This window comes from Cupressus sempervirens, chromosome 2 (genome assembly GCF_028749045.1).
Source record: "Cupressus sempervirens isolate cs-2001-9-10 chromosome 2, ASM2874904v1, whole genome shotgun sequence".
Classification (NCBI taxonomy): domain Eukaryota; kingdom Viridiplantae; phylum Streptophyta; class Pinopsida; order Cupressales; family Cupressaceae; genus Cupressus; species Cupressus sempervirens.
The window spans coordinates 639,812,903-639,957,081 of record NC_143119.1 but is presented as its reverse complement, the minus strand read 5'-3'; the positions used below and the strand labels follow the sequence as shown (position 1 = coordinate 639,957,081).

At 33.8% G+C, this 144,179-nt stretch overlaps 2 protein-coding genes across 2 annotated transcripts; both read right to left on the bottom strand.

Moving 5' to 3' along the window:
* Positions 1-58,678: 58,678 nt before the first annotated feature.
* On the bottom strand, positions 58,679-92,295 carry LOC149574996 (uncharacterized). The gene is made up of 5 exons (XM_089815985.1): positions 92,152-92,295; positions 90,963-90,970; positions 90,628-90,708; positions 89,723-89,841; positions 58,679-59,024 (listed from the first exon to the last, which is right to left on the bottom strand). The coding sequence occupies exons 1-5, from the start codon at positions 92,293-92,295 to the stop codon at positions 58,903-58,905; spliced, it is 474 nt and encodes a 157-aa protein (XP_089672111.1). The 3' UTR covers positions 58,679-58,902.
* Positions 92,296-99,966: 7,671 nt separating this feature from the next.
* LOC149574995 (tobamovirus multiplication protein 1-like) lies at positions 99,967-125,707 on the bottom strand. The gene is made up of 11 exons (XM_089814848.1): positions 125,184-125,707; positions 122,174-122,264; positions 122,033-122,085; positions 109,073-109,165; positions 108,871-108,942; positions 108,648-108,720; positions 108,416-108,461; positions 108,260-108,323; positions 101,159-101,212; positions 100,972-101,049; positions 99,967-100,812 (listed from the first exon to the last, which is right to left on the bottom strand). Exons 1-11 carry the CDS (start codon positions 125,322-125,324, stop codon positions 100,720-100,722), a joined length of 858 nt encoding a protein of 285 aa, XP_089670974.1. The 5' UTR covers positions 125,325-125,707; the 3' UTR covers positions 99,967-100,719.
* Positions 125,708-144,179: the final 18,472 nt, after the last annotated feature.

The window sequence follows — 144,179 nt, the reverse complement described above, 5'->3', positions numbered from 1 at the left end:
AGGGATCTAATTATGCCTTACAACCTTCAATAGAATAGGATTGTTGAGAGGACGACTAGGTCAATAATAGAGATTTAAAAGGATATGGTCCATGACCTAGAATTTTCTCTATCTCTTTGGGTAGAGGAATGCAATTTTGTTGTTTATATCTTTAATAGGTGTCATTATTAAGTGTTGAAGTAAAAGACTAGGAAAGAAGATTTCATAGAGAAAAAAAATTTGATGTGTCTCATTTTTAGGTATTACAGAGAACCATCACATTCATGTGTTAGAGAAAGAAAATAAATATTGAAAAGTATATTTTCTTGGTGTAATGAATCCTTCAAGGTTTCAAGGTCTATTTTTCATTGTAAATGAAGATATTAGTGGACAACTATGTGAAATTTGATAAGAGTTCTTGTTTCTTTCAATTCCCATGAGCTCCCCAATGCAATTGAGGAAGTTGAATAGATTGATGTCCTAGATGTTGATCTTCTTAGTGCAACAATGCCACACTTAGCTTAGCCAAGAGAAAATAGATCATTTTCTTATAGTATAAGAAAGAAGCCTAGATGATTTGTTTAAACATTGCAAGAGGAGTAGAAACAAGTAGAATCATTGAATACTTCTTTCTAGGTGACACATACTCACAAGAAACTTCCAATTTATGATCCATTGATGTCTTCCATTATTGGCTCTTTTAGTTTTGAGGTATATTGATTTTTAAAGGGATTGGCCCCTCTTGATATTGGTGACCATGTGTAGAATGTTTCTCTAAATAAATAAAAAGTCTAATTTGTGCATGCATAGCCAACCCCCTCAAACAGTCACCCCTCTTGGCTAAAAAGTTACTTTGGCAAGTACAAATAAAGGGTTGCAAGAGATTTTCATCTAAGACATTTTCAAGGAGTAAAATTCATATGAAGAGAAAAAATAAAAGGTTATCCAAATATATTTATAACTGTTAAAAGTAGCTTTAGTAGAAGTGAAGTTCATATTTTATTAAATATATGAATTAGAAAATTACTCGTGTGTGTGTGTGTGTGTGTGTGTGTGTGTGTGTGTGTGTGTGTGTGTGTGTGTGTGTGTGTGTGTGTGTGTGTGTGTACTCATACATATATTTAATCTTCATTTTATATTTTTGATATAAAATATTTATATATACACACACATACATACATATATAATATTAATATAAGACAATATAAAAAACACTTATAAACTCAAATTTAATCGAACTTGTTATCGAGCATCAATATTGATTCGATGTTACTAGGCAGTAAGTCTAACATTGTCGGCAATATTATATTAAAGAGGATTTTATTATGGGATGAGTTGTTTCCATGTAGTGACATGACCCTACATGGCTATAAGTCACATAGAGTCATGTCTCTACATAGACGTGACTCTATCAAACAATATATAATGTGAGACGTTGACAAGAGAAGTAGTACAAAAATAATAATTTACTTACTATCTTCTACAGTGTCTACCATACATAACAATTATGACAATATCTAGTCCAATTCTATCACAAGGAATTCTAAATTATATAGAGTATGATATATTATATTGATTTATCCACAACACAATATTTATTCAGAACATCAATTCTACAATTTGATTATATCTTAATCTTTTTGTATACCTCTATCAGGGATCCTAAAACATTTAAATGGTATCATAGCTTAACTAATAGAGTACCATAGTCAATCACATTCATATTTAAATCTAGTAAATTATCTTCAATCTGGAACTATGATGAATCATGCAAGGTTAGAAGACAAACTTGAACGGGCCTCCAACTTTGCATCATGGAAAATATTAGTAATGCTCATTCTTTGAGAAATGGAATTAGAATCATACATAGAGTAAGATAATTCTATGTCTGAGAATGTTCTAGACAAGAAAACCTGGAAAGTAAATAATAATAAATCTATGAAGATGATTATAGATTCTGTCAAAGATCATATACTCCCATCAATATCAAGCCTAAAAATAGTACATGAGATGTTCACCACTTTTAAGAATAAATTTGAAATTAATAACACTAGCAAACTGCTAACCTTGAAGCAAAAAACTACTATACATCAAAATGAACAATGAACAATCTATTACATCATGCTTTTTAAGAATTGCATAATTAAAAGATCAAGTTGCTATCATCAAAAATCAAGTAGATAATAAAGATTTATGTTTAATTACTCTAAAAGGTTTACCTTTATCTTTTGAAACCTTTATCCATGGATTAAGCTCTTGACCTGAACTACCAAATTTTGAGCAACTCAAAAATGAATGCACTCAAGAGGAGTCAAGACTAATCTCAAGAGGAAACTCAAGAGGAATCAATCCACATCAAGAGGGAGAAAGGAGCATCATTTCAAATGAAAAAGAAACGGAATTCAAAAAAACAAGGAATTCAAAAAAACATACAAGAAAAGAGATTGGTCTAAATTACAATGCTTAAAATGTGACAAATTCAGTCACACTCATAAAGTTTGTCTATAACAGAAGAAAATTCAAGCAGCCCTAGTAGAAGTTAAGGATGAAAAAGATAAAAAAAATTAGCATTCTATTTATCCCTCTCAAGTGAACTCAACTCCAAAAAAAATACATGGATTATAGATAGTGGAGCATCTCATCATATAATAGACTTTAAAGATGAATTTGAAACCTTTAAAGAATACTCCTATGAAGTAATTGTTGGGGATAATTCTACATATCTAATAAAAGGGATTGGATCATGTTCAATACAAGTGAAATTAGGAATCACTCTTCAACTAAATAATGTATTATTTGTACCTAGCATAAAAAGAAACTTTATCTCAATCTCTAGCCTTGCAGATCAAGGGTATTGAATCACATTCCAAGTGATAAAGTATTATCCTATCCCAAGAACTCCAACATTAAGAATGAAATAACCATTGGTTTTAGAGGTAGAAGTTTGTACAAACTCTGTAACTTTTGAAATCTATCTCTAAATCACAAAATCTCAAATACTAATGAAATCTAGCATAGAAGACTTGGACATCTTCATTTTCGTGCCTTACTATCCATAGAAAAAATAGTAATTAGGTTACCTATTTTAAAACCTAATCATTCTAGAACTTGAAAAGGATGTGCATTAGGTAAAAATAAAAATTGTTCCTTTCCTAAAAGTGAACATAAATCCAAAGCCATACTTGAACTTATTCACACTGACCTATGTGGTCCAATTTCAGAACCTTCTCTAAATAGATGTTTGTACTATGTAGTTTTTATAGATGACTTCTCTAGGAAAACTTGAATTTACTTCCTTAAACTTAAAGAATCAAATGAAGTTCTTGTTAGAGTAATTATTTAGTTTCACTTATTAATTAGATCATCTTGATTTAGTTGATTAAGTGATTCGTTACTCTAGTTCTTAAGATTTCTTTTAGGTGCATATAATTAATATTTTATTAATTATATTGTGCAACCTAGCTTTTTTAGGCTTTAGGGCTTTTGTTCACCTTTAAAGGTTGAACTCTTGTAATTCTTTTTTTCATCCATTCATTCAATCAATCTGGAAATATAGTTTCTCTCATATTGTAGAGTTTTTCCAAGCTCCATTTTTTCCTTCTTTTTTTGATTTCTCTTCAACAGGTTATTTGCATGTAGGTGATCTTGGCAATCTATGAAGTTGGTTTTCACAACTTCTACATGGTATCAGAGCCTCCCTACTGCTTCTCTGTTTAATGATTTTTGAAGTCGCGATTCGGAGTTAGAAACTCCAATTTGTTTGAGGTTTTTTTCTTCAATCGAGAGGAAGAGCCATTTTTTAGAGCACTTTCGGCCCAAACGGATGCTTCCAATGGATTCAGAAGGCCATTTACAGTTAGGATCCATATAAAATTTGTCTTTTTTGGCTTCCGTAGCGTCAGGAAAAAAAATTTTGCCCTCAAGGAGGCCATACAAATGCATTTATTGTGATTTTTCAAAAAAAAAAATTAAAAATTTGTTTTGGGCCGCTCCGCCCAGCGGCCACTTGCACACCACCGCAGGCTTGCCTAAGCTTGGCCCGCGTGCAATCCCCATTGGAGCACCACCATGGCCCGGCCACCACTCCTGCGGCCGCCGCCGCACCGCCCTCCCGTCCCCCTCCAGGTGGTGTCGTCGAATCCCGCTGCCCTTGCAACCACCACCACCAGTGGCCACCGCCCGCTTGCAGCTCCACCATCTCAGCTCAGCTAGTGTGGATTTTGCGACAGTTGCATGATTTCTAGGAGATACATGGCATGGGTTCCATATTGGCATCTACCACATGGGTCCTGCCACGTTAGCAAGTACAGTCAGCACCGCCATGTGGGTTCCATGTGGCACTACCACGTGGCCTTATTTTTTGCTACAATGGCCCCATGGCCATCAAATTTTTTTCCATGAAATGTTGACGTCAGCACTACATTAGCACACTTCCTTGCACTCTCCTTCTAGGTCCTTTTTTACCTACTCACAATTTTTTGGCCATCTCTTGAGCATACGGAGGCTTTTTTTCGATCTGAAAGAAGCACCGAAAAGCTAGTTCTAAGACAGAGATAGTGGTACAAGAGTTTTTTGGTTTTGATGCAGTTTAATTTCTTATTTTTGTAGTTGAAGTCCATAGTTCTATTTTTGACTCTGATGAGCATTTCTTGTGCGTCCCATCTCCATTTTTTGAAAACGTGATAGTTTTGGAAAGCTGGTTCTATCTACTTTTTAGAAATGATGTATTTTCTTCTAGATTCTACCCCATGCTCTTTCTATCATATTTTTGGCATTTTTACTCTATGATGGATATTTTGGGTATTTCAGGTCCGAGGATCATTTTCTTAGGATGGGATCTCTTCTTTTGGGCTATACTATCTTTTGTATCAACTTTTTTCCTATTTTGATTATTGTTGATATTCATTGTAAGCATATTTATGCAAACGCATTGAGATAAAGTGCCACTCTTGCATTTCAGGATCCTTTTCATCATTGTGGTTTGTTGTACTCGCACTACTTTATAAAGTGTCATGGGGGGGGATAGTTGTTTGCCGATTTTGTGCCCTCTTCATCTTTTTGCCTCATGTAGTGTCAGTGACACGTGCCTTTATAGGTGTCTGTACCTCACTTTCGATGTGTTTGGTTCCTGTGTTGTAGGAGATTTTTGGCCCATCTTTTCAGTTGCCTGTCACCTCACCCCGTCTGCATTAAGGGGGGGTTATATTGTTGTTCTATGCTTCCTTGGTTTGATGGTTCATTAGTGTGAGCTATGTATTTAGTACCTAATCCTACATACTAGGCGATTGCAGTGGCTGGCTACCTATGCATTTTGGTGAGATGGATCACCTACCATATAGACACTCTCGGTTCATGCCTTCTATTTCCATGGAGGATCTTCAGATCAGCAGTTTCTTTCTGACAGAGTTTGCAGCTTCTTCTACTTCAGTGGTTTTCTTCATGATCTTCTCTTTGTTCCTATCTTCTGGAACATTCTTTGCTATCTCTTTTTGGAGAGGGGTTTTTCCCACTGGGTTTTCTCCTTTGTCTCTAGTTTACATAGATTTTCTCATTGTGATTGGATACCCGATCAGGCCTTGTTGCCAGGACTCACTTTTTCTGCTTTCATAGCTTTGCTAGGTTAGCTTCCTCCCAAGCTTCACTTAAGGGGGGGTGTTAGAGTAATTATTTAGTTTCACTTATTAATTAGATCATTTTGATTTAGTTGATTAAGTGATTTATTACTCTAGTTCTTAAGCTTGCTTTTAGGTGCATATAATTAATATTTTATTAATTATATTGTGCAACCTAGCTTTTTTAGGCTTTAGGGCTTTTGTTCACCTTTAAAGGTTGAACTCTTGTAATTCTTTTTTCATCCATTCATTCAATCAATCTAGGAATACAGTTTCTCTCATATTGTTGAGTTTTTCCAAGTTTTACTTTTTCCTTCTTTTTTCGGTTTCTCTTCAGCAGGTTATTTGCATGCAGGTGACCTTGGCAATCTATGAAGTTGGTTTTCACAACTTCTACAGTTCTATCCAAATTCAAAGAATTTAAATCTCTAGTTGAAAACCAAACTAGAAAAAAAATCAAAACTCTAAGATCTGACAATGGGGGTGAATACATTTTGGAAAACTTTAAAGAGTTATGCATCTCTATTGGGATTAAGAGGAAGTTTTATGTACCATATAATTCTCAATAGAATGGAGTTACAAAAAGGGAAAATAGATCTATTAAATTTTGGAATGTTCAAATGAGAAGAGTACTTCTAAGAGGGAGGGGTGAATTAGAAGTAACTAGTTTTTTAATCCTTTTAAACCCTCATTAACACATAACTAAAAGTAAAGTACATGCATGTAAACATATAAGCAAACATGAAATGAAAGCATGCAGCAACACATGACAGAAGAGATTTGGTAACCCAGAAACCCTCTAGGAATAAGAAGGTAAAACTGGGCTGGGGATGACACCCACAAAAATTATTGCAGCATATGTTCAACCACTTTTGATGGTCTACCCTATTAAAGGCTTCACACTATGTCAATAATGACCTGGTTAGAGGATTTACAAACACTTAACAAGAAGTGTCACCCTATTAAAGGATTTACAATAGGTTGTTAAACCCACCTAATTCAATAGGATTTTCATCACCTTCTCCAAAAAATTTCCCACCTAGTTGTTAAGCTAACCTATCAACATATGATTTTCATCATCTAATACAATTGTAAGAAGGAATTAGAACATTTGACCTGATAGAGTGCAATCTTCAATTGTTCGGTTCAGGTACTAGATCTGCTCTTCCTATTCTGATCCTTGTTTGATCTGATCTTTGTATGTGTCTCCTGTTCTGTTTTGATCAATTAGATATGTAATTGCTACTCCTTTCACTAAGTCCTTGACAGCCCTGCTAATTGCTTTGTTCTACAACAATATCTTGGCAACTTGATAACTTCAACAACCTTGACATTATGGTGTCCAAGTCTCCTTATAAAGACATTGTGGACTTATGATTTGTAATGTAATCGCAAACTAAAAATTCTTGCTCAAATCCTTGGATTTCACCTATTGGTTGCATGTTGTCTCCAATTTTATGATTGGTTGCATGTTGATATCATAGTTAAATGCAAAGGCTTGATCTTATCTTCTTATCCCTTCATAAGTCATGCAAAAATGGTTTTACGTCTTAGTTTGTGAAGGCACAAACTATTATGTTGATTCTGTGTTACTCCACACATATTATATTACTAGTGCTCGGCACACTTGTATTGCTTGGCACATGTTACATTTTTGGATTGCTTGGCACATGAATATTCTTGAATCACTTGACACATACCATGCTCTATCTTGCTTAGCATGAATGGTGACTTGGCACCTATATACTGCTCGGCATCTATTACTTGCTCAACATCTGTTAAGATTTTGACTCAGCAACTACTATAACTCACTCGGCATACATAGTGTACTTGGCATATATGGTGAAATTATAAAAGTGTGTTGACCCTTGAATTTCAAGACCATTCTAAGACCAACATTATAGAATCTTCCAAATCCATGATGCAAGATTAGAATCTCTACACCTTATTTTGGGTTGAAGCTTCTAACATTGCAATGTACATCTGAAATAGATGGCATCATTCAATATTAGAGAACATAACCATTGAAGAAGTATTCACAAGAAAAAAGTCAAAATTAAGTCATCTAAGAATATTTGGATGTCCTATATACATTCATATACCCAAGGAGAAGAGAAATAAACTCAAACCATCAGGAAAGAAAGGAATATTTATATAATATAGTGAATCATCCAAAGGTTATAGGATTTACATCCCTGGTCAAAGAACTATTGAAATTAGAAGAGACATAAAATTTGAAGAAGATATTACCTTTAATCTCTCAAATAATATTGATGAATGATACAAAGAACCAACTAGTGAATTAGATGAGAATCTCACAACAAAGAATCGGAGGGAGAATGATTATGGAAGTCATGCACTTCCAAATTCAAATATGGAAAACATTGAAAACCCTAAAAATAAAAAGAGGCCACTCTAGGGAAGAAAAACAATAGAAGAAAATCAAGTAGCACCTGATGAAGTATTTAAAGAAAGTAAGAGAACAAGGATTCATTCATGCTATGTTGCATAAATTTTTGAATACATCAAAACAAAACCTACAAGTATTGAAGAAACATTATCATGCCAACCTTGGAAAGATGTGATGATTGAAGAATATCAATCCATACTAAAAAATGATGTATGGGATGTTGTACCCAGACCTAAAGATAAATCATTTGTCTCCTCCAAATGGTTATTCAAAATCAAGCATGCACCAGATGGTAGTATTGAAAACTACAAAGCCAAATTTGTAGTTCGCAGATTTTCACAAAATGAAGGAATAGATTATGAAGAAACCTTTGCTCCAATCACTTGTCACACTTATGTCAAAACCATCATAGTCATTTCAACTTCCAAGGGTGGAAGATACATCAAATGGATGTTAAAAAAAAAAATTTTATAATGTAATCGAAGAAGTATACATCAAACAACTAGAAGGATTTGTCACCAATGACAAAAAATCCTATGTATGTAAACTGAAGAAATGACTATATGGTCCTAAACAAGCCCCCATGGCATGGTACAAAAGAATAGACAGTCATCTTTCAAAATTAGGATACTCCAAAAATAAAGTTGATCCTAACATATATTTCAAAATAGGTAATGGTGATATGATTATCTTTGTATTATATGTTGATGACTTACTGATAATGGGTCAAGAACATCTTATAGCAAAATGCAAACAAGATCTAGCAATTGAATTTGACATGAAAGATCTAGGACTTCTTCAGTACTTTCTAGGCCTAGAAGAATGGCAAAAGAATAACTACATCTTTCTAAATCAAGGAAAATGCATTAGTGACATTCTAAAAAATTTTGGGATGATGCACCACAAACCCTTATCTACTCCTATGGAAACAAATCTACACAAACTAAAGAATGGTGAATTTGAATCAAAACAAACTGATCCACATACTACTAGCAAATAATTGGATCACTGATGAAACTTGGTGAACACTCAGCATGGTATCTATTACACAACCAACACCTTAAGCCAATTTATGTATGAGACAAAGAAGATCCATCTCATGGAACATCTTACGATACTTATGCAGTACAACTGGACTTGGTCTCAAGTATGATCAAGTTGAGATTAATCTTCATGGATCTTTCTAATTGGGTTGGAAGCTCTACTAATCATAAAAGTACTACAAAATGTTGTTTCAATCTTAGTTCAACAATGATCTCTTGTTTAGCATAAAACAATCATCAATCACCTTAAGTTCCACTAAGGCAAAATACATAGCCTCTTCCATGGGAGCTAGAGAAGTAGTATGGTTAATAAAATTTCTAGTTGGATTGTTCAAGAAACTCTTGAAACTAATCATTATGCATTGTGACAATCAAGGCTACATGAACTTGTCTGTGAATCCAATTTTCCACAATTGATCAAAGCATATTGAAATCCCTTACTATTATGTTAGAGATATGGTAGATCAAGGTGTACTCAAGCTAGAATACATAAGCACAAATAAATGGATAGTTGATATACTCACTAAACCTCTATCAAAAACCTAAATTGGAGTATTTCAAAGGTAATCTTGGGATGGTTCAACTATGATTGTAACTACTAAAATCAAATTTTATTTTTTGTAATATATATGTGTATTCATATTAATTATTGAGGAAAAATATTACTGTCTTATAGTCACATGCAATATGTCATGAAAGGTGATGATCTTTCATTGACATATATAAACAGAAGGTAACCATTATAATGTGGTGATGTTATAAATGGTAGACATGTTATTGTGACAGACTTAAAGTGTTGTTCTAAAGAATGAAAATTCATGATAACAAACATATTATGATTAGACTTAGTTAAGTTTTTATCATGGAGCAACAGAGATCATATTACTTATCATGATAGAGTTCATGACATCATGATTTTTTGTTATTTGACAAACTACATTACGTAGTTGTCCCAGAGTGCTAGGAAATTAGATAACCTATTCTCTTGATAGGTATCAATGAAGTTGATACGAGTGCACATATCAAAATAATATAAGAAACCTTGATGACTCACTTCTCCCTTGCTAAGAGGGAGTGTTAAAAGTAGCTTTACTAGAAGTTAATTTTATATTATATTAAATATATGTATTGGAAAAGCACTCATATATATATATAGATGCAGGAACATCATAGGGTAGTTGGAAATCCTACATTTTGGAGGGATTTTAGCTTGGAATTGTGGACTCAGTCACCAAAGGAGTGGTGCTCGATCATTATTGGGTATAGTTTTGGTCAAGGATCTCGGTTATTGAAGGGACTCAATCATTGAAGGAGCTTGACAAATACTATTTCTCGACATTCACTATAGTGCTTGACATGTGTTGGTTTCTTGACACCTATGGAACTTGGCAATGCTTATGGGAACTCAATAGCACTTGTGGGTTTGTCAATGCTTGGTAGTGTATCTTGCAGGATGGAGTTCTTACTGATTTTCTCGATCAAGTTGGATCATTTAATGCATGTTGTGTGAGATCATGATGTGGAGCAATTGTGGGAATTTGTGTGGACCTATTTTAGTCTTGGTTAATATTTTTGTAAGTCTTTCAAGGCCTTTAGAATTTAATATCTATTGAAGGTCGACTTGTGGGTCAACATATATTTAATGTAAGGATTTAATTTAATTTGTAATGAATTGGGTTGACACGTGGCTTAGTTGGGTATAAATATGGGGTTTTGTGGAATCTTAATTCATAATCAAGATCATCCAACTTGGAGAATAGGATGAAGTGTAGGAGTGAAGTTTGAGAAGGGCTAGTAGTTGTGGCTTGGAAAACTAGGAGTTTGCTTGGTGGAATTGAGAGCACAAGTTGATATTTCCTCAAGGTTTTTTCTACTAGAGTGTGGATCTAAACTAGCTAGGATTAGTATTGTGAGTTGGATCTTGTGGGATCTTGTAGAATTATTTTGTATTTGCTATTGTATTTGGCCCTAAATTGGAAGGCCTCATAGTCATTCATATTGCATGTAACAGTTAGATTTATGAATAAAGTATTGTGATTTGGTATTAGATCTTTCTTTGTTGTTATGTTTCCATTGTGTGATTATTTGTAGGGATCTAAATTATCTCTAATAGGGGTACCATTGGATTCTCATTGCATCAGGTGGTATCAAAGCTCAAGATTATTCCTTAATATGTAGACTGATCATCAAAGTTGAGGTAGTTTGTACTAGGACCTTGGGTTGGAGAAGGTTGATCTTGTGGAGTTGATTGATCTTCTAGATTTGTGGATTTTTTGTAGAGGGTTTGCAAAGATCTTGTAAGATTCCTCCTAAAAGATTGGACCCTAGGGAATCTGATGATCTTAGTGATGATGTGGAAGAAAGGATCTCAGAGAAGCTAAAGAAAAATTTAGATCTAAAATGGAGGAGGTTAAAGCTAGTTTCAGATCTTAGATGGCATTGATGAAGAGTGACATGATTGCTAAAATTGTGAGTGTTTTTGGTAGTGTACCTCAGCATGTGGGTGCTAAAGGTAGTTATGAGGAATTTGTTGAAGATTTATAAGTCATTGGATCAATTGGTGAGGACATAAATGATTGTGGTGAGAGACCTATTGGAAATAGTGTTGGTTATTTTGCTAGACCTTGATCTTAGCTAAAATTGAAGCATAAGATGGAGGTTTCTAATTTCTCAAGTACTTTGAATCCTGAAGACCTAATTGATTAGATTGGTGAATTGGAAGACTACTTTCAGCTTGAGGATATTAAAGATCCACTCAAAGTAAGATTGGAAACAAACTAAGTTGAAAGGACATGCTTCTCTGGAAAGAACTACAAAGAGATAGAGAGGAGGAAGGTGAAATGAAGATCACTAGATGGAGGTTGATGGTAACTAAGTTGAAGACTAATTTCATTCTCATTGATTATGAACTTGAGCTATTTAAGAGGTTGCAAAATTTGAAACAGAAAGATATGTCTGTAAAAGATTATACTGATGAGTTCTACAAGTTGACTATTTAGTCTAGGCATAGAGAATTGTCAAATGGGAAGGTAGTCTGGTACATTAATGGTTTAAGATTTAATATCCAAGATGAGGTTGGTATGTTGAATATTGATACAATTGAGATGCTTATCAGTATGCCCTTAAGGCATAAGATAAGTTGAAGAGGAAAATTCAAGGTAATGCTAGAGGAAAGGAGAAGTGGGATAGCTTAGCACAAGCTAAAGCTAGTGTAGAAGATGAAACAAAACCTATTGACCAGAAGAGGAGGATATGTAGAGGTAATTTTAAGGGTACTTGCTACAAATGTGGTGATTTAGGACATAGATTTTATGAATTTCCTAAGGCTGGTGACAGAAGAGTTGTTGTTTTGAATGAGGTTGAAAAACATGATAGTCAACCTGAGAAAGGAGAGAGTTTATTGGCTCGATGAGCTCTTGTTGGTTAGAGGATACTAGATTCTTATCAAAGGACTAGTTTGTTCAAGACTCATTGTAAGTCTAGTGGTAAAATTTACAATTTGATTGTGGATAGTGGTAGTACTAATAACCTTGTTGTTGAGGACATGGTTTAGAAATTTCATTTGAAGAGAGTCATACATCCTTATCCTTATAGGATTGGTTAGTTGTACAGTGAGAATTCTTTGGAAGTAAGGGAGTAGTGCCTTATTGATTTTCAGATTGGGCAGTATAAGGATCAAGTGTTTGTGATATTGTGGACATGAATAGTTGTCATGTGTTTTTGGGTAGACCTTGGAAGTATGATTGTAGGGCAGTGCATGATTGTGTTAAGAATGTGTTTACTATTTAGAAAGGTGGTAGGACACATTCCTTCGTTCCTTTGTAGAATGAATATCTCAATAGGAGGAACTTGAGTATTGGTAGCCAAGTTGAGTTGAAGGATCTGAAAGGGTTGGAGATTAGTATGAAAAATAGATATGTGGAACACTGAGGATGGATGTGAGAAGAAGAAGAAGAGCAAGGGAAAGAGTGTACAAGTTGAGGACTTGGAGGATATGTATGTGAAGAATTGGTTTGGGATTTATGTGTTGAATCCCAAAAGATGTTCTTCCAACTATTGAGAACATATTTTCAAACCTGGGGATGTTTGACGTAGGAGCATCCTAGGGTAGTTGGAAATCATGCATGTTGGGGATTTTAGCTTGGAATTGTGGACTTGGTCACCAAAGGAGTGGTTCTTGATCATTATTGGGTATAGTTTTGGTCGAGGAGCTCAATCATTGAAGGGGTTCAGTTGCTAAAGGAGCTCAGTAGATACTATTGCTTGACATTCATTGTAGTGCTTGGCATGTGTTGGTTTCTCGTCACCAATGAAACTCAACAATTTTTATGGGATCTCAACAGCACTTATGGTTTTTCTAGCACTTGAAAATGTAGCTTGTGGGATGGAGTTCCTGCAAATTTTCTCGATTGATTTGGAGCATTTAATGCATGTTGTGTGAGATCATGATGTGGAGCGATCATGGGATTTTGTGTGGACCTATTTCAATCTTGTTTAATAATTCTTGATGTATTTAATAAGTGATGTAATCCTTTCAAGGCCTTTGGTATTTAATATCTATGGGAAGTCAGCTTGTGGCTCAACATATATTTAATGTAAGGATTTAATTTAATTTGTAATAAACTAAGCTGACCTATGGCTTAGTTGAGTATAAATAGGGGGTGTTGTGGAGTCTTAAGTCATAATTAAGATCATCCAACTTGGAGAAGAGGATGAAGTGTAGGAGAAAACTTTGAGAAGGGCTAGTAGTTGTCGTTTGGAAAAGTAAGAGATTACTTGGTGGGCTTGCGAGCACAAGTTGAGATTTCCTTGAGGTCTTTTCTACTAGAGTGTGGATTTAGACTAGCTAGGATTAGGATTGTGAGTTGGATCTTGTGGGATCTTGCAGAACTATTTTGTAATTGTTGTTGTATTTGGCCCTAACTCAAAAGGCCTTGCAGCTAGAAATATTGCATGTAACAGTTATATTTATGAATAAAGTATTGTGATTTGGTATCAGATCTTGCTTTTTTGTTTTGTTTCCGTTGTGTGGTTATTTGTAGGGATTTGGATTACCTTCAATAAGGGTGCCCTTGGATTCTTGTTGCATCATATGTATATATATACATGTATATATATATATATATATGTATGTACATGTTTATATATATGTGTGTGTCTGTGTACATGTATATATACACACACACATATATACATATATGTATATACATGTACATATATGTATATACATGTACATATATGTATATATATGTGTATATATATGTACATGTATATATGTACATATATATACATATATAGATATGTACATGTACATATATATCTATAAATGTACATATATATACACATGTATGTATGTATGTATGTATGTATGTATGTATGTATGTATATATATATGTGTGTGTGTGTGTGTGTGTGTGTGTGTGTGTGTGTGTGTGTGTGTTGTTGGAACCAATTCTTGAATTATATATTGTCATTGATGTTTACACAAATGTCAGTATTGATTGAGCAATGTAGAGTTTGTAGTATTAACTGAGCAGTCGAGTAATGAAGACTTTCCAGTATTAATTAAGAAATTGGTTAATGAATGGATTCGTACTTGCAATATTGACTGAGTGGTTGAGCATCAAAGGGGTATAGTATTGACTAAGTGGTCAAGCATTGAAGGAGTTACAATATCAACCAAGTGTTCAATTATAGTGTTGACCGACTGATAGCATAATGTAATTGCCAAATATTTTATTAATTGAGGCTAACTATTTGGATGTTTATTGATTTTTTGGAAGGGTATTCAAGATGATTTTTCCTATCTTATGATATATATAAGAAATGTCAAGTTGAGAAGACAAGAAGTAAGAAGAAGAATATGAAATAAAAGATGGATATGTGAGCGAAGACAAGAGACAAAGCAGGAAAGTGTGGAAGATAAACTATAAAGAACATCTTATTAGGAAGGATCTAGAGGTGAAGCCAAAATAGAGATCTGAATATGCAAAGAAAGTTACTTCATAAATCAAGTCAAATTTTTGTTGCTTCTAAACTATTGTAGCAATAAATAAATGTCTTATAACGATCATTTTCTAAATCCTATAACAATTTGGCATTTCAATATTGAAGTGTTTGAAGACCTCTAACCAGGCCACTCCTAATAGGATGGTCCAAATCCTCTAATAGGGTTGTCTCCTAATAGGGCTCACTTTAGAAGAGTGATAAGTATTATGACTAGTTGCAAGGTGGTTTTTCTCGAATTAGGTTTCTATGTAAAATCTTGGTGTCATATGTGTTCATGTTATTTGATTATGATTTATATTTTTGCAATTAAGTTACTAAAGGATAAAACAAATTAATAAATTGTAAGATTTCTTTGTTAGCTAAGCATCAGTAATATTATAGTGTTAATCAAGCTATTCAGTAATGCATGATGAGTAGAAGTTTGTATTGACATCTAAGAGACAAGGATTTATTGTTGTAGTAATTGATTCACCCCACCCCTCCCCTCTTAGTTACTCTCTTGGATTTTCAAAAAGTGGTATCAGAGCAGTTGGTGCTTGCAGGAAAAGGTCTTAAGGACCTAAACTAAAGTTTAGGATATCTTACAGAAAGGAGATCCCTAAGCATAATAGATAAAACTTTTCAACATGGATGGAATTGATGAAACTAAATATATCAAACATCAATGATGTTGGAGTGTTATATTTGGAGAATAAATATGTGCCACCACCCAAGCCAATGACTATGGAGAAAATAAAAGAAGCAAAGGAACATAATATTATGATGATTGATATTACATCATCTTTGAACTATTCTAAATTTGATGAAGCCAAATGTTTTCTTGGTGCATTTGACACATGGGAAAAGTTGAAGAAAGTCTTTAGAGGTGACAAAAATGTGAAAAGAGATAAGGCATAAAGTTTAAGAGGTAATTTTGATCAATTCAAAATGAAAGAAGGTGAGAACATTACCTAATACAATTAAAGGGTCAAAGAAAGTGTAAGTGCAATCAGAGTTGTAGGAGGTAAAATTGATGATGAAATAGTAATCAGAAAGGTACTTAGAACACTTCTTCCTATTTATGCAATTAGATTTTCAGCTATCCAAGACATGAGATGTAATCCAACACATGATATAACCCTAGATACTCTTATGGGAAGATTGACTACTTTTGAGTTGGATAATTTTGATAACTATGCTCCTTCTTCTAACAATCTTGAATGTACGTTCAAAGAAAAACTAACCCTTGGTAGAAAAGGAAGAAAACAAGTTGCAAGTGAAGAAGAAGATGATTCAGATGAAGATCTTGAAGTCATTGAAGCTTTTCTAGAAAAAGAAGCAGCAAGAGGAAAAGGAAAATTCAGAGGAAAGATTCTATTAAAAAAAAATTTGTGTAAAGAAGTTGGCCACATTGTTGCAAGGTGTCCCAACAAGGAAGATAAAGATGAAAATAAGCTCAACAAGTTAAAAGGAAAGAAAGACTTCAAAAGCTACAAGAACTAAAAAGGCAAAGATAAGAAATCATGTTACATTGCAAAAGATTCTAATAGTGATAACAATGAAGCTGAAGTAGATTATATTGTTGTTAAAAATGAATCTAATGATGAGGAAAAATAAAATATGGAACATATCTCTCATGTTATCAAAAATGATACATGGATCATAGATATTAGTTGTTTTCATCACATGATTGGTGATCAAAATAAATTTGAACATTTGGAACACTATGATTGTGGAAGTGTTAGATTTGGAAATAATGAAACATGTTATATTAAGACAAAAGGAATCATAGAATTAAATGATGGAATAAAATGTGAGAATGCCTATTGGGTTGAAGGATTAAGACATAATCTACTCAGTCTAGCACAATTGAACAATATAGGATACAAAGTTGAATTCATGAATGGTAAAGCTAAACTATTGGATGGAAAAGGAAACTTAGTTGGAACTAGAAACCGAGCAAAAGGAATTTTTTTTTACCTAGATCTCAATGAAAGTTCTTGTTTATTAGCTCAAATAGAAAACTTATAGATCAATGATTAGGAAACTTCAATATGTGGTTCACACCAGATCTGATATTGTATTGGCAGATGGCATAGTTGCAATATTTTTTTCTAATCCTAAATAAAATAATTTTGAGATATTTAAAAGGAACTAAAGATTATGGGTTATGGTACAAGAAAGGAGGAAATTTTGAGTTAAGAGCCTTTACTAATGCAAATTGGGTAGGAAGCATTGATGACAAAAAAAGTACTAGTGGAGGAGCATTCTTTCTTTGAAAGAGGCTAGTGTCTTGGACAAGCAAGAAGCATAATTGCATTTCACAATCCATAGCAGAAGAAGAGTGTGTTGGTAAAGTATTTAATTATTTTAACATAATGTGGATAAAGAAACTAATGTTAGGAATGAAGGAAGAAATCAAGGAACCAGTGGTTATTTATTGTGATAACACCAGTGCAATTAATATATCCAAAAATTCTATGATGCACTCAAAGATAAAATATGTTACAATCAAATATCATTTCCTAAGAGAATTGGTTCAAGACAAAGAGGTGAGATTGGAATATGTGAACACCAAGGAGTAGATAGCATATATATTTACTAAAGCTTTACCTAAGTATGCATTTATGTATCTAAGAGGTAAACTAGGGGTTATTCCCCTATCTGATGCTCACTAAAGCAAAAGATAGTGTGGGATCAACCAAGCTCCATTGAAGATCAATCAAGTTGATGCAGTATAATGCAGAGCATATTGCATATGAATGAGTACAAAAGGTACATTATAACTTCAAAAATTGTATCCTTTGGCAATTGATGTCAAAGAGGGAGATTTTAATGTCAACATGAAAGATTGTGAAAAGGTCAATGTTAATGAGAAAGAGGAAGAGTCTTGATATTCAGATGATGGAATGTAAAGATAAAAGGGAGTAAATAATAGAAGTGCAATGATAAGAAAGCAGTAGAGACAAATTCAAGAAGAATCTCAGAGGGAGCTAACTATGGATGAGAATCAAAATGAAACTAAGGATATTATCTAATTTCTCATATTTTTATCAATTTATGTTAACATGTTGTGTTCCCATCAATGCCAAAGAGGGATTTTTTTGGAAGCAATTCTTCAATTGTATATTATCATTGATATTTACACAAATTTCAGTATTAATTGAGCCATGTAGAGTTTGCAGTATTAACCTTGTATATCTCAGTATTAACTAAGCAAACTTATCAGGTCAAATTATTGTTGTTTTCTAACCATTGTAGTAGTAAAGAAATATCTTAACAAGGTTGACTTAATAGTCATTTTGTAAATCCTCTAACAAGGTGACATTTCAAGATTGAAGTATTTGAAAACCTCTAACCAGGCCACTCCTAACAAGGTGATCCAAATCCTCTAACAAGGCCATACTTAATAGTATGTTTTGTAACTTTTAACAAGTTTGGCTCCTAACATGGCTCACTTTAGAAGAGTGAAAATTATTATGACTAGTTGCAAGGTGGTTTTTCCTAAATTGGGTTTACACGTTAAATCTTGGTGTCATATATGGTCATGTTATTTTTGTATGCTTTATATCTCTACAACTAAGTTACTAAAGGATAAAACAAATAAATAAATCTTAATATTTCTTTGTTAACCAAGCATCAGTAATATTATAGTGTTAACCAAGCTATTCAATATTGCATGATCAGTAGAAGATTATATTGAAATCTAAGGGACAAAGATTTGTTTTTGTAGTAATTGATTCACCCCTCCCCTCAAAGTTACTCTCTTACATTTCCAACAATGTGTGTGTGTGTGTGTGTGTGTGTACATATATATAATATATATAATATAATATAATATAACAAACAATTATAATAGACATGACTATCAAATAATGTATTATGTGAGATGCTAACAAGAGAAGTAGTACAAAAATAAAATAACATATTTAGTATCTTGTGTAGTGTTTGTCATACATATCAGTTACTAACAATATCTACTCCAAGTCTATCAAAAGGAATTTTGAAGTATATATAGTTTGATTTATTATATTCATTTATCCACAACATAATATAAATTCATAACATCAATTCTATAATCTAATTATATCTAAATCTTTTGTATACCTCTATCATGGATTCTAAAACATTTATAATAACTACTTAAGCATACTTATGTGAATTGTTTAATCTCATTTATTTTAGATATAAACGGACTTATGGTAGATTTTTGAAAGGGGTTTTAAGAAAATTTGGATATAATTTGGTCAAATTAAAGAAGAGGCCCAAGAAGAAGTTCACAAGCATTTATCATATTGTGTTTTGAAGGTTGGTGCTTTCTATTTAAGGAGATTAAGAGGTTAGTGTCTCTCAATAGAAGATATTGGTATCTCCTATGGATTGCTACCTAAAAATATTTGTGAAGAAGATTACAATTTTTCTAAGGCTAGATTGGAGCAGTAGATCTAAACAACTATTTTTTATGTTTTCTTTGAAAAGGGTTTCCACATAAAATCTTGTATTTTATTCATGTGAATTTCAAAAAGTGTTTCCACGTAAAATCTTATGTGTCTTATTCTTGTGAATGTTTCTCATTGCCTCATTTTGATTGATAAAATTTAAATAAGTAAAATATTATTTTCTACTAATTCATCTCCCCTCCCAACATAAATGTGTGTGTTTCTTCAACTCTATTTTCAAAATGCTGATGGGAAAATTGTGTCAAAAAAAATGAGAGTTAAAAATTCATTCTAAATGAGTGTACAAGGTGAAGCATGTAGAATTATGAGGCCAAATTGTTGCATGAGGCCTCTTCTAATCAAGCAGTTGACTATGTCAAGTTCTCTACTCCACTTGGAATATTCATATATTGATATTATTATGTATCATACATTTTATTTTAGATGGTATTTTAGTTAGATGTAAGTAAATCTTAGTGAAAATTTACACCCTTAAGACATCCCACACTTGTACCAATTACACCTAAGTATGAGTATGTAGGGGGTATCTAGCTACATACCCAGGAGCTTGGGTATACTTGCATATATGACATAGTGTACCTAGACATGCCAAAAGGATAGAGTAACAAAAAAATAACATTTTTTGCATCCAAAAAGCCAAGGATGCTGCTTAAATTATCATTTTGACGAATACCAAAATCACTTTTCTCTCTTTACTCTATGTTTTCCCAATCTTCTCTTGTAATAAGATTGTTGTTGTAAAATAATTTTTAATAATGTTATATCATTGTGTATTTTGTATGTGTGAACTACTCTATTTTTCTTATTCATTTCAAACTAAAACATCTAGCATATGCACATTATTTGGACTATCACTTTAGACCAAAAGTTACATACTCTATTCACTTATGATTCTTCAATCCCTAATAGATTATCAATTTTGTGGGGCATTCCTTGTAACATAGAAGTATAAGCTTATGCGAACTAAAATTTGTTTGAGCTATTACACACGATTTAGGAGGAACTATATCCTCTTCTTCACCATCAACTTGTGATAATTAATTTATGTTTTCCAATTACCACTGCAGCACAACAAGATAATTTGAATTCTCCTAGTATTTGGATTAGCTATGTATATTTCTAAATACTAGAAAATGTTCTAGATTGATAATGATACTTTTCACTAGCTTTTCATCTAAAGTTCTTCGAATAATTTTCTTATATAATTAGGTGTTGGAGTTGAAGAATCATTGCAAATGTATTAGAACTTCCTATATGGTATGTACTTTCCAAATGGAAACCATCTCTCTTATATTAGACAAAACATGGATAGACATGTCCCATGAAGGGTTATGTCTATTCCTAGTATTTTATTTATAATAGTTTTTTATTTAATAATGTATATATTTGTATATATATAAATATCACATATATAATATATACATGTAATATATCTCATATATGTATTTTTTATATGTATGTGTGTGTTCATATGTATCTGCGTGTGTGTATAGTGAGTTTTATTTGACTGAAACTACACTAACATTAACACTCCCTCTTAGTTAGGGAGGGAAAAACATGGGACCATATATTACCTCAATGTAATATAAGAATATCTTTGATCAAAAGATATTCAACATTTTGATATCACATTTGATATCATGACTATTGGCCTCCAAAATTTCAACGAATAACATTTGCTAGATACTCTGAATAATAATATTGGGAGTAATGGCCTTTTAGAATGTCATATCATATGAAATTTACCATGTACTCTTTGAGAAATGGCCTCCTGAATGTCAAGTTGCAAGATATTCACCAAGTACTATGAGTAATAGCCTCTTGAATGCCATCCCATGTGACACTTAGCAAGTACTCCATGTAATGGGCTCCTGAACATCAATTTGTATAACACTCACCATGTACTTAGCAATGTGCATAAGGTGTATGGACACACATTTTCATAATGCTTATCATTGTTGGTCTCAGATTGGTTTTGACAACTGAGTTTCAACACACTTAACCAATTTTCATATAGAAGTCGAGTACACTATATATGCCAAGCGACAGTATGTGTCAAGCCAAAATTACAATAGGTGCCCAAGTGATCTTCAGGTGCCGAGTGAAGATCAAGCGTCGAGTGACTTCAGGTGCCGAGTGAACCATATGAGCTGAGTGATATATAGGTGCTGAGTCATAGTTGATGCCGAGCAAGTTAGAACGGTTCATGTGTTGAGTGAGCTAGAACTATGCATGTACCAAGCAAGATAGAATGTAATAAGTGTTGAGCAAACCAAGATCAAACATGTGCCAAGTGCCAATAATCCAGTATGTGCTGAGTAACACAGAAATTAGCATATGAGTTTGTGCATTCACAAACTCAGATGTATACCATTTTTTGAGCTGACATAGAAGGATCTTGAAGGACAATAAGGATAAGAATGAATTTTTTTCTATTTCCTATGCAATCAACATGTAGCCAATCAAAAAATTGGAGACAGCATGCAACCAATAGGCTAAATCTAAGGATTTGAGCGAGAAATTTGAGTTCGTGATTTCATTGCAAACCCTAAGTCTACGAAGCCTTTATAAGAAGGCTTAGACCCCATAATTTTAAGTTGTTGTATAGTAGTTAAGGAAGTTGCTAAGAAAATAGCAAAATTGTAGAACGGGGCAAACATCAAGGGAATCAAAGACTTAGTGAATTGAGCAGCAATTACATATCTAGTTGATCAAAAAAAAGCAAGGGATATGAATAGATATCAAATCAAGCAAGGATCACATCAGAATGACCAAATCAAGTGCCTAAAATCAGCAATTGAAGATTGTAAGCAGTTAAGTCAAAGATTTCTAATACTCTCTAGCAATTGTATTAGATAGTGAAAATCCTATGATGATAGGTTAGCTTAACAGCTATTTTGTAGATCCTTTGAAGAGGTGATTAAATTCTTTAACAGGGTGACACTTCATGTAAAGTGTTTTAAATCCTTTAATCAGGTCACTATTGACACAATGTAAAGCCTTTAACAGGGCAGGCCTTTAACAAGGCAGACCATCAGAAGTGGTCAAACAATTATTGCTACAGTGATTTTGTGGGTATCATCCCCACCCCAATTTTACCTTCTTATTACTGGAGGGTTTCTAGGTTACCAAATTTTGGTGTCATGTGTTTACTTTATGGTTAGTTGATGTGTTACATGCATGATGTTTATTTTTAGTTAATAATTTTAATGGATAAAATGCATTACTTCTAATTCACACACCCCCCCCCCCCCCCTCAAAAGTACTCTTCCCATTTGATTATTCCAACAATTGGTATCAGAGAAAGGTTCTCACAAGGAAAAGCCTAACAACTTAGAGAAAAGATCTGAAGATGGAAGTCTTCAAACTTGGGAAGATAATAGAGAATTAGGTGATTGATGTACAACTTGCTCTACACAACTTGGAAGAAGTTAGAGAAGAATTGAGAAAATCTTTTAAAAGAAGGAAGGATATAGCCATAGCTGAAAATGACATACACTACAAGGAGATTGATGCCACAAAAGTGTTTGCCAGTGGAGATTCCAAAGAGTTTGAAGCAGCAATAGCAAAGCTGATGGAGAAGAACAGAGCTCAGGCAAAATAAATTAGAATACTCAAGCTTGAACAAGAATCACAAGCCATAATGCTTTGTGAAGTAACTAAATAGAAGAAGAGAGCCATTGAAGATAAGGCCATGCTAGAAGATGACAAGAGAAATCTTACCAATAGACTAGAGGAGAAGATAATTGAGTTTGAAAGAATCTCAAACATGCAGCTTGACACCTTAAGTCAAATGATGAATGCACATCATGAGCTAAATATGAAGGACATTGAGATCTCTACACTGAAGATATAGAATGAACAACTGCAAAATGACCTAAAAAGAGAGAAGGAAGTTGTAGAAATTTTCAACAAACCCAATGAGGATATCAAGTATTTTGTGCAACTACTAAAATCACCAAGGGCTAGTAATGATACTTCAGGACTTGGTTACACCAGCACTGAACAAGGAGAATCATCCAAGACTGCAGAAGAAAGGAGTAACAAAGGTAAGAACACTAAACCTACTTGTCATTTTTGTGGGAAAAAGGGACACACTGCTAATGTATGTAGGATTAAGAAGAACAATCAGCATGATAAGCCTAAGAATGCAAGCTACTATCATAAGTGCAAAAAGTAAGGACATCAAGCACAAGAATGCAGGACTAGGACTATTAAAACACCAAGATTTGAGGGTCACTGCTACAACTATGAGAAATATGGACATAGAGCTTTTGAATGTAGGTCAAAGCCTATGTGGACATCAAATCAAGCAACAAGAGAAGGTAACCATGTTCATCACTACAATTGGAACTATAACACCAGGTATAGTTGTCACTACTATCAGGAATATGGACACATTCATGAAAATTGCATAAGGACACATTTTAGAGGGAACTACAGCAGATGGTTAAGTCAAACCACATGTTTTAGTTGCTTGAAGACTAGACATATCAGTAGATATTTCCCAACAAGGTCTAAAGCACCCAAGTTAGAAGTCAACAAAGGAAAAGAGAAAGTAGATGTTGAACAAATTAGAGGAGAAATGAACAAGACTTGGAAGAAGAAAGATGAGTGCAGCACATCAAATGAAGGGATCACTTTACCCAAGATGTTAAGTGATCACACCTCATCCAACTAAGCATGAATAGTTGTATGGGACTGATATACATAGTTATATCATGCATCAGTCCCAAGAAAAACAAGCACTACAAAGAAGAAAACAACATGAATCAAGATGCAAAGTCAAAACTTAAAACTTCAGCAAGTGTTGTTGAGTTGTCCTTAGATGCCGAGTTGCTAGTAGTGAGCGAGTTGATAGTTAGTGCCAAGTAATGAAAAACCAATGGAAGCTAAGTCATGTTGAAACCTTCAAGAGCCGAGTGTATAGTTGTATGCATTATGCATTTAATGCTAGGTTTTAAAGGGTATAAGGTTAATTTTTTATCATTTCATGTCATTCAAACATAGAGCAAAGATGAGAAGAGCATAGAAGAGATCAAAGAGAAACCTTGAAGCCATTTGCATCAATTACAACAGTGATTCAACATCATCTTCCTTGATCTAAGGTATTCATCAAGTGTCGAGTTATGCAAATTTTAAAGTTTAAACTTTTGAAACCCTAGATCAATATAATGGCATCTAGTTCCAAGAACCTAAAGGATAAGGAAGGTTATGAGGTCCAGTTAGTCAATAATGAAGTCAAACAACCCGAGTTTAGGCCAATCCCAGAAGTCACCTACAAAAATGACCCTGCTAGCGCATTGTCCATTATTCCACCCAAAGTTTTCATGGTGCAAGATGTGAGAAAATGTTACAATTACAAGATAGGTGTAGTTGGAGACCTTGAAATTTTTCAAGCATATGACAAACTATGAGATAATAGAATTTTGAAGGATGAATTTCAAATAGTTGAGAAAAAGGGTTTAATCCATGCGCCAGTTTATCCCACAGGTTTCAAAACAGAATGGATACAGATTTTCTTGAGCAGAATACACAATGGTTGTTTGTGGTTGGAAGGAGGACCAATTAAAATAACAAAGAGGATAGTGCATATGGTTATAGGCTTTCCAACCCTAGATCGGCCCAAGACCCTGCATAGTGACTCAAAAGAAGTTATTGAAAGAAACACAGGGGCTAAATGGAATAAAAGGCGCATGACAATCGACACTATCATAGATACCCTTCTGGACTTTTTTGTGAGAATCATTTCTCACAAGTTCTATCAATCTAGTAGATTAAATAGTGTACCATGCATTCTTGTGGATGTAGCCTATAAGCTTGTAAATAAAGATCATACATATGATCTAGCAAAACTGATGTTGCAACAAATAAATGAGAACCTAGGAGCAATAAGAAGGTCAAAAGGAGCTCAATGCAAGTTTGGTTCAGTCCTTATCTGCATATTCTTCTATGTTATGGAAGAATTTCCTTCAATTGGAAAGGTAAACTAGAATTCAAACAAAACTACTATCACTCAAATCAATGAATACATTGAACAGATGGGTGACAACTTTGAAGCCCAAATGACAAGCTATTTTGAGGATCTTAAGAAATCCATGAAGCAAAGGGTTAGGATACCAATTTCCCTAGTGGAAAAACATATCAATGACATATGCTTTGTGGTAGACATTGACTACACCTACATCCAAGTAGAAATTCCAAGGGTAAGATGGCTAAGGCCATTGGGATATGAGTTAGATGTTGATGAAGCATCAGCAGCAATCACTGCATTACTTGCAGAAGAAATAGAGAAGACTGCCAAACCTTTTGGCACATATTATGTTGTAAAGTCTAAAGCTGAAACAAAGTTGAAAAAAACCTCTGTAATTAAGAGGAAAGATAAACTTGTGAAGAAAATAAAGAAGAAATTCGGTGCATAAATTGAAGGAGCAACAGGTGTTGAAGAGGAAGAAGAAGAAGAAGGTGAGAGTGAAGAAGAAGAACAAGGGCAAGGCCCTATGGAATTGACCCAGTGCTTAGGAGAAGATAAGGAGAAAGGTGTTGAGGAAGAAAAAGCTATGAAAGCACCTACACAAGTCGAGTCAAAGAAGAGAAAGGCTAAAACTCAGCCTCCAACTCAACCCAAATCCAAGAAGGTAACCAAGCTTGCACAAGCCAAACCAAAGACACCTACAACAAGAGCTACCACAAGGGCATCTACACAAAAGGCCAAGGACGAAATAAAAGAGAAGAAAAAGGCCACTAAACACACTGTTGAAGTGCAAAGGAAAAGAATAAAGTATGTAGCACAACTAAATTTTGATGAGGAGGAGAAGACTGGATCGAAGGATATTAGCCAATTCAGAGTGGTAAGTCATCCTCCCAAATTAACCATAGATAAAATATGTGATAATGTTAGGGAAAATGCAAATTTTACTAATTTGAAAAGTGTTGATTTTAATAAGTTAAGTAGAGAGGACCAAAACAATATTGAGGAATTAGTGTATGGCATGATGGTAGAGTTTAAGAACACACCTCTAGAGTTAGACAATACCATGCCTAGGGAATTATATGAGATCATTGAAAACAAATGGCACTATTGTCTCAAGATGGAGAAGGAAATGAAAGAATCAACACTAGTACAAGTGATGCCTGATCTAACAAGAGGTCAAATTACTAAGGCTACTAAGAAACATGGTGGCAAATTTACACCAAAATATAGAGCCTTCAGTATTCTACAAAATAAAATTGAAGATGTAGTGAATAAGTCCTCAAAATTGTGGTAGTCAATATATAAATTGACTAATGACAAGGATGAAGAAGCAAATAAGGCTAAAGCCAGAGAGAAGGAAAAGGAAGCCAAAGCAGTAGAGGAGGAAAAGTAAATAGAAGAGAAGGCAAAAGAGAAGAAAATATAAAAAGGAGAAGAAGAGAAGAAAGGAGATGAAGAGAAGAAAGGAGAAGAAGAGAAGAAAGAGGAAGACGATAAGGGAAAAGGAGAGGAGGAAACACAAAAGGAAATGTAATGGAAAAAGCTGAGCAGTAGCAACAAGAAGAACAAAGTGTGCAAGACACACATATGCCACCTCCTAGCCCTCCTCATGTAACCATCACACCTGCAGACACTATTACTGTAAAGGATGTTACTGACAAATTATGTCAGAACATCAATCCACTAACTACAAAGGATCTCAAGAAGATCCTTCACCAATCAACTTTACAAACACAATTATGCACAAATCATGTATTGGTGAGTGTAGATGAGTTATAGAAGGTAGTAGCAGCACCAATGGGAGACAAGGTGAAACCACAAGAACCACCTTCTGTCTCTACAGCTACTAGTACTCAAATTTTAATGCTTCCACCACCATCTCCAACAATTGCAACAATTGACACATCAAGAGCAAGTGAGACCATTCAGAAGCCAAGTGTAGAAGAAGGGAAGGATACAACAATAGAGCCAACAGGACAGATTGATACATTTGATCCTTCAGTACAACTCCAAGGTACACCCTAAGTAATTGTCATTGATCAAGGGAATTTTGATGAGGAAAAGGGAGATAAATCAAAAGAAGAGGAGAAAACCACAATACAAACACTGGTAGAGTTACCAAAAATAGGCACTCCTATAAAAACTCTTTAGAAACCAAACACTAATGCAATACCTTTACAAATCTCTACACTAGGCTCAAGCTCAACCAAAGTGACCAAGGTACTTCACTATGGAAACCCTAAGCTAGATGAAGAGATAGTAATACCTTTTTATGACTCAAAGACTATCACCATTGAGCATATTACAAAGACGTAGGATGCATTAAATAGAAGGAGAAGATAAGAAATTCTCAAAAAAGAGTATAAACATAAGCAAGCACTACATTAGATTAAGGACATCTTTATGGATGCCTTCAGCTTATAGTCACCAGATGAGTCAAAGCCTATAATGGAACAATTATTAGAAATAGTTGGCCAGGTGACAAGTGAAGACTAGGATACCAACGTCAAACTTATGGAGTGGTCTGAGAGGAAGTTTCAAGGAAAGGTGAATGAAAAAATATCTAGTGGCATAGCACTTCAACAAGTTGAATTGACCAAGAATATTGAAAAGTTTAAAACTGTACTTGAGGAATATCTTCTTATTGTACAACAAGCTATGTGATTTTTTCAATTTCACACAAGAGACAGGCCAAAGGATCATGAGCTTGAAGAGAAATCTTTCTAGCATGCAACTACCAAAAGATCCAGCTCAAAGTGAGAATTATTTTTCCCAATCACTTCACGCTCAAAGAGAATTAGCTACACTAGCAAGTGAAGAGGTCAATATAAAGGCCAAATTGATGTAGATACAATCCTCCATTACCCCACATCTGGAGGTCCTCCACAAAGAGCAAGCCTATACAAAGAATGTTCTACAGAAAGATCCTAATCTTTCTACACTTGATGGGCTTGTACATCTTGTTGCAGAGACTGCCATCCAACATAAGTCACTAGAAATTGCTTTAGAGAATTGGGATGTAGCTCTCAAGATGATAATGGAGGTAAACAACTCATTTTTGAAAAAATATCGTATTACTCCTTAGCACCCTTTGACATAAGTATCAAAAAGGGGGAGATAGATATAATTTTTAGGGGGAGAAAGAAAAGGGAAATATAACTAAGGGGGAGAATACTAAGTATTCTAGTGATTACAATCTTTCATTCATTCTTTTGGAGAATAAAAAGGGAAAAGATTGTGGATAGCCAAAAAAAAAAGAGGGAGAAATAATGTTTTGGGTGAGATATGAATTTCTTTTGAAGAATAAAAAGGGAAAGGATTGCAAATAGCCAAAAAAAAGGGAGAAATAATGTTTTAGGGGAGATATGAATAAAACCTGCAAGTGAACAGCTCAGCAAGTAGGCACAGGAAACAGAAATAGGGCAAAGGCAAAGAGTATCAAATACACTAGCACAAGAATTTTGGTTACAGGAATGAAATGGCATAATCAGCTCAAGGGGAGTTATAATAATTTTAAGGTATATTGTTCCTTACAAAATTTTGAACAATTTTTTGAAATTTAATTTGTATATATGCCAAACAGATTGGATAATATACTCATAAGGTCAGATAAATAATGCTCAGTTAAGTGTTTTTGACACTCATGTCAAAGGGGGAGATTGTTGGTCTCAAATTGGTTTTGACAACTGAGTGTCAATACACTTAACTAATTTTCATATAGAAGCCGAGTATACTATATATGTCGAGCTACAGTATGTATCGATCCAGAATTCCAATAGGTGTTGAGTGATCTTCAGGTGCTAAGTGATCTTTAGGTACCGAGTGAAGATCAAGTGTCAAGTTACTTAAGGTGCCGAGTGATCTTTACGTACCGAGTGCCGAGTGATCTTTACGTACCGAGTGAAGATCAAGTGTCGAGTTACTTAAGGTGTCGAGTGAACCATATGAGCCGAGTGATATCTAGGTGTCGAGTCACAGTTGATGCCAAGCAAGTCAAAACACTTCATGTGCTAAGTGATCCAGAAATATGCATGTGTCGAGCAAAATAGAATGTAATAGGTACCAAGAAAACTAGGATCAAACATGTGACGAGCACCAGTAATCCAATATGTGCCGAGTAACACAAAAATTAACATATGACTTTGTGCCTTCACAAACTCAAATGTAAACCATTTTTTGAGCCAACATAGAAGGATCTTGAAGGATAATAAGGATAAGAGAAAATATTTTATATTTCTTATGCAATCAGCATGCAGCCAATCAGAAAATTGGAGACAACATGCAACCAATAGGCTAAATCTAAGGATTTGAGCAAGAAATTTGAGTTTTTGATTTCATTGCAAACCCTAAGTCTACAAAGCCTTTATAAGAAGGCTTAGAGCCCACAATTTTAAGTTGTTGAATAGTAGTTAAGGAAATTGCTAAGTAGATAGCAAAATTGTAGAACAAGGCAAACATCAAGGGAATCAAAGACTAAGTGAATTGAGCAGCAATTACATATCCAGTTGATCAGAACAAAGAAAGGGATACAAATAAATATCAAATCAAGCAAGGATCACATCAGAATGAGCAGATCAAGTGCCTAAAATCAACAATTGAATATTGTAAGCAATCAGGTCAAAGATTTCTAATACTCTCTAGTAATTGTATTAGATAGTGAAAATCCTATGATGATAGGTTAGATTAACAACTATTTTGTAGATCTTTTGAAGAGGTGATTAAATCCTTTAACAAGGTGACACTTCATGTGAAGTATTTTAAATCCTTTAATCAGGTCACTATTGACACAATGTAAAGCCTTTAACAAGGTAGACCATCAGAAGTGATCAAACAATTATTGCTATAGTGATTTTGTGGGTATCATCCCCACCCCAGTTTTACCTTCTTATTCTTGGACAGTTTCTGGGTTACCAAATTTTGGTGTCATGTGTTTACTTGCATGTATTTACTTTATGGTTATTTGATATGTTACATGCATGATGTTTATTTTCAATTAAGAGTTTAAATGGATAAAATGCATTACTTCTGATTCACCCCCCCCCCCCCCCCCCCCCTCTCAAAAGTACTCTTCCCATTTGATTATTCCAACAACCATGTGAATATCAACCATGCAAATTATAATCTATCATGATTTGCATAGACATCAAAAGATATCCATCATAATCAAAATATAATTTATTGTAAGATTGTTACCTTTCAATAACTTGTGCAAATACAATTGATAATCATTTGGAAGTTGTCACTTCCTCATGATGTACACAGGGGGAAGGCCCATTAAAAATATGCAATCACATACATGGACTTTCAAACTCCCTCTGAATATCAATCTTCATAACTTCTCATCCAACTTTACCTTTGAAGAGGTGTCAAACTTTCTTTGAGTATGAAATCAATCTCCCTTTTCTTGCAATAATATTCTCGAAGGTAAAAATCAAGGTATGTAGCTCTTATAGAAATATGAACAAAAACTAACTTTGGAAATAAGTAAGGTTAGATCTCAAGCTATAATAATAACAATGCCATATCTCTCTTTATCTTGAGTTTATTTTCCCTATATTCTTGTCGGACTGGTGGGAGTTATGTCCTTTACTTGCCACCTTGGCAATATGTTGTTACACCACATCTCAATTGGTCTCCCTTTTAAATATAGGTTGATTTGTGTTTGTGGTGGACCCAAGGTTCTAACATTCATTATTTATGTTTATTGGTGGGATGAATCAAAGCATCATTCTTTTTAGTTACATATGTTAGATTAGTCTAACCAATAAGGGTCGTCAACCTCAACTTAATTTGAGATGTTTTGGACTATTAGGGGTTTGAAAAGAATTGGGAATATGTTCAGAACCTTGGCTTTGGAGAATACATGTGGAAATCTTTACTATATTCCTTACTTGCAATAATGTTTGGATTTATGAGATCTACCTCTTATTTTATTTCCTTGGCATTAGTGAGGCTACTCACACCCATGTTGCTTACATCATGGCTTGGCCAATGAGAGTCGCCCTCTTTATTTTGCATTGTCATATATGTGACTAGTGTATTCATCTATTGTATTTATCCATGTATGATGGATCGTTGATCATTATGTTGTGCAAGCAAGTACTCATTTTTCTATGGATATCCTTTAATATTTCTATCCTCTTGTTAATTGTTGATTATACTCTTCTTAAATCTTACTTGAATCAAAACATTCACAAGTATACTATCTATTATAGTGATTTGATATTATTCTTCTTTGTACTTTCCAATATGAATTATGTAATGATCCAATTCATTTTATTTTTTTGTTATCTAGGCTAAAATTCATTACTACTATCCTTTCTTATATTTGCAACTTGGCTATAATACCACGTTGGAGTTGAAGGATCATTGCAAATGTATTGACACTGCATCTACGATATGTATTTTCCAAATGACAACCATCTCTCTTATATTAGATAAAATATGGATGGGCATGTCTCTTCATGAGGTTCATGTCCATTCATTAGTATTTAATATAATAGTTTTTTATTTAACACACACACACACATATATGATATATGTAATATATCTCATATGTGTGTGCGTGTGTGTACACATATATACATATACATATGTGTGTGTGTGTACATACATACATACATACATACATATATATATGTATGTATACATGTATATCTATGTATGTATGTATAGTGAGTTTTATCTGACTAAAACTACACTAACATTAACATTAGGATTATTTTTTATAGGATAATTAGGACTAATTTTATTATTTTAGCTTCCCATTAATTATATATTTTTTATATTTTAATTATGATCAATTTCATTCTTCTAATTCCTCATAATTAAAATTGTTTTATAATTTAATTATTACTTCTCCTAAAATCTTTAATTAAATAATTTTATATTATTTAATTAAAATATATTGTTTGTTCTTAATCAATCAATTGTCATCATTCTTCTAGAATTAAGTAGTTATCCTAATTACTTAATCCCTCTCATTATTATTCCATCATTAAATAATTTTTTTTTTTTTTTTAAATTCTATAATTAATAAATATCCTACTTATTTAATCCCTCCCATTATTCTTCCATCATTAAATAATTATTTTTAAAAATTAAACTTTTAACTAAAAATACTCCTAGTAAGATTAATTTATAATTTATTTAATTTTACATTAAATGTGGGTGAAATAAATAAATTTTATTTCATTAATTTTAACCCCGCCTAATTCTTTCAATTTCTAAAATATCTCTCCACTTTAACACTTTTGCTTACTAATTTTCAGTTTCTTTTCCTCTCCACTTAACAAAATCACTTTTCCATTTGCCCTCATTTAACAAGTCCTCTTATTGTATTTGTTGTAGGCAATATACTATTGCATTCAATTCTCCACAATTAGTATAATAGTTCTATTCTTTTGCACCAATGAACAATAAGTATTTTCCACAAATTCAATATTTATAAAGTTTTTATTTTAATTTATTAATTTTTTATATTATAAAATTTATTTATCTCAAATTCTATTGGCTCTAACAATTTTGTGTTATAAGAACCCTTTTATCGGAATTCCTCTATATTCATTTTTTTTTACTATCTTTTCGCTAACAAATATTAATATTAATATTAATATATTCTAAAGATGAAACTACAAAATATAATTGTATTAAAATAAAACTATATAGTTATATAAATAAATCTATTAATAATATATCACAAATATATTTATTTATTTATTTATTTATTTATTTATTTATTTATTTATAATATATTTTTGTGAGTTTTTAAATAACATATATATATATATATATATATATATATATATATATATATATATAATTCAAATTATATAAAATATATTACTATATAATCTATATAGAATATAATAATATAATTTAATATTTTGTAATACATTCTTATTATTAATATTTTAAAATATGTGATAGGTTTATAAGTATTCTTATTTATGATTCAAGTTAAGTTAAAGTTAAAAAATTTAGATTCACACTATTACATTCTATTAATACAATATTTCACCCAACATTATTGTATTGTCCAAAGACAATATAGTAATTAATTTTCACTAATTAGAAATAACTAATTTTTTTGGTCTTATAACTTATTATAAACAAAAAAATATATAATCTATAAGATTAAAACTAATGAAAAATAATATTTGTAACTAATGCTAAAAAAAAATTTAAAATTTATTTCAATTAACTAATCTATTTTGTTTTCAAAAGATAGAATACTATAATAAAATTTCTATATTTTTTTTTTTTAATTACAATTATTACAAAAATTATAATGGCAAATACAAGCCACTATGTGACACTTGTTTACGTTGAGTAACAAATCAATCTCATTCATTGAATCAATCAAATTTTATCTATAAATTGTAATCATTTGTTTGTGTTTCTTCAGCATGAGCCTTTGAATCTTCTTGAATCGATATCACTTTACCAATTATTTGTTTTCAATTATGTTCATGCATTGATTATAATGAAGGGGTTTGGAAGTGGAGACCAAAATCAAAACTAAAAATGCTAAAATTATCACTATTAAATGTTAATTGATAAAGATAACTATTATATATTTAACTATTACTTATATATTATTTGCATAATTTAATATTTATCATTATCACTAGCATTTTGGTATTTGGCATTGACCAATGATTAATTGTCATATTATCAAATATATTTAGGTTACAACTTGCATATTTCTTTAACAACATTGTACCCATGCACACACCCAAACCCACATAGTCATGGAGAAAAAAAATTGCTTGTACTTCTTATAACCATACTCATACACGTACCCTCATCCATACTAGCAACTTAGATGTAAAGATAATATTTAAAATGGAAAGATAGAGGATAAGAATTGTTCAATTAGGTTTAATGTATATGGGAGAAAAATCAAAGTATTATGTAGTTTAAAGAGGGCCTTAAGAAACATTATTTTGTTATTTGTTGAATGATGAGTAGTTTTTGAAGTTTTGGGTCAACAAAATTGTCACAAATACAAGCCTTATCAATTTCTCTGATAATTTTGACATACTAATTTTTAGTTCTATATATGGATGATTTGTAGTCCAAAAATCTCAACTGAACAAAAACTTTAGGAAAAATTTAACAAATTTTAAACCCGACAAACACAAACTTGTAAAAGCATATTTTAAGAAAATGCATACAACTAAATTTGGAGATTACATTATTGATTTCCTTCATGTATAGATTAAAAAATAAGATAAATACACAACAAAAACAAATAAAATAGTTCAATTGATAGAAAAAAGTTTCGTGATAAAGAAATAGAATATAAAAGTTGTTAGAGTAATAAGTTTGTCTTATTCATTATAACATATTAATTTAATTATTAACTCACTTATTATCTCTAGTTTACTTATGCTAAACTTTGGGCATATAATAATTAATTCTTTTATTAATTATTATCATGCAACTTATATTAGTTACATGTTATGGTTTCGATCTCCTTTTAGAAGGATTGATCTCTTTATAATTAAATAATTCAATTTTGATAATAGCAATCTCTTTTTTACTCATCAAGAATGTCTCATATATGGATCTAGAAATTCTAGCCTCCATAGCTTTTGCTTCTCTCTTTATGTGATAGGTATTTGCATGTAGGTGATTCTTGGGAGCTGTGGGGTCGATCTTTCATCAACTTCATGCCCCTGTACTATTTATGAGATGTTTGGCTTGGCTTTTAGATCTATGTTTTTTCTTTCAAAGGGTTTCATTTTTCAGATTTTTTTGTATTGGATCTGGGTCACTTTTTCCAATGCATTTTGAGCCCAAACGAACCTCACTATTGAGCTTAGAGTGCCCAAAACCCCTATTTTTATATAAAATTCATCCAATTTAGACAGAGTTGTAATATGAGGCAAAAAAAATTGCTCCCAAGTTGGGCACATTTCCTAAGGTAGTGATTTTATGATTTTTTGGGCATAGAAATCAAGGTTTTTAGCACAAAAATTGATATTTTTGGAAACGAACCTCACTGTTGAGCTTAGAGTGCCCAAAACCCCTATTTATATATAAAATTCATCCAATTTGGACAGAGTTGTAATATGAGGCAAAAAAATTTGCTCCCAAGTTGGGCACATTTCCCAAGGTACTGATTTTATGATTTTTTGGGCACAGAAATCAAGGTTTTTAGCATAAAAATTGATATTTTTGGCTCAAAAATTGAGATAGTTTTAGGTACGAAACTGACATGCTTCCCGAGGTAATTATGGTACAAATCTAACATGCTTCCCAATGTGATTTTGGTTTAGAACCTACACATTTCTTGAGGTAGTTTCTAGTACAAACTTTGCACACTTCCTAGGGTTATTTTTGGTACTATCAGGCATACTTCCTAAGGAATTTTGGCCCAGGTCCCTAGGTGGTAATTTTTTATTTTTCCCTTTCGACTCTTTTTTGACCTACTTGTATTTTTTGGTCATAACTTGCTCATTCAAACTCTGTTTTTTACAAACGAAGAATCATCAAAAAGTTGATTCTAAGACCGTCGTTATGGTGCAATTTATTTGGACTTTTGATGTTGTTTGGTTGTTAGTTTATGCAGTCAAAGTTAAATATTATATTTTTCACTCAGGGAAACATATCTTGAGACATCCTATTTTCCAAATTCTACTTCAAGCACATTTCATTTAGTTTTTTTTGCTTTTTTGCATTTTGGTGGATCTCTTGTTTGTTTTAGGTTCAAAGATTGATTGTGTTGCTTCAGATGATTTTTCATGGGTTGTACTATCTCTTGTATCAATCTTATCTCTCTTTTGATCTTTGTTGACATCCTTTTGTAGTATTTTTGCAAACGCACTGAGATAAAGTGTCACTCTATTGCATTTCGAGATCTTGCATGTCTGTGTTTTTCTATACTCACACTACATTACAAAGTGTCTTGGGGAGTGTCATGTTGGCCATATTCATCATCTTTCTTTGTCAAGTGAGTATTCCTTCCATGACACTAGCTTCATGATGTGTCAATGACATGTGTCATTATAGGTGTCTATACTTATTTTGCACTCTCAATGTTCTTGGTTCTTCTTTCTACAGGAGATATTGCATTTAGTTTCAATGTTCATGTCTTACCTCTCAACATTATAGGGGGTTATGTTGATTCTATTATTTTCTTAGCTTGATAGAGTGAGCTATTTATTCAGTATGTGATCCTATATACTAAGCGATTGTAGTGGTTCGATACCTATGCATTTATGTGAGATGGATCATTTACCATATATACATTCTTTCATTCCTATTTTTGGAGCCCATGAAGATACCTTCCATCTTCAATTGATTGACTCTTCAGACTTAGTCTTCTCTAACTGGTCATGTTCTATATAGTGGAAGTTCTTTAGATCAGCAGTTTGGTAGTCTTTACGGCTTCATGCTTCGATGGTGTTCTTCATGATCATCTTTTGTTCCTATATTCTAGAACATTCCCTAGTTTGGAGGCTTCTTCAGTCCTTCCCTAGTTCTTTTCAGCATTATTTCCATCTCTTTTCGGAGTAGAGTTTTTCCCATGTGGTTTTCTCTATTTCTCCTTTTTTCATGAATTTGGTTGTGCTCGGGTACCTCATCAGGCTTTGTTGTTGGGACCCAAATTTACTTTTAGTAGTAGATTCTAGGTTTCTAGCTACTCTCTAAGTTTATCTTAATGGGGGTGGTTAAAGTAATAAAGTTTTCATTACTGATTAAATCATATTGATTTAATTATTAAGTCACTTATTATCTCTAGTTTACTTAAGGTAAACTTTGGGCATATAATAATTAATTGTTTTATTAATTATTATCATGCAACCTAGGTTAGTTACCTGTTAGGGTTTTGATCTCCTTTTATAAGGATTAATCTCTTTGTAATTAATTAATTCACTTTTGATAATAAAAATCTCTCTTTTTTCTCATCAAGAATGTCTCGTCTATGGATCTGGGAATTTCAGCCTCCATAGTTCTGTGACAAGTGTTTGCATGTAGGTGATTCTTGAGAGTTGTGGGGTTGATCTTTCATCAACTTTGACAAAATTTTAATGTGAAATGACCTTATTTATCATAATTCTGACAAACAAAAGAGATATCATCATATTCAATTTGTTGAACCGAATAGAAAAATTTTAAGGGTAAAATACAAAAGGTAAGAGATCATATTAACTTATTTAATTATATAAAATATTATATAATTAAAAAAAAATCTAGATTTGGTAACCATATCGAAAGCTATGATCTAACCAAATTATTTGGTTATCCTATCATAGCTTCATTTGCTTAATACCTAATGATGGAGCCAAAAGACTACTAATAAAACAAAATGTTTATAATATCCTTATAAAGATAAAAAGCACGGTCTTCCTTTTATGGATATTGTCAATTACTTTAAAACCAACATCAAATCACAAGGGTTAAAATATAGTCCTTGTGATTCAGAAGTATGTATCACAAAATAAAAGCTTGGCCATATTTGAGATGTCAACTAGGCCTAATGATTTCCATATTCTCTAAGCCCATCTTCTACCCATATAAATTACTATTCTTACCATGACTTCATCCTTTGATTACTTCAATGAAAAACTGAAGATCCTAACAAAGGAAGGGATTATGTTTATATTCTCCTCCATAAGATAAAAACTCAATTTTCATTCCTTTTTAGGAAAAGCTCTATTTTATCAAAAAATCATTCAAGAGCTCAAAATATAGTTCTTGTAATTAATAAATTATACTAAAAGTAACATATATAGCCATATTATCAAGAGGAACTTGGCCAATATTCATCTTTTAACCATCTATATGGACGACCTAGAAGCAAGAAACTTTGTCATAAGATCATTTTCAATTCTAATGGAGAATTTATTCACTACAAAGTTAGGAACCTTGTGATGGGTGCCTATGTCATCCATAACTAATTATGTAGTGAAAGAATGTAGTTTGATGGTATCCATTAAGCACTTACACCTCGTACTTGTGGGTTTCCCCATGATTTATTTTCATAACTCTATTTCCATAACCCCTAATGAGTAAAAAGAATGTGAATTTCTCTATGACCTTTCACTTTTTTTCCGTCATGTCCCCCTCAATATCATCTTAATTAACATTCGCATTCAAATGCCCAATTTGATTCATCTTACTAATCTAGAAGGTATGCCTTTGACTTTTCACCCATTCTCAAAAGCTTTATCGAATCTCCTTGGAGAAAGAACTATCATAGGAAGCATATCCCTAATTATCCTACCTAAAATATATGGATCCCTAAAAATAATTGTCTCTACAATAACTATTTTTACTTCGTAGTACAAAATACATGAGTGATGAAGGTTATACACAATAACATGGTCATATAGATGTTGAAAATAATTGATAAATTTTATATTGTCTTTGATGTTACACAATGTCATATCTTTACCAGCTAGTGTCTGTCAAGCTCACTCGGACGATGAAGATAGTTTCCTATGTTAGTCGAGCGTTCCAGTGTTTACCAAGTTCAAAGACAATGTCTACCAAGTTCACTCGGGCACCAAAGAGAATTTCGCAGAAGACAATGTCTACCGAGTTCACTTGGGCACCAAAGGAAAGTTGACATGGAAATAGTATTAATCGAGCTCACTCAATTACCAAAGGAAATTTAGTTTAGGATGCAGCATTAACCGAGCTTACTTGGTTAACAAATAAAAGTCTTTTCTAAGTTAGTTTTGACCGAGTTGGGTCGACTAATGAAGGATTTTTCTATATCATGTTATTGAGACTATTGAATTAATTTGTTTTTTGATAGCTTACTCAGGGGTTGATTATTGAATATTTATAAGTATGTTCAAGTTGACTTGTCAATGTAATTCATATAAGTATAAGGTCAAGTTGAGGATTAAAGTGAGAATGTATGTAATTGAAAAAGATGAATAGAGGAAGTGAATTGGAAGGATCGGCAGAGTATCCTTGTTGATTAAGATGCAAAGAATATTTTTGTCAAGGAGGATCAAGTAATCAAGCCAAAACAAAGATCTAAAAGTAGCAAGTCAGTTGCATCAACAATCAAGTCAAGCCATTGTTACTCTAATAATTATAGCAGTGAATCAAATCTCTTAACAGCTATTTCCAAATCCTCGAACAAGGTGGCATTTCTAGATTGAAGTGTCTAAAGATCTCTAACAAGGCCACTCCTAACAGGGTGATCTAAATCCTTTAATAGGGTCACACCTAATAGCGTGATTTGTAATGTTTAACAAGGTTGGCTCCTAATAGGGCTCACTTCAAAAGAGTGAAAAATAGTAACTAGTTGCAATTGATGGTTTTTCCCAAATTGGATTTGCGCGTTAAATCATGGTGTCTCATGTGTTCATGTTATTTGCTTTATATTTCTACAACTAAGTTAATTAAGGTTAATCACACTTAATATCATAAGATCTACATGTTCAATGTTTAAAAAGTAATAGTGCTTATATTCAGTATTAACCAAGTTTTTATCGAGTGACAGTTATTCTTTAGTGTAAACCAAGTGTTACTGTGTAAATCGAGTAATTTAGTGCTAACCAAGTTACAGTAGCAAAGTTTGGGTTTATTTTGTACTGACATCTTAAGCAACTGGGATTTTTTTTGTGGTAATTGATTCACCCCTCCCCTCTCAATCACTCCTCTTACATTTCTAACAATTGGTATCAAAGCATTTGGTACTTGTAGATAAGGTTTCAAGGACCTAAGCTAAAGATCAAAGATTTCTTATAGAAGGGAAATTCCTAAGTTGAACAAAGATAACTTCCAAGCATGGAAGGAACTCATGAAGCTACAATTGGCAACCATTGGAGACTCATGTCTAAAATATTTGAACACCAAGTATGTGGCACTTACTGAAACTATGATTGTTGAAGAAATGACAGAAAAGAATAATCATAACATTATGATTATTGACATTGCCTCTGCTCTCAATTATGTCAAATTTGATGAAGTCAAAGATTGTGATAATGCTCATGTGATGTGGATCAAGCTGAAGGCTATCTATGGAGGAGATGACAATGTAAGGAGACCCAAGGTAGAAAGTCTCAAAGGTCAATTTGATCAAATGAAGATGAGAGAAGATGAAAACATTGCAAAATATAGTGAAAGAATTAAAGCCAGTGCAATTAGAGCCTTGGGAGGAATAATAGATGATGTGACAGTAGTAAGCAAGGTACATGAAACTCTTCTTCCTATCTATGCAATTCGAGTTTCGGCAATTCAAGAGAAGAGATGTGATCCTAAAAATGATATAACTTTAGATTCACTAGTGTGAAGGTTGGCAACCTTTTAGTTGGATAATTATGTTCCTAACACTAATAACATTGAGTCTGCATTTCAAGCTAAGCTATCACTGAAAAAGAAAGCTAGAAAATCTAGAAAATAATTTGACAATGAAGATGAAGAAGATTATGATAATGATCTTGAAACTATTGAAGCATTCCCCTCAAGAAGATTTCCTAAAGGAAAAGGAAAGTACAAAGGCAAAAAATCTTTAATTTTTTTTTCTTGTGAAGAAGTTGGTCACATTGCTACAAGGTGTTCAAACAAAGAAGGCAAAGAAGAAAAGAAATACAGCAAGTACAAAGGCAAGAAAGATTTCAAAAGCAACAAAGAGAACAAGGATAAAGGTAAGAAATCTTGTTATATGGCTAAAGACTCTGATAGTAGTGATGAGGATGAAATGGTTTATTTTTCTATTTAAGATGAATCGGATGATGAAAGTGATAAGATGGCCCTCATTTCTCATGTTAGCAAGAATGACACATGGATCATAGATAGTGGTTGTTCTCACTATATGATTGGTGATAAATCAAAGTTTGAAAACTTGCAACACTATAATGGTGGAGGTGTCATATTTGGCAATGATGAACCATGTTATGTGAAAGTAAAAGGATGTGTTGCATTGAAAAATGAACTCAGATGTGACAATGCTTAGTAGGTTGAAGGACTGAAACATAATCTACTTAGTGTGGCATAGTTGAACAACATTGGATTTAAGGTAGAATTTATGAATGGTAAGGCCAATTTGTTGGATGGGAAAGGAAATCTAGTCGGTACTAGCAATCAAACAAAAGGTAATCTATTCTATCTTAATCTAACTGAAAGTTCATGTTTCCTAGCTCAAGTAGAAGAAAACTAGTTATGGCATAAGAGGTTGTGTCATGTGAAATTTGATAACTTGGTCAATATAAGAAAGAACAGAAGAGTGAGAGGCATTCCAAACCTCAAGAAACCTGACATGGGCATGTGCAAGAATTGTTAAATTGGTAAGATGGGAAAGACAAGTTTCAAGAGGAAGAACTATCATTTTAAAGAAGTGTTGGAGTTATTTAATATAAACCTTTGTAGACCTATTGGCCCAAAAAGCTATTGTGGAGATAAGCACTTTAATTTATTTTTTGATGACTATTCTATGATGATGACAGTAATGTACTTGAAGCATAAATCATAAGCATTTCAAAAGTTCAAATGGTATCTAGCTAGAGTAGAAAAAGAAACAAGAAAGAAACTGAAGTGTTTAAAATCAGAAAGAGGAGGAGAATTCATCTCTAATAAATTCTACAATGAGAAAGGAATCAAAAGATAGGTATCAACACCTAGTACACCTCAACAAAATGGAATAGTAGAAAGAAGGAATAGATCCATCATAGATTGTGCAAGGACCCTAATGATAGAGAAGAATGTTGCAATCAAATACTAGAAGGAAGCAATCAACATTGCAATTCATACCTTGAATCGAGTTCAGTTGAAGAAAGATTCAGGGAAGACACCTTATGAATTATGGTATGGATATAAACCTAATGTTTGTTACTTCAAAGTATTTGGAAGAAATTTTATATCTTAAAAGAGTCAAGAAAAGGAAAATTTGATGTGAAAAGTGATAAAGGCATATTTCTAGGATACTCAAAAGCAAAGCATACAAGTGTTTGAATCTATCTGATCATAAAGTTATAGAAAGTACACATGTTAAGATTGATGAGTTTGCAGAAAAGAGTGATGAACAAAGTAGCAAAGAACTTGAAGACTATAAAATGTTTATTTACTATGAACCTAATAATTTACTTGAAGTTCAAGTTAATTCAATTGGGAATCAATAGTCTTCACCATCCCAATCCCCAAAATCTCTAGTTCAACCTGAGTTACAGCCAGTGCAACCCAAGTCACAATTAGAAGGACCCAAGTCATAGTCTAAAGGATCTAAGTCACAGACAGTGGGACCCGAGCATGATTTAGAAGATCATTTTGAGCAAGGTGAACTGGGTCATTCAAGTCCTCAATCTAAGGAGAAGATACCAGTGCTTGCTAGATATGTCAAAAGTCATCATGCACCTAATAAAATCATTGGAGATCAATCAGAAGGCACTATGACAAGGAACAAACTGAAAGGTACATGTTTGCTTATGAATTTGAACCTAGAACTATTAAAGATGCATTAAATAGTGATAGTTGGATTGAAGCTATGAATGAAGAGATAGAACAAATTGAAAGGAATTGGACTTGGTCTCTTGTTCCTAAACCCAAGGATAAGAATGTAATTGGCACAAAATGGGTACTCAAAAATAAGTTGAATGAAAATGGAGAAGTATCAAGAAACAAGACAAGGCTAGTATGCAAGGGATATGCTCAAGAGGAAGGTATTGACTATGGAGAAACTTGTGCTCCTTTTGCTAGACTAGAAGGTGTTAGAACACAACTTTCTTATATTGCACATAAAAGATTCAAAGTGTATCAGATGGATGTGAAGTCAACATTCTTGAGTGGAATCTTAAAAGAAGAAGTCTACATAAAGAAGCCTAAAGGTTTCATTGGTCCTAACAAGAAGAATATGGTTTTCAGATTACATAAATATTCTTATGGTCTCAAACAAGATCCCAGAGCCTTGTATGAAAGATTACATAGTAATTTGATAAAGATTGATTTTCAAAGGACAAATGATAACAGTAGTCTATACATCAAAGGACCAGAGAAGAAGATATTGTTAGCAGAAATCTTTGTAGATGATATATTATTTATTGGTCATGATAACTGGTACAAATCTTTTTCTAATGAAATGAGTAAGGAATTTGAAATGTCAATGTTTGGAGAGATCAAAATTGTTGGCTTGCAGATTCAACAGAATAAGGATGGTATCTACATTACTCAATCAAAATACATCAAGGAGATACTAAAGAAGTTTGGAATGGAAGATTCTAGACCAATTGGAAAACCTATGTCTACTACACATAAGCTTTCCAAAAATGACTATTCCAAAGAGGTAGATTAGACTACATATAGATCTATGTTTAGAAAACTTTAGTATGCAGTGCATACAAGACTTGATGTTGCACTAGCAATTGGTATGGTGGCAAGATTTTCTACTAATCCAAAAGAAAATCATATGATGGCAATTAAAAGAATCATGAGGTATCTAAAGGGTACTAAAGATTATGGACTATGGTACAAGAAAGAAGGCAACTTTGAATTGAAAGCCTTCACTGATGTTGATTGGGCATGAAGCATTGATGATAGGAAGAGCACTAGTGGTGGGGCATTCTTTCTTGGAAAGAGGCTAGTGTCTTAGACAAGCAAGAAGAAAAATTGCATCTCTCAGTCTACAGCAAAGGCAGAATATGTTGCAGCAGTAGTCAATTGTTCAAACATTGTTTGGTTCAAAGAACTGTTGTTAGGTATGAAGGAAGGAATCAAGGATTCAGTAGTTTTTTTAGTGATAACACCAGTGCAATTAACATTTCCAAGAATCCTGTGATGCATACCAAGACTAAACACATTGCAATAAAATATAATTTTCTAAGAGAATTGGTGCAAGGCAAAGAGGTGAGATTAGAATATGTGAATACAAAGGAACAAATTGCAGACATATTCACCAAGTCATTACCTAAGGATGCATTCTTGTATCTAAGAGGTAAGCTAGGGGCTATTCCCCTATCAAAAGCTCACTAAACAAAGTTTAGTGATGCATCAACCAAGCATTTCAAGATCAGTCAAAGTTGATGCAATATTGAAAGAGCAGACTGCATATCAATCAGTACATCAAGTACATGGAAAGTCCATTGTATGTTATCTTTGGCATTGAGGTATCAAAGACGAAGAGTTTGTTGTGGAGAGTTTGTTGTCATATATCAAAGAAAATTTTGTAATGAATGAGATGTCAAAGATAAAGAGTTTTCTATCAAGACAAATGAAGAGTAAACAGGGAGAGTTTGCTGACAGAGGGAGAAATTACAATAAGAGTAATTAGAGAATCATTACAGAGGGAGAGATTGATGTTAGAGGGAGCTCACACTGATAGAGGGAGTTCTCATGGATGAGAATCAAAATCAAACTAAGGATATTATCCTTACTTTTATTTTTCTCTAAAAAAATTATTGTATTATGACATGTTGTGTTGTCATCAATGCCAAAGAGGGAGATTATTGAAAATAATTGATCAATCATATATTGTCTTTGATGTTACAAAAAATGTCATATCTTTACCAATCAATTTATGTCAAGCTCACTCAAGCGATGAAAGAAATTTCATGGTCTATCAAGCGTTCCAGTGTTTACCAAGTTCAAAGACAGTGCCTACCAAGTTCACTCGAGCTCCAAAGGAAAGTTAGCATGGAACCATTGTTAACCGAGCTCACTTGGTTACCAAAGGAAATTTAGTTTAGGATGTAGTGTTAACCGAGCTTACTTGGCTAACAAAGAAAAGCCTTTTCTAAATTAGTGTTGACCAAGTTGGGTAGACTAACGAAGGATTTTTCTATATCAATTTATTGAGTATGTTGAATTAATTTTTTTGTTCTAGCTGACTCAAGGGTTGATTATTGAATATTTATAAGTATGTTCAAGTTGACTTAACAATGCAATTCATATAAGTATAAGGTCAAGTTGAGGATTAAAGTGAGAATGTGTGTAATTGAAGAAGATGAATAGAGGAAGCAAATTGGAAGGATAAGAAAAGTTTCCTTGTTGAGCGAGCTCCAAAGAATATTCTGATCAAGGAAGATCAAGTAATCAAGTCAGAATAGAGATCAGAAATCAGCAAGCCAGATGCATCAGCAATCAGGCCAAGTCATTGTTACTCTCTAATAATTGTAGTAGTGAATCAAATATCTTAACAGAGTTAGCTTAATAGCTATTTGTCAAATCCTCTAACAAGGTGGCATTTCTAGATTGAAGTGTCTGAACACCTCTAACAAGGCCACTCCTAATAGGTTGATCTAAATTCTTTAACAGGGTCACACCTAATAGTGTCTTTTGTAACCTTTAATAGGGATGGCTCCTAACAAGACTCACTACAGAAGAGTGAAAAATAGTAACTAGTTGCAATTGGTGGTTTTTTCCAAATTGGATTTCCACGCTAAATCTTGGTGTCTCATGTGTTCATGTTATTTTCTTTATGTTTATGCAACTAAGTTAATTAAATTTAATCACACTTAATACCATAAAATCTGCATGTTCGATGTTAACAAAGTAACAGTGCTTATACTCAATATTAACAAAGTGTTTACCAAGTGACAGTTATTCTCTAGTGTAAACCAAGTGTTATTGTGTTAAACAAGTGATTCAATGCTAACTGAGTTACAGCAGCAAAGTTTGGTTTTATTTTGTACTGACATCTTAAGGGATTGGGATTGTTTTTGTGGTAATTGATTCACCCCTCCCCTCTCAATTACTCCTCTTACATTTTGAACAAAAGAATCTAGCAAATAGGGGAGACATGTCACTTTCTTATGTTTCCCAAGGACGATGCTTTCCTTTTCCAAAGAATAGGCCTTCAACCATATATCAAATAAGGGTCTCCTCCACCCTTTACCTAAAAAGTCATCATATTCTCCATCATCATTTACATCTTCATCTATGTGCTCAACCTCATTCAAAAAGTCAAACCTAAAATCTTTTCCACTCATCTTCCAATATGAGAAATGAGATCATTATTGTGAAAGAAATGAAATTGAAATCAACATTTAAATGTTTTATTGAACAAATTATAGTTTTAAAAAACTATAAAATGGGCCATAATACCTCAAACACATGATATATAGATCATTATTTTTACTTTATTTGAGAAATACATCTATTTTTTTGGAAAAAAAAATGTATATAATTGATTATTAAAATTAAAGTTAGATCTTCAAAAAAAAAAAAAATCCTTTTGCATGCTTTTTCTTTTCATGTTTTCTCTTGAGGGTAGAGTTCTTTTACAAATTTTCAACCTTCTCTTCCATTTATGAGGAGATATTTTTTCATAAATGTCCATGAAGGTCATTTGTTCATACTCGTCTTTTGATTTTTCTTTTCTTTTTTTAGGCTACATAAGTTGTACTCACTCATCCTTTGAGTTTTCTTTTCTTTTTAGGGGTTGCAAAAGTTGTACTCAAATGGGTGTCGAGGAGAATAAATCTATTACCAACTTAAATTCCCTCAATAGATTGTTTTCATCCATTTTTTGGAATTTTGTTTAGTTTTTGTCTCAAATAATATGATCATGAAGCGATATCAGTATTATCATGTGTCTCACTTTTGCATAGTTAAACAAGTATTTAATATCCAATTCATTCAATTGTATTATATTTGATTGCTTTAGTATTAACAATATATATTTCTTTCCTTCTTCTCTATTTTGGTGTTGCAAAAGGCTCTTGCTTTTATAAAGATTTGTTGCTCCTATATTCTTAAGGATGCAAAGAAGTCAATCTCCAATGAGTGATGACTACTATGGTCTTTACTCCTATAGTCAGTTTCAAGGAAATTTTAGAGACTCTAATCAGAAAAAATAGATCAGTAAAATATTAATAACATACTTTATATGTGTCATATTGAAGGAAATATTAGAATGTCTTAGAAGATTATTTTCAATAATTAATTGTTACAAATAGTTTATATCTATTTAAACATATGTTCTGTACAAAAATTAGTATTACAAAATGTATTAATTTTTTTTAATTATTACGATATTGTTAACATTTTGATAAACAAATGTCTAGACCCAATAAGAAAAATAGATTTAGTCAAATTATAATAACATACTTGCACATTCACATTCTTGAGCAACTTGAGTAACTCAAATATTTGAAATAAATTTACGAGGCAATCAATTTGCATCATATTGTGGCAAACAATAAAATGTCTTAGGATTTTATTTTTTATAGTAAGAGGTAAAATTCAAGATTAATTATAATGTGTTGTGATTAATATTTATTAAGCTCAAGTAGACTCGAACTCAAAACCTCCTAGGTACGAGGCTCACAATTGACCATTGTACTATAGGCTCTTGCTTGTCTTAAGAATATTCTCAACATAATAAAGATTAACAATACTTTGTATTTATTTAAACATATACTATGTAAAAAATATTGGTATTACAAAGATATAATAATTTCTATTTTAGTATTTTAATTTCTAAGATATTTGTTCTTCCAAATATATTAATAATGCATCTTCTTCTACTTGCTATAACATATAATTAGTTTGAGCTTACTTCATAATCAAAGATGTTACAACATACTTCTTTCCCTAATCTAATTAAAGTGAAATGATATAAATGAAATAATTAAATACTATTTGTTTTTCTTTCCCTTATCCAATTATAATTTAATGATATAAATAAAATAATGAAATACTATTTCTAAAACAAATTATTATCAATGTAAGAAGCCTTCATACTAAATAGAATATGTAAATCAAAATAGTAAGCTTAATTATTACTTATCACTTGGAGGGAGTAACCTCTAATCATAGTCCATGCACTTAACTTTCCAAATAATAATCAAATGCTAGGAATCCTCTATCGAATAGACAATTACTTTTAAGATAGTAAATTGTAACAAATCGCCTAATATTTGTGAAATAAAAGAACAAAAGAATTAAGAGGTTGCAAGTTTGAAAAGAAGGATAAGAGAGAAGAGGATAAAAAAATAGACTTCATATGTAGATAAAATAGACTTTGAATGTAGGGAAATACATGGCCTTAAGAATATCACAATTTTTACTCTTCATTTCCATATATAAATATTAGTAATTATAATATGTAGGGTGCGCTCATCCCAAATTCCCTTTATCCCTTAATAGAGGCACCACCTCAAAACAAAGCCACTCGATGCAATTTTGGTAGGATACATTAAATATACATGTTAGCCTCCATATATTAGTTGCATTGTTTTCTATAAAAGACATCTCAATTTAACTAAAAGATCTAAAGATGAAAGATAATCAATGTAACACAAGGGCATGTCAACCCCCAAGAACAGGGGCATCTCAAGGACAAGACATTCGCCTACTATCACCCAAGCATCACCCAAACCTCGCCTGGGACTCAAGGGTGTACAAATTCCCACAAAAGTCCCCTAGACAGATGAGGGACATTCAGACATCCCTCGACTGATGCAACCCATATTTTTAATTTTTCTTTTGGGTTAAATTCAAATTGTAATTGGATGGGGGTCCCTACTTCGTTCTTTCTCACATTTGTATTTGTTATTATTGAATACATCAAGGAGTGGGAGGGGGGGGGGGGGGGGGGGGAGTAATTGTAATTTGTAGGGTACGCCCATCCCAAATGCCCTTTATCCTTTAATAGAGGCACCACCTCAAAATAAAAGCAACTTGATGCAATTTTGGTAGGCTACATTAAAGATGCATGTTAGCCTCCATATACTAGTTACATTGTTCTCTTCAAAAAACATCTCAATTTAACTGAAAGATCTAAAGATGAAAGACAATCAATGTAACACACGGGCATGTCAACCCCACCCCAACCCCCAAGAACGGGGGCATCTCAAGGACAAGACATCGCTCCACCATCACCCAAATGTTGCCTATGACTCAAGGGTGTACAAAGTCGCACAAAAGTCCTGAAGATCGATGGGGAACATTCAGACACCCTTTGACTGACGCAACCCCTATTGGCACCACTCAATAAAAAGAAAACTTCAAAAAATAAATATTTTTTTTTTTTCTTTTGGGTTAAATTCAAACCCTAATTAGGTGGGGGTCCATGCTTCATTCTTCCTCATGTTTGTATTTGTTATTGTTGACTACATCAGGGAGGGAGGGAGACTACATCAGGGAGGGAGGGAGGGAAGGAGAAAGTGAGGGGGGGTAAGTGCAAGTGAAAGTGGAGCAAAGAGAAGAGGAAGGTTCTACACTTTCTAGAAGACTCATCACATAAGGTTAGGTTTTTTGTTTTATTTCTTGATTTTTTTCCAAATTGTAAATTATGTTAAAAGTTATAAATCTTGAATGTTCATTATTCATTGTAATTTGTTTTACAATGTTTAACCTTATTATTGTTCAAAAATTTAAAATGGCAAATGTTGAATGGTTTACAATTTAAAGTCTTTTAGTTTCTAGCTTTTCTTAATTTTTTTGTTTTCATTTTTGTCACTTCATCTTCTAATTGTATGTTTTTAAATAAGTAATTTAAATTTATTTATTTATTTTATGTTGAATCTTGAGGGTAAAATGAAAAATATATTTTATGTTGATTCTTCGTTTTGCCCTCAGCATTCATAATCTTAAAATAATTAATTTTTAATTGTTTAAGTAGGTTGACACTAGTTGCTTACTAATTATTTTCATTTTGTAAAATGTAGTGTCACAATGAGCTATCATAGTCATGAGATCAGATGGAAAGTTAGTCCCAAGGTGTAAGTCAATCTAAAAATGAAATTGAGCCTATGAAAAGTTACCATGGGATTGATCTAGATGTCCAAACAAGTCCCATTGCTAGTGGATCAACATCATTTGATTGCTCCTCCCAACTTTTGGCTCAATTGGTTAGGCATGCTTATGATACTAAGTCTTCTCTAAAACAAAATTGGAACAAGAGAAAATTTCCCAAACCCATCAATTAGGAACAAAAAAATGGAAATGCAACATTTATTATATGGAATGGTTTGGGAGCATCACTAGAGTTAATGTACACTTCCTATTTTGGAATGATGTGGTGTGAATCAATGTCAACTTTTGTTAGAACCTAGAAATATCAAAGAATTGAGTTCAAAAAGCTTTGAGGTCATCCTAAAGACTATGCAACTACTTTGTATGCTAAGTAACAAGATTAGCCAATTCATGAGTAGAACCAAGGGGAAAAATATGTTTCTAGTCTTACATTGCATCAGAGAGAAGGAATGATGTCAAGGTTAGCATCAAGACCTTCATCCACTAAAAACAAGAAAGGGTAGTGGCAAGGGGGAACACTAAGCAAAAAGCAACCCCATAGTTGATTTCTTCAATGTCTAACTAAAGGATCAAGTAGATGATGTCATTTGCAAGTTGTTATTCACCAATGGCTTCTCATTGCATGCATTTCAATCTCCTTATTATATAGATCATATGTGGTACTAAACAAAAACAAATTGAGTGACCATCATCAATAACATCTATGCCATGATCAATGTTTTGATGGAGCAAACGAAGGAATGTTGCATAAAGCTTCAATGCAGCAAAATTATAAATGGGTGGATAGACATTAGTCGCCATCCACTCATCATTGTAGTTACATGTTCAAAGGGTCCATACTTTCTCTGTGCAATTAATTGTTCAAGGCATCTCAAAGATGAATTTAATTTGACATCCTTATAGAGACCATTGAGGAGATTAGACCACAAAATATGATCCAAGTAGCAACAAATGCAACATGTGTTCATGGTTTTAGGGAAGCTTATTGAGGCAACCTACAAACAAATTTGGTGACTCCATATTGTGTGCATGACACAGGTAGTTCATCAAATTAGAGTGGTCAATGATGCAATAGATGTGCAAATATTTATCTAGAACCACCACACTTTACATGTACTCTTCAATATCTACGCAAGGGAGTGTTTCGAACAGTTGAGACCAAATGTGCATCCTAGTACATTCTCTTAGGGGGAGTGTTTCAACTATAAGAGGCACTGCAACTCATGGTTATGACAAATGAGTGTAAACAATAGGTTGAAGCTAAGACAAGGGAAGGGAAGAGAGTGAAGAAATTAGTGAAGAGTGATCAAATTTGAAGTGATGCAAAGCACATTGTCTTTGTCATTACTCTAATTTTTAAGTGATCACTTCTATACTTCACTAGATAAGGGTTTCTCTATAGGAGGACCCCTCTAAGCCTTCTACAATGAACAAATATGGACAATCATTCAATGTAGATGGGACAAGTTGAACACTCCTTTGCACATAGTTGCTTATGTATTGAATTTGAAGTAGTAAATACCTAGAATTGGTAGAGCTACACTGCTTGAGGATGATGAGATGAAAGCAAAATTCTTCAAGTACATTGATAGCATGTTTAATAATGGACAAAATCTATCACTCTTAAAGGTTATTCATATGCAACAAAGATAGATATAACTATGGGCCAGGAGGACTTGATTTAGTTGTGATAAAGTCATGGAGTACAAAGTAGGGAGAGCAAAGATTACCACACAACCATTCATCTACGATCTCAAGTTTCTATTTCTTCAGTTGCAGAGGATAATTGGTCTACTTATAGCTTCATCCACTCTCTTAAGAGGAACAAACTTAAACTCTAAGAGAGCGAAGAAGCTAGGGATTGTATATAGTGTCCAACATGTCATTGACTACAAGAAACACTTGTACAAAGTTGAACTCAACAACACAATGGAATGTAGGGCCAGAGGAGCCAGCATAGGTTGATGAGGTTGCAGAACCATCAGAAATAAGGTTGATTGGTGTTCTATTGGCAAATCTTGAGTGCAAACAATCTAATAGTACTAGTGATGAAAAGTTTTCCTTGACGAATGATTAGAGACCTCCCTTACTATATTTTGACATTTTGTATTCATTTTGATATCAAATTATCAGCTACTCATTGTAATCAACTTTATTATAGATGTTTTTTATAAATAAAAAATTTCCATTTGCCACTTTCACAATTTTAGTATTTTAGTATTTGAATTTCTTATTTGTAATTCAATATGCAATGTTCAATTGTTCATTAATCAATGTCCATGTAGTGTTTAACATTTACATGTTTGCTATTTCGTATTTTACTTCTTATATTGTTATGAACTTGAACATCTTTTCATAACTAGCATCTTAAGTAACACATGCGTACCATATAGTATTTCAATTCATGCTCCTATTATTGGTCCCTGCCATAGGCGAGATACTATAGCATTCAATGAATGTTATTTTTTTTTTTCTTCAACCAATCAGCATTTAGAATTTTTGTAATTGTTTGTACTTTTATAATGTTTTGTAATTTTCATTTCTTTAGTGAAATTTATTACAGATCTTTTATTTCTCTTCTTATTTGCTAATAAAATGAACAGTCATGGGTGGAACAGTATGTAGTATTTACTTGATCTCAATGAAATGCTTTTTTCTCAACTTTAGGCTTTTCTATAAACTTCTAAAAAAATCTAGCATTGGTTGGTAGTTGTAATTAATGCATATCTCTGGAAACATATAATCTTTTCCTGAGAAATTATGTCCACATATTTTTTTCTCTTCCATCATATTCTAGAACATTCAAGTAATTTATGAAAAACCCATGGAAAAAATGGCAAAACTAGTCCAAATGAGGGGAGATTTGATTTTTTGTGACATTCAAGTAATTTATGAAATACCCGTGGAGAAAAATGGTAAAACCAGTTCAAATGAGGGGAGATTTGTTTTTTCTTGATAGGTTGTATGCACTATAGTCAGAGCCCTCCATGGAAGAAGAAAGAAGCACAACAACAAAAATTGTTGTCCAAGTGATGGAGAGGAAAAGGCAAATGTGGAGAGAAGAAAAAGCTTGATTATGTTTCTATATATTCACACACCCATAGTAGGGCCTAGTGAGGGATGAGACACTGAACTTGGGCTTTATGACGCTAATTATAGTGGGTGGGGCCCTATGCCTTTTTATTTGATGACATTCCAATGGATTTGATTATAAGCTATTGATTTGGATCCTTTTTTGGCTTGGCAAAACTCAAAATCCATATATTTCTGCTGGTGGAAATTGATATATGAAGGAAAGAGTTTGTGAAGGAGGAAGGATATGATCCAATTATTGTATATTGTGCTGCTTGGAGAGGCAGCAATGGCATTGTTGCTAATGGTAAAAGTGGGGCCCTTGAGAAAGCTTAGCATGAATTCCCTAGATTAGCTCAAGACTGGGAAGGGTCCCACAATGGTTAAAACAGTCGCCTCCACTCTTTCTGTAATCATCTTCTCCAGCATTACAAGCATTCTCAAAATTCAGAACAGAGCCACCAAGATAGGCACCATTATACCCATGGATCAGATTCTCTTCAAAACCCACCTGTTGGAGGCTTCACTCATGGGTATGCATCACTCATATTCTCTCCTTTAACTAGCTTATCATTTTTGGCATCGAATCCCAAGTTTATATCTATTTGTTACTTGTTTAGACTAGTATACACATTTCACTTAGATCTTGTTGGGACCTCATGGTGTTAGTGGAGAGCAAAGGCTTAAGAAATTCCTAGATGATAAATAAGCTACAAATGGTTTGACTTGAATGGTACAAGTGCTTTTGTAGACAAGAAATATTTGTATCCTAGCTTCCTTATTGTTCGCCCTCCTGTTGAGCGCTTTTATGTTTTCGGATTTTATTTTTATGCAAAGATCTCTATTGTAGGTATGCATTCCTTCTAAGGTGCATTTGAACTCTACTTTTTTTGTACTAAATGCACTCCCGCTATAGGGCCTGGTGAGGGATGAGACATTGAACTTGGGCTTTATGATGCTAATTACAATGGGTGGGGTCCTATGCCTTTTTATTTGATGACATTCCAATGGATTTGATTATAAGCTATTGATTTGGATCCTTTTTTAGCTTGGCAAAACCCGAAATCCATATATTTCTATTGCTGGAAGTTGATATATGAAGGAAAGAGTTTGTGAAGGAGGGAGGATATGATCCAATTACTGTATGTTGTGCTGCTTGAAGAGGCAGCAATGGCACTATTGCTGATGGTAAACGTGGGGCCCTTGAGAGCATGAATTCCCTAGATTAGCTAAAGGCTGGGAAGGGTCCTGCAATGGTTAAAATAGTCGCCTCCACTCTTTCTGTAATCATCTTCTCCAGCATTACAAACATTCTCAAAATTCATAACTCTCTTCAAAACCCACCTGCTGGAGGCTTCACTCATGGGTATGCATCACTCATATTCTCTCCTTTAACTAGCTTATCATTTTTGGCATCAAATCCCAAGTTTGGATCTATTTGATACTTGTTTATTCTAGTCTACACATTTCACTTAGATCCCGCTAGGACCTCATGGTGTTAAGGTCTGTGGAGAGCAGAGGCTTAAGAAATTCCTAGATAATAAATAAGCTACAGATGGTTTGACTTGAATGGTACAAGTGCTTCTGAAGAGAAGAAATATTTGTATCCTAGCTTCCTTATTGTTCGCCCTCTTATTCCTGTTGAACGCTTTTATGTTTTTGGATTTTATTTTTACACAAAGATCTCTATTGTAGGTATGCATTCCTTCTGAGGTGCATTTGAACTCTCTTTGCTATACTTTTTTTGTACTAACTGCACTCCCATTGCTTTAAGTTGGCCTTAAGTAGATATTGACATATAATCGTAATTAAGTCTGATATAGTTGGATTTGATCCAAGGCACTCATCATAACCTATGTTAGAGTTGGGTGGGCATTCTTCCTAGATTTTAAATATGCTAATCTCTACAACTTTCTTAATAACCCTAATTGGGATTCATAACAGGCCAGGGTTGTCGATGACAATGTTAGGATTAAACCACGGATAGAAATAACAATTACATGCAAATATAACCAATAACAGAAAAGAATAGATCACACAGAACCAAAAAAAAAAAACACAAGGCACCAAGATTTAACGTAGTTCACCCAATCCCTGAGCTACGTCCACCAAATAGCAAGTCCAATATTATTACGATCCAATGATTACAACCTGATTACAATCTGTAATCCCTTACAACTTAATACCGCTACAAGAACCAATTTCACATCACAACTTAATGAAAATACTTAACCCTAAGCCCTTTTATACATGTAATTTTATGCCACTTTAGGGTTACAACATGTCGGCCACAACGTTAGCCACGACCCAAAAAAAATTTGTACAGTACTTTCCTAATCAGTCACCACAAACTAACAGACAGATATTTGGATGAGTAAGGCTATTGGACTCATTGCTGCCATGAGTTGAATGCCTTGTGGCAAGCGGCTAACAGTAGTGGGGTGAGGGTAGGCACACCAGTTTCCAAGGACTGATTACTTTGGATTCTTATGTGTTGTCCTATATTTTCTTCATTTATGGACCTATTGATGCCTAATATGGCATCCATCTATGACTTACCTTCTTTTATATGAGACCGTGACATGTACTCTCGAGAATTTGGTCTGATTTTCCAAAAGGACTAAACTCATTCTTAAATTGGGGAGTGAACTCCAAAATTATTCTCGGAAAGTCTATTTTCAAGATAGGGAACATATGTGGCCAAATAATGAAATGTTTTTTTATGGAATATCTAGCCCTAAATAAGCAATACTTGCTGCCATCTCGTTATGCCAAGGAGAACATGCTTGACATTTTTTCCAATTTTTTCCTTTACTGCTCTAGGACTATATATATCATATTAAATCATGTAAATGGTTGTTTGAAATAGGAATTGATTACTTCAATTTTATGCGAAGAAAGTTTGAGCAGATATTTTTGCAGGAACAGGGTTATAATTTCCAGTACAGATAATCCAAATCAAGCTTTCCATAAGAGATTGCCAAACACGTTTGAGCAAGTGCTCGTTGCGCTTGAAAAAAGTAGATCCTATCTTTGCTTTCCATTAACTCTGTTAATAATGTATATCAGAAATACTTCTGCTAAATAGATTTAGATGAGTTCTTTTTAAGATGACGAAAGTTTGTATACAATCATGTGCATAGTGGAACACCAGAAGTTATTCTACACGTCATTCAGAGACTGGTTAATAGAAAGGGATATGCTGTAATGATACAAACTCTATAAAGGTAATTCTTCATAGTGAAGAAAAATAATTCTGCAATAATTTTAAGTCCTCGCAGAAATTGCATGTAGTCTGATTATTTAACATGTTAAACCCAAACAAAATTTACTAATACCATGTCCATAAAACTGTAATTTGCAGTCAAGAAATATCCACTGACAAAAGAAAGCTGAAATTGTATGCAAGCAAATCTGAAGAGAATTATTTGCATCCAATCATACATATTGTAATTCTTATAGCATCCACATTATTGCATGTCTCTTAACACATTTTCCTAGAAAGCATCTCTACTACTAGCCTACTATCATTTGCAAAATAAAGGATCTAGCACTAAATTCAAATGTAAAACTGAATTTAAATCAAACATCCAACTTATACTTTGCAGGGTATTGCGGTAAAATGACAAGATAATTTGAAACTTAAGGTTGTCGCATTCTGGGAAAACAATTTTCAGGCAGATGAAAACATTACTGGCCACACGACTTGTTAAGGCACAAACAATATTTTCCTTTATAAGGCTGCAAATTCTTGTCTCGAACTTAAGGAATCTATTCAGCTTTCAAACCCTGCTAATTCCAGATCAAGGCAGCAGTGACGGATATTTTATTTGTTTCATCTCAATAAAAATACAGGGTTTCATACTAATTTCTTGCAAGCTCTGCCCATTTTTTAATGATCTGCACTGCTGGCAGTGGGACTGAATTTGTGCAGTTTTGAGGTAAGTCACTTGCAGTGGTATCAATGAGATTTTCAGTGCAAACGACTGGATCAGTTTCTGTTACATTTTACTCTGTTCTGAAACAGTTCCGTTGTTATCTGTGAAATTAAGGCATTGTCTCTGCTATTTTATTTATGGTTGTTTTCATATTGGATATTTTTTTGTATTAGTATTGTTAGATTTCTGGTGTTACTTTAGGTAGATATAATTGGAACCGTGAAATGAATTTTACACTTTTACAGTTTTAATTTTTAGCTTATTCTGTTCATTGTTCTTAAGATGCTAACTACTGCTAATTCTGTAAATGCAATGGTTTTCTGAGCTATCTTCAAATAGAGTGATTAGTAGAGATCAGACCATCTTTATATGCATAAGTTGCAAGTGCTCGTATTTAAAATTTATTTTTAAAAAAGTTCCAATTTTACAAGAACTTATAAATTACTTAAGTACCTTACTCAATGTTATTCAAATCCATCATTTGTTCATTGAAACATAAACCAAATACGCGAAAAGAGGTCGCTTGACTATAACGCAACACAACCAACAAGGGGCAAAGTTAAAAAAGATAACAGCCAAGGGATGAAATCTTTCCCCCCTCGAAACAATCAGCTCATGAAGAAAAAGGAACTGGTAGTAATTATTTGGAGGGGTAAATACTAAATATCTGGAACATATAAAAAACTCTCTCCAATTTTATATTTTATTTTGTTTGCTTGATCGAGAAGACTTTAATCTTAGAAGAGAGAACTTGGGCGTGCTTCCTTTCTGGTGCATTTCGCTGAATATTTTCATCATCAGCTCCTTGGCTTTCATTTTTCCATTGAATATTTAAATAGTAATGGATTTGTGGGCTATAAGAGTTTTTTTTTTCCTCATCTGTTATCTACTCAGATGAAACTATGGAATTATTTAGAACTACTCCTTTTCTCTTGGCTTTCTTTGACAATGCAATTAATTATTAATGACGTGGAATTGTCTATAATTTCTGTAAAGTGTTCTCAACTTCTAGCAAAGAATTTGGAAAAGCTTGCAAGGCCTACGTTTGTACTTTGGCAAAAAATAAAATCCTCGAGGAGGCTTCAACAATTTGATAGTAAACTGCTTTCTTACATAACCATCATTATACATATGACTTTACAATAATGCAATTTGAAGGATTTTGATATTCTATATTTTTCTGAAAATCTAAGTTCTATTTATTATTAAAATTATATTTATGAATTTCATTAATTCATTATTTGTAAAATAAAGCACATATTTAATAGACATTTTTCTTTATTATTTTCCAATGTAATGTCTTTCTAGTTATTAATTGTCATTTCACATGAATCATATTAATATTACTCTTTCCTACCTAATTCAAAACACATCAAAATTACTAATGGCAGGAACTAGACGCAATGCGTCCTTGTTTAGATTGAGATTACGTCTGAGTCACGATATACAGAATACAGCAACAGTTATAACATTATTAGAACTAAAATAAGTATTGATAAGAGTTTTATGCATCTCAATAGTTTAACTTTGATCACTTCATGATTTAGCAATGCAGTCTGAAAATATCAATATTGAATTTAAGCATTGTCTACACAACAGCTGATAATTTTAAGTGTTGTTGTCACGTTAAGAATTAACTTGCAGAAAAAGCTGCACAAAAACAATCTTCATGTATATCCTACGAAGATCCAAATCCAGTACCAGAGAGAAAAAATTACATCTATTACCAAAAAATTAAAACAGAAATATACGAATAGAATATTCAGCTATTGAGGCTCGGTTTGAATTTGCCAGTCTCTTCGACACAATGGGCAGTGTGGACGATTTTGAGTGCCAGTCCATTTAATTATACAATGTAGATGGAATGGATGATTGCACACACCCCAAACTGCGCAAGCATCATGAAAAAGCAATTAGCTATTAGAACATGGGTACAGACACTTGCTACGGTTCCAGTTTGATAATCAATAATGATGATCAAACTACAACCCAAACTTGATGAAACATATGGATTCTAATCCTCAGCTCTGAAGCACAATTCCACGTTCTTGATTTAACTTGAAGAAATCAGTTAAGGGGAGTTGCAAGGTGTCAGCTCTATTTCATACAAGGAGCCAAACAAGAATAATTTAGATGAACACGTTAATGTAAAAGGCATTAAGTAATAAAACAAAGTAAACATGCAATATGCGTTGTCAATAAAATCTGAATACATATACATCAAAGATCTGACAGAACTTTGAATCTAAATATCTGAGTCTTAGATTTTTTTATCTCAGTACGTATTATTTTTGAATCTGATTAGCGGTCCAATAATTGATATTCAAACTTCAGTTCATGATACCATAGAAAAAAATTCTCTGAGCAAGATGGGGGTAAAATCAACACCAACTACAAGTGTACTTTTTCCATAACAGTTATGTGAAGCAGTAAACATTAAGTTCTGGAAAGTTCGTACTTGTGTATGAACTATGATCACATCATGATAATCATACTGACAACATTGTAAATTACATCATGTTTACCAAGAAAGCTTTTTTCCTTTGCACATTTGTACGAGCTTATACAGATTGTGCTGATAGCAAGGAAAACTAAGGTCAGTGCTTCTCTAACATTTCAGTTTTTTTTTAAAGTTTTATGACATTGACATGTGAACATTATGAAGGTTTATACTTGTTTTTTCTTGTTGGACCAGAGTTATCCCTGCCATACCTTCCTCTTGCTGCCAGGTTGGGCTCAGGATGTGGTGAGCAGGGGTGACACTAATCCTCTGAGGATGCACCAAGCCACCCGCAAGCCAGGTGCGTTCAGGTGAATCTGGGCTTTGGAGTTGAACTCTAGACGATTGAAGTACAAACTCAAGGCTCAAGCCAACTGCGCTGTAGGTGTACGCTGAAGGTTTATACTTATTTGGGAGTCTCATTCATGTCAGGAAGTGCTGTACACCTTGAAATTCCTAATGTTTGTCTTTATTTTAAATTTGCATCTTGATGTGCCTACATAGCATATGAGCCTCCTACTCAGGGAGCCATTTGTGGCACTCGTAAAATGTTTTGTGATAAAAAAAGCTATGTAATATAAGATGTGTAAGAGTATTGCGGAAATCGAGCACATAGAGATAACCAAGATATTCATTGTGTAAGTAAAAGTTTCCTTGTATAAGATTACATTAAAGATACATTCATAAACAAAAATAACATTCAACATACTAAAGGAAAATAAGCATAAAGCATATTCTAAGGTTATTTCAACTTTATTACAACTAATAACCAATTGAGAATTACTAAATTAATTATTACTTTAGCACTCTCCATTGATGGTCAATGTACTACTACAGTGTACACCACACCATGCTTATCCAAAAGTCTTGGAAAGAATATTTGAAGTTTGATCATTTGTCTGATTGCAACAAAATTAGATTAATCAACAAGTTGTTTCTTGAAGTGACAATAGATTTCCACACATATGATAAGCTTTTAAAAGATTTTAGTCTTGGCAAGTTGGAGAACCCTGTAATTTCCTTTGAAATTTATTAAATGATTTAAAATTGAAGTTGTCAAAATATAACAACTTAATTGAACAATTAAAGTGACTTTTATGTCAACCAGAATTATAAAATAACATTCATTTTATTTCAAATTGGATGACAAACAAATGGAATGCCATGAGACAAGCTCATGGGATCTCAAGAGTTTTCTAGAGAAAGCTATTAAAGTTCAAGGAGACGAATATCCAGAGGATGTGCAGATGTTATCGAATTTGTTATGAAATTGCTTGATGCTTTGGCATTAGGTGAGATTTTTGGAGACGAAAATCTTTGTGAAATTGATAGAAGACCTGGACGGAAACCTAGTTCTTCAATGAGGGAGATTCGCTAAAATTGTTTCAAGTCTTCTAAGGCAAAATTGTAAGGATTGATTTGTTTCAGAAATAAATCATTCAGTGCCCATATCATAGCTGTGTAAAGTTTCTGCAAATTCTGTACCTTTGATCAGATTTGTAATATATCCTTGATTGCTGAAAATAAACTTCTTACTAAACTGAATTATGGAAGAGTTGCTTGCTTTTATCTTGAACTGAAAGTTGTTTTATCTCTGCAATAAATCGACTGGGTATTATTGCTTGAGGGAGCAGATTTGATGTATTTGTGTGTCCTCAAACTACAATAATACCCTTCCTAAATATCATGACTAAAGGGCATGTCCCTCAAAGGGACATGTCCCTTCCTAAGTCGGCACAAACCCTCTCCTAGAAATCGGCGATTTGCAAGAATGGTTAACACTTAATCAGCAACTAACACAATGTGTTAAGTTAGCATTAAATATCAAACAATCCTTACAAGTTGCTGCCTATCACAAGAGGTGTATTGGAATATATTTAATGCTATTCATATGATACTTAAGAAGGAGAAGATTAGGTGCGGTCTACACATTCGGATCTATAGATTATCATTGTTACAAACTTAATACTCCCTCTTAACTTGATAATCATACAGAGAGATATCATATCTAGCAACATCAATAAAGATGAACAAGCAAGAATTGATACTCTATATCTATCTGAATCTTCTTGGCATGTGGTATAGAACACATGATACAATGTCATATTACCAAACCTATGATATGACAAATCATTGCTACTAGTAATAATATACAGAATAAATATGAAGAATAATTTAAGTTCTTCATTTATCCAAGTTGTGACTCATAGAAACTGATATTCTTATATCACAACATGATCCTAACTTAAAATCTACCTAAACACAAGATAAACCCCAGAGAATAATAAAATTCTTCCTTTATCCAAATTGTGACTTGTAGACATGGCAACGTTTACATCACAATATGATCTTGAACTCATCTAGATCTTATAGTAGAACTCTATTGTTTAGCACATTATCTAAGAGATCGTCACCTCTTAAATAATGAATACAAATGGTGGAGCCCATAACATTCAATAGCCTAACAAATAAATTTATTTTATTAATAATTTAAAGAATACAAATGGATTACAATTCAACCATACCAAGTCTTCTTCAGAAGTGGTCTATCTTCACTCTAAATAAAGGTTTGGTGAGTATGTCTATTGTCTGATCTGCAGTGCAAATGTATTATAATTTTATAGAATTCTTGTCTACCATATCTCTTACATAATGGTAAGGAATTTCAATATGCTTAGACCTATCATGAAAAACTAGATTCATTGAAAGTTTGATGGAACTCTGATGATCACAATGAATAATCGTAGGATTCATAGCTTGCCCAAATAATCTCACAAGTAACTTCCTTAGCGAAACTGCTTCTCGAGAGGCTATTGCTGCTGCAATGTATTCGGCTTTTGCAGAGCTCTGAGCTTTTGAAGACTACTTTCTGCATATCCAAGATATCATTGTTGATCCTAAACTGAAACAGCATCCTGAAGTATTTTTCCTGTCTTTAACACTTCCACCCCAATCTGAGTCAGTGAATCCATGTAAATCTAAGCCAACCATCTCATATTTGAGTCCAAAATTAAGAGTGCCTTGTAAGTATCTCATAATGTGTTTAATTGCAACTAGGTGAATCTCCTTTCGCTCACACATAAATTGGCTTAAGGCATTAACAACATAGCAAATATCAGGTCTTGTATTTACTAAGTACATAAGGGACCCAATCATCTATCTGTAGAGAGTAGAATCCATGGAAGGTGATTCTATTGTTGCTTCTTTAAGTTTATGTAGATTAGTCTCCATTGGAGAAGACATAGTCTTGTAATTACACATTCCAAATCTCTTCAAAATATCTAATGTATACTTCCCTTAATTAAGTATGATACTATCAAAATTCTACCGTACTTCCAATCCTAGGAAGTAATGAAGGAGTCTCAAGTCTTTCATCTCGAATTCTCTAATTAGAGCTTTCTTGCATTGATCTATAAGATGCTCATCACCTGTTATTAGAAAATCATCAACATACAGTATCAAAATTACCATACCACCTTTATTTCTTTTATAATATAAATTTGGATCGGCTTCATTCTTGGAGAATCCTAAACCGGTGAGATACTTATCAATCTTTCATACCAAACTCTTGGAGCCTATTTAAGCCCATAGAGAGCTTTCTTGAGCTTGCAAACAAAAACATTAGGATCATGAGTTTCAAATCTTTCAAGTTGCTCCACATATACTTCTTCTGCAATCTTTCCATTTAGGAATGTTGTTTTTACATCCATCTGATGTACATTCCATCCCTTCGATGCTGCAATTGCTACGACTGCTCTTACAAAGGTATATCTAGCAACAGGAGCAAAAGTTTCTTCATAATCAATCCTTTCTTTTTGAGAGAGACCTCTGGCTACAAATCTAGTGTTATATTTCTCAATACTACCATCAATAGCATGCTTTATTTTAAATAACCACTTTGAAGAAACAACAAATTTTTCTTTAGGTCTTGGAACAATTTCCCAAACGTCATTCTTCATAATAGATTGGTATTCTTTTGTCATAGCTTCTTTCCAAGCTATATGTTTAATAGCATCAAAAGGATTGGTTAGTTCTATTTTGGATAAATCACTCATGTTTGTTGTATAACTAGAGAATCTTTTAGGTCTTTTGCTTTCTCTAACTGTTCCGAAAGGTGCAGCAAAGTCTTGAGCTTCATTGACTATTTTAATGGCCCAAAGTGTTCTTTTCTTTGAATTTTGAGTTTTTTCAAGATTTAGATTTTGAATTTCATCTTCAATTTATTCTATGTTCTCCCTCTGAGACTGAGACTCACTATTTATTTCAGAACTACATAAAGGAGAAGGTTCTTCAGAACTTAAGGCTCTTTTGAATGCTAGATCTTCTTCAAAAATTATATCCCTACTAAGTTCAATACTTTTCTGTCCAAGTATGAAAATCTTATATGCCTTAGATGTTTCACTATACCCTACAAAAATACCTTTCCTCCTAGAGGGTTCTAACTTGGTTCTCTTTTCTTTTGGAACATGGATACATATGAGGCACCCAAAAATCCTAAGATGACTTATATTGGGTTTAACTTTAGTAAAGACTTCTTCAGGAGTTTTATCTCTAAGGTAAGAGCGAGGGCTTCAATTTTGAATATAGACAGCAGTACAAGAGACTTCTGCCCAAAGATAATATTTTAGAGTTCGATCAAATATCATAGCTCTAGCAACTTCTATAATTGTTCTATTCTTTCTTTCTGCTACCCCGTTTTGTTCTGGATTATAAGGAATGGTGTACTCCCTCTTAATTCTTGTTTCTTTACAAAACCTTTCAAACAAATCTGAGGTGGATACTCCTCCATTATCAATTCTAAGAGTTTTAATTTTATGTCCTAATAAGTTTTTAGTTAATGTTTTGAATTTTTTAAATCTCTTTAGGATTTCTTCTGATTCTTTGCACTTTAAGAAGTAAATCCATGTTTTTCTAGAGAAGTCATCTATGAACAAAATATAGTACCGGAATCCTCCAAGAGAAGGAACAGACATAGGTCCACATAAATCTAAATGAATTAATTCCAAAACATTACTTGTTTTCCTAGTGCTATCATGAAATGGACTTTTGGAGTTCTTAACCAGTGCACACCCTTTGCATATGCTTGAGTGGTCTTTATTTAGTTTAGGTAGACCAATAACCATCTTCTCCATAGTTGATAAGGTTTTGAAATTTAGATGCCCTAATCTTCTGTGCCATATTTCATTTATGTCTACAGCTTCATGAATTAAGGCTTGAATGGGTCGACTTAATTCTAAATTCAATTCATACAAATATCCTTTTCTATAACCAATCAACTTTTATTTCCTGATTGAGGAGTTCTTTGCCCAGGTTATTATTTTACTGTCCATGAATGCAACGTTATGCCCATCATCTTCAAGAGTTGTAATTGAGATTAAATTTCTTTTTATTCCTAGTACGTAGAGTACACCTTTGAGAAGAAGAGAGTTTCCTGATTTTCATTTCAAGGTGCAGTTTTCAATTCCTTCAATGGAATGTGTTGAATTATCACCAATGATAACTTCGTCATTAACCTTTTCTGAAATAGAGTCTAGTGCTTTTTTGTATCCTATTATACGTCTAGAAGATCCACTATCAATTACCCATGCTTTACTTGAGATTTCATTTGATAGTGACAAATACAATACACAATTCTCGAGATCACATCTTCCTCCCTAGTAACATTTGTACAGTTCGCATACTGTTTAGAATTCTTAGGACAATTACATCTGTAGTATCCAAACTTTTCACATCTAAAACATTTTATCTTGGATAAGTCTCTCTTGGGTTTCCCGTTCTTTTGATTTCTTTTTTGCTTCTTGAAATGCTTCTTCTTGCCCTTATAAGACTTTGTATCAAGAACATGAAGTTATTCATCTTTTGTTTCCAATTTCCCTCCTTTATTTAATTTTTTGGATTCTTCTTGAAGACAATACCCCTTAAGTCTGTTGAAGTTAAGGAATTAATCTCTGGCACTTATTCCTTATGCAAAAGTTTCCCATGAATCTGGCAATCCATCTATAGCCATCAGTGTTAATTATGTGTCACTAATAATGGTTCATATAGTTGACAGTTCATCTCTAATGCCGACAACCCTTAGGAAGTAAAAATTCATTAATTCTCCTTCCTTTATTTGTATATGATTTAATTGCCTTTTCAATGCAAGAACTCTAGTTGCATTGTTGACCTCATATGCATTTGGCAATGCATTCATCATATCAAATGTTGTTTGATGTTTTGTAAGCATGGGTACGATATCATTTTTTACTCCATCTAATATGATTTGAATGGCTTTTCTATTTCCTCTGGAGGTTGTTTAGATGCTTTATCAACAAATTGTTTTACTTCATTTTCTTCCCAATTGTTTAGATGCTTTATCAACAAATTGTTTTACTTCATTTTCTTCAAGAATCATAATGATTCTAAATTTTCACGCATCAAAGTGTTCTTTCCCATCAAATATGTCCTCAGGTCTGATTGTGTATGCCATTGAAGATAGTAGATAGTTGCTAGATATATATAAAGTTTGATTACTGAATTTTGCTGAGCCTAGGTTCAACTACCAGAGCTCTAATACCATGTAAAGTTTCTGCAAATTCTGTACCTTTGATCAGATTTGTAATATATCCTTGATTGCTGAAAATATACATCTTACTAAACTGAATTATGAAGGAGTTGCTTGCTTTTATTTTGAACTGCAAGTTGTTTTATCTTTGCAATAAATCGAATGGGTATTATTGCTTGAGGGAGCAGACTTGATGTATTTGTGTCCTCAAACTACAATAATACCCTTCCTAAATATCATGACTAAAGGGCATGTCCCTTCCTAAGTCGGCACAAACCCTCTCCCAAAAATCGGCGATTTGCAAGAATGGTTAACACTTAATCAGCAACTAACACAATGTGTTAAGTTAGCATTAAATATCAAACAATCCTTAGAAGTTGCCGCCTATCACAAGAGATGTATTGGAATATATTTAATGTTATTCATATGATACTTAAGAAGGAGAAGATTAGATGCGGTCTGCACATTCAGACCTGTAGATTATCATTGTTACAAACTTAACAAGCTGAGGCCAAATTATTATTTTTCTGAGTACCATATTGTCTGTGGGCAACTATACATTCTGAATATTACATTTTGATTGGATGCTGACTTATTGAAGACCTGTTTTATTTCTAGTCATTTGTGAGTCCCAAATCCATTAGACATAGATTAAAGTTTGCCACTTTTTAATATAGTCGGCACTCAAGTTTTGATTTTAATATTTCGAAGATATACATATCGCCGAGCTATTATAACTTCAGCAGGAATAATAATATTATCCGACTTAATGAGTGCTCCTCTATAGTATGCATGATATATGTGAAGTTTGATATTTACCATGCTGTGAGGGAAATATTTCTGTACTTGATTATAGTTGGTGCCACATACTTAAATAATCCTAGCCTTCTATTGGTGCAAATTGGTCCTGTTAAAATATCATTTGGAGCCACCAATACTCGGAATGGATGTAGCAAGAAGCTCATGGATGAAGCAGCCAAACTAAAACAATATTGTGGATACATATATTGCATAGATTTTATCATACAGAAGGCGAGTTGAACCTTATTGTAATAATCCCAACAGGTTATAACTTCTTCAAACACCAAAAATCTTTATACTTCAGTTGTTTGACATTTCGTCAAACACTTTGCAAGCAAGGGTCCTCTAACTGATATAACTTTTCAGATTGCTGCAGTGATTCTTGTTTGGATTTGCCTCAAAGAGAATGCTTACAAAAGACTCCAAATTGTCTAAACAATGACCTAACATAAATATGCAACTAATTTTGGCAATAGTGAATGCATATATGAGTTCTAATCATGAAAATGATCACCTACAGCCAACTGGTATTTTAACAAACAGTTGGTATGCAAGCTAACTGGCTGATAAAAAATGATATATTAACGCTCAAAGACAACTATTAATGACCAGCAATTGTATCTCTTTAATTGAGAATGAGTATCCAATACAATATTCATACTAAGTTACCCAAGACTCTTGGCATTTACAAAGATATCAAAATATGATGATTGCTGGTAAAGTAAAATGCACCTACAGCTGCCAATGAAAACCAATGCAATACTAAATATCTAACTTCAATACTCCCCTACAACAGTACGCTAATCACATGCATGATTAAATACAACTAAAGCCATGGATTGCTGATACCATTGTGAGGAATGTAAAAATGAATGATGTATCTATTAATGAATGATAGGTCTGATACGAAATGACAATTACAACAGCACTCTATAGTGAAAGGCAACTATGAAAATACACATCAGACCTGGCATATGAAGTCGCCTTAGAGAATAGATGTATTGCAATACCACTGAACAGAAAATAACCTCCTCAAATGCCCAAGTCGTGCCTCTCTAGCTGCCGCCCCTGATTGTAGATGGTTGTAATAATTTTCTTTGCTTTTTCGAATTTGCTTTTTCGGATTGCTTTTTTTTTTGGATTGCTTTTCCGGACCTGCTTTTTCAGCCTACTTTTTCGGTTCTGCTTTTTCGGCCTGCTTTTTTCGAACTGCTTTTTCGGCCTGCTTTTTCGAACTGCTTTTTCGGCCTGCTTTTTGGAACTGCTTTTTCGAACTGCTTTTTGTACTCAAATTTTTTTCCTCAATGTAGCATAACTAGAAGACTGAAGTATCTTCCTCCCAACTGCAATAATTCAAGTGATATTTCACAACCCTCAAAATTGCGTAACAATTGAGAGTTTTCATTCTCAATGGCCAGTTGTGACTATTGCAGAAACCCTAGGCTCCACAATGCACATCAACAAACATCAACATCAACAACAACAAATCTGGATAATTAGAATGAAGCCCGGGGTGCCTATTTATTCTTTTGGCCGGGGTGCCTATTTATTCTTTTTCTCCATTTTCTCCAGAAACTTCTAGAACATTATTTTATTTTATCTATTAGTGACTTTATAAAATATTTTATAATTCAAGTCACTTTATTAAATTAATTAAATATAAAGTTACCTTTTAATATTTATTTATTTGATAACTTTATAAATAATTAACTTAATACCACTTATTTATTTAATTAAAATAATTAATTAGTCATCCTCATAAAATATCCATTATTTTGGACAACCTAATTAATTAAATTAATTAAATCAAATTGCCTCCAAAATGGGGACATGACACTTATAGAGCTTCATAGCTTATCAAGTCGGTGAACTGGAAGTGCTGCAACCAAAAAGGGTAGATAAAATTTGAAGCTTACCTCTTGCTGAACATGCAGAAAATTCATTTGAGTTTGTTAATCATTCTGACCTGTTCTGGGAATACAGAGTTTGAACCTATAGAGACTTTTATTACCTTTTCTCTTATCTGGGTGCGACTTCTCCTGATTTCTGGTCACAACAGTTAAAAGGAAATCATAAGATCCAGGACAAGCATGGGCATACATTGCTCAAGGAAGGATTAGCTATCAAACATCCAATACATCTCGACAACCAAGATTTCTTCTGTAGTGTCTTCGCCAGCATTGTCAGTTATCATGTCAATATTGTCAAATGATTTATAAGTACAATATATCAGTACAGCATTTGTTCTGAAAATAGCTGCTATAAACATTGAGTCTCGTGCCAAATAGACATAACATAAGAGTTCTGTTAGTCATCTCTGATTGTAAGAATCTTATGTCAAGCATAAAGGTTCTGAATGTATGATCTCTTGTTAAAGATTTTCGAATACTTTTAATTTCAGTTATTTGACAACATGCTTACTAATTAGTGAGTAAAGTACCACTTAATTTCTATGCAAAGTGTTTGTTGGAATGCCAACATTTAAACAGGGAATACTCTGAAATTATATGAACAGGGATGAAAATGCTTGTTCAAAGGAGGACAAAGGAGCACTACCACCAAACTATTGTTTCCAACGATCCTGCTGTAGAAGTTTGGTGCACAGATCTGAGAACTTCAGGTCAACATTAGTTGCAGTAATGTTGAGTGTCTCAATAAAATACTCATAGGACGGTGGTAGGCTTTTCAGAGTAATGACCACCATGTCCTCTTGCTCCATTGTACGGCCAATGTCCTCAAGCTAATCTCTGATGTCCTTAATCTTTAGAAGATGTTCCTATAAGGACATGTGCTCATCCATAATAATAGAGAATAGCTAATTCTTCAAATAGAAGACTGCTTTTATCTGATGTCTCATAGAGATCCTTCAATATTTTCAGATCTCTACAGCTGTCTTGCCAAACGGCACTTGAGGCAGCTGTTCATTAGTAACTGAAAGCTTAATAAGCATAACTGCTTCACGATCACGCTCATCAAACTTCTTTTGAGTAGCATCAACTGTGGTAGGACGAGTCTAGGTACCCAGAACAAACACCTAAAGGCGACAGTACTCAGAGATCGTCATCATTCTCTGCTTCCAGGTGTTGTAGTTATTTCCATTGAAATGTTGACTACCTTCCAACATAAGACTGGTGAGAGATGCCATTATATGTTTTTCAATGAAAAAACTGAGATGGCACAAACTTCGGGGTAGATTGATGGAAGACCCAGAAAATTTTAAGAGATCTAGATAAGAACTCAAAAAACCTAGATAGAATCTATTGTCAGATTTTGATTCTACTGACTAAAAAATTGAGGCACAAAAAACGATGCTCCCAGGAAAAACAGAGACTAGCCCAGTTGAGATCTGCAAAAACCCACCCAAACTCTACAAGAAGATTTTAAAACCAAGACGAAAAAAGAGAGTTTCGAGAGAAACCCTAGGCATTTTTAAAAAACCCAAAAAAGGCAGATTTGACTATTAAACAAATGGTGGAAAACGAAACTACTAGACGAAAATCAGAGTCAGAGGGTTTAAAACACCCTAGACACTGCACTTTGTAGAAGATGTGCAAAAATAGTAAGCTCAAAAATGCCCAAAAAGGACACAAAATTGCAGAAAAAAATTGGACGTTGAATCCCTAGTCAAGTGTCGAGGAAAAAAAAGATGCAAATTTTGAACACGCTCGAGCAAATATTTCGAAAATTTTGAACTAATAATTTCAAAAGAGAACAAGAGGCCGAGAATTTGCTCTGATACCATATTATGGTAAAATAATGAATGTATTATTAAAGAAAGATCATGAATGATGTATATATACAAGATACAAGAGAATGTTTCTATAATGAACAAGAGAGGAAATAGAAACATTCTTGTAGAGTGAAAAAGGTAGTTTCCATATCGAACAGGAGTTTATAGAAACATTACAAAAACAATGACCATTAGAAAAAGACGGAAGAGTGTAAATAGAATAGAAACTATCTAATATCGTAATACAAACAAGTGTCCAATTAAATGCCTGTTATGAAATTATGAGTTTTGAAATTATGAGTTTTGCATTGAGGTATGAAGCTAGAAATGGTTAGAGGATACTACAAACCCCTTCATAGTTTTAAAAAAGGATGTACATTCAATTAGGGACTATATATACAAGATACAAGAGAATGTTTCTATAATGAACAAGAGAGAGGAAATAGAAACATTCTTGTAGAGTGAAAAAGGTAGTTTCCATATCGAACAGGAGTTTATAAAAACATTATAAAAACAATGACCATTAGAAAAAGCCGGAAGAGAGTAAATAGAATAGAAACTATCTAATATTGTAATACAAACAAGTGTCCAATTAAATGCCTGTTATGAAATTATAAGTTTTGCATTGAGGTATGAAGCTAGAAATGGTTAGAGGATACTACAAACCCCTTCATTGTTTAAAAAAAAAGGATGTACATTCAATTAGAGACATCCTCATGTCTGAAATCATCCTTCTGACCCTTGCTATCTCACAAGCACTTTAATTAATCTATATACTTCAGCCAAGAAAAGAGCTACTACATGCTACTTTTTGCTTGTCCATGTGATGGCAAATATACCAAGCCTGGTCATCCATAGAATTTGCTCAATCTAAATCTAAAAATCTACATATCCTAGGAATTTTCCTTTTGTTCTTCAAAACACCAAAATCAGATGTGCATTTCACATATCTCAAGACCCACTTCACTATAGTCCAATGTTCTATCTTGGGTGATATGAATCTGAAAATGAAATTCTGATGTTCCACAAAACTTCTGGTTTCGAGAATGGGGAACCAAGGGCCAAAGTTTGAAAGCAATAGAACAATGATAGGGGTTGGCGGAGATATACATATAGTACTTTAAGAACTAGTTATAAAAAGATGTATTAGAATGACATTTCAAATGAAACTTTGGCAAACTAGCAAAAGTGTAAATACTAAACACTAAAAATTTTATATTGAAATTGTTTACAGATCTTGTGCTTATTCAAGCAACAACATAAGAATTACAAACTTATTCAGGCTTGTTTTGAACAACCACACTAGAAACAACATTTGGAAGACGAAGAGTCACAACTTAGAATCCACCTTTTACAATGAGACAAAATCAACCAATAGAAGACCAAGAGTCTCACAGCTTAGAATTTCACAAAGATGTTCTTCCTAAGATTTGAACCAAGGTCTCCACATTGAGAACTCATTGCCTCAACCAACTAAGCTAAACCCCTTGAACTAAACACTACAATTTTTAAAACTTACCACTAAAAACAATCGGACAAACGAAAATTTCAATTTGAAGATTTATTTTAAATTGAAATTATCATATAGATGATAACAATGAGTAGTGTGATATCAAAATAAGTACAAAATCTCGAAACGTAGCAAAGGCAGTCCTATAATCAGCCCCAAACTCCTCATTACTGGAATTACTGGACTCCTCATGGTCAAGCTCCACTAAGCTAACACCAACCAACCTTGTATCTAAAGTTGTAGCATCCTCGTCAATTTGTGTTCACTCCTCTAGCTCTACATCTCATCATGATGTTAGACTCCCTTTGTACACAAGTGCCTTGCGATCAATAAGGTGCAAAACACCATATACAACCATAAGCTTCTCTACTCTCCTAGAGAGTGGCTGAAGTTATAGGAAAACCAATTCCTCTTGGCAACTGAAGAAATAGAAATTGAGATTGCAATTGAATAGCTAGAGTGGTAGCCTTGGATTCCAGTTCGTGTCAATTCCACCACGTCCTCCTGACCATAGTTGCTATATTCATCTTGGTCACCACAAAATAACCCATAGGAGTGTCGAATTCAGTCCACTTACTGCTAATTGTACTAGAATCTACAAGATCTAACATCTTCTCAATGCAGAACTTTGTCATCACCTTAGCATCTTATATCAATGTAACTCAACCAAGCCTAGGATTGTATCACTTAAGATTCAATAGATAGGCAGCCATATGCAGAGAAGCATTGAGCGTATCACATCTCTGTTGAATGATTAGTATAATGTGCTAGTTGTAGAAAGCTAATGTGGGGTTCTCTTGCACAGCAGCCCTCGTCTAGTCAAGTATAGAACCAATGCAGTCATATGCATGTCCAAGGTCAAGTGCACCCCAATCCCCATATCCAATCACATAGAAATATAGAGCAATGATGGAGACTATATATTTGGCATCAGTCCAAAACACATCACTCTTCATTGTATCCTTCATCCTCCTCCCATGCTCTATCCTCAACTTGGCCCACTAATTCTAATCTATTGTCATAATCATGAGTTGCAATGACTCTTGCAATTCATGCATTCTCTCCAAGAGAACGAAAGAGGATGCATATTTAGTCTCAACAAGTTCCAATAACTTCTTAGAGAAGAGCCTAAAGAGCATATGTGAATCATGTTGGTTGCAAATTACCATCTGCACAACTCCAGCATCAATAACAACTATTCTAATCAAGTCAAATTTTCTCGTGTCCTTATGTGCATTGTTTATTTCATGCACACAACATAGAGTCCACCAAAAAAGTCTATAAGCTGCCTCAATAAGTTTATCTACTCCTTTGCACGCATGTGTTGCATCTGTAAATACTTGGACCACATTTGGTGGCCCAACTTCCATAGCCTACTTGAGAATCTGAAACTGAAAATTAACATCTTTGTGATGCCCTCTAAAATCAATTACATTAAGAAAGTATGTCCCTTAGTACATGTAACATGTAACAATGATATTGATGATTCGTTGATGACTAATGTTTGTCCGCCCACCCATGACACTCAGCATTCCTTCATCTTCTTCATTAACACATTATTATGATACTAGATAGTCTATTTATTCTCTCTCCCGTCTTTTTCTAATGATCACCCTTTTTGTAATGTTTCCATAAACTCCTTTTGTTCGATATGGAAACTTTCTTTTTCATTCTAAAAGAATGTTTCTATTTCCTCTCACCTATTTGTTATAGAAACATTCTCTTGTATCTTGTATGTATAGATAATTTATGATCTTTGTTGAATCACACATTCATTATTTTATCATAATATGGTATTAGAAAAAATTCCTGGCCTCTTTGAAAAAATTTAATTTCTTTTTGAAATTATTAGTGCAAAATTTTCAAACTATTTACCCGAGTGTGTTCAAAATTTGCATCTTTTTTTTCCTCCAAACCCGACTAGAGATTCTGTTAAATTCCAGAGCTCGATGCTGCAATTGTAATGGCACTGCCTATTCAAGGTATGTGTGTTCCAAATGCAACATTCTCTTAGATTTATACATACAGAGAATAGGCCATGAATAGACATGTCCCTTCATGGGACATGTCTATTCGTTAATCAGATTATTTAAATTATAATGACAAATTTATTTTTTTATATATATATATATATAATTTTATTTTTATTTTTTTATTTTCTCATAGAACAATGACCTCATATCTCAATATAAAGAAAACACACACACATAAATTATATCTCATATATAATTATATATAGGTTTATCCGACTGAAGCTATCAAACATTCAACACTCCCTCTTAGCTTAGAAGGATAAACACATAAGAATAAATATTACTTCAACATAATATTACAAATAACAATGTTAAGGATATCTCATTTGATATCTCAGAAGATTTCCACCATTTGATATCACGAGTATTGGTCTTCCAAAATATCAACATATGATATTCACCAAGAACTCAAATAAGGTTTGATATCACATCTGATATCAGGAGTAATGGTCTCCCAGAATATAAATGATATTCACCAAGTACTCAAATGGTTTTGATATCACATCTGATATCAAGACTATTGGCCTCCCAGAATATCAATGATATTCACCAAGTACTCAAAAGGTTTTAATATCACATCTAATATCAAGAGTATTGACCTCCCAAAATATCAATGATATTCACCAAGTACTCTTTGAGCAATGGCCTTCCAAAATGTTATAATGCAAGACATTCACCATATACTCAATTTGTTTGATCTCATAATACAAGTTATTGTAAGAGCGTCACCTTATAGTAACTTCTGCAAATACAAGTGACATCATTTGAAAATTGTCATCCTCATGATGTACACAAGGGGTAGGCCCATTAAAATCACATAGCCACGAGGTATATTCATGAATCGTAGTCCTCTTGACTATTACAATTTATCAATCACTAAAGAATCCATCTCAATATGATTTACTCTCTCTAAATCAATAAGACGGTGATCTCAAAAGGTTGACTGAATCACATCCTCTGTTTGCTCCCTCTCTTCAAGGTTTCCTTTAATGTAATGCCAAGCTTCCTCTAAATCTCAATCTCCCGCTTCCTGCAATAACATTCTCAGAGGAAAAGATCAAGGCGCATAGATCCTATAGTACGTAACGAAATACAAAAATAAGAGACTTTATTCAATAAACATTTATGAATTATAATAATCGAATCAACTCCTTCATATAGAAACTACCTCTAATTCCAAGATTATAAAATCATTTCTATATTTATTTGATGAGATTCATAACATTCCTATATTGCTGCCCCACTTTTTGTTTTCTAACATATCGGCAAAAGCTAGTTTTGTGTAATAGACGAAATGAGTCTAGTCCTCATTTTTGTTTGAGTCTAGGTCTAGGTCCCTAAAGGCTAGGTGATCTTTATCGGATCTTCCCATTTCGCTTTCTCTTTCTCTATAGTCGAATGGGTGTTTGTTTTACCTTGCGATTGGTTGGGTAAGTTAATACCTAGTCCGATAGAGATCAAATTTACTCATTGCAAATCAAATATGTGCTCTATTTGCTCGTGGCGTATCATCTCTTCATAAAACAAGCATTGGCAAAAAAATGGAAATTGTCTTCTCCTCGGCTAGTTTCCAACCCATGAAGGCAATTTCCCACGGAAGATCATTTCAAAACATATATAACTCAAGAAGTTCCAAAAGGTGCAGAATTTCAAAGAAAATTGATGTTTGAATCCAAGATAAGACTCCTAAACATTATCCGGATTCATTATTACTCAAATATTCAGCCTTGGCAAAAAACCTAAAATTGTCTTCTCCTCGGCGGGTTTCCAACCCATGAAGACAATTTTCCGCAAAGCAATTTGAGGTGAAAAACAAGATGTTAAATGGTTCTCAAACAAGTCCTCGCACCTTAACTAAGCATTCCCAACTACCAGAAATGCAATTGTCAAAGATTCGACCTAAAAGGAAGCCTTGGCGGAAAAATGGAAATTGTCTTCTCCTCGGCGGGTTTCCAACCCATGAAGACAATTTTCCGATTATTCAAGAAAGATCAAGCTAATGATTAAGTTTGGCCCTTGTACTAGATTTAGAGTATGCCAAAATGATATTAGAACGAATCAAACCATTATGGAAAGAAGATATAATCAGAATCTCACTTGACGGATTTTCCCCAACAAGGTACCCCAATGGTAACTTTCTGAAACTTAAAGGAAAACAGAAAAGTAAAGAGCTTATAGAAAGTTATCATTGAGCTCAACAGAACAGTGAAAAGATCCCTCAATGTCCGTTAAGCTTTTGCATTTACTATCCAATGGGTATTTCCTTAAATTTCATCCATGTGGCACGAATACTAAAGAATAGCGAATGAATGGAGGCTCTCATATAAAGATGCACAAGCAGTTGAACGAGTTACATCTGTTCTTTGATTACTCATTCTATCAATACGCGTAGCTTTTGAAAAGTCTGTGACTATTGCATTTGTTGTCTCATTCAATCTTTCAATTCAAAATCTTATTCACAAACTCGTGGCAACCAAGTTCATGGGTTCCGATGGTTTGATTGGGATCAAGTCCCAATTGTAGAATTTCACGGACACATCCCTCCGCTTCTATGACATGGAAGATTTCTAAAGGAGGGTGCAATCTAAACGAATTCGCCCCATTACTAAGAAACTTCGATGATGCAGTTTAGTCAAGGTCATTGGTTTTCTCGTTGCAGTCCAAGCCCCAGAGCTGATTTATGAATGCATTCATCACTACAACCTAGAAACCAGGCAAATCGTTCTACCTGATGATACGATTTAATCTCAATCATAGGCAAACAGTGGTGAACTACCTTCATGTGCCAGAGCAAGAGTTCTCCCACTTAACCTTTTGTGGAACCGTCTAAGAATTCTCAACAAAGAAGATGATCTGGAGGAAGGAAATCATGAGGACATGGTTCTAGAAGCCACGGAGTAATAAGAGCAAAGTTCCCAAAACTTTGTTCGGAACCAACCTTAAGCCAAAAATCATTGATATTTTGGTTCTCCAGCATAGGTTGAAAGGAGAGGTAAAAGCCTTAAATTTCGTTGAGCAATATTTCTTTCTGTTTCAAGTCATATGCTCAAATACCCAGTACATTGATTGGGCGCAAGTGGTAAGCAAAATTCTGTCAAATGCTCTCCAGGCGGCCAAGTTTTACAATACATTCTACATGTCTTCCTTCTTGATTTACATGCTGGCCTCATTGCAATTTTGGTCCAGCCTTCCAAAATTAGAGAATTTCCCTAATGATGTTAAGTCTTATGAGTTTTATCCATGTCTCCAATTACAGAATATTATGCAGATTATGTTAAGGTGAATGATGCCTTTACCATGAGGATTTGCAGGGAACTCCAAGGATGCCTGGAAAGGAGATTCAACCCAAAAGCCATGGCCACCATCAGTCAGTTTGGATGTTACTTTATTCAATTCTCATCATTTTCTTATTTGTGTCTCATAGCATTTGATGGATTTCCCTTGAAACTACCAAGGTATCCAAGTGACATGATTGTGTTGATCGAGATTATACGGCAAGCTCTGCAAGTGAACATACTGAGCGAAACCCTGAAGAAGAAAGGATACAAATTCCCCATGAAAGTTGGAGCCTTCAGCTACGACACTCAGTCCAATGCCAAAAACATGATGAAGGTGTTCGAAAGAAATATAAGTTGGACGTGTATGAAGTCTTGAGGCTTATGCTCGACCTGAATAGGTATGTCAAAGATGTCCTATAGATTGGAAGTGTGGTAAAACACATCACTACCATTGAAGATTATTGGGTCAATTGCAAAGATGAGCTCAAGAGCCGTGATTGAGCCTTTGCAAGGTTGACAGTCAACCAAGTGAAGATGTATAAGGTAAACATTGATATAGATGGAGTTGAAGACAATGGTCAAAATATGTATAGCAATACTTATTTGACCAAGCTAAGGAACACTCCCATAAGTTCGGAACCTTTTGAAGATGTTGTGGAGGATCTAGATATGATGATGGCTAGAATCTACAAGAGAACTAGAAAGTGGATAAAGTGGACCACGGCAGGGCGAAGTAGGAGCAAAGGCACGCCCGCCCAGTCCTCCCCAAATGTGGCAGCAACTTCATCTTCTCAAAGTGGTGCTTTAAGTACAATCCTACCTCTCACTCAAGGACCCACTTAGCCAGCCGAAGGAGGTGATAAACTTCCTGACAAGAACATATCACTTGATAAAACTAGTCAAGATGGTTCAATGCCAGTGATCGGAACGAAGACAGAGTATGAGAAGAAGGCGGAAGAATTGAAGGACACTACAGTCACAGTGGCTCTCTCACCCCACAACAGTACAATTCCATCCATAAGCGCCACATTACTCCTACCAAGCACGCCCCAAATACAAGTGGTTGACCTTGGAGATGGAGGGAGAAGTGAAAGTGAATCTACAGAGTCAGATGAAGCAGCAAAGGAAAAATCTGGAGTAGAGAAAGCATTTGAAGCGGAGAAAGTGTCCTAAGCTCCAAAACTCATTTCCTCAGCTCCAAAGAATCCTCTCTTCAGCTTCAAAGGCATTGACTCCTATTAGGAGGAAAATGTTCAGTGTAGATACACTAGGGACTGCATCCAAGGTAATCAGCACTGAATCATGGCTTGGGAATACCTTAAACAGAAAGAGGAAAAGAAAAGATGAGGGAGCCCCAAACAAAGAAACTTTATCTCTAGCTATCCATTCTGGGTTGGCATTGAGTAAAGTTGAGAAGCAAAAGACTTTGTCAATTCTCAATCAAGAGCTTGATACAGGACACTTAACTATGGAGATTGCTAAGCCCACCAAGGAGGGGAGAATTGAATACCTAACTACAGATGACTTCACATTGCAGTCTCTGGACCTCGGAGAAGTTAGACACGACACTAGAGTGGGTCTATGGAAATCAACAAATGAAGTGATAGACGGACAACTCGAAGATCTCAAACTGGCCAAAGTCAGAATGAAGGCGGAGATCCACAAACTTAACTGCTTCATCAAGCAACTAATTACCCCACTAGCAAGTATTTCGAGAGTGTCACCCACCAGTGGTAGACATTCAGGCTATCATCTCCCAACTACAAGAACACAACCAATTCGGGCAAATTGGCAGGGAGTGGAGCGAAAAACTTAAGTCTGAAGGACTTGCAGTCATAGAGCTACTCGATAATGTAGTGTTGAGGCTCAAAACGGAGAAAGATAACATCTCGGCTAACCGAGCTACCTTGTCAATAGAAAAGGCCAAGACAGAGGATTGCATCTCCTTATTGAAAATGGTCATCCAAATGAAGGTTAAGGAAGCAATGGAGACGAAGATTCTGCCCAAGGGAGATGAGCCTTTATTTGAATGGTAACAAAGTATGCAATTCAAAGCTGAAATAATTTTAGTGGCAGAAGAAGGATTAAAGAAACAAAGAGCAAAGTTAAAGAGGAATAGGATAGAAACTATGAATTGCTAATAGGCCTACACACTGACTCCCAAACCAATGGACAAGGGAAAGGAATAGTAGGAGTTGTTGTCATGCAAAAGAATTTATCTAATTATCTGGATAATGTGACAAAGAAATCTACTAATCATCAGAACAATGTCGGATCTCCAACGGCTCAATAGGTGTGTACACGTGGTGATGGAGGAAACACAAGAATGGTTGAATGCTATCAAAGACCTGGCCCAAGAACACTCCAAGTGGCTCTTGAGATACACTAATGTTCATGTTCATCGACAAGAAGATCTTATTCTGATCATTGTTGCCACCAAAGCCTACAAGGCGAAGTCGAAAAAGGGAAAGAAGGCGAAGTGACATCTCTCCCACCCTTTTGTATTTTGATGAGCAATTGTAACTGATAACTGGCTCCTTACCATTTGTCATTTTTGAGGAGATGAACTAGTTTAAGTTCCATTTTGTAACGGTCATCTCGGAATCCTATATGTACCTAACTAAAAGATTAATGAAAGGTCAACTAATTTTTTGTGTGAAATACTTCATGTTGCAAAGACAAGTTGAATGTGTTTTATATCAATTATTTACTATTCCATTGTTTGTGATAGTTTAAGATATCTCTTTCAGCTGAATTGAGTTAAGGAATAAACAGAGCTTTGTTCCCCTGTTCAATGCAGCAGACTGAGGATAATAATAATGTTATTAAAGGTTAAAAGAGATTTTGTCTTGCATTATTCTTTAAGTTAGTCCCTTGCATATTAGAGTTAGACGCGTTCTGTTAAATTGCTGATTCATAGATAGAATTCATTACTATATTGTCAAATTTTGCGGGTTCATAAGATGTGTTAGTTCACAGATTTGATTAGCATTAACACCTGAGTCTTTGCCTGAGTTAGTTCCTATTTAGGGCTAACTCGGTTTACCTCTTCTGTTCTATGGTCAAGAACAAACCCCATTTACAATTAGGAACAAACAAAATTCATTGCAAACCGCAAACTCAAGGGAGTTGTACCTACGAATTCAAAGGGAAGTCAATCACTCAATTACAATTTCCCAACTGCTGTAACCAGTTATTGTTCACGAATATTGGGCATTCAAAGAGTTGAATAAAAGAGCAATCTGTTTACCAACATATATATATATATATATATATATATATATATATATATATATATATATATATATATATATATATATATATTACGTTATTAAATATACTTACATATTTGTCATATACATAACGACATAAGGTGTATATGTATATATAATCGCATGTACATTATATGGAATTATAGTATACTATTGACATTAAAAAGAAGTACGAAAGAAGTATTTATGATGTATTATGCCTTTGTATATTTACCTTTATGTACAAGTTTGATGCTTATGCGTTCGGCATTCAAGATTGACTTCGAACTTTTCAATGAGATGTTTTATTAACTAATCTTTATAACTAATGGCTATCCACATCTTTCTCGTGGGTCATCTTAATATCTTCCTCAGGCGTTCAAGTATAAACATTTAATCTTCTTACTTCTTAGCCTTTGATACAAGTTGATCTCAGGGTAACAATATGTTTCAACCCATAACTTATATGTGGGGAATTTTGCCACTGCCAGTTAAGGACCTCTGCAAACTCGTGTAACTTCCTTTCCATGAAATTTTAAGAGCAGATTTGGTTGTTGTCTTCCTACTGTCAATGCCCATATCTCTTTCTAAGTTTGATCTATACAATGATCCTAAACTATAAATTTTTAATCATAGGTCAATCTATATGATGGATAATATCTCCTTCCCATTCAAGATTTGTCCTATTACTTGGCATTGATTGAAATGTAGGTTACTTTGCCTTTCTTCTTTCCCTCGTGACAATAAGGTAATATTATGGTTTGATCACATGTCGATAATGGTGGTTTTAGAATGGAAATGATATTACTAGTATGGCCTGACACTTATAATTGGTAATTTGACTTCGTTGGCAACTCAAAAACATAAGTTTCAAAATTCCATATTTGTCAATAAAAACTATAGTTATTGTTCTCTTATCTAATAATATCTGTAGGCTATGAGCATTTAGTATCAGCTATGTTACTTCTCCTTAGCACATGATCTCTCTGCCCCATGATGAATAACTATTGTTGAATCACTCCTGATTTTTGCCACAATATACCCATCAATCTATTAAGTCAACATACGCTGAGAAGGGAAGGGCAGTGTTTGATAAAAGATGATGGCTGATCATCATTTTTATGACTAGGACTTCATTATGTTCTTCCATTGTTCCGATTCTATCTACTCAGTATATAATTCCCTCCATGTTTTACATGTGTGTTTACATATTGTTCCAAATTTGTCACCATCCTCCTCTATGTTTTGACCTAATTTCACACCATGTTTGCAAGCTTCCATTATTCAAATACTTGTTTACATTTGTGATTTGGCTCCGATACCATGTTAAATTCCAGAGATCGATGTTGCAAATGTAACAACACTGTCTATTCAAGGTATGTTTGTTCCAAATGCAACATCCTCTTAGATTTATATATATAGAGAACAGGCCATGAATAGACATGTCCCTTCATGGGACATGTCTATTCATCAATCAGATAATCAATAATTATAACAAATTTAATCTCACACACACACACACATCAGATAATCAATAATAATAACAAATTTAATCTCATATGTGTGTGTGTAATTTTCTCATATAACAATGACCTCATGTCTCAATATAAAGAACACACACACACAAATATATATAAATTACATATCGTATATAATTATATATAGGTTTATCAGACTAAAGCTATCAAACATCAAAAGGCGTCCAATTTTTTTGCAATTTTCTTTGTGTTACTAAACAAAGATCATATAGGCAATTACTTTATGATCGTATGTAAAAGTCAAAAGAAACAAACGTAAGAAGAAGACAGAGACATAAAAGGCCGTCTCCTAGTCACAAATGCATAAAAGGCTGTCCTTGTCTCTTTAGAAACTCTGTGACATTATGTCTGCAGTAATGTAATGGTAATTATATATTCAATAACAAAATAGAGCTTACAATACCTTTGATTTATTGATAGGATCACCTATGAATTTCTTCCTGGTTTATTAGGAAAAAACCAAGCAAACCCTCCAATGTTTTTTTTTTTGCAAAAAAATCAAAAAACCCTAAAACCAACAACACCAATCACGGTATTTTTAGAAAAATATTTTTAAAAACCTCAAAACAATTCTTAAGGAGAAAATTCAAAAAGATAAATACAATTTTGAAGAGGAAAACCTTGAAACCAACAACACCAATCATGGTATTTTTCGAAAAATATCAAAAAACCTCGAAACAATTCTCAAGGAGAAAATCCAAAAAACCAAATACCATTTTTGACGAGGAAAATCGATCAAAACCCATAAAAGATTTTTAAGGAGAAATTTGAAAAAACCAAACACAACTTTTAGAGGGGCAAAATTTATAAAAACCTAGACACACTAAAACATCAGTCGTGATTTTTTGTCGAAAAACTTTAGCAAACCCTCTTACCCTTGTACAAAATGATCCTAGCCACTGTAGAAGAACAACCTCGACAAAGCTTGTCAAAACCTTAGCAGCAAAAAAACTGAGAACATTTGCATTGGAAAATATTAATACCAAAAGAGGCTGCAAAAAACATAAAAAATAAAATTCCACCGTCTAAACCGTAAAATCCAACACTAAGAAACCCTTCCATTGTAGGAAACAAAGCCAAAGAAAAAAAGATGTCCATTAGAGAGGTTGTGCAAGTCTTTAGAGACATTGAAAACAAAACGCCATAAGCTTTGCACATGTCAAGGCTCAAAATGCAAGCCATCAAAAACCATAACTTGAATACCAAATGAAAAAAGACACAAACGCGGACATAAGTAGCAGAAAAAATGTGGGCTGTGAGAGAGACATGTGGATAGAAAACCAAGCAGCCACAACTATGAAAATGGTCAACACAACTATGAGGTTGCGAATCTGCATAAAAACGACAAGTCTACAAAATGAAACCCTCCATGAAAACTTTTAGACACTGCCACACAAAAAATACAAAAACCCAGGTTGTGATGTGCAATAGAAACCCAAAATGCTTTCCCAAAAAACCCCTCAAAATTGTTGAGACATTTATTCATCAAAAACAATCAAAAAATTTGGAAAAAAATCAGGTAAGAGGCCACATTTTGTTTTAAAAAAATTGTTTAACTTTTAGAGGCCCCAATAACTTGCTTTGATACAATGTAATGGTAATTGTCTATTCAAAAATCAGCTTTCCGAGTCTGGGTTTTGTAGCATTGGGTTTTACAATTGGAATGACAAAACTCTTGCCACCCATCTTCCCATGAAGACTTAAGAAATTGCAAGATTTCTTGGAACCATAACAAGCATATAACATTGAAAAAAATTACTATCCTTGGAGATCCCGTGTTGTTGTGAGGTCATCAACAAATTTTCCAATAGCAATTTTTACCCTATAGCATCTATCAATAAAAATTTGAACACCTTCCTTTATACAACTCAAATCATATGGCATTTGATGTTGAAATGTCTTCAAATCAAATTTCTCAACTTTGTTGTATGCAATCAAGTTGTTTGTGAACATGAACAAAAAAAAGCATCACATTTTAACACCTTCAACAAGGATGCTGACACCGGTATGCTAATATTTTTGGATATGGCTACAACTAATTGTAGTGATGAACTACGGAGTATGCTCTGAAACATACATGATAAAAACTTTTACATGCTAAGATTTAGAAATATTACTGTATGAATATCGTAATATGTGGAAAATCAATTTTTTGCAAGATTTAGACATTAAACAATGTTGCTTTCTTCATCAAAGAAAACTTGTTAGCAATGCAAGAAATTTATAGGTCCGTCTTGGAAATGCACTCAATATCCTTAACCTACTTATTCTTGCTAATAGAGATATTTTTGTTCTTGTGGTGTGGGTCATTTTCCTACATTAAACTTTCAATGTGAAGATTCTATATAAGCATCCTAAGTTACTGTATTCGTTTAGGGAACATGCAAATCAATAGTCAATTCAATGGAAAGTCGAAGTCGGTTCAAATTCAAATCCAAATCACTATTTCTCTAACATATTTGATGAAAATTCGTCCAACAAGACCCTAGTTGACTTTTTGACCAATTTGAGAGAATTTTAAAAAGCACCTGCAAACCTGGGAGGAATGTTGAATGGTTTTGAACGAATTTCATGCAAATTTGGCTGAATTTCAATTCGGTTGACTTTCAACGGAAATGTTATAACATTATTTTAATGATATATTGATATTGTTAAATGGTAAATCTAAAACATAAAGACCATTGTTATTTTGTCAAACAAAAAATGCATCCACAATTGATGGTGTTTGTTCTCTCTCAACAGCATTTGTGAAACAAAAAACGCATCCGCATCTTCCTGTGCGTTTGTTTTGTGTTTTCCATGGACGTTTGCTTGGAGTTGGAGTCTTCTTTCTCACCCTATCTTCTTTTGCACTGCTCAACGTGATTCTTCAACAAATGATCTTCCTCTGCTCAACCTTTTAATCTTCCAGGTTCCTCAACGTTTTCAAGCCTCAATGATTTTGATTTTAGTAATGTACAACTTCATCTTTCTCTACACGTTAGCATTTCATTTTGTTTACAATTAACCATTTTTAATTTTATTTAATGCATCTATCAACAAAAATTTGAACACCTTCCTTTATACAACTCAAATCATATGGCGTTTGATGTTGAAATGTCTTCAAATCAAATTTCTCAACTTTGTTGTATGCAATCAAGTTGTTTGTGAACATGAACAAAAAAAAGCATCAAATTTAACACCTTCAATGAGGATGTTGACACCGGTATACTAATATTTTTGGATATGACTACAACTAATTGTAGTAATGAACTACAGAATATGCTCTGAAACATTCATGATAAAAACTTTTACATGCTAAGATTTAGAAATATTACTGTATGAATATCGTAATATGTGGAAAATCAATTTTTTGCAAGATTTAGACATTAAATAATGTTGCTTTCTTCATCAAACAAAACTTGTTAGCAATGCAAGAAATTTATAAGTCCATCTTGGAAATGCACTCAATATCCTTAACCTACTTATTCTTGCTAATAGAGATATTTTTGTTCTTGTGGTGTGGGTCATTTTCCTACATTAAACTTTCAATGTGAAGATTCTATATAAGCATCCTAAGTTATCGTATTCGTTTAGGAAACATGCAAATCAATAGTCAATTCAATGGAAAGTCGAAGTCGGTTCAAATTCAAATCCAAATCACTATTTCTCTAACATATTTGATGAAAATTCGTCCAACGAGACCCTAGTCGACTTTTTGACCAATTTGAGAGAATTTTAAAAAGCACCTGCAAACCTGGGAGGAATGTTGAATGGTTTTGAACGAATTTCATGCAAATTTGGCTGGATTTCAATTTGGTTGACTTTCAACGAAAATGTTATAACATTATTTTAATGACATATTGATATTGTTAAATGGTAAATCTAAAACATAAAGACCATTATTATTTTGTCAAACAAAAAATGCATCCACAATCGACGATGTTTGTTCTCTCTCAGCGGCATTTGTGAAACAAAAAACGCATCCACATCTTCCTGTGCGTTTGTTTTGTGTTTTCCATGGACGTTTGCTTGGAGTTGGAGTCTTCTTTCTCACCCTATCTTCTTTTGCACTGCTCAACGTGATTCTTCAACAAATGATCTTCCTCTACTCAACATTTTCAAAACCTCAATGATTTTGATTTTAGTAATGTACAACTTCATCTTTCTCTACATGTTAGCATTTCATTTTGTTTACAATTAACCATTTTTAATTTTATTTAATGCCTGATCAAAAGGAAAAGAAGCGATTTAGAATTGATATTATAAATGAAACAAAATCGTCTCACATAAAGATGGACAATATTCTAAGATGATCAAAAACTGACTTAATTAATTTGGTAATAATATACATATGTGTGTGTGTGTGTGTGTGTGTGTGTGTGTGTGTGAGAGAGAGAGAGAAGTATTGCAATCAGTCCTACACAGAAAGAATAATGCATTTTATATTTGCTTTTAATGTCCTATGAGGCTAATATCCTCAACACCTACGATCAGTAGTGATGTTTGAATTTATGAGTTTTGCGAGCACCAATGATTATGGTCTTGATGCTCTTGAAAACAAGAACAATGTTAATGCTCATAAATGGTGGTACTTCCATGGACAAAAGTACCAGCTCTTGCAACTCATTGCCATCAAAATTTTATCACAAGTATGTTCTTTAATCTTAAGATTCTAATATGTAATTTCTTGTTCATAAATATTCAAAACTCTTCACTCTATAATTTCAAATTTGCAAATCTTGATAGGTTGCTAGTTCATCATCATCTAAGAGGAATTGGAGCACCTACTACTTTATCCACTCAATAAAACACAACCAATTAAACTCCGAGAAGGCAAATAACTTGGTCTTTGTGCATTCCAACTTGAGGCTCACAACTCACAAAGAGAATACCTACAAAAAAGGGGAGGCAAAACAATGGGATGTTGAATCAGAGTCTACAGAGTTGGAAGCCCACTTTGATGCACTAACAATTGATGATGGTGAACATAATGATGAGATACATAGTGATGCTGAAGCTGATCTTGAGGCTACAGCTGAGACTACTGATGCTAGTGGCACTAATTGTGCTTCTAATCTGCAACTTCCTAATGATGAGGAATTCTTTGATGATTTTTGATCACATGACTGATAGTGATTACCGATTACTAATTACTGATTAGTAATGTTGGCATTACTACTTCTGAATTGAAACATTGATATAGTGGTGTATTTTGACATTTTGTCATGCTATTCGAACTAAATTGTGAATATATATGGTGGTGTATGTTGCTAAATTGCTATAATATGAGCATAGTGGTGTATAAACGTATCTGCTGCAGCATATGTTTACATACATATAATTTTTCTTTAAAAAAAAAAAATCTTGTACAAATGAACCCAAAATGAACCAAACCAAAAACAATTTGAGCGAATGTCAAACCCGCATACGAACCAGAATCCGAACCGGTTAATGAAGACTTCTTACCTGAAATTGTGAGATCTAATTAGGACATATCAACTATTGGGCCACTTTGGGGGTGGAACGGAATGGACTTCCAGTCTCCCACAGTGACAGCTTCGTTTGAGGCTCTTATGATAAGCCTTCCTCTTGTTGGTTCATCTATTGCGGCTAATGCAGTCCCAAAAGTCTACTCTTTATGACAGTAGTTTACTTCCTCACAGGAATTATCTAATGTTGCATCAGACAGTGATACAGTGGTTCATCCTTCTTCTATTATGGAAGAATACTTCTTACCTGGGATTGTGAGATCTAATGAGGGCATATCACTGCTGAGTCATCTCTGGGGTGGAATGGAATGTACTCCCACAGTGAAAGCTTGGCTTGAGGCTTTTCTGATATGGCTTCCCCTTTTGATGCTTCTATGACTGCTAATGCAGTGCCAACAGTTTACTATTTTTGACAGTATTTTTGCTTCCTCGCCAGAATTATCTAATGTTCTATCAGGAAGTGATAAAGTAGTTTATCCTTCATTTGGTACTATTTGTAATCTAGTATGGACATATAAGGGTATTTTTCTCTGTCCACTGTTATGTGATTGTAATCTGAAATATTGTTCCTGTTGACTGGGCTCTGAAGATCTTTCTGAGCAGCTTCTTATTTTGTACTTTCTGACTTCCTTTAAGTAATTTATTATCACTTCAAAACAACCTTGATCCAAAAGAAATAAAACAAGGTCACTAATATATCAAGGAAAGAAGCTCTTGATAAAACAACATATTTTGTCTGTAATAAAACGAAGCATAGCTCCCAGACAATTAACAAACCAGTCTAGAGTACCACAAGAAATAGACTAGATGAAGATTTAACACTAGTTCTTCAGTTAGCTACAACCAGATTTGGCAACTTAAGTTTCTCATCAGTAGCCTTATGCATGTTGTCAAATCTCAATATGAGTATATAAAATATCAACAAGTACCTAAAAAGTGCATTATTATCATTAAGATTTTTCATAGTTACTGGATTCATGCCCTAGAGGCAAGATCTGGATTCATGCCTGGATTCTTCCAGATTATTTTTTTCTGATTATTTTCTTATAATCATAATGGCTTTGATCCATAGATTCATACCAGAATCATAGATTCGTACTATGAAATGATTTAGTTCTAAAATTGCTACATTTCTCTCATTTTTTAGTGTATACATATATTATATATATACGAATCATAATTGGAAAAAAAATCACGAATCCACAGATCCAATTCACGTGCCCAATGTTAGAGTAAATAATTAATTATTAATTATTTATTCTATTTACTTAAGCTTACTTAGGTTAATGCATTTATTTAATATTTAGTATTTAATGCATGTAGTGGTTAGTTGTTGACAACATGGGAGTTTGTTCCCTTCTAGTTGTCACACTTATCTCCTAGCACCTTCCAAGCTTGTTCTACAAGCTTCCATGAGCTCTTTATAAGCGGGCTCTCTCTCATTGTATCACATAAAGCATTGTGCATATTGTAAATACATTTTCTTCTTGTGTTTGCACATATTGTCTCTCATGTCCGTTTAGGGTTTTTCCCTTGCTCCATGCTCTTCCTCTTCATGGCTTCTCTTTGACAGGTTCTCGCATGCAGGTGATCTTGGGCGTCTTCGGAGTTGGCTTTCCTCAACTCCAACACCCAAATTGGATTTGTTTCACAAGTCAGTAACTAAGGGATTTTTCAAAAGGACAGACATAAATAATAATAAAACAACTTGCTTGATGAACTCTACGCACCAAGAATTCTACTGTCACAAAGAACTCAATGTATTCTAAATAATGCTAATAGGAATATGTATTAAAAAAGGAATGCATATTAAGTAGAACATCATTCCAAAGAAATGAACATTGAGGACAACATCATACGAAGTTCTAAAATCATAATCTAAAAGCTCTTAACTAAAGGACTGTAATATGAACAGGATAAAGCAACTGACCTAAAGGACAGTCATCACCAGGATACTTGCATTCAGTGCAACAACCATCAAAAGGTAGTTTACAAATTGCACATAGTTCATCTTTTGCATCCCATGTCCAAGAAGCTACAGCATGCCACCTGCAATTATAACATAAGTCATTCTGACTTTCGTTATCAGGCTCTGTCTCATTGCTAAATTTTCCTACCTACTAGCTAACAAATTTTTAAAATGATCAATCCCACCATCTATCCATTTGACCCACATAATTTTAACTTTATACTGATTTTTTATTGTTTTGAAAGAACAGTAGTCAAAAGAAAAACTTAAAATTGATGTGATTGCTCTTAGAATTGCACATGAAAACCAAATTATTTATATTATGGTTATTTATTTTTTTAAAGATCCGCCATTAGTTATAATCTAACTATTTGCATTTATCTGATTTTGCTTGTTAAGAATAGAACCATATATATGAAAAGTAAAATATGCTCAAATACTTTAGAAGACGAAGCTTCACTAAAACTTGGCACCCTATAGTGATTTAACTCATGACCACTACCCAAAGGCTGCTGTAAATGAAAAACTTTGGATCAAAAAATTTACAAAAGACAGCCAACTGCTAATCCCGAACTTGGCCACTTTGCACGATAGATTCCAAATGACACAAAATGCCCTTGTCTCCCAATTATTGCATGAAATCATAAACATCGTAAGAGACCAATATTAACAAAAAGATATTAAACATTTTTGGTGGCATTTCTTCATGTGCATATATAACTACGAATGCATGTGAGTGTGAGTGAACACATTAGAGAGAGAGAGAGAGAGAGACAGTACTCTGATCATTGAGGTCCAAGGCAAAATTGCCACAAGTCGATGAGTTAAGAAAATTTTATAGGATACACATCGCACATATACAATACCAGTGAAATGAAAAGTTTTTCAGTACTGCTGGAGAACAAACAACTTTCCCTATTGTAATAAAGGATACGGAGAATTTTGACCTTCATCCTGCTTCCTCCTGCAACTGACGCAAAGCATATCAGATGGTGAAGTGTGTCGGCTTCATTGTCTATTTTAATCAAAAAAATATGAATGAAAATAAAAACAAATAGGCATTTTAAGTAAACCATGCATAGCCATAGAAATTCACTAAGATCTTGACGCCTTCTAACTGTCCATATAACAATAGATAGCCATATATTGTGTGTTATCTATTGGAAAAAAAACAGATGAAAATATAGAATTAAGAACTCACTCCTTGCACTGTAAACACCAGAAGCCTAATAATTTATTATTAACAGAATATCAATGATTTTCAGCCTATTTATTAGCCCTAGGCTAATTTAAGTGGGATGTCCCACTGGAATACAATGCAAAATCATATATGTATATAATTAATTAGAGGTATACATGCATTCATTCATTCCATGTATAGAAATCAATGATGGCGCAATGAGTCATTCCTGGCGAGAGGAATAAGCTAGGAGAGGGGAGTAGTTAGAGGAGAAGTTGCTCTACAAACATGACACGTGGGGTGCCTACGGAGCCACTCATAAATAAGTGGGTGTAATTAGGCATAACCCTCACCACATCCGCATCCACATAGTCCGCAAGACAGATAGAGCAGCAATCCTTCTCACCCATCTAAACCCTCTTTTGGGAATACACCATTTTGGGGTAACTATTGAGGGTCGCCTGATCGCGTCCCCAATCAATTCCAATTTCCCCTCTTTCCACCTTCACAACTTCTTTGCTTGAATCCCCAACACATACACTGCCCCTTCTCACCCTAAGCCTTACGCAAACATAAGAGGCCATCAGATGGATGGCCTCAGAGAGATTCATCCAAGGGCACAGGTTCCTATCCTATTAGTGCTATCTGCTCACTAAACAATTTCAGTTTGAGGATTTTATCATTGGTTTCCCCTGTTTGGATCATAGAAGCATTGCAGTAGGGTTGTGCAAAAATATTCTAATGCAGAGGAATGACAAAGAGTCTAGTTGCTAGTTCTATACGTTAATGCGTGACCCGTCGGCTGAGTGCCAACTAGAAAGCCACCCTTGCCTCTATTTTCGCAATGATAGATGATAGGCGACTGCTTGTCTGGTCCTTGCCGTCTAGGGAAATCTCTGGGCTGGGTGAATACAAATTAAGACTGTAATGGGTCTGCCACTTCTACTTTCTCCTACCAAGGCTATGGTTTATTTTTTAGGGCACACTTGCAATCAGACAACATAACTCTACCAATGATATGAAATGTAAGTTTGAGCTATTGAAATTATAACTTATGCTTAAAAAAACAATCAATGGACGAAATAAATGGGGTTAAGAAATGTCATTTTTAAAACTATCCTAAGATTTCCCATTTGTTAAGGATTCAAATCCCTCATTCAATGAAGCGTGAAAATTATTTTGATAACAGTTCTTAGTAATTTTAACATACCTCAATGTCCGTGCAAAGTTCAGAGCTCAAAACTCTGTAGATGAACCGCTGCAAAGTGAGAAAACAGAATGGTTGAATAACAATTTTCAAATCAGAAACTGGAGCAAAAACTTTCTTCCCGCTTCGACCCTTGCTGAAATGCATGTGAAAATGCGTGAATGTTTCCTTTCATTTTTCTAAATTTTTAGTTTCTCACAATTAAGAAAGTTCTAATTTTATTTAAGGTATTTAAAACAAGGGGCTTCATGCCTATAATTTGGTCGGTTTTGGAGTACCATTTTAGTCAAGTTGTATATTTAATAGTGAAGTAAGAATATAATTTTGAATACTATGGACAACTTTTAATTTGTGAAGACCAATTGCATCAAATAGATTAGACTCACCTTCTTACCACCTAAGGATGTTCACTTTTTACATTCTTGTTAAAGTCTTTTACATCAATTAGAATAAAATCTAAAAATTACAGAAATCAAGTTAAAATTAAGAATTAAATTTAATTATTTTTAAGTGAGAATTTTAAGAACATGATGAAATTATACTTTTTCCTTTCGAAATTAAATTAAAATAAATAAAAACAATAAAAAATAAAATAATCTTAAAATAATATTTCCATGACATTAATAATAAATTTCTATAAAGAGTGGAGGTTTGCCTTCATAATCCCACAGACTCACAAATCTCATATTTCCAATTTTAACTTGATTGGAATTATTTTAGAAGTTTTTTTTGGAAAAATTAGAATAAAACTGAAAGTCAGGCACGATAAAAATAAAAGATTAAATAGCCATTTATATATTCTAATATGTTCCATTCTTTCGCCTATGCATTCTTTTAAAACTGTAATCTAACTCTAATGTTGCTCGAAGAAAAAGTTCAATCTTATTTATTTCACATGTCTGCATATTTAAATTTTATTTTACAAATGTTAACAACATTAAAATGACATATGTTGCAGTAAATAAAATAAATAAAAATAGTCATTTTAAAATCTACTGTTATGCCTATGCTTAGGCTAGTCACTTTATTTATGATACTGGCAAATACAAACAACACATTTTTCTATGTAAATAATAATAAATAATTTTAGGCAAGAGCTTACAACGCATCGGTAAATAGCGAGCCTCTCATCGGGGAGGTCTTGGTTTCAAATCTACTCACAATTAACACATGATAATAATAATTAATCTTAATAATAAATAACCTTGGCTTCGGTCGTTTACCTATCAAAAAATAATAATAATAATAATTAATTTTGTAAAAGGAATAAAATGGGAACAAACACATACATGGTAGGAAAAATGGCAGATGACAATTTTGTTGTTGGGAAAATTGTGCATGAATGCCAAGTATAGACATCCTAAAACAACTGTCATCTACAAACATGCATAACCATTGTGAATTTTTTCGATTGAGAATTATTGTGAAGTAGTGCACATTTCACAGGCAAAGCTTTTGAAATAATAATTGGTGGTTGTTATAGGCTTGCAAATAAAGAGAAGCAAGGCATGTTCCAATGTCAAGCAACAAATTATCTGAAGCCACTGTTATTGAGGCATCTAAGGTAGATGATAATGTACACAACTAATTCGATAATTTTGAAGAGGTTTCCTAGTGGGAAAAGATCTGAGAAAAACCTAAGGCAAGGAGTCTTAATTATTGAGGCCTGAGATTGATGAACATGAAAATAAGTCATCTGGTAGCTTTAAAAGGGTTGTGATTTGGGAAAAAATCTGAGAAAAAACTAAGGGAGAGTAGAATAGAATTCAAGGAAGTGAAGAGAAAGAGGGCTATAGGCTAGGGCATGTGCATATGTTTTTTTTTTTTTTAGTATATACACATTGTGAATATGTACACTTTATTATGATTATATTTATTTTTTACTAAACCACTATTGTAGCTTGTAAATACATCATGGATGGTCTCCTATTTTGCAATTCTTCTTATCTGAGTTGCTAAGTCCAAATTTGCATTTCCTTGGCACATTTTGTAGTGGTTTGGAGATTTTGTTGTTCGTAATTTGTTTGTGTGCAATGATTCTATTCACTGGTTTATTGCAAAGCAATCCACAATTTTCTCTACTTGAGAAACACAAAAGTGAACACCTGAATTCAAAAACCTTTACTACTTTTTTTTAGCAATGTGAAGCTTATATTTTCTTGCATATATGCCATAAGAAATTGGAGCAAGTTCAATTGTGTGCATGAATGTGGTGAAATGAATAAAGTCAAAATAATGCTAAGAAAATATGTAACTAGATAGAAATGAAATAAAATTTCAACTATTAGAGTCATTTTCTTTTCAATATTTTTTATAGAGAAAAACTAAAATTGGGGTAAAAAATTATGGAATTGTATCCATGAATATGGTGGAGGGGATAAATTTAGAATAATATCAAATTATCTAACAAAACCATAAATTGTGAGTGATGGAAGAAGAAGAATGCAAGCCAACATTTTTTTTAAAACAATACAAACAATTGTACCAATCGTTGTTGTTGGGGTTCTTCGAAATAGTTTTTACTAGAGTAGAGGAAAATAAGGATGGTAGGTGGAGAAAGCACTTATTAACAAACTAACTAACAAATGAGAAATTTTCTTCAATAAGAAACTACAAATAGCAATGGTGTCACGAAACTCTTAACACTATAAAGAGGAAAATAACTTCTTTGTTTCCATTTAAAGCCACTACATCGCCAAACCTGTGCAATAAAACCTTTAAATTTAGAAATCTTTGGTCAAAAACTTCTGGAAACAGTATTTCTAAAATGTAGGCCTTAATAGAATATAATTTGAAAATCTTAATTTGATCATAAATACCTATAATATTGATGACTTCAGAAAGAGAACATTGGAATAGAATATGTAATGAAAGCATGGCAGTCGCTATGGCAGTCAACAAAGACTAGTTAAAAAAAAATTAGAGAATGTTTGAGATGTAAGGACAAGCCAAGCTGTTGCATTTAATGCAAATTTAATGAAAAAGCAAACAAAGACGGTTCTTAATTTATGTCTAATTTTGGGCCAAAAAATCAATTTTTCTCATTGCTTTTATTCCTAGGAGCCAATAAAAGTTTAGATAAATAGTTTTTTTTTCTAAATTAAAAAATAGATGAAAATAACTAACTATATTAAAAAGATTAAGGATAGAATAATTCTAAGATCCTATTGGTTAAAAGGAATTACTTTCTGCACCTGAGGGTTCCATTAGTATTCCTACCTGTGGCAGAAACTAATAAAAAGTTGAAAATTTAACACAACATATTAATGTTGTCCTAAATAAATGTCTAAAAATATCATATTATGTAGTAGTGTATCATGAGAAATAATGGATGTTGTTGTATAAATTCTTTAAGTTATACTACAAATGCAAGATGTCTCTATATTCCTTTAAAAAGGTGGGTGAAAGAAAGAAAAGATCGCAACATTTATTTCTTGGCATTAAATCTTCTTAAAGATGCATCAAATCTTCTTGAAGATGGTTGGGAGTTGAAACTCATACTCACTATGAAAATTTGATAAATTAAACTCATACTCACTATGAAAGCTTGATAAAATTCATGATGGATATGTTCAACTCAATATTAGAAATTAGATTTCACATTCATGGTTTGGATTGTGATAAGTGCTTTTAGTATATGCATTTGTACAATCTTGAAAGAGCATTATTTAGCTTGTTGAAGTGCATCTACCATGCTCTAGAAACATATGAACGCATTTATAGTTCTCTCTATACGATGACTTACAAAGAACATGAGCAAAAATCGATGCAAATCTATTGATACAATTGTGATTGGCAGAAGGCCTCATGAAAAGCAAAGAGCAATCACCACAGTATTGTTGAGATCTTGGTCAACCAATGTTTGACTAAGACACATGTTAAAGAGGATAAACAACCTTGAAACTTGTAAAGTAACTAAGAATTTACATTGTAGGGGAAATAATAACCAATGTTCCAATCCCACTTGAACCATCTTCAGAGGGGAGATGTCAGTGAAGAGACATTATTGGAGTTCTGATTTGAACCATCCTTAGTGAGGAGATGATTCAAAAGAGATGTCTTTCAAACAATCTATGAAGGCATTTTCTGAGTTGATGGATATGGACCTTCATTAAAGCAACTTGTATCAAGGATGTTCAGATATGTGTTCATTAGCTTTGAGTATTACATCTATCTACTCAGTGTATTCTATCTCTTATCTATACCTACTATAAGAGCTATTTGCCTTGACCTTTTCCCTTATCTTTGACGATGTTCTTACAAAAAAAAAAAAAAAGAATGGTGCAATAGGCATGCTACCAAATATGAGTACCTTTCTATAACAAGAGGGAAATTGGTGCATCCATCAAAGATGGAGTAGATAGAAGATATGTTTCAGTTTGCTTCTAAGAATCTTGGTCATATTGGTTCAGAAGGAGTATCATATGTTGAGATGGTTTCTCTAGTAATCATAAAATTATAGCAGTTAAAGGGACTATGATTCATGGGATGAAGTTTGGTGTGAACCAAGGATATCTATACTATAACATTCCTAAATAGATGGATACTTGTTGAACCAGGGAGCATGACAATCCATTAGAGGCAACCTTGGACAAAAAGAGGCAGAAAATAGAGGATATGTTTCAAATTCAAAGGGATTTTTGACACCTTATTGGAAATAACCTTGACAAGGAGATCAAAAAGTTAGTGTTTCTTTGTGAAGAAAAGTTCCAAGTGAAATCCCTTGTAATACATTCTTCTCTATAAGAAATAAGTTTGAAGCAAAAACCTTATACTTTGATATGATTCATGGTGGATGTTATGACAACACCACATGATAGTATCCGTGGTGACTTATGTGTGTATGGGTTTGCCCCCTGTGTACATCATGAGGAAGGGATGACTTCCAAATGATTATCACTTGTATTTGCAAAGGCTATTAGAAGGTGCTGATCTTACAATAACTTAAGCCATGACATACATTTTGTGTAAATGTTGAAACATATCATGAAGGACTATATCTTGTAAATCGACAACTAAGTGTTAGATGTCATTCACTTGGTAGTCTATGATTTTTTTGTATAGATTTAAAAAAGGGTTGTGTTTACATCTTCTATATTTTGTATAGGTTATTATGTGATGAAATATGTGCATTTAATCATAGAATTCCACATCCTCAATCCTTTTGGTGGATTTGGGTTCTTAGAATTCCACATGGATTAGTCCCATTCAAGTATTTGTGTTGTGGTATTTATGTCCATTTTAAATGGGATTCCCTAAACATTTTCCACATTAATTTAGCCCCTAAGGATTTATTTTTCCATAATTTGTTTCTCAAGCCTACACCCCCTACTTGTTTTTGGCTTGCATATGTTTTCGTAGGCTACCAAAGCTTAACTTCTTATCTTCTACCATTCCTTTCCAATAGAATGTTCTCGTTTTCTTTTTTTATTCAACATTTTGTCTTGGTGAAAGGGAAATACAAAACATTTGATAAATGGGTATAAAGGATAGTATTGTTTTTAAAATGGTGGATCTTCCTACCATGAGTCAGTTACTCCTCTATGATTCTATTTTTCTCAACCTGAGTTGGCCTGTACAACTTGAGTTGGCCTAGTGGTGGAGAACTTGTACTCTTGAAAGAGAGGTCACAAGTTCAAATCCCACTGGAGGGTAGGGTATGTACGCCTCGTTTGTAGCGCCAAGCGCCTCTCGAAAAAGAGTATGAGGTAGTCCCATATCACTGTCACCATATGTAAACCCAAAAACTATGGCATAGTGTCGTGGACTATAAAACCACCTTACCTTCTTTTTTTTTCTCCATCTTTTCATTGATAGGGTCCCATATTTTGGTTGATCTAATGTCCTTATCTAATGGCAATCCCAAATATTTGCATGGTAATTTTCTAATTCTAAATCCTAATACATGAAGGATTCCTAATTCTATTCTAGAATTTGTATGAAAGAAGAAAATCTTAATTTTAATGGCTTGCCATTTTTCTTGATGCCTTCATATACACATTTAGGATATGCTTGAATTGTCCTTTTTCCTACTTTTCTCCAAAACCAAACATCATAGTATCATCCTCAAATTATCGATAGGTAATGGCTAGAATTCCATTAGTAATCTTTTTTCTTTTAATTTACTCATTTTCCCTTAGCTTTACTTATAGCTTTAAGACATGCTTCTACCCTTATTATGATGATAAAAGGAGAAATTAGATCCCTTTGTCTTGACAGTCTAGATTTTTCAACAAAAAAAAGACACTCTAGGGATCCATTCGCCAAAATTGACTCTTATCGTAAGATATAGTAATTAGATTAATCAATTGTTTACTAAATTCAAATGCTTCTAAACATTTGCACATGAATCTTTAGATGACTTTATCATATGCTTTTATGATATCCAACTTAATTATCATACTTATTTTTTATCATTTTGGATTAAGTAGACTACCTCTTATATCATTGTTGCGCTATAAAACATTAACTTTCCTATCACAACACTATTTGTTTTGTGAAATTCTCTTTAATTTGTTAGCCATGGCTTTAACCATAACTTTATAAAGTGTATCATGGAGAGATATTAATTTCTAATCATTTAAACATTTAACATTTTCCTTTTTTGGGATAAGGGTGGTTAAAATATTGCTTATTTATCTTAGGAATATTTTTGCGTTTATTACATTTCACAATGCTCCAACCATCTGCCTTTCTAATTAATATGTGGCAACATTTGTGCAAAAAAAAATATGTTGAGAATTCATTTGATCGAGGTAGTTTGTTTAGATGAATTCATTTCAGTACAATTTCAATTTTCAGTGCTACGAATTTACTTGTAAGCATCTTATTTTGTTCTTTTATTAAATCTTTGGTATGTTTGTTGGCATGCTTGTCATATATCTTCATACTTATTAAGGGTGTCTTTCTCTTTCAGAAATCTATGATGATTCATTCGTTCTTGAATAACTTCATTGTTTAATTTCTCTATTTCTTCTTCTATATTGACTTTTGTTTAAAATATAAAGTGTTCTCTATTCCACTTTAATAATTTATGTTTAATAATTTTCTGTTTGGATACGAATCAAAACTATCTGGAACCCATAGACCACTCTTCTTTCCATGGTATTTTCCTGTTAGATCATAATAAAATAATCTTTCATCCACATTATTTCAAACACAAAGGAGCAATTCAGTGTATTATTTCCCGTGTAATTATGAGTTGGATTAGAAAGTAATATGACCCTGGGTTAATCATAATTGAAGAATCGAGTCCAAAAGGAAAGCATGTTAAATACCCCTTAAGGAAAAAAGTGTCTAATTTCTTTGACAAATGACTATAAATGCATATGGAATAAGACAACCACTCTTTGCTGATTTAAGGAAACCTAGTGATTGTAGGATTTAAAACAGAAACTTAATTTAACTAATTTAATTCACCCAAAGAAGAGTGATGGCAAGGACATCATTTCTGCAAATTACAAGTGTGTTTTCTTAATGTCCTTGAGGTCAATTCATTGAAATATTTCCATGGTAGTTCTTAGACTTCAAAAGGTGTCCTAACAGATGATAAATTTAATGTTTCTGAGAGAACAAATTAAAACCATAGAATTCATGTACAAATATGAATAAGAAGTCAAGTTGAACTAACAAATACGAATAACAAGTAAAAAGGTAACGAAAAAGCATCTGCCGATATAAAGCAAAGATGCACCCATCTTATCTGTCAAGAATTACATTTTAGACACAAAATAACTACTTTATTTCATCCCTTTAAATTGTGATTTCATCCCAAACTGCTTTGTTGCAACTGTGATTTCCAGAGATGGTGCCATGCAGTAAGGCTAATACAAATATCTACGTTAATATTAAAAACCCTGTGCAAGTATATATGACAGCTATTCAAAATTCATACCAGAACACGAACTATATAGTTCAAGGATCTAGAAAGCCAGACATGCAAACCAGTGTTGCAGATTTTCCAGGCCATTAAGAACAAAAATCCAACCCTCTTCTTCTCATGGCAGTGTCTGCTGCTCACTTAGATAGAAGAGGAATACCACTTCAAGTGGAACAAATTACATTAAATTACATTGTTACGATCTTGAATTTTATCAAAGAATATGTTGCTGGTTTTGCTTAGCTTCTCTTCACATTCTTCAAGTAGGTCACTCTATGCTGGATATCTCTTTGAATAAGTTCCACGTGTTAGCTATCATGTTAACCTGAGCCTTGACACTATGTAGAATATACTAAAAAAATCAACATCACTAATCCCACGTTACATATCCTCCAAAAATCAATTCCTACAAATAGCACAAGAATTGGCAAAAAGCTACCATGAACTTCGTACACAGCCACAAAAGACCAGAGACTTGAACATTGAATCATGCACCATCCTTTCATACTGAAATCTCCTACTCAGCATCGTGCTAAAAAATGCCATAGTAATTGGCAAAACAAATGACAAATAACAGCCGGTTGGTGCTTGAATTCCACATCAATCACTACCAGGAGATTGAAAGCTCCATCCTTGGTGAGTTTGAACTTTGTATCCTAAACATAATTTTTTCTCCAAGGTTTGCGGTATATTCAACGGATTGGGTGATACTGACCAGACATTCTTTTGGGTGGCAATTTACGAAGGATGAAAAGAACCAATGCGGATGGAAGAATCTCTACCAGCTACAAAGTCCACAGAAAAACACCAACACAAATGTATTCAAATTTTAGATATAAGAATTTAAAAAATCTAGAAACTACAGGTAAACCAGTTATTGTTGAGACATATTGCTATATAAATCTATTATATTGATTATTCAAACCGAAAACAGACAATCTTACCATATAATATATGAAATTTAAAATAGGGTGGTTCATTACATCTAAATCAACATCTGCATCAAAGGCAGATAATGCAACCTGCACATCGACATATAAAAGTGGGAAATAAAATGCAAGAGAGCAAGTGAGAGTTTTGATAAGTGAATTACAAAGCAAATATATAATATAGAACTGCCAGTATACTCACCACTAAGCATCTTATCAAAAAACAAGTAAAGCATATAGCTGTAACACAGCCAACCTGAAAAGAACAGTGTTTGAACTTTAGATTAGATTATAGAACCATCCATTGAACAAAAAACTAGTTGATAAGTCGCATAGAGTTCAAGCCCAGCATGGAATAGAAAATTGTGCACAGAAGCCATTTCAACAAAACCATAAATCATGTACACAGAAGCCATTACACAAAACAAATTTATCTAGTGATAGAAAGACAGATCAAAGGTCATTAAATGCAGAAAAGGAAGCTTCTTTATAACAAATTTATTAATTGTCTAAATCTAATAATATAAACAGAAAACAAGTAATTCTCAGTTATATGTTACGCATGAAAGATTAGCAAATATTCAATAAAGGATTAACGCTGATTTTGGAAGGGGAATTTTCTGTCATTGTGTTTAATTAATAAAGTTGAGTTTTTGTTCCATCTGATTGAGATTAATATATCTTGAACTACTTTCTATGTATGTTATCCTGAATTTCATCTAATTCAGATGATAATATCTTGATTTAATTTTCTGCATATGTTGTCCTAAATCTCATCTAATTAAAATTATCAGATAAAGTTAGCTTTCATCTCCAGCTGAAAACTTGAATAAAGTACATTGCTAATGTTTGTTGAGGCTGTGTTGACTGCCTTCAATATTAAATTTTTACATAGTTTGTATGGCACTTGCTGCCTGGATGCTACAAAAACTAATATTTAATAAATATGGTAGCCTCTATATCCAAAGATGAACGAAGCCATAATTTTATTTCCCTTCATTGTTGACCTTCTTCAGAACTCCAGAGCAACGGATGTTTTTGTGGAATGTAAAACCTCAAATGTTCTTGTTGTTTCTCCCGAACTGATTATCAAAATATTTAGGATTTGTGAATGGGACAAGACAGAATTCAGTCTGCCAACCAACATGAGCAGATGCTTGGAATCATCAGTAATCACAGTGATGTAACTCTTTAAACCCATGGGATCTGACAAAAAGATTGTGTATGACTTTTACCCTACTCAAATTAACATTGCTCAATCAAACTTATTGCGTGAAAATTAGGGAATCATCAGCAATCACTGTAGTGTAACTATTTAAGCCATAGTTCACAGACTTGAACTCGGAGAGTACTTGACAAGACCAAATTCTCAACTCGGTAAAAAACTATGCAAATAATCTACAAGAACTTGGAAAAAAACTTGACGACTTAGAGACTACTAAAATTTAGATCTCTTAAAGAGACATTTTTCTTGTAAAATTGTATTATAATATATAATAAATTAATAATTGACATCTCAAAAGAGAAAATGCATGATTTTATAGCAAAAACATGCGAAAAAACACATTTTATCCATTTACGTGCATTGACATTTTTATCCATGTATTTTGGTGTCTATAAAATCACAAGATTTAACATGTCGAAACTCGCCCAGCAAACAAAACAAAATAGTGCTCGCAAATCGGTACTTGCAGAGTTTGCAAACTATGGTTTAAGCCTATATTCCATGGAGTTTTCTAATGGTAATTAGGGGGCAAAATTTGGGGACAGTCAGACCAAGAGCCTAAATTTGGGGATGGCAGGGGATGGCAAAGCAGCAGTACAAATACTTGTAGTACTTGAAAAATTAGTTATAAAAAGATGTATAGGAAATACGAAATTACAAATCATACTTTGGCATTCTAAGTAAAGTACGAACTACTAAACATTAAAGACATTGCAACTATTGCATTAGACGTTAACAAAGGTGGGTGTAGGTTTGGGCCCTGAGGTGATTCCCTGGCAGGGTCAAAAGGCAAGCTCACTCACTGGGATTATGGGCCTAAGCCCCCAGCTGAAAAAGCAATTAAGGAACCAATTTTCCATCTGTGAATTTTTGCAAGAGTATTGCTTAAAGTTTAAACCATAGAACCATAAATCCTTAAACAAATCCGATTTTGTGATTTTAAAGAACTCTGCTAAAATGATTTTTTGGGAATCAGCTGTGATTTTAAAAGATGTCCAACAATTTTTGAAGCTTTAAATTGCCAAAAACAAAATCCCAGAATATGCATTTATAATTTTATTGTCCACCAACCTATCATGATACCCTAACCGCATAGAAGTGCTATTTAATTGGTTTTTTTTGTTAATTTTTAGCACAAAACTTACTGCTAGTGGGTAAGATGTGGATCACCATCAAAGATTTGCCAGATCTCATCAGATTGTTAAGGCAAATTACAGGTAGGCTTCCTTGAATGGATGTATATTTCCATTGATGTTAAGGACAATATAATTAAAATAGAGAAATGTTCTTGGGTATATTTCATTGTCTGATTTAAGGATATTAATATGGAATGGTTAAGAGATGTCCTGGTTTTTCTCTTGGTATTCCTCACTACTGTCATTTACCTTAGGGCTCGTAGCAATGCTTTCCATGTATATAAATCTAAAGACATGATTTAGTGGGAAATAGTAGACAGTATCATTAATACTCAGAGGCTTCTATCTATTTTTTAATATATCTGAACCTTATAAGAGTACTTGCCAAAAGTAAATACAGAAAGCCTAACCAAACTGAAACAAAACTCTATTGATTTGATATCAACTTAAAGAGGTCTCTTTTCTTGGAGTTCTTGCAACCTTGACTACTCAAAACAATTTGAACATTTCAATTGTCAACAATAATATGAAGGTGGTTGTCTAGATTATCATGGTTAGGTTAGGACAAAATTCCTGTTCGGATGCTAATAAAGCATGAAACTTTGGAGCTTCAATTTGACATTAGCCATCAAGTTTAAATGACAAGCAGGTAGGGTAGTGATATTGTATAATCAAGTGGGAATCAGAAGTATATACATAATAGACATTGCCAATCAGGAAGTAGAATGACTCCTATCAGAACGATAAAAATCAGCTTGCTCAAAAAAGTGAATTGTAGCAAAATTTTAGATCAAAATGAAGGATAGTTTTGGTCAAAATGAAGGATAGTTTTGGTTAGATCCTTAGTTACCTGGGTTCACCGTTTTGGCCCACAAACCCTGCCTGGGTTCAAACTGGTTCGAAATTTGGGTCCAGTTCGACCTGGGTTCGAATTTGCCTGGGCTGGTTTGAACCCGCAGCCCAGAATTCAAACCCAGGTGAATTTGGGCTGCCCAGTTCGAACCCGTGACGAATTTGGGACGAATTTGGCTGATGAGTGACTTCCAAGTCATTTTTTATAACCAATTTTATAATTTTTGAGGTCCGGTTGCCCTAAAAAGTGAATGTAAAGAGGTGGGATGTAGATGCAGAGTTGGCGGACTTGGATATTTCTACTTCTCAGCTTACAATTGAAGACTTTGAAGATTTTGATGCCCATACTATTGTTGTTGGTGAGGATCCCATTGGCCTTAGCTCTATTGCTGAGTCAACTAATGTGGAAGGACTACGAGAAGAAGAAGAAGAAGAAGAAGAAGATAAATATTAAAATTTTATACATTATGATTACTTGACTTGAAGTTGAAACAATGATACTTGAACTTGCTATTATGATTCATGGATAATGATTTACTTTTAAGTTTTAATATTTTGAATCTCTGATGTTGAACTTGAAAATTGAAATATATGATGGTATGATCTTTATTCATGATGCTATGATTACAACTTACGTGTTTAAAGTTTATGCCTATGGTGTTTTTGTTGTTTAAATGATTAACTTAGTTTACATCATATGATTTTATGATACTCTATGCTTCTAGGCTTCATAAATGTGTATACATAATTTTTTATAATTTTTACATGTTTTTTGTACGAACAAACCCAAAACCCTTTCCAAAATTTTGCCGTACCGGCGAACCAGTTCTTCAAACCCGTATTTCAAACCGAACTCGAATTGGTAACTAAAGTTAGATCTAAAATCGTCACATACAAGGAGTACAATAGCAGTACATGAATGCTTTAGACATATAACGTAGCATTCCATACATGCGTTGAGAGAATTCATGCCATAGTCTTGTTGGGTTATCTTAATCCCTCCCAATGCAGACCTCATAGATTTTCTCTTCAGCATTCTAGATAGATTTCAGCAACAAATATCCCAAATGAAAGGGAATGTTCCTAATTGCTTTGACTTTTCATTGAAACTTGAATTTATAATCTCTCAAATTCTTGACTCAAAGTCCATCCACTTATACTCAAAATCTAGGAAAGCTTACTAAATAAAGATAGCTAAAATAGTTACTCTAACAGTTGCTATCTTCTTTTGTACTAGCAGATCTTTATCATCGAAGTTATCAATATGAAATTTTCAATATCATTTATGGTCTTTTGAGATGCACAGCAATTTTGTTTACTTTGAAGCAGTTTGGCTATACACGTGTTAACTTTGGTGCAGCTATGGCTTTGGCTATATATATATATATAAACAACGATAGTCACAATTGCCTGCGAACAAAATACATGTATACCTCAATTTACAAAAAAGAGAAGATTCATAAATTCATAATTGTAAATTCAGTGACTTGTCAAATATCTACAGTATTACACTGAAATTTACAATCACTATTGTTTACAATACAGCAGTACAGTAATTTTGTTTACTTGGGTACAAATATAAGTTTGGATACACACACACACACAGATATATATATATATATATATATATATATATATATATATATATATATATATATATAACAATGATGCTCATAATTCCTATAAACAAAATACATCGACCCCGCAAAAAATAATAGACTCAAATGCATAATTTTGAATTCAGTGGCTTGTCAAATGTCCATACAAAATGAAAATTACAACTAATATTTACTAATCTTCGTATTAATCTCTACCAAAGGCACCAAAGCCAAAATGTGGATCAATTTCATTTGAACCAAAATTATTTACAATGCCACTTCCACTAGCCATATCATGAGAAGAAGCTACCCCATCTAAAGAGATTTTTGACAATTGTGCAACAATCACGCCTAAGCAAACTCAAGAGTTTGATCTCAATTCCTCCTCTCACCCTCACTGTAATAAAGCTTCTTACATGACAAAATCGGGGGCAGCAACCCTCATGAGCATCTCAGGGCATAATTAAGGCCTTTGAAACCACACTAACCTTCATAGCACACACCACTTTAACAATCTTGTAAGTGAAATTAAATATTTTGCACCTTTTTGTTTATATAATTTTTTTTTAAATGATTTTTTCTGTCCTCGTTTGACAGCCAGCCCTTGGGCTCACCAGGGTTTGGCCCCGGTTCGCCCAGGGTAGCGAACCAGCCTCGGATCCAGTCTCAGATCAGACCCATACAGGTATGGCAGGGGAACACAATAACATAGTGTTTATTAATTGGATTAAGAATACCAGCTCTGAAGTAAATTCTGATTCTTGATGATGTTAGCATTGATGAGGATAAAAAATAGAAAACCCTAGGGAAACTAGATCTGAGTTGCATGGTCACATATACAGTATCTTAAATTTGTCAGATCAAAACCCTCCGATAAAAATATAGATGGAAAAGGTGTAATAAAAATATATACATTAGACTATTCATACATCAAAAGACAGAAAATTATAGTAAGTATTTGTTTCTATATATATATATATAGACACATATTGTATTTTTTACATTTTATATTATATTTGTGTTAAACAACTTATTTAACATTTCATTTGTGTAGAATTTTTTTTTTAAAAATATTGACCAAAATGAAAACAGTTCCAGAAAATGGATATGATGGAGATGCAGTATATGTACAGTTTCTGTGGTATCTTATCAGTGTCTGTTATACGTGGATTTATATATCTAGGAAAAAAATAATAGATAGTAATGGGATGCAATGTAATGTCTGCAAAAGATAAATAGTTGTTTGTACATTCAATGAATCTGTTATTGATAAAATTACATACCAGTTTCATCAGAACTTATTTAACTGAATAGAGACTAGAAAAGTCTTAATATTAGCTTGTAAATAGATAAAAGAATACAAAATTGTTTACACAAGTTAAGTTTGTTCACATCTTAAACCCTTAGCAGCAAATCATTTATTGTACCCTTGCTCAGGAGGGTCGAGCAGGCATTCGAGATGGATATTGTGAGCTCAAGAGGACCCAGCATTCAGTATCAGGGGCTGAGGCTGCGCAGGTGGCAGCTATTACAGCTCGGAAGGAGTTAGCCACTCAGCTCCATATGGTGGAGGATGAGCTAGTGAAGCAGAGGACTCAAATGGCAGCCTTGAAGGAGCAGTTGGATCATGAGAGAGCTGAGAGGGCAGTAGTGGAGACTCGTATTACGAAGCAGTTGGACCATGAGAGGGCTGAGAGGGTAACAGTGGAGACTCCCCTTATTGCAGTGTTTGGAGGAGGTAGATAAAAAACACAAGGAGGTTATGGTGGTAGTGACTATGGTGAAGACCTCCAGGGAGAGACAAATGTTAACCAGAGGGGTCTGCAGCAATGCACTGAGGAGGTCAAGTAGTTGAGGGAGCAGCTGGGGGCATTGAAACACCTGCCCCTTCCTCAGCAGGGACACTTTCTAGATCCGCAGCTCCTTGATTTCTTTTATGTATAGTTTTATTCCCCACTTTGTTGTGTGTCATCCAGAGACGACTTTCTTTTTTGGGGGACGATGTTCCCAGGATAATTAGTATTTATTGAGTTATTGGCAAACCCAGTTGCTGACGGTTGGCACTTTGACACCTTTATATATAGCATTGTAATTAACTTCAGGGATGTTGTTATGTGATGGTGTGGTCATAGTACTATTGTTGGGAATGCTCTGTGATGCATTGTAATTCAGTTGATCAGTGAATATACATCTGCAAGTTCTCTATGCATTGTGCATGTGCGTACTATTATAATTTCCTTGTTTTCAGTTATGTTCTTACCTTACAGGGCAAACAATGGTTTACTCTTTCTATGAATAAGATTGTACTCTCTTCATCTGATTTTCTGTACATGCTGCCAATGTTTTGCTAAAAAAATTAATACTAAATGCATTTTATTCCTGCATATCCTATTGAGAGCACAAAGAAAATTTAAGGAAAGTGGATTTTTGTTCTTCGATCTAAATTTCCTAATATGGTATCATAAAGCATATTATCATAAATCAAAACAAACCTCACGAAGCTTTTTCCTGCGACCCTTTGACTCGATTGGAAATCGCCTCAGCATCAGAAAAAGCCTGTAAAATTAAGGTTTGCCAAAAGTGAATATCTGCATCCACAGAAAATGCATGCTAACGTAAACTACTGCTGAACTGAAAAAGTGGATTACCTTCCTCCGTACAGTATAAAACTGAGTGCTGCAAAAAATGATATTGCTGCAAAATTGTGCATAATGGACACCTTTAGTAAAATTAATCTCAAACTAAATAATAAGTTAAGACTAAACAGAAAACTTGGAAATTAAACAAAATGATCAGCTAGCAAAAAAAAGTTGAAACGGGATGCTATTTCAGTGGTGATGAAAAAGAGTAATTATATTATTACAAGGTAGCAAGAAAAACCTGCAACAAATAATTTAGCTATTGCCTCTATGACACTACTGTCATCTATCCACTGGTATATCCAAATGCACACCTGATTATAAGAAATGCATCAATAACTTCAAAATAAGTACTCCAGCAATAAATGAAGACATTAAGTAAAATAATCAAGAATTCAAAATTTTAATGTGTACATGTAGCAACTACTTTGTCAGAATAGATAATACCCTATTTAAGTAATTACCTGTATAAAATAAATTACACCATTTACGATACCATATGCTGGCCGTAGTTTCTCGGTGGGAAGGCTTCTTGCCTGAGAAGGAACATGATGACAGACACCAATTAAAAGTTAAGATTCACTCTAAGCAAAAATGGAAAGCTAAAAATCCATATAATCAATAAGATTCAACTACTATAGGAAATTATAAAAAATATCAACTTACCTGATGGTATATCTCTGCCCAAAATAGAACAAGTAATGTATATGTTGAAAAGAACAATATTCCTGGCAGATCGAGCAGCACTATTGCAAAAACCTAATTACCAAAGAAATAAGGTCAATAAAATACTTAACTTTCACAACTCTTCCAGAGTGGCATTAACAATTCATGGAAGTTTCTAAAAGCATTCATGTTAAATAGAAAAACAAATGAAAGAGGATGCCCCAAAGAAATGTTGGAATAATTTTCCACCCAAAAATGAAATCCAAAGCTGAAACAATTAAAAGCTTCAAATAGGGGAGAAACAAAGAAGAGAGCTACAAGAAGAGAAAGGTGGGTGAAAATACTTTCACTCTCCTCTTTGTAAGGTTGTTAATTACGCTAAAAGTGTATTACACTCGCATATGGATGCAAAAACATCTGTCAATAATATTTAGAAGCATTTAATTTGACATGTTTGTGACACTTAATGCATGAAAATTTAAAATTATTTTGTTATTTATATATATATATATATATATATATATATATATATATATGACAAGATTAGTACATTAATATTTTTAATAAATATATTAACACAAAAATATTTCTACATTGTTTGAAATATATAATATAATAAAATAGAAGTATAATAATATATTAAAAATGATATTATCAATTATGGGGGATTGAAACTGTCCCTACATAAGAAACATTTTTAACTCAATGATAAGAACAACTCTGAATAAATATAAAATAAAAATGTAACGATATCATAATATAATAATAATGTAGTCTTAATAGATTTTTTTTTGTTTTGATGAAGAGTTTAATAGAAATATGAAATCAAGGAAAGGTTTGGAAAGCATTGCAAGGGGCCTGACCTTATGGAAAAGGTTCAAGAACTTATGTCACGTTGATGATATGCCAGATATCAAAGGCAAGTTCGAGAGACCAGCCTCTGCTTAGTTTAAATTTAAAAACACTTCAGTAGGTGGATTAAATATTGATCATATAAGCAGCACATTGTACACAACAAGAGGATTGGATGTGTTTTGGGAGCTACAATTTACATGATTTTCTTCAGAACTGAGATGGCATCTAGAGGTCTTCATAAAAAGGGCAAGCTTGAACTTATCGAAATATATATATAAGGGTTTGACCTCATGGGAAAGAATCGAAAAGCTAAAAGAAACTATTGATGATATGCCAGATATGAAAGGCAAGTTTGAGGGTAGCATTTTGATAGCTGGAGCAAATGTGTTTTATATAAGTTAAACACTGCACATAAAAATTGGGCGAGTTTAGATGTTTAGTGTGGCAGAATTTATATGATTTTCTTCAGATATGTGACATGTCAAGATTTTGACATATTGCTATAAGGATTCAACTGTGTGGTTTTTGAGTCAAATTCATTGACCCATATTTAATGAGTAGTAGTTCACAGAACCCATCTCTTGTGAGAATGAATGGAACACTTAACACGCATTGGATCTAGGTGATGCTCACTGAAGTAAAGCACCCGGACTTCCCGGGAGGTCACCCATCCCAATACCACTCCAGCTTGAGCGAACTTAACTATGAAATTTCCTCCATTGGATCTAGGTGATGCTCACAGAGGTAAAGCACTGAAACTTCCTGGAAGGTCACCCATCCCAGTACCACTCCAGCTTAAGCGTGCTTAACTATGAAGTCGCCTTCATTGAATCTAGGTGATGGAACTCCGTAGTTAAGCACACTCAAGCTGGAGTGGTACTGGGATGGGTGACCTCCTGGGAAGTCACAGTGCTTCACCTTTGTGAACATCACGTAGATCCAATGCATGTTAAGTATTCCATTCATTCTCATGGGAGATGGCTTTTGTGAACCACTACTCATGAAATATGGGTCAATGAGTTCGACTCAAAAATTATTACACAATTGAATCCTGATACCAATATCACAATTTGACTTGTTGTGGAAAACATCTCCTACGTGTCAAGATCTTGACAGAAAATGTTGATCAGGTTGATTACTTCTTCATAAATGAGATTCCGTCAAGATATTTTGACAGAAAAGGTTGGGAGTGATGATTCTTGCTTTGGAAAGGTGATTCCTCTTGGCAGGTTTTCTTCATGTATTAAAACTCAAATTCTAGGCCAACCAGGTTTAGTTTCAGTTTCATTTCCATCATTGTAGTTCAGTTCTTTCTTTTCTCCAAGTGTGCTAACTCTCATTATTGCAATTGTGTTGTTGAGTAGGTTTGATTTGGTACATAAATCATTTCTTTTTTATTAAGTGATACGCTTCACATTAGCATACATAAAGAGAAGTATTGATTTTCAGATCAAAACAAGAAGCTGTGATAAACGAACAAAGCTGGCATAAACAGAGACAAGGCCAGCACACCCAAAAACCAGCAAAGACCAGCAAAAACAAACCACAAAAGGACCAGCAGAGAACAAAGGTAAACAAAGTTGTTGAGAAGCTGAGGAGATTCCAGTTCCAGTTGTTCCATCCTATCGGCAGCACGCTTCAGATCCTCGATGTCTTTATTTGACCTGAGAGTTTTCTTTCTTGTGTTAATTGTGTAACTTGCTAGCATACTGGTCTGATCGATCTGATCTGATATGGCATGATAAGTAAAGGACTACGTCTTTGCTGCGTTTCCTTTATAAGATCGGCATCTATCCTTAGGATTTTGGTTTAAGACTAGACTAAACTTAATTATTTATGTTTGTGATTGAACTTAAAATTATTCTTAGAAAGTAGCCGACTTCTAGAGATTAGGCAAATAACTTTGGAAGAGACATGTTCTTTCTAAGGACATGTTCCTTAACTCCTATACTTATAGAGGGTAAGGATGAAGTCTAAGAACACAAGAACAAAGACAAGTCTGCTCCTTAGTCATTACTGCCCCCATACGAATTGCAGAAGTAAAAGACAGAATTCTGAATTACATTTCTAATTCAATTAAAGGCAATACTTTGAAGTTATTCTCAGCAAATCACAAGGAGAAGAAGAAGATAAAATCTAGTCTATATTCAGTCATAGAAATTGCATAAACTTTACATGGTATTAGAGCTCTGGTAGTCAAACCTAGGCTCTGCAATCTCCTATCTTCAATGGCATACACAATCAGACCCGATGACAGGTTTGATGGGAAGGAACACTTTGATGCCTGGAAATTCAGAATCATGGTGATTCTTGAATAGAATGATGTAAAACAATTTGTTGATAAAGCATCCAAACAACCTCCAATTGAACCTCATAAATCTATTTGGAGCGAAGGAAATAGGAAAGCAATTCAAATCATATTAGATAGAGTAAAAAATGATATCATACCCATGCTTACAAAACATCAAACAGCATTTGATATGATGAATGCATTACTAAATGCATATGAGGCCAATAATGGAACTAGGGTTCTCACACTGAAAAGGCAACTAAATCACATTCAAATAAAGAAAGGAGAACCAATGAATTCTTACTTCCTAAGGGTTGTAGGCATTAGAGATGAACAATCAAGTATAGGAACCATTATTAGTGACACGGAACTAACACTAATAGCGATAGATGGATTACCAGATTCATAGGAAATTTTTGCACAAAGAATAAGTACCAAAGATAAACTTCCTAACTTCAACAGACTTGAGGGTGATTGTCTTCGAGAAAAATCCAGAAAATTAAAGAAAGGAGGAAAACTGAAAACAGAAGATGAAGAACTTCACGTTCTTAATACAAACTCTTATAAGGGCAAGAAGAAACATTTCAAGAAGAAAAAGGGAAATCAAAAGAATGGAAAATCCAAGAAAGATCTATCCAAAATAAAATGTTTCAAATGTGAAAAGTTTGGACACTACAAATCTAATTGTCTTGAGAGTTCTAAACAACAAGTGAATTGTACAAGTGTTACTAGGGAAGAAGATAATTATGATCCTGAGAATCGTGTGTTATATTCATCACTATCAAATGAAATTTCAAATAAAGCATGGGTAATTGATAGTGGATCTTCTAGACATATAATAGGATACAAAGAAGCACTAGACTCTATTTTAGAAAAGGTCAATGGCGAAGTTACCATTGGTGATAATTGAGCACATCCCATCAAAGGAATTGGAAATTGCACCTTGAAACTAAAATCTGAAAATTCTCTTCTCAAAGGTGTACTCTACGTACCAGGAATTAAAAAAAATCTAATCTCAATTACAACACTTAAAGATGGTGGGCGTAATGTTGCATTTGTGACGACAAAGTAATAACTTGGGCAAAGAACTCCTCAATCAAGAAAGCAAAGTTGATTGGTCAGAGAAAAGTATATTTGTTTGAATTGAATTCAGAATTTAGTCGACCTATTCAAGCCTTAATTCATGAAGTTGAAGACATAAATGAAATTTGGCACAAAAGATTAGGGCATCTAAACTTCAAAACCTTATCAACTATGGAGAAGATAGTTACAGGTTTACCAAAACTCAATAAAGACCACTCAAGCATATGCAAAGGGTGCGCACTGGGTAAGAACATCAAAAGTCCATTTCATGATAGCACTAGACAAACAAATAATGTTTTAGAATAATTCATTCAGGTTTATGTGGACCTATGTCTGTTCCTTTTCTTGGAGGATTCTAGTACTATATTTTGTTCATAGATGACTTCTCTAGGAAAACATGGATTTACTTCTTAAAATGCAAAGAATCAGAAGAAATCCTAAAGAGATTTAAAAAATTCAAAACATTAACTAAAAACTTATCAAGACATAAAATTAAAACTCTTAGAACTGATAATGGAAGGGAATATTAAGAGGGAGTCACCGTTCCTTATAATCGAGAACAAAAAGGGGTAGCAAAAAGAAAGAATAGAACAATCATAGAAGCTGCTAGAGTTATGATAGTTGATCAAAATCTAGAATATTATCTTTGGGTAGAAGCCTCTTGTACTGCTATTTATATTCAAAACAGAAGCCCTCACTCTTACCTTAGAGATAAAACTCTAGGAGAAGTCTTTACTAGGGTTAAACCCAATATAAGTCATCTTAGGATTTTTGGGTGCCCCGTATATCTCCATATTCCAAAAGAAAGAGAACCAAGTTAAAACCCTTTGGGAGGAAAGGTATTTTTGTAGGGTACAATGAAACATTTAAGGCATATAAGATTTTCATACTTGGACAGAAAACTATTGAACTTAGTAGGGATGTAATTTTTGATGAACATGTAGCATTCAAAAGAGCCTTAAGTTCCGAAGAACCTTTTTCTTTACCTAGTTTTGAAAGAAATACTGAGTCTAAGTCTTAGAGGGAGAACATAGAAGAAATTGAAGATGAAATTCAAAATCTAAATCCTGAAGAAATTCAAAATTCAAAGAAAAGACCACTATGGGCCATCAGAACAGTAGAGGAAGCACAAGACTTTGTTGCACTTTCTGGAACAGTCAAAGAAAGCAAAAGACCTAAAAGATTTTCTAGTTATACAGCAAACATGAATGATTTGTCCAAAACAAAACCAACCAATCCTTCTGATGCTATTAAACATTCAGCCTAGAATGAAGCTATGACAGAAGAATACCAATCTATTATGAAGAATGATGTTTGGGAAATTGTTCCTAGACCTAAAGGAAAATCTGTCGTTTCTTCTAAGTGGATATTTACAATAAAGCATGCTACTAACAGTAGCATTGAGAAGTATAAAGCTAGAATTATAGCCAGAGGATTTTCTCATAAAGAAGGGATTGATTATGAATAAACCTTTGCTCCTGTTGCCAAATATACCTCCATAAGAGCAATCCTAGCAATTGCAGTATTGAAGGGATGAAAAGTACATCAGATGGATGTAAAAACAACATTCATAAATGGAAAGATTACAGAAGAAGTATATCTAGAGCAACTTGAAGGATTTGAAACTCATGATCCTAACATTTTTGTTTGCAGGCTCAAGAAAGCTCTCTATGGGCTTAAATAAGCTCCAAGGGCCTTGTATGAAAGAATTGATAAGTATCTCACCGACTTAGGATTCTCCGATCCAAATTCATATTATAAAAGAGATAAAGATGACATGGTAATTCTAATACTAAATATTGATGATTTACTAATAATAGGTGATGATCATCTTGTAGATCAATGCAAGAAAGATCTAACTAGAGAATTCAAGATGACAGACTTGGGACTCCTTCATTACTTCCTAAGGCTGGAAGTACGACAGAATTCTGACAGTATCATACTTAATCAAGGGAAGTATACATCAGACATTTTGAAGAGATTTGGAATGTGGAATTGCAAATCTATGTCTTCTCCAATGGAGACTAATCTACATAAACTTAAAGAAGCAGTAGCAGAATCTACAGACAGATGATTGGGTCCCTTATGTACTTAGTAAATACAAGACCTGATATTTGCTATGTTGTTAATGCCTTAAGCCAGTTTATGTGTGAGCCAAAGGAGATTCACCCAGTTGCAATTAAACACATTATGAGATACTTACAAGGCACTCTTAATTTTGGGCTCAAATATGAGAAGGTTGGCTTAGATTTACATGGATTCATTGACTCAGATTGGGGTGGAAGTGTTAAAGACGGGAAAAGCACTTCAGGATGTTGTTTTAGTTTAGGATCAGCAATGATATCTTGGATATGCAGAAAGCAGTCTTCAGTAGCTCAAAGCTCCATAGAAGCCGAATACATTGCAGCAGCAATGGCCTCTCGAGAAGCAGTTTGGCTAAAGAAGTTACTTGTGGAATTATTTAAGCAAGCCATGAACCCTACGATTATTCATTGTGACAATAAGAGTTCCATCACGCTTTCAGTGAATCCAGTTTTTCATGACATGTCCAAGCATATTGAAATTCCTTACCATTATGTAAGAGATATGGTAGACAGGGATTCTATAAAATTAGAATACATTTGCACTGCAGATCAGACAATAGACATTCTCACCACACCTCTATCTAGAGTGAAGATAGACCACTTCAGAAGAAGAATTGGTATAGTTGAATTGTAATCCATTTGTATTCTTTAAATTATTAATAAAATAATTTTATTTGTGAGGCTATTGATTATTATGGGCTCCACCATTTGTATTCATTATTTAAGAGGTGACTATCTCTGAGATAATGAGCACTTGTATAAAAGACATTACGAGAGATGACGATCTCTTAGATAATGTGATAAACAGTAGAGTTCTACTGTAAGATCTAGATGAGTTCAAGATCATATTGTGATGTTGACATTGCTATGTCAATGAGTCACAATTTGGATAAAGGAAGAATTTTATTATTCTCCAAGTTTATCCTGTATTCTGGTAGGTCTTAGACTCAAGATCATGTTGTGATACAGAAATACCAGTATCTATGAGTCACAACTTGGATAAATGAAGAAATTAAATTACTCTTCAGATTTATCCTGTACATTGTATTCTTTGCCATATTGTTATCACTAGTAGCAGTGATTTGTCATACGACAGGTTTAGTAATATGACATTGTATCATGTGTTCTATGATATCACATGCCAAGGAGATTCAGATAGATATAGAGTATCAATTCTTGTTTGTTCATCTTTGGTGATGTTGCTAGATATGATATCTCTCAGTATGATTATCAAGTTAAGAGGCAGTGTTAATTTTGTAACTTGCTAGCATACTGATCTGATCGATCCGATTTGATATGGCTACGGACTAAGTCTTTGTTGTGTTTCCTTTATAAGATCGGTGTCTATCCTTAGGATTTTGGTTTAAGACTAAACTAAACTTAATTGTTTATGTTTGTAATTAAACTTAAAATTATTCTTAGAAAGTCGCCGACTTCTAGAGGTTAGGCAAATAACTTTGGAAGAGACATGTCCTTTCTAAGGACATGTCCCTTGACTCCTATACTTATAGAGGGTAAGGATGAAGTCTAAGAACACAAGAACAAAGACAAGTCTGCTCCTTAGTCATTACTGCTCTCATACGAATTGCAGAAGTAAAAGACAGAATTCTGAATTACGTTTCTAATTCAATTAAAGGCAATACTTTGAAGTTATTCTTTGCAAATCACAAGGAGAAGAAGATAAAATCTAGTCTATATTCAGTCATAGAAATTGCAGGAACTTTACATCTTGTGCTAGCACGTGTTCTCTTCCCTGGGCCAGAGACCTCTTCAGGACCAGCAGCATTACCTTCATCAACATCCACAATTTCCTTGTAGTGATTTATCTGTTCCAGCTTACCCACCAGAATTTTGAGGTGTCAGACTGAAGCCTTAAGGATATTGTAGGTTTGCTCACCAATTTTCTTGAGAGGGTTCTCAACTTTAGAGATTCTGGTATTTATGTCAAATTTTTATCAACTTTTTTGCTTTTGTAGAAGTATAATAATAGAATGTATTAAAAAATAATGATACGATCACACCTTACTAGTAATTTAATATTAATTACAATATAATGATAAAATAATGATTTAATATTTATTAAAATGTAATAATATTTTTTTTTAAGCAAAACAAAGAACAAATATAACATCTTTTGGCCTCCTTTGCCTATTTTCCTCTAAAGAAAGTATGCTAGTTAAACAAGGTTCATACGAAACCAAGGAAAGGTTTGGAAAGCATAGCAAGGGGCTTGACCTAATTGAAAAGGTTCAAGAAGTTATGTCACATTGATGAAATGCCAGAGGCCCAGATATCAAAGGCAAGTTTGAGAGTCACCGAGCTCTGTTTATTTTAAAAACCCTCAGTTACCCAGTTCTCGCCAACCTTCAAACTAGGCGAATTTCGAATTTCGAACTAGTTCATATTCCTAGTCCTAGTCCCAGTTCCCTTTAGGGTTCCACTTGGGTTTGAACCCAAGCAGGTAGGTTCCTTCCAATCAAACCTAGGTCAAATTGGGACAAACCCAGGTAGACCAAGTGCGAACCAGGTACAGTTCCATTGGGAAAATTCTATAATTTAGTGATGAAAACAGAATTTGAATAAATATTTTTAGCATTACAAACAAAATTTTCTTAAGTTCAAATATTTATGACATCAAATTAAACTAGCCCTCAAGATTTCTTCCAGTGAAATTTTTATATCCAATTGTTGATAATGACCCATGTCCAAATAATTGAAAGCTTTGTATAGTGACATATCATATTTGAAACATTAAATAACATCTTCAATAGGTGGAGGGAGTTGCAAGCTACTTATATAACATTTTTCAAGTAGGATGTTAATTACAAACAAACAAGCTCTTTGTACAATGAAAAAGTAATAAGCGTTGGACAACTTGGAAAGTAGGCATGTTATTAGTGCAATTGATCCCAGTAACATTGACAATGTTGGTGAACCAACTAATGCTTTTGATGAAGAAGAAGAATATGAAGATTTAGATAATCCATTAGATGATTGAAACTTGGCATAAAGTTCTAATTGTGAGAGTCTAAACAATGATACCTGAACTTGATATTATTCTAATATTTTGGTGTTGCTAATAGATATGATGCTAAGGTTACAAGTTTATAGTGTTTTTGTTGTTTTTATGATACTATGTGGCATTCTAATCCTAATTCATTGTTCTAGGCTGCATACATACGTACATACATACATACATATATATGTTACATGTTTTTGTACTAACGAACCCAAACACCATTTCAAGATTTTGACATACCAGCGAATTGGTTCTTCGAACCCAAACTCAAACCGGTAACTTAGCTTTTATGTCATGACTTTCATATATTACAAATGCTCAATTAACATTTGATAGACAATAACATTTGATAGACAATAACTAAAGTTTCCCTGATCGATCATCATTTTATCAGTTACTATTTTTGTCTATGTTCAGATCAAGTGTGCATATTGTCCATCCTAAAAGAAGGGTACATGTCCTCTTTTATTGAACTAATGGAATGACACATTACAACAAATGGTGTTGTCAATCTTTTAAGAGGACAAGAAATGATTCAGAATAATGGTTATTTGAAAGGACAAGTAATAAATATCACAAACCCTTATGGTGAGAATATAAATTATTCAGGGAAAATCTGCACGAATAAAACCAGAACTGCCGACCCAGGAGATTTGACTGTACTGAGTGATACAGCAATGCATTTTTCATAAGAAAGACCTAGTTCCAAATCCCATCAAATAACTTCTAGGCCAAGCTCCTCACATTAATGGAGCCATAGTAAAACATGTCAAAAAGCACCTGTACAACAGTTTCCAGGAATGAAGCCCCCATCTAAGCCCTCTAAATTGGAGCCCATTAGTCTTTAGATGCTCTTCAACAAAGGACCACAAATCACATTGAGATTTATAGAAGTTAACCCCAAGGATGTGTCCCTGGGTTTATTGGGCCATTCCCCACAATAGAGACATCCCAGGTGCTGTGAGATGGGCTGGAAATATCCCTTTTCTTTCCGAACTGTCGAAAGCCCCCATCAGGGGCTATCTCCGAGATGCCCATGCACAAGCAGAAACAGAACTCTCTTGGACATTAGGGACAACCTCTTCAGAGGTCAATAGAGAACATTCTACCATCCCAAGAAGAGAAGGCAGATGTTCAGACATCCCTTAGTCCTGAGGACAACACAATATCCCATTCAGCCATCACATAGAACCAACATTTCAACATTATAAAAGAAATCACATGCAACATGAAGAATAACATGAGAAGGTGCTGCCTCTCAACCCCATTAGATGTTACCACCTCAAGTTCTGGCATTAAGAGGCATTAAAAATTTTATTGAGGCTATGCCAGACAAAAAGCAGTATTTTTCCCCTAAATATAAACATTTCATCATTATTTTAATTTAACAATTTTTTCTTGATTAAGTCCCAACTAATTGATTTTCATTCGTATTTCTGGTTTACCAAGTCAATCCTGAATTCGAGTGATGCTATTATGGTTACAATCAAATGGCTCAAAAAGATGCTTGGATCTATAATACAAATGCAATGCCACTGCAAATTGTTATAAACGTCTTATCAAATTCTACTCTGTAGCAAATCCCTTTGTTGGCGTATCTGCTTTTAATTGTTTGCTGACTAGCATTCAATTCCAGTACTCTTTTTCCGGGAGAGGAACAATAACAGGCTTTGTCATCTTTGAAAACATCAACTGCAGAAACAATACTGAAATTTGCTCAGATAGTTTACAGCATGGCTGACATCGACACATTAAACAGTGTAGATGATGATTCTACAAAGTCTAACACTGGAGTATTGGTCAATGACACAATTTCCACTCAAGAAGCTGAAGATAAAGGTGGAGACATATTAAGATTTTCTGTCTATGATGTGGCACAAATTTGTTCAGCTTATTTCACTTATTGTTTATAGAAATGACAAAATCGCAACTTCATGTTTTTGTTGTAATCTTATAGCCATACCCAAAGTCTGGAAAAAAAAGAAGCTATTTCCAAAAACTGATTTATGTTAAGAAGTGACAGGATAGCTTCTGCATGGGTTGCAAATGGTCAAGTTAGGCTATCAACTTCCTGGAAATCATTCATGCATAAGACTTTGGTGTCTTTCAAATTACATTAGAGTCAAATCTTATTTTGGCATGCTTCACAATGAGCATGTCTTGTTCCCATAAGAGTTGCTGATAGGACGTGCAACAGCATTTGGTGAGGCAGGCAAACAAGAAAACAGGTTCGGAGTAGCACTGCAGCAGCATATCTTTTTAACCCTCAATCACATTCACATTCAGCCAATTTCATAAGTTTATAAACATGCTGCCACCAAGAGCTAACTCCTGTACAATACAGCAACCAAAAAGCAATTTCTCGTGCTTTTGGATTCCTCCATGAATTTAGGCACACAGTGATGTAAAATGCATTCACTGTAGAAACTCAAATAACCAGACATGACTGTTGCAGATTCATTCCAGAAAAACATGTGTAATGCATCCTGTCCATGAACATTTTGAGCCTCTTTAAGTTATCCATGAAGAAATGTATGTAGAGACTGGTTTCTTTTATCAATTTTAAGTTCATAACACACACACACACACGCATATATATATATGTTTCATCAACTGACTATTTGTTGTTTTATTCAAGTTTATTTATATTTGTATCTATATATTTTAATTTACTTACTTAAATGTGTGTGTGTGTGTGTACATACATACATGCTTGCATGCATCCATGCACGCACATATCTATGTGATTGTGTGTACACACACACACACACACACACATATATATATGTATGTATGTATGTACGTGTATATGCATAAATATGTATGTACGTGTATGGTCCTACATTCTCTGGATACTGTAATTTTCAGTGTGTGATGGATGCTGCCCCATTGGTCACATTTATCTATAAAAAGAATAGGAAAAAACCATGAACAAAGAAGTCAAGCAACAATAGGATTAGGAAGGTAGGCTTTTGGAGTTCATTTCATGGGTAGCACCCATGAGGCGAAAAATATACAGGGATTTTCTCAGAATTTCAGCTGATGATAAAACTCCACCGAAAGTGGTTGTGGCTCCATTGACTTTACCCTATCTGAGTAATCTCTCAATACATATTCTAAGAATATTGAAAACTTTAATTTTGCACAGAATTGAAAACAGGATAAATCTTGAAGACAATTTTGGACTGGAAAGCTAAATTTGCCTTATGCAAATTAGCATTCTTCTGATGACAAACAAATGAAAGAATGTTATTTTCATTTACTAAAAATTCCGAAGAACTACTAATCATACTCTGTCTCAACCTAGAAATATTAATCCGTTTGCAGATCAATATCTGTGAAGCCAAATGTTTCTGAAACAATTCACCATACATCAGCAATCCTCTCTTATTAAACTGCTTATTTCAGCTACATTGCCGTGAAAGAGTCTTTGAGTGAAATTTTAAACTAAAACATCTATAGTGTACAATTTGAAATAATTAAATTCCTATGATCAACTCTCCTGTTGATAGATAAAGTATATACCACAATACCAATAGACCAACAAAGGAATTTCAGCTCTTAAAAGCCTTGCCAATCACATATGTGTATATAGAAGACAGTCTACAGCAATCAATTATTGAACTTACCCTTGGCTTGAATGCAAACACATCTTTGTGAAATCCAAAGATAATGGCCCTTACTGTCATAAAGAAGCAGCAACAGCAAAATGCATTAATAAGATATCTGCAAGAAAACAGACATAAGTTTACACAATCATCCAAGCTCACCTCCATTGACAATAAAATTCATGAGATGGAAAACCTTTTGTGTTGTCCAGCCATATTCTGGCACACGCAGCTCTATGCGAATAAGTTGTATCTGACATTCATACACAATAAGAACATCATCAACTCATATTCATTTATGGAATTCAATAAAATATATATTTATGCACATTTAATAGTCCACTGTCATCTAATTTCTATATTCAGCAATGATGCAGAGGGATTTGTTTTTTCTTTCTTTTTTGAGGGGAACGAATGAAAGGGTAAAAATTTCAAAGATATTTAGTAATAAGAGGAGCTGAGAGGAGCGAAGTTGTGAAGTAGTGGTAGTAGTTGCGGATTGGGAAACAAAGAGATTGCTTGGTGGTTTGTGAGCACAAGTTTAGATCTTGCTGGAGGTTTCTACCAGAGTGTTGTCGTGTTACAAATCTGAACTAGCTAGGGTTTGGGGTTGGATCTTAAGGGATCTTGCAAAACTATTATTTACTTTGTATTTGGCCATAACTGGGAAGGCCTTACAGCCCTGCACATTGCATGTAATCAGTTGATTTATGAGCACAATTTTAGATCTCACTGGAGATTTTCTAACAGAGTGCTGTCATGTTACAAATCTGGACTAGTTAGGGTTTGAGGTTGGATCTTAAGGGATCTTGCATAACTATTACTTGCTTTGTATTTAGCCATAACCGGGAAGGCCTTACAGCCCGGCACATTGAATGCAATCAGTTGATTTATAAATAAAGAGTTGTGTTTTGTATCAGATCTTGCATCTTGTGTTGTGTTTCTGCTGAGTGGTTAATTGCTGGGGGTTAGGACATCTCCTTTGGGGATTCTCCTGCCTTGTACTGCATCAATTCTGGAAGCCCTTGATAGCTTCACCAGACCCCTCACTCAGGTGCTCTTTCAAACACGTGGCCATTATAATTATTACGTAGCAGTGGATAAGATAGAAAAGATCACCTACCTTAACACTTAAAACCCTGTCATAGCATTTTTATCCATTAATTGCCACTAGGGTTACTCTGCAAAAAAAGCCACCTTTTTAAATCCACAACTATTTAGCAATAGGATTGTCAGGTCGGATCACCAGTTAGATAAGCTGGTAATAACCTTTAGTTTTTAGTTGGAAATGTATGTGGCCGAGTCTTCAAAGCTTACCAATTAATTCCACCGATTGAGAGGTGGACCAAACAGTTAACTACCACCAATTAAGAGTAATTGCATGTGAATGTGGATGGCAGTTTCGAGGGACTGTTGTTCAGTTGACTAACTACATTAGAGACAATCAATTGTGAATTACTTGCCACAATTTGTGGACTAATTTCCCAGGATGAGGATCGCTGGGAGCTAGAGGTTTATAAAAGCAACCATAGGGCAGAAGAGAAGGCACTTTTGGGGAAAATAACCACCCATTAAACTATCAGAGCCGGTGGCATTGCGGCAGCAGCTGAACACATTGGATATAAAACCCTTCAGGCATGAACTTATCCGCTTGGGGACAGAAAACCTCGGGAGCAGTATATCAGTTTACTAGTATAGGGTTTGAAAGCTGGAAGTAAACATTAATTTGCATTAGATAGGTGGACTACCCTTGAAGGTTTAGTGTTAGTAGAAAATTATAGAAAAAATTTAAAAGCACAATTAATTGCCGGAGTGTTTTGTGTCAATTATTCTGCATCTAATAGGTTTACTAAAAACTTGCCATTATCAGCACAAGTTGACAATTGTTTTCCATGTTGAATCAAAGATGGACATGAACGTCTTGGTGCCGTCCAGAGGAATAATTATATTTTGTGACGATTGCAATGCTATTCATCCATGCAGCCAGATTTTCTCTATTCTTTTACTAATGTGAATTTTTATAGACTTTCGAGGAATTATGAAAGATCGTTCTTAAAGGGATATATGCTAGCATAACCTGTTATTCTTCCGATTCCTAATGCAATGGATATAGAGGAGTGGTAAGCCATCGCGAATGATGCAGATACATGAAATATAATTTAGAATGCTGGTAGTCTTATTGACCACATAACGATGCCAAAATGTAGAGGGCAAAGAGTTAGAAGAGAGGGAGTGGCCAATATGGAATTCCTTTCCATGGCTTGAACCCAGAGCTATATCACATATCACATAATGGAATCAATAAAGTGTTTACAAGTTTCAATTTCAGGCTTTTTATAAGACTACGACAGATCATGATAAGTTCATTTTGGAGATGTAGAAAGATGAACATTTGTTCTTACACATGATGTAAAACCTAGCCACCATATATTATTATTAAAGGCTGAAAATATTTAAAGCCGTGTAATTGAGCAGCAGCAAGAGGCTGAAAAAGAAAGTGGCATTTCAAACGACTGCGCATTTGATCGTACAGCTGATCAGAGTCAGCTTGAAATCAAACGCATATGAAGGAACAATGAAGCCGAAGAACATTGAAGCTTCTGTTGGAAACGTGCAAGTAACAATTCTTCAAATAAATATTGGTTCTGACAGAGAGAACAATAAAAATAGAGGAAAGACGTGACACTTGTCGAGTGGATAGCCTAAAAGCAGCTCATTTATGATCCCAATAGATTCATTAGTGAGTCCGCAAGGGGATTTAGTCAACTGGTTATCTCCCCGGATCGCCAGAGAACCTCAAACCTACAAATCAAGTACAGCAAAAGGGCCACGAGCTCTTTATCTTCACAGAAATCTTTGGTGGATTTCAGTCCACAACGTTTCCTCCAGCCATCAATGCCTTAACTACCTGCTCTACTTTCTTCAGATTTCTAGTTCAACACGATTCATTCTCGTTTCAAATTCCAATTTGTTTTTTATTGGAAACACAGATAATTCGGCAGCGTGAAAAGCAAAAGTCAATGTTTGCAATTGGGCGATTGGAAATGTTGGAGATTTCACAATTTATTTGATAAACAGTATACAGGTGATGCCCTAATTGTTCACAAGAAGCACCTCTGATCAAACCAATCTGGGAAGAAAGAACAAAAAGAAAAGAAAAGGGATCGTTTACCAAAGCGACGGCAGCAACAATAGCATATGCCCCTGCGAGTGTATAGAAAACACCATCTTGCCATTCAGTGGAATCATTCAGTTCCTCCCACCAGTTCCATGTGGATATGGCCGAATCCGCCCATGCAGTTATCCTCGCCATTCTCGCTGAGAGCGCTGGCTCAGTTCACTACAACTGATCACTTCCGTTGCCAACAGTCTTGTTCTCTTCCACGGCACTGAGTGCCCAACTAATCAATCAAGTAGATCGCCAAAGCAATAAACAGGCCCACCGACCGGTCATATTGAAGGCATACGTCCACAAGTACTTCACCTAAGCTTCTCAACAGCCACCTGTAAAACCATAGTATTATTTTCTTATTGTCCCTCTGACATCATCTGTGTGCCAATCTGCCGCCGGCCAAAAATATTCTAAATCATTGGAAGAATTTTTAATGAGCAGATTTGTGGGATCAATACAGCATCAAATCCGCCCGGTAAAACATTGCATAGGAAAAATGTTAAAAAGAAGATCCAATGCGGCTGCTTAACATGGTTAGCTCTAGTTGGAGCTTTTTGTGGAGTCGTGGACTTTCTCGTCTTTTTCAAATAGTAGAAGTGTTTGTTTTTTCAGTTAAAAAAAATTGGAGGTGAAATATGGAGGGAGATGTGGCAAAGGAGGGAAGATATGTTTCCATATAAAGTATATTATATTTTATTGTGGGATAGGCTTTGATCTTTAAATTATAACAACTCCATTATTATATGGGAGATTTTAGAGTAGCTTTATTTCTTATTTGAAATTTGCATGGAGTCATGTCTACTACTAAAATCTAAGTAGAAAATGTAGATAAGGATGTATGGCAATCATGTTTGTTGTACTCGATTAAATTAGAAATGTGGATTATAAAAGATATTGTCAAATTTTAGAATATTTAATAAATTTATAAACAAATTCAAATTTTTATTTATACATAATAATTATGAGATAAACAATGGTGTAAAATAATATGTGTATAGAATTTTATATATATTTTAAACAATATGAACATTTAATCAAGGTGAGATTATAATGGTTGTGTTCAAGAATAATATAAGAGTTAGAAAAAAAATTGACATTTTTAAACTAGAATCTTTATAAGAATTTTGAACTAGGACTTGAACAAAATCTATGAAGCTATCTAGTATTGATGGTGTTTGTTGCTCTTGGGTGTCATTCTTCCTATGGCTCTACTACTCACAATAGTGCAACATTAAATCGATGTGCTTTGGGTTCGAGTCCTTCCAAGGGGTAGGTAGGTGGATCTTGTTGCTTTGCATGGTTAATGTTGTTCTTGTGCAACCTCACGTGAATTGTGTGTGCTTTGTGGCTTCATCTATTCCTTCTTGTAGTGTTGGTAGTGATAGGAAACTTATTTTCCCCTATGCTACCAACTATAAAGCAACTTTGGGTCATGATGTGTCATCTAGGTCTACTTCTTTGAAAAGGGCTTCTCAATCAATGGTCCCTTCCACTTGATTTGGTGTTTCCAAGAACACCTCAATTCCTTTTCATCAATGAAAACGTCAAGGGCAATCTTGGGATGGTGATTTTCATAGATCCACCAATGTTATGTTTTCTTCCATGAGCTTATGCCTATTTATGTTTCATGTTGAAGATTATATATTTGAAATACAATGCCAATTCTTATATATTCACGAATCTATGTTTAGTATTTGGTATGGTGACATAATATATCATAGGGAGAACATCCTAAAAGTGTGGAAGTATGTATTCCTACTAATATGGCCAAATTGTGAACAAATCATAATAATCCCAAATTCTAAGCCTTTGAAGAGATTATAAAAGATATCATCTGCTCATAAGGTACTTTAATTCAATCCATATTCCAAAAATCTATTGCTACGTAAGAGCATTCGGAGTTGCCATTTGGAGGAGACTATGCAAATATGTATATATGTTGACTTCTGCATATAAATTGTAACGCCCCACCACGTGACCCAAAAGAAATTAACCTAGAGTTTCACTAAGTTTGCCAAAAGAAAAATTTTGAAAGATAAAAACATAACAACAACGGATATAATATAGTGGAAGCATTAACATTCACATAAACACATACTGTAAAACAGATTATGATTCTTAAGGGTCCCATGACATTGAATCACATTTAAGTTTTTAATTAATATTAAATCCAATATATAACACATCCATATTAATGAATAACTAAAAGTACATATCCATTTAAGTAATATACAATTATATAAGATGTCACTTGGCAATAAATAGAATGCACAATCATCCACTGTACAGGTCACAGGGTATGAAAGGTTGAAATAATATACATCATAAAATAGATTGCATCATCTTGCAAGATACATGAGATCAAATACAATACACTTAGAGTATAACCATCCATCATAGAAATACAAGATCAGGTAAAAAGGAACATCTACACAAATACATCCAACAATTGGATCTCAATGGTATAAGAAAAAACACTACCACCCGACCTTGCAAAACCCAAAAAGGTCCACTCCCACCACGCTGAGGAGATAAACTCAAGTCCCAAATAGGATAACAAACTCAAAAGTCAAAATCAACATCTAGGTTCAAGGAATCGCCTGAAAGAAAACTATCTCAAAGGGTACCAAGACACAAGTAGCAACTAAACCTAGAGGCAACATAGACACGTAGGAAATCTATTATGCATGTGGGCAAGTGTCATTGCACAAGCCAACTCTAAGGTTACCCGACTAGTCTTTTGATCCTTCGACCCCCTAGTGACTCTATGCGGCATTGGTATCATTTCATAGTGACAAGGCATACTAATGAGTTAGCTTTAAGGTTACCCGACTAGTCTTTTAATCCTTCGACCCCCTAGTGACTTTCTGTGGTACCAATATCCTATTAATTTATTTTAAACCCATTTAATGAAATGTTATCACTTATTAAAATAACCTACAATGGGTTCCCGTCAACCTCTTTAGGGCCTCAACCTCCATTGCAAGCCACTTCCCAACATGACATACAGATAACCTACCCTAAGCTTAGTAAAGCAAAAAGATCTAAAAAGACCACATACCATACATAAATTCTTAAACAAGCAACTGACAAGCATTGAAATATCACTAATCAAAATCACACATTCCACCACTACAATCATCCTAACAGGACTGATCAAAAATCAAGTACACATAAACCAATCTATGTCATAACATGACATCACCAAGAACAAATCATACAAACACACACCTCAGTCTTATACAATCGATTGAAAAGCAATCCAAATACAATTGATCAAAGACTCAAAGGTTATATCAAATAGGTCACATCATTCGCCTCAGTCTCACACAAGAACACTAGAAAGCAATAACAATCAATAGATCAAAACACCTCATAGAGCATACAAGACACATTACCATGGTTGAGTATAAAAGATCGTGATCAAAACATTATCATGACATCACAAAATAAAACTCCTGAGCCTCTGGTAAACATCCTGATTTGGTCAAAGTACCAAGTCAACCCAACACCCAACAGTAAAATCACAACTCATAAAAAGAGTACATGCAAAAGTAACTTTCACAAAATATTAGGTTTAGGAAACACAACAGTTTAACTTTCATTAAAGGTTTTCAAGTTTTCATTTTTGTTTTTCAAATATTACAGTTCATAATGTTTGCGATCTCAAACAGGGCTTTGATTTCTATTTCTCTAGTTACCAGATTTACCAAGGTTTCTGAGTTCACTAGAATTCCAGATGATTCAAATTTCACTAGAATTCCAAACGATTCAACAAATCATATAAAGTTGATTAAACATAGTTTCATAGTTCAATCTATTATGAAACAAACACAAGATTTGATGTTCAAAACTAGGGTTTCAGTTTTAATTACCAAAGTATCAAAACTACTAAGGTTCTTGAACTATCGAAAGATGTAATTAATTTCCCCTAATAGTAAAAAAAAAAAAATTCATATAAAATCGAATCATTAAGCAAAACCTGAGTTTACCAATCTCCCCAAATCACAATTCAAAGTATGTTGGACAAATACATTTTAATAATAAATTAATTAAAAACTTTAATTAAATATTATTAAACTTTAACCAAAAATCATTAAATTATTAACGATTATAATTACCTATTAATAACTTATTTTAAATTATTAATAAAATAACTACTAATCTATTAATAAAATAATAATTAACATTAATAATAATATTAATTAAATTAATTAACAACAAATATAATAAAACATTTATTAATTATTTAAAATTTAATAATCTCAAATATATTAAAAACTATAAAACTATTTATTAATTTAAAACTTTAAACAAATAAAATATTTTAAAAATAAAATAACAAATAAAAACTTACGTTTATTTAAAGGCCCATCGGCCTTGCGGCAACGCTGCCACAGTAGCAATACTTGTTGCGTAGCGGTAATATCGTTATCGATGGCAGGAAAAGTCGAGGGGAAATAAGAGGGGGGTGGGGGGTTGGTGGCCCCTGCCCACCCCAAACACATTTAAATTATATATTTGTTTAAAATAATTTGTTTATATAAAACAAATCAGTAAAACCGCCCCCACTTCCATGCAAATTTTTAATGTATTTAATAATATAGTTACATAGTAATTATAAATTACTATGTAATTTTATTATTATTATATATATTGATTTTATTTTTATTTATTTATTTTTTATTTTTTCTTTCCAAAAGGATTTCGGTAGAGAAATTTGAACCAACCAGTCAAATTATAAAAAAAAACAAAGTTTGTTTTCTTTTCAAAACCCAAAATTTGACTTTTACCAATCAAATTACAAATTTATAATATCTACCAAAAAAGGGTTTTTGACTCTTCCATTTAATTACAGATGCTTTTGAGCATGAAGATCGATAAAACATAAACAAGGGTTTTCTAATTTCCAATTTGTATACAAATGTTTCCTAAGAATGATGAACAAACAAATCCACACACAAGGTTTTCAATCATCAAATTGCTTACAGAAGTTTTCGAAAATGAAGAACAATAAATATGCAAACAAGGGTTTCAACCCAGAAGAATTCTAAAAACAAAAATACCACAGACACGGAGAAGACAGGAATTCAAAAGATGAAAATCCACTGTAAAATTAAACCATGAGATCCTACCTAGATTTGATGCTAACATGCAAACATGCAAACACACGAAGCACGCGAGAAAACCCTTTCTTTCTAAAAAGCTTCCTTCTTTGAAAATCGCTTCTCACAAACCCAGTTCTTGAAAAATGAACTCCCAATCTCTGATAAAGAATTCTCCCCTAAATTTGGGGCTCTAATTATGCAACCATGAGATGGAACTCTTTGATCAATTTTCTTTTAATATTTTATTATCTTTTACCTTTTCATGCACAACTTTTTTAGATATTTAATTACAAAATATCTTAATTAAATAATTTCTTTCTCTCTTTAATTAATTTATTATATTTTAATTTTATGCATAAGCTTTACGTGGTTTAATTAAAATAAACTTTATTAAATTTATTTTTCTTCGATATGTTTTAATAATATATTTATTAATTCTACTCATAATATTATGTAGAGTTTATTATTAAAATAAAACTCCTAAATAATTATCATTAAATTAAACAATAGGATATATTTTAATAATATATTTATTAATTTTACTCATAATATTATTTAGAGTTTATTATCAAAATAAAACTCCTAAATAATTATCATTAAATTAAATATATATAACTATGCCACAATTAGAACCATAACTTAATCTTTAAGTTTCATTCTTTTATTTAATTAATTCATTTTTTTTTTAATAATATATTTATTAACTTAATTAATAACATTATTTAGAGTTTATTATTAAAATAAAACTTCTAAATAATTATTGTTAAATTAAATAAATATAAATACGTCAAAAAATAGAACTTTAATATAATCTTTTAAATTTAATTCTTTTATTTAATTAATTTCTCAATTAATTAAATATAATTAAATATTGAATTTTCTTTATTAAATTTCCATTAAATTAAATCATTAAATTATCTTTTAATTTGATTTAATTATAATAGGAAATCATCACATGCCCACAAGGCTAAATACAAAAACCCATCATACAAAACATAAAACTAAATCAAACACCAGGGTCAAAATCATGAATTCACACCACTTGACGCAGTCAGATAGGTAAACTAACTCAGATACTTGTCCTACTTTCTAGAACAATTAAATTAGGGTTTAGGATTCAGACTCAAGAATTATCTCCCCACTTATACCATTGAGATACTACAATAGGGTACACTCATCCTGGCAATTCAGGGAAGTCAATACCCAGTACCTACAATCTACATAAAATTCACGCATGTACAAACACATATATTCTAAACTAAACATGCAATGGCAGGAAGTGGTACATCATGTAGATCCTGACTAGCAAGTGACTATGACTCCCTTCCTCAATCACATCAAAAATGTCAAACATAAAGAAAACGTACGCATACACCATACACATGCAAGTATTGGATAAGTAACCATAGAAATTGCATATAATAAATCCATCTATCTAACCTCATGAAATAACTGAAAGTCATTAAATGAACATATATATCATCATCAAAATAATCCTAAACATGTTAAATAACTAGTAACTCATCACTTAAATCAACTTAGTATGAAGTGACATATAATCAAATCCGGTAACCAAGTACTGATAATCATAAAACATAGTCAAAAAAATTGACCTAAAAGAATCTGACAATACAATCATAAAAGTCAACTAGGAGTAGGCATTACATAAATTATAGGGCAAATACAAGACATATGAATTACAAAAACTGGAGTACCAATACTAACGATAGGGGAGTATGTTGAGTTGACGGGTCAAAATTGTTGGATGCCAAAAGTAAAACCAAAATGAGAATTTGCAAATAATAGACACACTTGAATCAATATGTTTTGTCATAGAAACATGCTTCTTTGTGGAGGAGCATGTATGGGTTCGTGTAAGATTAACAATTGGAAAAATCCATTGCTTTGACTATTTAGATTGGTCAAAGGTAGATATACATTTTCACAATTGTACAATAGAAACCTTGCTTAAATGGATTAAAAGGTCTTTACAGTCAAATGGCTTAAACATCATATCTAAGGCTTCATTCCTAGACTAAAAGTGTTAAATTGTCAGAGTTGACTTATTTATTTAAAACTTAATTATTTTCTTAGTGTGTGATGTTTAAGGATGGTTGTCTATAGTATGTTGCCAAACATGTGATAGAAAATGTTAACAGAAGTCATTGTCAGGAGTTCTATTCTAAGGACAATGAACACATCAACACTAGAGGAACTAGATATAGTATTAGAAATAGTGATGTTTAAATTACTCAACATCTCTCTATATATCTATCACTACTATAAAGAGAGGTGGTTGAAGAAAAATTTGAGACAAATTTTCAATAAATTGTCTTTATTCAAGGCAGAATGAAAGTTGTGTATTGTCTCGAATGTCTCAGACCGAATGTCTTAATATGCTACTAATAGAAATAAGATAATTTCTCTTAGAAATTATAGAAAAAAAGTGCATTATCTCTAAAATACATTATTGTAGGGGTGTTTAGTCATGCCATGTAGCATCTTTAACACATTGAAAGCTACTGCATTATACAAATCAAATGAGGATTCATTTAGTTACAAGACTATAGGATCATATATCATCCACCTTTATTGAAACCCTTGTCTAAAAAATTGACACTCCTCTAATCTTTTCACCATAAATTCATGTATTTAAGCCATGCGCAAGACCAATATCAATTTCAACCTGTATCTCTATGCTTCTCTTTTTGTTGGGCTTGTTACTAGTACTAACACTACACCTATATAATTATATTGCCTATGTATTATAGGGCCAAATTCACTGAAGGATTAATGGTAAGGGACTCTCCTAAGAGAGGCTTGAACCTTGAGATACGGGGAAGGCAAGTTCATTGCTTATTGACTGGCCTAGACCTACTCTGAGAAGGGCTTGTCTACAGCCCAAAAGTGAAGGGAGAAAGCCCGAACTATAGTGTAGGTATAGGATAGGAAAAACCAATGAATGATAAAAAGGTAAGTGTCGGGCACAAACCTACCTACTGATACTTTCCCAATGTAATCAATAAGAACCTAGTGATACCTACCCAACACAATCAATAAGATTGGAAAGGGTGGGTGGCCAGGAAGGATAGAAAGAAAGGGAGGGGGTGAAAAAGAAAGAAAAGGGGTGGCCGGGATACAAAGGGTTGGGCCAATCATAAAAAAGGGAGTGGAACAAACCCCCTTTAAAACTCTATCTATTTTCTATTAGCTCATGCCCCTATAAAAGATAGGATGGACATTTGTGTCCTAGTATGAAACATTAGTACCAAGGACAAGTTGCTCTATGCCATAGGCTGAGGTGTTATTTTCATGAATCAATTCCATAATCTATACGTCACATGGGTGGGGCTACTAATGAAGATAACATCAATTCTTTATCTTTTGCATTGCACCTTCCTTCCTTTTCCAATTGGCATGACAATTAGAAAGAGTATGGGCCCTTACCTACCTGCCATTAAGGTAGGTTGGGTAGGGGAATGTACAAGCTCAAACTATTCTCTTCACAAAGGATGGGCTATCCTAAAGCAGAGGTTAAAATGTTTTTATTGGTGCCTCTCTTGAAATACCTAATAAATCTGGAACTGTATCTGAATGTAACACCATTGTATCTGCACATTACACCAATGAAGTTCATTTTAATAATCAAATCGACACATCTGACTGATTATCATCTCATCACCCTCATTCTAAATAGTAGGGCCTTTATTCGTAAATAGATAGTAGGACCTTTGTTCTAGATAGTAGGGTTAGGGTTGTTCATCTCCCTACACAAACCCCCCTACATAATTGAGATTGTTATCACATCCCATTGTTACATGTTACATATAGATGTGCTCTCCATTCATGAATATCAACCATTGCCCCATACCTATACATCATGGTGGGTGGGTGAACATTATTGCTAGTAGAGTAGGCTATGAATGACAGTGTCACATCACCAAACTAAACACATTCAATTATGCATAGTCTGGTTGAATAGGTTAAGGATTGGGTGTGGTGGGGGAGACTCCCAGTGAGAGACCCATTGTCTTGAATGTGCATAGTGATAGCTAACTCATATAGGAGAGGGTGCTTCATACATATAGATATAATGCATGACATAATCAACTTCTTAAGCGAGAAATGGTTGGTTGGCCACTTTGGTTGGGGAGAATGCGTGAAGTGAACTCGCAAGTCTGACGAAAGGATTAGGGGTTGGAGCATTAACCAAATGCTTGATTAGTTTTCTTTGTCATCTCTGAGAATGTGGTTCATGGAGGTCCTCAATATTCCAAGCCCAAACTAAAATGCTTCTTTAGGCATAAGTCCTAGTGGGCCACCTTCAGAGTCGTAGCTCACTTTGAATAACCCATTGAGCCTATAACAATCTCATCCTACGTCAATCAGGGCTAAATCAAGTTAGGTTGTGTGCTTAGTTCGTGTTGGGGTACCACCCATTAACTACCTTGTGGAAGGTAAGGTAGGGATTGATCCGATTGAATTGTGTTAGCCATCATAGATCTGGAAGTTAGGCTTTTCACCTTTGTAGCCCTGTAATTCCCTAGGGTTGTTGTATGGTGGTTAGCCTTAAAGTGGGAACAAAGAGGGGACCCGCGAGATAATTTGAAATCAAAGCTAGTGTTGGATGATAGAGATATTGACACTTTGGTGGGCATGATTAACTAGAGAATGATAAGGGAGGTGAACTAGTCACTAGATCCATTGTTTATGATTGCTTTTGTAACTGCCTAGATCATAGCTCATGTTAGCATTAAGAAGACACAACTGACCAAAAGAAGGTTGTTTCAGTGACTTTCCTGGGGGAGTGATGCCCTCTAGGAAGTGCATTCCCTAATTTGAACTAGTAGTTGCCAACCCACTTTCGGAAGTAAGGATGGAGGAAGTGGAGATTACTAGTTTACCAAGCCCACAATTAGTGGACACCGATGCTTTTAATCTCAAGTGAAATGATAAATATGTGTGGTGTGTATCTTAGTGAGAATCAAATTGGCTTCGCTGTAGATTGATATTGGGTGGTGGTAACCAACTAAAGAAGTAGTGGGGTAGGAATGATGAAAAACAACTTGGTAGGGATCTCGTTTTATCCAAACCAACCAGGAACTCAATAGTTCTCCAACTCACTACAAACACAACCTATATATCTCTCCTTTGTAAATACATTATACTTCCTATAGGTAGGCCAAGGTAATGTATTATACTATCCTCCTACTGGTCAAACTATACTATACTATATTAGCCCCTCTTATTGAAGCCAACTTTGATACTAGACATAGCTGATGAACATAAAGAAACTGGGTGGAAACATCTAGAATGAATACAAGTGAGTCAAGAACCATCATACAATAGAAGCCCTATGGTGTGCAAAATGTGTTCCCAATGATGTGCCCAACGTGAGGAATAGGTAGGGGAGGCTATTGGATTAGCATGGTTCTGAGATTCTTTCTACCGTTGCACAACCTTGGGATGACATGAATCAACTACTTGTTATATTGATGCAGGGAAAATACTATAATTACCCAAGATTTGGTTCATTGGGAGGAAAATGCCTCCCCATCAAGGTACTTCCATAAAAAACTCTGCTTCACCCCAACCCTATGTTTGCCATACATCCACCTACTACCTCAAATTTGAGTATAGGGGCTGATACCCCCTGACTCTAGCATTGGCCTAAATTAGCATTGTATCAGCTTTTAGAGGCCTTAACAATGTGCTATATGTAGGCCAATGTTCTATAGAGATTACAACTATGCTTTTTATCTAGCTAGCTAGCTATAACCACTATAGCCTAGAGCCATGGGCTCCATCAATCGTATACCTCACCCTAAACTAAGTATGGTAGGAATTGCTCCACCAAAAACTAATATCTAAATGGAGAGACTGACATAGAACTATCCCTAGACCAAGCAAAGTCTTTCATCACAGGGAGTCACGTTTGCTATACGCCTATTCTGATCAAACAAGATTTGAACATGAACCGGGTAACTACCCAAGTGACACCACACTAGTCTATTAACATAACATCATACCCCTTTCCACACTCATGAGAAATAAAGGTAGGTTCTCTCTTATTAGTAGACTACATCTAGTGGCTTGTATCATAACGATATTATACTAATCCAACCATCCTTCGTGTTACCATCATATAAAGGAAAGATCAAATAAATAAAAATGGGGTTCGATAGGAATCCCTATGCTCTACCTGACTAGAACAAAGAAAGGTAGGGGTCAACAAAGAATAATCATTACCAAACCTTGCCATTTGAATATAATGGGGTTAGGCAAAGAAGGGATGGATCAAACAATGAATTGTTTTGTTGCCTATCGAGCAAGCCCAATAATACTTGCTAGATACCCACTTGTGGAGTTGGGCATTCATCATATAGAACTTGAACCTTCCTTGACCTCCTATCGCTATATATTAATAGTGCCTACCCGAGCAGGGCTTCTTCCCTGAAGGTTTAATGAAAATGGACTCTCCCAAGAGAGGCCTGAACCTTAAGACAAATGGAAGGCAAGTTCATTGTTTACTGACTGGCCTAGCCTGCCTATGAGGAGTAATGAGACTTGTAGCCCAAAAGTGAAGAGGGTCCAATGTGAACTATAAAGGAAGGATATGCTAGTCAAAATTAATGAACGATAGGTAGGAAAGAAAGTTGAATCATCACTGCACTCCTACTGGCCAAATTAAAGGTAGGAATCCCTATGCTTTGCTTGGGCATGCTTGTTATTCAAACTACACCGGGTGGCTCAGATCCTAACCAAACCATAACAATAAATACCTTACTTCATGTTACCACCCACAAGGATAGGGTAAAATAAAGAGAGAATGGGGTTGGGTAGTAATCCCTATGCTTCTCTTTTTCTTGGGCTTGTTACTGGCACTAACACTACACCTATACAATTATAGTGCCTACCTATTATAAAGCCAACTTCCTTGAAGGCTTAACAGTGGGGGACTCTCCCAAGAGAAGCTTGAACCTTAAGACAAGGGGAAGGCAAGTTCATTGCTTATTGACTAGAATACACCTACTCTAAGGAGGGCTTAAACACAACCCAAAAGTGAAGGGAGAAAACCCAAACTATGGAGTAGGGATAGGACAAGCAAAACCAATGAACGATAAAAAGGTAAGTGTCAAGCATGACCTACCTACCAATACCTGCCCAATGCAATCAATAAAATTGGAAAGGGTGGGTGGCCAAGAAGGATAGAAAGGAAGGGAGGGGGTGAATAAGAAAGAAAGGAGGTAGCTGAGATAGAAAGGGTTAGGCCAATCATAGAAAAGGGAGTGGAATGAACTCCCTTTAAAACTCTATCTATATTCTATTGGCTTGTGCCCCTACAAAGGACAGGATGGGCATCTATGCCCTAGTATGAAACATTAGTACCAGAGATGAGTTGCTTGATACCATAGGCTGATGTGTTATTTTCATGAATCAATTCCATAATCTATATGTCACATGGGTGGGGCTTCTAATGAAGATGTCATCAACTCTCTATCTACTGCATTACACCCTCCTTCCTTTTCCAATTGCCATGGCAATAAGAAAGAGTAGGGGCCCTTACATGCATGCCATTAAGGTAGGTTGAGTAGGGGAATGTGCAAGCCCAAACTATTCTCTTTGCAAAGGATGGGCAATCCTAAAGAAAAGCCTAAAATGTTTCCACTGGTGCCCCTCCTGAAATACCTAATAAATTTGGAACTGTGTCTGAATGTAACACCACTACATCTGCATGTTACACTAGTGAATATCATTTTAATAGTTGAATCAACGAATCTGACCGATTATCATCTTATCACCCTCATTCTAAATAGTACTGCCTTTATTCGTAAATAGATAGTAGGGCCTTTATTCTAGATAGTAGGGATCATTACTAGAAATAGTAGGGGTAGGGTTTTTCATCTCCCTATGAGAACCCCCCTACATAATTGATAGTGTTATCCCATGCCATCACTGCATGTTACATATAGATGTAAACTCCATTTATGAACATTAGCCATTGCCCCATACTTGTACATCACGATGGGCGGGTGAACATTATTGCTAGTAGAGTAAGCTATGAATGATAGTGTCACATCACCAAACAAAACACAATAAGTTATGCATGGTCTGGTTGAATAGGTTAAGGATTGGGTGTGGTGGGGGAGACTGCCGGCAAGAGACCCACTGTCCCAAATGTGCATAGCATATCTAACTCATATAGGAGAGGGCACTTCATATATATAGATATAATGCACAACACAATCAACCTCTTATGTGATAAATGGTTAGTCAACCCCTTTGGTTGGGGAGAATGCATGAAGTGAACTTGTCAATATGACGAAAGTATTAGGGGCTGGAGCATTAACCAAATGCTTGATTATTTTTCTTTGCCAACTTAGAGAATGTGGTTCATGGCCAAGCCCAAATTGAATTGCCTCGCCAAGCATAATTCTTAGTGGGCCACCCTTGAGGTGGTATCTCACTTTGAACAACCCATTGAGCCTATAGTGAGCTCGTCCTACATCAGTCAAGGCTAAATTAGGTTGGGTGGTGTGCTCATCTTGTGTTGGGGTATCACCCATTAACTACCTTGTGGAAGGTAAGATAGGGATCGATTTGATTGAACTATGTCAGCCATCGTAGATCTGGAAGCTAGAATTTTCACCTTTGTAACCCCATTAATTCCTGGGGCTGGTGTATGGTGGTTAGCCTTAAAGCAGGAACAAAGAGGGGACCTGCGACATAGTTTGGAATTAGAGCCACAACAATAGCAAGGGTCTGATGCTAGTGTTGGACGATAGAGATGTTAACATTTTAGTGGGTGTAATTGACTAGGGAATGGTAGGGGAGGTGAACCAATTATTGGTCCATCATTTATGATTGCCTTTGCAACTGCCTAGATCACAACTTGTGCATCAAGCAGACACAACCAACCAGAAGAAGGTTATTTTTGTGACCCTTCTGGGGGAGTAATGCCCTCTAGGCAATGCATTCCCTAATTCGAACTAGTAGCTGCCAACCCACTTTTAGAAGTAAGGATGGAGGAAGTGGAGGCTACTAGTTTACTAGGCCCACCATTAGTAGACGTTGATGCTTTTAATCTCAAGCGAGAATGATAAATATGTGTAGTGTGTATCTTAGTAAGAATCAAGTTCCTTTCTCCTTGTTGAATGTGGAAGCCTCAATCTTGCACTAAACATCAAGGTTTATTTAATAGTCAATAGAGGAAATAGGGCATCTTATTATATTACATAGCTTTACATAATTCCAAATCATGAAGGATTCACTGGTTTATCATTCACCATAATACATGTCTAGTGAGTTACCCTTCTTCTTGTTGAGCTAGAAGTTAGCTTGTTTGAGTTGTCTGCATCACAAGAGATGGAGGTTGGTCATAAATTATTTCTATAAATGCATTTTATTCAATTGTAAGTGAAATTTCTTCTGCACTAGCAAACCAAAGTCTATCAAATAAATGACTTGCATATTTGTTTATGCAAATATTAAAACAAATAATAATAAATAATTCATTTGAATATAATGTAATACAAGTCCAATGTATGTGATGGAAATTATCACGAAATCTTAATCAGAAGATAAATAAATCTTATCTTATGATGCTATAAGCTAGTTTAGCTCCAAAATTGCTCATTTTCAATGCTCAAGGTGAATAATCTTGAGTGACAACCCAATACATGCTTTGACTGAGAGATCACAACTCTAAAGAAGAGATAATGGGCATTTTTCTATTGTTATTCATTCAAGAAAGGAAAATATTAGTTGGGTCAAACTTTTCCATGAAAATGATTTCCTTCCAAACAACATTTGTACTTGAATCACTAAATGACATGTTATCCCATAGATTATCATATAAAAAGAGAACAAACTAGGAAGGAAAATGTAGTTTTTTGTAGTTTCCATAAAAAATATTGTACATAGTAGTAGTAGTAGCAGCACACACACACACACACACACACACACACACACACACACACACACACACACACACACACACACACACACACACACACACACACACACACATAAACTAAACAAAAGAAAAGGTTACCATGTAGTTGTCGATTTAAGTTCACCTTTAACATAAACTCATAAATTAATATTTGTTGTTCATCTTCACAGCAACAACAAAAAAAACATTAACTATATTAGCCACAAATGAAGCTTTATAGTTTATAGCAAGCACTAATTTGTGAGATCAACTCTTGCTCACTTTGCTTGGCATTGCCATAGTTGCACAAGAACATGACCCGTAATAAAAATGTTGGAATAGCTTGTGGTATAACAAGATAATTTATCATCTAACAATCTAAGAAGATTTTTGCAACTAATTTTTTTTCTAGAGTTGTTATGGTTTTTTAATGACAATTTTGCTGGCAAAGTAACCAAGTACATAAAAAATGATAGAATGATTTAAATGTTCAATGTTGTTTTACTTGATTTTTATTGTTTTTAAATTTAAATTTTCATTTATGATAAATCAACATTAAAATCAACATTGTGTTTTATCCATCCTCTTCCTTTGCGTCTTCCTTCTACAAGGCACTATTCTAACTATGGGCATGAATTCTTCATCGCATTGAACTCCCTCATCAATATTTTTTCTTCTAACTTGCTAAAATTCAAGGATGGTTTCTTTTTGAGGTTCAGGAATAACAGTTGACTCATTGTGTGCAACCAACAATTCTAAATGTTCCTCTATCTCATCTTCATGCTCACTACTGGATGAGTTTGATTTTTTGGGTTCCTATACACAACATAATTTAACTTATTAAAATAACATAATAATTATAGTTAAGTTATTGCATGCCATAGAATATTATAAATAAATTACCTCAGATTCATGAACAATGACTAATTTCTCCCCTTGGTCTAGCAAGTGTTAACAAAGGCCTTGGGAACCATGTAGTGAGGTATATTTTAAGTCCTTCTCTAAAGCCTCCTTATGAAATTGGTAAGCCTACCTATATATATATATATATATATATATATATATATAAAACCAAATTTAGAAGGTATAACTATTGGAATGAGTTAATGGGAAGCAAGCTATTGAGAGGGCGGGGGGAGGGGGTGGATCAGGATCTCATACTTTTGACTTCAAAACCAATTTAATAAATTCAATCCTAATCCATAACATATAATAGATCTACCATTAAAATGTCAATGTTAAAACATAAATGAAATACATCACATCCATAAAAGACTTCAACACATAACACAATGATCTGATAACCCATAAACTCTTCAATGCAAAGGTAAAATTGGGGTGGGGATGAAACCCACAAATATTCATTGTTGCAATAATAAAATTAACTTATTAGCATTACAATGTTTGATCATAAGATATGATCTACCATGTGAAGGGTCTTCCCTGTTAAAAGCTTTAGAGACTATTAGGTCTCACCTTGTTAAAAGAATTTATGATCATAATGAAGTAAGGACTCTGTTAGGAGGTTTACAAATATCTATTAAAACCACTATGTTAAAATATTTACCCTGTCTCAAGTAAAAATAATTGATTCAATACCTAGCCCTCAATTTTCTCTGTAAGATGGTCTTGGGTCTCCTCTTTTCTATATCTCAAATCTGATCTCCTAATTTAATAACTCTATTTGATCCTTCATCGCTCTGATTGCTCTCTGTCTGATCTGCTTTCAAACTTAGTCTTCTCTTCTTCACATGCACATACACTCAATCATTCCTTCCTTCATACTTGTATAAGGTATATGCTTCTCTCTTCTCTTTCTTTTTTGATTCTAGGGTTAGAATCCTCCTTAAATAGATTTTTTGCGAAGGTTCTAGATCTTGATTGATGATTTACAATTCACCATCTTTTGTCATTTCTTTCTCAATTTCTGATTGGTTGAATTGCATGCCTTGGGATCATTACCTTTTGAAATGATGTGTGATCACCTCCTTAGTTGGCTCTACAAATACTAAATGTCATATGAAAATTGGCCAAAATGGTTTACATATGTGTTTGTGCCATTACAAACTTATATGTTGAAGTTGAACTGCTTGGCACTTGAATGCTCTGATGCTTGGTCACATAGACTTCTTCATGGTGTTACTTGGCTTCTATATACCTAATTTCTTGACAATAAATGACTTGTAAATGTGCTTTGTCTCTACTATATTACTCAACACATATATGTGCTCAGTCTTAATTGAATACTTCATAATCACTATCATGCTCAGTATAAGCTTTGTCTGCTTGGCCTTTACTAGATAAATTGGTCACAGTGATAACCATGTAATCTTGCCTAGTAAATGACTAAGTTTTTGGAAACTAATTGAAAACATAGGATTAGAGATCAACAATCTTCCCCTTTGACATTAGGGGCAAAAACACTTTGTCATTAATAACTATTTGTTTAAAAAAATGAGTACTCCCCCTGAGACCATAGTTTGACCTTGTGAAATCTAATATTTGATGTATGATCTTTCATCTTCTTATTACTTATTTCCTCTTTTCTTATTCCCTTATATCCCCTTTCTTATTCTTTTCATAATCTAATCCCCCTTGTTTTTGTCACTAATGGAACTTGGGGCTGTTGGGGCTAATTAATACTTATCAAGGAATTTTTGATGACTTGACACAATATGGGCATAGCCTTTATTCAAGCTCTCCTTAACTTGATACACAATTTGAAACTAAATTTCTAGCTGGATAGCTAGATCAATAAGTCCTACTATATGAGAAAAGTGTGTATCTTTCTTCAAAATGGTTTTGGCAACAAATAGTGCCTTCTGAATGATCTCTATGCGTGGGAGTAACTAAAGTTGAATTAGTGTCAACTTATGCCTGATCTCTACATCTTTAGTTGTGATCTTAGCTATCCTCTCTTGACTAGATGTCAATTCATGAAATTAGGATGAGCTTGAACTTGCATTCTTGTCCAATGTAATAACACTTGCTCTTATGTTTGCATATAACAACTCTAATGAATGTGTAGTATCTACAATAAAAGAAATCAATATCACACAATTTCACATACAATGAATTCATGGTTTGCAAAATTATTTCTAGTTGTGTGACTGATGTTGAAAGCTCAACTTGTCTATGTACAAGTTCCTGTGAGACTTTCTCTAGCACTTTATGTTCCATTCTTCTTTCAGACCATTGTAATAATCTATCATTGGTCTCTATGTCTTCCATCTGAATCTTATCAACTAAATATATTAGCTGATCCAAAATTGTATGCTGATTATTCAAATATGTGATTTCAAATGCATCTAAAAAAATATCTTTGATAGTATGTAATATCTGCCTTCTCTTCTACTCTCTTCTTAGTTGTTCTTGCTTTGCCTTATGACTCAACAAGGTTTGTAGCTCTTGTATTTTTTCAAGTGTGAGATTGTTCAAATCATACATAGGTAATGTGATTACCTCATCAAGGCTTATTGACTCATCATCCTCACCTGAATGAGTCACATATTGAGATAATGAGGGTGTATCACTTGGTAGTTGTCATGTCCCCTTCTCAACACTAGTCAGATGGTGCCAATTTAATCTATCTCCACATCTAGATAGATTAATAATATTATTTAGCAAGATGTCCACTAGTCACAACAGGAGTTTAATTTAATTTACTTCAAAACTTTATTAAAGTGAGAGAGATTAAGTCATTTTAATGTTATAAGTTATTTACTTTATAAAATGACTTTAAGTGACTACAAGATGAAAATGGAGTTTTAAGCCCACATTCCTTGCTCCTTGTGATTTCCCCCACTTTGAGGCTATGAAAGAGAGCTTAAATTGGGATTAACAACACACAAGAAAATAATTCTGGTTTCTTTGATGTGACTGGTCTAAGGCTTCAAGGATGAAAACCCCAAATTCTGAAACATTAAGGAGCTGGACATTACCCCATGCTTCCTT

Excerpts from the sequence above, each read along its gene's own strand:
- LOC149574996 (XM_089815985.1), bottom strand. The coding sequence starts at position 92,295 with ATGCATTTCAGCAAGGGTCGAAGCGGGAAGAAAGTTTTTGCTCCAGTT. Across the intron at positions 89,842-90,627 it reads AAAAACTTTTCATTTCACTG|GTGGCATGCTGTAGCTTCTT; the intron begins GTATTGTATATG and ends TTATAATTGCAG. Across the intron at positions 59,025-89,722 it reads TGGTGATGACTGTCCTTTAG|TTTGGGGTGTGTGCAATCAT; the intron begins GTCAGTTGCTTT and ends ATGCTTGCGCAG.
- LOC149574995 (XM_089814848.1), bottom strand. The coding sequence starts at position 125,324 with ATGGCGAGGATAACTGCATGGGCGGATTCGGCCATATCCACATGGAAC. Across the intron at positions 122,086-122,173 it reads GAATTTTATTGTCAATGGAG|TAAGGGCCATTATCTTTGGA; the intron begins GTGAGCTTGGAT and ends TCTTTATGACAG. Across the intron at positions 101,050-101,158 it reads TTTTGATAAGATGCTTAGTG|GTTGCATTATCTGCCTTTGA; the intron begins GTGAGTATACTG and ends GTCGATGTGCAG.